At 34.3% G+C, this 144,179-nt stretch overlaps 10 protein-coding genes, 2 long non-coding RNA genes and 1 other non-coding gene across 14 annotated transcripts; 7 read left to right on the top strand and 6 right to left on the bottom strand.

Moving 5' to 3' along the window:
• Positions 1-10,925: 10,925 nt before the first annotated feature.
• LOC109818792 (uncharacterized) lies at positions 10,926-14,455 on the top strand. Its single transcript, XM_020384318.3, has 5 exons — positions 10,926-11,066; positions 11,681-11,856; positions 12,702-12,800; positions 12,906-13,057; positions 13,790-14,455. Exons 2-5 carry the CDS (start codon positions 11,686-11,688, stop codon positions 14,175-14,177), a joined length of 810 nt encoding a protein of 269 aa, XP_020239907.2. The 5' UTR covers positions 10,926-11,066; positions 11,681-11,685; the 3' UTR covers positions 14,178-14,455.
• An 18,766-nt stretch (positions 14,456-33,221) lies between these two features.
• On the top strand, positions 33,222-36,934 carry LOC109818796 (proline dehydrogenase 2, mitochondrial). Its single transcript, XM_020384320.3, has 4 exons — positions 33,222-33,865; positions 35,531-36,176; positions 36,400-36,640; positions 36,751-36,934. Exons 1-4 carry the CDS (start codon positions 33,314-33,316, stop codon positions 36,788-36,790), a joined length of 1,479 nt encoding a protein of 492 aa, XP_020239909.3. The 5' UTR covers positions 33,222-33,313; the 3' UTR covers positions 36,791-36,934.
• Positions 36,935-45,521: 8,587 nt separating this feature from the next.
• Positions 45,522-47,617, bottom strand: LOC109791954 (uncharacterized). Its single transcript, XM_083067908.1, has 2 exons — positions 47,308-47,617; positions 45,522-47,045 (listed from the first exon to the last, which is right to left on the bottom strand). Exons 1-2 carry the CDS (start codon positions 47,406-47,408, stop codon positions 45,629-45,631), a joined length of 1,518 nt encoding a protein of 505 aa, XP_082924034.1. The 5' UTR covers positions 47,409-47,617; the 3' UTR covers positions 45,522-45,628.
• A 627-nt stretch (positions 47,618-48,244) lies between these two features.
• Positions 48,245-50,400, top strand: LOC145955249 (uncharacterized). The gene is made up of 2 exons (XM_083069943.1): positions 48,245-48,609; positions 48,865-50,400. Exons 1-2 carry the CDS (start codon positions 48,509-48,511, stop codon positions 49,544-49,546), a joined length of 783 nt encoding a protein of 260 aa, XP_082926069.1. The 5' UTR covers positions 48,245-48,508; the 3' UTR covers positions 49,547-50,400.
• LOC145954720 (putative B3 domain-containing protein At1g78640) lies at positions 49,819-50,283 on the top strand. The gene has a single exon (XM_083069411.1). The coding sequence runs from the start codon at positions 49,819-49,821 to the stop codon at positions 50,281-50,283; it is 465 nt and encodes a 154-aa protein (XP_082925537.1).
• A 19,701-nt stretch (positions 50,401-70,101) lies between the features above and the next one.
• LOC109791960 (uncharacterized) lies at positions 70,102-71,420 on the top strand. The gene is made up of 2 exons (XR_014431314.1): positions 70,102-70,811; positions 71,167-71,420. It is a non-coding gene; the product is annotated as an uncharacterized LOC109791960 (long non-coding RNA).
• A 1,893-nt stretch (positions 71,421-73,313) lies between these two features.
• On the bottom strand, positions 73,314-74,471 carry LOC145954719 (uncharacterized). Its single transcript, XM_083069410.1, has 3 exons — positions 74,262-74,471; positions 74,037-74,162; positions 73,314-73,880 (listed from the first exon to the last, which is right to left on the bottom strand). Exons 1-3 carry the CDS (start codon positions 74,469-74,471, stop codon positions 73,314-73,316), a joined length of 903 nt encoding a protein of 300 aa, XP_082925536.1.
• Positions 74,472-74,558: 87 nt separating this feature from the next.
• On the bottom strand, positions 74,559-75,083 carry LOC145954718 (uncharacterized). The gene has a single exon (XM_083069409.1). The coding sequence runs from the start codon at positions 75,081-75,083 to the stop codon at positions 74,559-74,561; it is 525 nt and encodes a 174-aa protein (XP_082925535.1).
• A 4,412-nt stretch (positions 75,084-79,495) lies between these two features.
• On the bottom strand, positions 79,496-80,527 carry LOC145954717 (uncharacterized). Its single transcript, XM_083069408.1, has one exon. The coding sequence runs from the start codon at positions 80,525-80,527 to the stop codon at positions 79,496-79,498; it is 1,032 nt and encodes a 343-aa protein (XP_082925534.1).
• Positions 80,528-85,837: 5,310 nt separating this feature from the next.
• On the top strand, positions 85,838-87,171 carry LOC145954157 (uncharacterized). Its single transcript, XR_014431313.1, has 2 exons — positions 85,838-86,569; positions 86,926-87,171. It is a non-coding gene; the product is annotated as an uncharacterized LOC145954157 (long non-coding RNA).
• A 13,228-nt stretch (positions 87,172-100,399) lies between these two features.
• On the bottom strand, positions 100,400-102,982 carry LOC109791958 (uncharacterized). Its single transcript, XM_083069407.1, has one exon. It carries the CDS (start codon positions 102,980-102,982, stop codon positions 100,400-100,402), a length of 2,583 nt encoding a protein of 860 aa, XP_082925533.1.
• Positions 102,282-102,387, top strand: LOC145955379 (small nucleolar RNA R71). The gene has a single exon (XR_014431993.1). It is a non-coding gene; the product is annotated as a small nucleolar RNA R71 (small nucleolar RNA).
• A 24,983-nt stretch (positions 102,983-127,965) lies between the features above and the next one.
• On the bottom strand, positions 127,966-129,245 carry LOC114916870 (putative B3 domain-containing protein At1g78640). 2 transcript variants are annotated; one of them, XM_083069942.1, is made up of 3 exons: positions 129,089-129,245; positions 128,552-128,815; positions 127,966-128,464 (listed from the first exon to the last, which is right to left on the bottom strand). In XM_083069942.1, exons 2-3 carry the CDS (start codon positions 128,731-128,733, stop codon positions 128,110-128,112), a joined length of 537 nt encoding a protein of 178 aa, XP_082926068.1. In that variant the 5' UTR covers positions 128,734-128,815; positions 129,089-129,245; the 3' UTR covers positions 127,966-128,109. The 2 variants fall into 2 exon arrangements, with proteins under 2 accessions (XP_082926068.1, XP_029130262.2); XM_029274429.2 differs by having other exon boundaries at positions 129,142-129,242.
• Between the last annotated feature and the right edge of the window lie 14,934 nt (positions 129,246-144,179).

Here is a 144,179-nt window from a genome sequence, read left to right as displayed (position 1 = left end):
AGATAACTCCTTGTTAACGATGTAGTGTAATGCGTATAGATATACATTAGTATAGTAATAATACCTATATTGTATGACACTTGTGAATTCAATTATAGTTGTTTCTATTTATCTTGTCATTCACATTATATATATGGTATACATTATTTTTTTGGTGAGATGATAAAATGAGTCTTAGAAAGGATGAAAAAGACATTTGTTAAAGTATTAATTAAAGTTGAGTTGAATTGAATGATCTGTGATACATGAAAGGAACCAAGTTAATATAACTTGCAACCGCCATGATTCAATCATTTTAATTTAAATATGGATCGTGACTTGTAATTTTAACGTATGGTGCACTCTTATAATTTAATGTTGAATCTTCAAGTCATTACATGAGCCAAGTGGGAGAATGTTAGATTTGTAATCTAATTTTGACTCGCGTATTTAAAAAATGACTTTTAATGAAAAGATGTCTAATGTGATGGTTGTTACACTTAAAATATATTAAGAGTCATTAGGGATTATTTTTAAGTTATTAAAATTAATTCAATCCCTTCTCACTTCATTAAAAAGGTAATTTTGGCATTAAAGAATTTGAATTTGAAAAATGGACGTTGAAGGAAAGTAATGGAAGTTAAGTTGGTTTCAAACATTAACATAACTTCTTTTTCTTCCTCTCTCACTCGAATTTATTTTGATGCTTCTTCACATAACATGTTTTCATGGAGGAAATTATGAAAACTTAGAATTATTAAGAATCAAACAAAAGAGGTTTTCATACCATCATAGAGACCTATTAAAGGAAGTAAGAGAATGGAGAACAACTTATTAAAAATTCTATATTGTGCAATGGATCCTAATTTGTTTTCTAAACTTTCTCATAAAAATTATGGAGTATAAGAATAGTGAGAAATATGTTATTTAAGATCCTTTTGATTGCAATTCTTTTGAATGATGAATTCTATGAAATTACATGTGATAATAAATTAAATTTACTAACACTTGAGTCAATTCATATTCATGTGTCCCAAATTTGATTGGGTCAACGTTTCTCACATGATTCTCTTTCCCTTGCAAATAGGCATGGCAATCTAACCCGCCCTGTGGGCACCAGCCCAAACTCGTCCCCAATTTGGACGAGGAAAACTGGCGTTGACCGGGTTTAGGTTCGGGTTTTCCTTGATTGACAAAATCGTACCCGCCTCGCCCCCGCCTCGCTTAATAATATAATTAAAAAATTATTTATATATTTATATAAGCCAAATGTAGAAATTTTTATATGTAAAAATTTATATTATCTTATTTTTCTTTTATTTTTTTCACATTTATTAGAAATAAAATAAAATAAAATTAAAAAAAATAAAGTCCAGGAGCGGGGCAGGGAAACCCGAAACCCGTCAAGGACGAGAATGGGTACTCACAAATTTTACCCTTAACGGGTATCAGGAGCCGGGGCGGGGTGGTTTAAATCCGTGGGGGTAGGGGGGAACATAAAACCCGCCCTCTCCCTGCCCCGTTGCCATGCCTACTTGCAAAATAGATTGTCAAATCTCAAATTATATATACAACAAAAAAAATCTAAGAGTGAAAAGTGAAGAAGAAAAAATATCACTCTCGATTTCCTATGATGGTTCTAGTGTGAAATGGATATAGGAATTTATCTAACCTGAAAAATCTCAAGTAACATATAATTTCAATGCTAGATGATGATATCAAAATATTTAAGTCAATTCATCTTTATATATCCCAAATTTGATTGCTTTAGCAAGTCTCATCACATGATTCTCATTCTTTTGTAAATAGATTATCGAATCCTAAATTATGTACAAGGAAATTAAGAGTGAAAAAGAAAAAGAAAAAGAAAGAATATCACTATAATATTTTGAATTTATGATACAATATTATAATATTCTCAATTTTATTGTCATTATCTTATTCTTAAAGTGATAATATAAATTTTTAGTTACCATATTTTAAAAAATAAATACAAATTAAGTACAATATTTTTATTTTTAATGCTTTAAATTTTTTTTAATATATTTAGCAAACTAAAATGAAAATATATAATACTCAATTACATTATAAATTTTTTTTAAGAAAAATCCTATTTATAATATTTTTCAGAATAATACTTTAATTATATTATTATAAAGTATATATATATATATATTTAAATTGTTACATTTTAAATGTTTAATAAAATTATTTTAAACTTTTATATATATTTGTGGGTAGAAAGAAAAAAAAAGATTAAAAAAAAATTGGCAGCAAATTTTTAGCTACTGCATGTACGAGAGTTTTATCCTTTATTAATGACCCTTATCCCTTAGTAAAGAAGAATTGCAATTGCAATTCAATTTCAACTAGAAATGAAACGATAAAAAAAAAATTATTATTACAAACTTTCTTATAAATAGGTAAAAGGGGGGACCAACAGGGGAGAAAAAAAAAGAGAGAGAACATGAAGAGAGATTGAGAAGGAAGAGAGAGAAAGAGTAAGAAGAAAGAAAGTGAGGTGAATAGAGATTTTTTTAAAACTTTTTATCTAATTTAGTTTTATTTATTATAATTATTTGTGAATTAAATATTAATATTTCAAATAAATTATTAATAATTATAAATAAATCCTTTAGTTGAGGATAAAGGAGGCAAGAGTGGCTTAAGCTCCTAACAAATGTTCCAACCTCAAGTGCACTTCTTGTACTGTCACGATATACACCTCGGTAGGTTAAAAGAAAATGATGTTTATAAAATACCCTTAACTTTAATTTTTAAGCGATGTGAGACATTTTAGATACACTAAAACAAGCTCCAAGTCGAGGCTAAGGGATAGGAGTAGCCTAAGCTCTCCATCTAGTGTCAATGTTCTGATCTCAAGTACATTAATATCGTCAAGGTTATCACATTTGAGGCATTGTTTGTGTAACTCCCTATTTGTTTTTTAGAAAACAATAATATTAGTAATATTATATTTTTCATATATTTTTGGGATTAGAAATATTTTATTATTATTAATATTAAAGGAAAAATATTTTTTTATTGTTCTTTATATGTATTTTATTAAATTATTTTGAGAAAAAAGAGAAGCGGGTCAAGAAGGGTAATGAGTTGGGTTGACCCAACCTGAGAGAATATAAAGAAGGAGTTAGCAAATTAACTCTCATTAGTCTCATTTGACATTTTCTGAAGGAGTAAGAAAAAGATAAAGGAAAAATAAAAGCTTTGAGGAGGAGTGCCCAAGAAGAGATCAGGAGCGACTTCCACCACATCAAGAGTATTCTGATTAACACAACTAGGTATAAGGGAAAAAAGATTATTAGTATGCAAAGTCACATGAGGGAATTGGGTAGAAGAGGAATCCCGTACGAAGGATTAGTGGTAATTTTGTAATTATTTTTGTTTTGAAGAATTGATGATCCCATTAAATTTTGCATGTATTGAGGGGTAAAAATATGCAAACAATTTGTAAAAATGATGATCCAAGAGAGAGAACAAAATTGTAGAAAAGTATCTGAGTTAGATTTTGAAAAAAATTGGGATTTTACTATTTGAGTTAAGATTCTATAAAATTGATGATTGAATCAGGTTTTATATTGATTTATAAATATGATTGTTATATTATTTGGTAAAATTGATGATCTCGATGATAATTGGATTTATTGGATGTGCTTAATAAGTTAGGGTTCTTATAAATTGATGAGCACTCTTAATTGTATGAATTAATTAGTAATTGAGAGATTTTACTTATAGAAGCACCTTAATATTTTTGTAATATCTTTCTGTGTGATTAAACAAATCAACTTTTGTTTATTGGGTTAGAAAATAGACACTTGGGGCTATAAGACTTTAGAATTGTATAAAAAATGTTAAGAATTGATCGAGCTATGCGAGTTATAAGTTCAGTCTCCATTATAGTGTGTGAAAGATTAAGTTTTTTGTAGTCATCCATGCGAGGTGACCTTAACGACATTTTTAGGCTTCGTGTTCTTCACAAAAGTTGTAGCTTTGGGTGTTATATTTTTAATAGTTTTGGAATCACTCAAAAAGGATGTCTAGAACTCTAGGTATGGTTGTTTTAGTGAATAGGGGTCAAGTTATCAGTGTGGATTATATCTATTTCGGATTTTGAAATTTTTAGCTAAGTAGATGATTATTTTAGAATTTCATATCTTCATAAGAGCTTTAGATTTTTCTCTTATATTTCTTTGACAATTTTCGAAGGGAGATGCATATTTTTTTTTATATTCTAAGGTATTATCATGTGGATTGAAAATTGGTTTAAAGTTGTATGATATTATGTTATAGAGGTAGTTCATATATGTACGATGATGTGATATGAATTCATGGTGAATTACGTGAGGGGTATGTGAACCATTATTTTGTGTGAATTTATCTATATTGTGCACGTGATATGGAATTGAAATGTGAATTATGATATGATGATTGGACACAGTCGTATGCATGACACTAGGCTCTATAAGGGCATGCACATGATATGATGTTATTTATGTGTTGTTGGGCACATGGTCGTATGAGTGATACTAGATGTGTGATGCATCAGGTACATTCGTATGCATGATATTGGTGCCGGTAGTGGAATGCATTAGCATAGTCGGGTGGGTGACACGATGTTGGACGTGTGATGCGTCAGTAGGGGTGTGATGTAATCTGGTGATGGATGTGTGACACGGTGTATATGTGCAATTTGTTTATATGTGCATAAGTGAATTGTGATGAGATGATGGAATCTGTGTATTTATGGATTATATCGCTTTGAGACGGTACTAGATGTGTGATGCATCAAGTAAAATCATATGCGTGATATTGGTGTTGGTAGTGAAATGCATTAGCATAGTCAGGTACGTGACACGATGTTGGACGTGTGATGCTTCAGTAGGGGCATGTACTTCATCTGGTGCTGGATGCGTAACATAATGTATATGTGTAATTTGTTTATATGTACATATGTTAATTGCGATATGATGATGAAATATGTGAATTGTGAATTGTGATGAGATGATGAAATTTGTGTATTTATGGATTATATCGCTTTGAGATTATTTTGTGAAATTTTGTAATGTACTTTCTATATAAATATTTTTTTTTCTTATCGTACGTTTGTGGTTGTTTTAGGTGAGGAAGATGTGGAGATGGATGAAATTCAAGGTGCCAATAATTGAGTCATGAGAGTACTATGATAGTGTGACATTGGAACAAGAATCTTTTAGGACTTTATTTTTTATTGTAATCGAAGATTTTGCATTTTCTTTGAAACTATTTACAAACTTATTTGCTTTCTAAACTTTATTTTAAATTGATCAGATAATGGAAATGTATTTTCTTTTGGATATGTAAACCATTTTAGCTATGTTAAATTGATATTTCTTTAATTTACTTTATTGTGTATATTGGGGTAAAGTGGGTGTCATAGTCCGTTTTGACAATTCTTAGCCCATTATGATTTTATCTTTAAAAAGGTACCTCTATATGGAGAATGGTATTTATAAAATATCATTGGTCTCAACTCCTTAACGATGTGGGACATTTTAGACATATCAAAACATACTCTCTTGTTAAGACTAAGGGGCAAGAGTAACTTAGATTCTAATTCTAACACTAATTCTCCAATCTCAAATTCATTGGAATCATCCGAGTCACCATGTCTAAGTTATTATCTGTTTTGAATGCTTGTTGAGCCGTTACAATTTTATTTTTAAAAAGGCATATCAATATGAAGATGTTTATAAACAACCATTGACACTGTCTCTTAAGCAATATGAAACTTTTTTGATGTACCATAACACATTTTCATCCTAATTTATCTCATCTAATTATATTATAAACTACTAGTACAGTTGAGACATTTTGTATCTTTATATTTATTTAAAAATACTTAAAAATTATTAATATTTATTGAATCTATTGGTGTTGTACCTAATTTTCAAATTTCAAAGTCTTAGATTTGAATTTTAAATTTGTAAGAATAGTTAATTTTTAATGTTATTTTTTATTATTTAAAATTTTAAGAGTAAATAGTTCAAAAATTATATATGAAAATAAAAAATTGTTTTTATATATAAATATAGATTTCATTTCATTGCCTACCACCAATTCAAACAGAATTTAAAAATATTCAAATTTAATTACTTGAATCAATTAAATATTGATTAACATCATCCTATTTATTAGTAACAGTAGAATAACTTATTAAAAAAATTTGAAAAAAAATTATAATGAGAATAAATTTAACTAAAAAATGTATCATTTTATGGAGAAAAAAAATAATAGATTTAGAGTTTAACAAGTATGTGGATAAGTTTTTACATTATTGGTCGGTACAAAATTGTGACACCCTTACTACCCCAACACATATATTGTAATAATGAAAACTTAACAAAAACAATTTTTAATTTCGGTGAAAGGGTTCACATGAGAATCTTCAAAATTGTTCTTCAATAACCACAACGATAAAAATGAAACGTGAGAGTTTACAAATGATTTTCAAAAATAATATTTACAATTCTAATTTCATATAACAATCTATGTCCTAAAGAAAATCCTCTGCCCCGATGTCATAATATCAGAGCATAACCACAACTCAACCGTTAGCATTCTAGATGTCACTCGTAGCCGGATCTTCCTCACCTAAAATATCCACAAATCGCACGGTGAGAAAAGAAAACATCTATATATATAGCACATAAGAAAACACAACATATTATCTCATTATAACTAAATATTCATAAATATTTCAACATATCGTATTTCAATCAATCATACATCGTTATCACGTCATAATTCTCAATCACACCAATCATCACAAATCTTGCACTTCACACTATGCCAAGGTCACGCTACCCATTTAACAATCTCAGGCCGTGCTCACCCCTGATATAACACTGTGCCAAGGTCACGTTATCCCTATCCCAGGGTCGTGCTCACCCTTGACATGTTAACCAAGGTCACGATACCCACGTAACAATCCAGAGCCGTGCTCACCCCTGATATAACACTGTGCCAAGGTCACGTTATCCCTATTCTAGGGCCGTGCTCACCCCTGACATGTTAACCAAGGTCACGATACTCATGTAACAATCCAGAGCCGTGCTCACCCCTGATATAACACTGTGTCAAGGTCACGTTATCCCTAACCTAGGGCCGTGCTCACCCCTGACATGTTAACCAAGGTCACGATACTCATGTAACAATCTCGGGCCGTGCTCACCCCTGGTCATAGGTGTGAAGAACCACAATCACATCTCATTCACATCCACATTCACATTCACATCCACATCCACATCCACATCCACATCCACATCCACATCCACATCCACATCCACATCTCAATTCCACAATATATACACAATCCACACAAAATGGTGATTCACATACCCCTCAAGTAAATCATCATCTAGATCATCAAATAATATAACAATAACATTCATAAACTAATATAACAAACAACAGAATTATCAATTTAATATAATTTTAACGTAAACAGTAAAATCCCCAATTGTTCCAAAACCTAACTCACAGGCACTTTTCTACAATTTCGTTCTCCCTCTTAGATCATCATTCTTACAAATTATTAGCATATTTATAATCCTCAACACATACAAAATCTATTGGGATCCTCAATTTTTCAAACAGAAATCATCCAATTTTTCACAACCTAACTTACAGGCACTTTTCTATAATTTCGTTCTCTCTCCCAGAGCATCATTTTTACAAGTTAAACATATATTCGTAATCCTAAATATATATAGAATCACATAAGATAATTAATTCTCCAAACATAAATAATTATAAAATTATTCATAACCCTAAGGGCTCTTCCTCTACCCAATTCCCTCATGTAACTCTACATATAAATAATCTCATTTTCCCCCGTACCTGGATAAATAGGAACTCGGGCAGAACCTCCTCCTCTTTTTCCTTAAACAAGGATCGGAACTAAATCTGGGACAGAACTTCATCCTCTGAGTTCCTCTTGGTCTTCAGAGAGAAGAAGAGGAACGAAAGAGAGAACAGAAGAGAAGAGAGAGTGGGAATGAGAGGTGTGTAGAAATGAGAGGATTTGAGGCCTATTTATAGGATTTTTCGCCCACCTACCACTACGGCCCATTCCAAAATCGGAACGGCCCGTTCTGGGCCCTTCAAACCTACGCAAATTTTTGAACTGGAACGGCCCGTTCCAAAACCAGAACGGCCCGTTCCCAATCCCAGCAGAACGGCCCGTTCTCCCTCCGGAACGACCCGTTCTCCAAACCAGAACGGCCCGTTCTCCCTCTGGAACGGCCCGTTCTCCAAACCGGAACGGCCCGTTCTCCCTCCAGAACGGCCCGTTCTGATTCTCAAATTTTGGGCCTTTAACTTATTCCAGAACGGCCCGTTTCACTTTTGAAACGGCCCGTTCTGGGCAACGAATTGGGCCTACGGCCCATTGAAAATTGGGCTGTTACAAAAATCACTGTAAATAAATATTTTAATAACTGATATTATATATATATATATATATAAACAATTTATTATTATAATCAATTATAATTAGAATGAATTATTATTTAAATAATTTTGTTCAAAAATAATTTAAATTTATTTGAAAATATTATTTTTTAATGATAAATTATATATAAAAAAATTATGTATAAAGATGAAAAGGGGGAAAAAGTTGTTGGAAAATTTAGGAATAATTTGGGAAGAGTAGGGATCCATTTACCATAGGAGTAAATCTATATAAACTTACTTCATTTAATAACTCAAGTTCTACATTAAATTTTAAGAATTTAACTATTAAATTTAAATTTTTTAATACATAAATTAAATCTGTAAAATTTTAAAAATTTAAAATTCATTTACTACTTCATTTCATTAATTAAATTTGAAGGATAATTATAAAAAAATTTATACATTGATTTAAATTAATGAAATGAAGCATCAAATAATTTCTAAATTTTTAAAAATTTACAGATTTAATTTATATATTAAGAATTTTGAATTCAACAATTAGATCGTTAAAAAATTAAACGTAGAACATGAATTATATATAAAAAAAAACGTACAAAATAAATCTCAAATATGCTTTTAGTGTCACTTTTATAAAAAGTGAATAAATTTATTATATATTACATTTATCTGTACATAATATTTTTTTATTTACTATTTGTCTTTTTTTTATTTATTATAATACTCTTTTCTAGTTATCTCTTTTATTAATTGATTTTTATCTAAAAATACATCCTTAATTAATTAACAACCTTTTTAGGCCAAAATAATGCATGCTAGAAAACAATGAGATAATATTTTTCTCTCTTATTAAATTAAAAAATATAATATATAGTTTTTATATGTCTCACTCATCTACTTTCTTTCTTCAAACCTTAATTAATCAGGTAAGACATAATAAGTGTAAAAAATGTTAATTTTAAAAATATTTAAGATAATTTTTAAAAATAATTTAAAATATTAATAAATTTATGGTACTAATTAAATTAACTAATTTTATTAAAAATATAGTTGAAAGAGTTGAATAAAGTATTGTGTTTAAGATGAGATAAAAATATATCAATAAATGTATTATTTCTTAGTTTAATATTTTAATATATATATATATATATATACATAAAAGTAAGAATGTTATTTCCATATGTGTTCAATTTTAATAGTTAAATTAAAATAAAAAATTTAGATTAAAAATTATAAATAAAATCTCAATTTTTGATTATGAAATCATAATTTGAGGTATCACTCTAGCTTTATAAAGATTGACATGATGGTTAAAAGTTATATATCTCTATCAAACAAAATTAAAAATTAAAGTTATGATATAATTGTCAACATATTATCTTTAATATTATCGTCTTCATTATTATTATTACAAACATTGTTATCACTATCTATCATGATACTATCATTTTAATATGTATAGTTTTATATCCAATCTTTTAATGTAGGTTATTTAATTTATTTTAAAAATTAAAATTAAATATTCTTATCATTACGACATTATTATATTATACGCTCTATAAATATAACTATACTTATTGTATATAAAAGGTTTAGCTGTCGTATTAATTTTTTTTCTTTCACTTTTTTTAAGTCCATTGTTCCGTTAATTACTTTAAACTACTCGATTTTCAAAAATAAATTAAACACTATTATCTAACTTCTATTATTTATTTAGTTATAGTTTTAAATAAACATGTTTTTCCATTAGTATATATTATAAGACTATTTTTAGACACATTAACAATTATATTAAAATTAAACTAAAAATATAATTAAAACAATATTTTTTAATAAAATAGTTAAATTAATATTTAAATATATATTTCTATTCTTACTAATAATGGAGAAAATATTCACAAATAAAGAGAAAACTCTTATTTGATGTCTGCATTTTAAAGATAATTTTATTTTTCAAATGATTTTAAAAATCATTTTCTAACATTTATTTTGTATCAACTTAATTATGATTTTAGTTTTTCAAAGTTAAGATATATAATTTTTTTGTCCTCCAATTTTACAACTCGTAATTTTAATCTTTAAAATATAAAAATTATTATTTTATTTTTTAAAATTTAATTTTTTAATCTTTATAATTTGAAAAAAAATATTATTTTAGTCTATAATAAGGTAACTGATAGTCACTAATTGAGAAAAATTAAAATATTAATTTCTTTTTTTTTTGGTGAAATTTAATTTCTTATATTTTAAGAACTGAAAATATAAATTTTAAATTTAAAAAAATCAAAATAATATTTTAAAAAATATATATAGAGAGACTAAAATCATAAATTTTAAAATTAAAAGATAAAAAACTAATACTCTAAATTTGAGAGCTTAAAATGATATTTATTTATTTCTTAATCATCTTTTACTTTCAATTAAAAACTATTGTTTTTTCAACTCACACAAGTTAATATAATTTCCATATTCCATATTTATATAAAAAAAAGGAAAGCTGGTCCTGTTACCGTTTTTGCCTCTGCAAAGTGTTCCTTCTCTGTTCTCAGATCTCAGTTTCTTCGCCGGTGCCGTAGTTCTTGTTTCCCCTCCACCGTGATTCCTTTCCCCAATAGGTTACTTCTTATTCTTCAAACCTCTTCTCAGCTTTTAATTCTACTTTTTCCTATTAATCAGTAATATCTATTCAAATTCTCCTCCTTTTTCTCCACACCCATAATCGCTTGTGCCCCTATTCTCTCTCTTTAGGGTTTAAAGCTTGAAACTTTTCATTCAGTTGCTTACTGGGTCGTTTTCCATTTCGCACGCCACTTCGAATTTCATTGCCCCTTTTATATATGGATTTTGAATCTACTATAGTTTTGATGTGTATTTGTGTTGCTGATAGCGTTTCAAATCATTAGTAAATGAAGATTTGTGTTCGAATTATTTATTTGTTAATGTATAAATTTTGGTAAAATGGGGTCTTCTCTGTCATTCGTCCTTTGTGTTCTTATACTCTTTCTTTCGACCTTATGATGCATTTGATTGTTGTAATGATTTGTTAATTGTTGGTTTTTTTGTGTTATGGTATGACAATGTGTCTTAAATGGATATCGCGTAGCATTTGGGAATAGTGGGTTTTCGTGTGAAGAGGGTTTGCTTTGTTGTGTGTTATGCAATGTTGGTGTTGATTTTATATGCACATTGAAGTTTCTTCTGATTTTTTTTTTTTTGTATGTGTTGGCAGTGAGAATGTACAATAATGTTGGATCCCAACCTGCGGTACCGCAGCCTCAAACAAGTTTGCCTCCAAATCCTTTTGGGAATGCGTTTAATGTTGCTGGTTCAGGACTCATTCGAGGTGGATTGGGTGCATATGGAGGGAAAATATTAGGATCGAGCTCAGAGTATGTCCAAAGCAATGTAAGACTAAGTAGCATTCTAGTATTTTTTTCTCCAATAATTTAATTTGTCATATGGTTGATGTGGTAGATCTTTTAAAGTTTCTTTAAAATTGTTATTTGAATAGATACTTAAATTGGTCGCTCAATGATACATGGGACAAGGTGTTCCTCCTTAGGTTTCTGCACATTGACTTCATTTCTCATAGCATAAAATAAGCATTTAGGGTCTAAGTTGATGTCCAAAGAGGCATTGAATGTTTATATTTATGTTCATGTAAATTTGACGGGCTTAATTGATATCCAAAACCTTTGGAATACCAACTTGTCTTTGGTTTCTTGGAGGATCAATTTGAGTATGTAGTTGTTAATTTTCCTTGTCTGGAGTTTGAATTTCAAATTGTATTGTTTTCCCCTGTCTTTCTCATGCTTAAAATGTCTCAAAAACTTCAGCAAAAACTTGCATAAAAAAAAATTCAATTGCTGTTTTTAAGCTGTTCGTATATCATCTTAGCAATACTTATTGGTTGATTTCCAGAAACTAATGCTGTGAACAACTTGACACTTTAGTGTCTGAAGTTCTCATTTAATCTTTTGAAGAAAATTTGCAAATGTCCCGTGGTTTACTTTGAAAATTTAGTTCTCAGATGGACTGTACTCTCATCTTAGATAATGGCTGTATATCAATCAATTTAGGATAAACTGATTTTGGAGGGATACACAGTACACAAATGTAGCTGAAGAATGTCATTAAATAGCTTAATGGACTTTGATTTGCTATCTATGTGTACTTAAAGTATAGATAGTCTCTCAAGATGTTAAGACAAGGTTTTCATTTGTAAATTAATCTTCTTTATTGAATAACAGATAAGTCGGTATTTCTCTGATCCTCAATACTACTTCCAAGTGAATGACCACTATGTTAAGAACAAATTGAAGGTGGTCTTGTTCCCATTCCTGCACAGGGTAAGCAGTATTGTCATAATATTTTTTGCATTTCTTAAATTTTCATTTGATTATCTTATATCTTATTTTATCTCCTTGCTGCTTAATTTTTCTTTTCTGGTTCAGGGTCATTGGACTAGAATTACTGAGCCTGTTGGGGGTAGGCTCTCCTATAAGCCACCAATTTATGATATAAATGCACCAGATCTATACATTCCATTAATGGCATTTGGTACCTACGTTGTTCTTGCTGGCCTCTCATTGGGTCTTCGTGGAAAGTAAATACTCCCCTTCTTCCTCATCCAATTGTATATTACTGACACGTGTTCTACTTATTCTTCTCAAATTTATTGTTAGAAATATTTCTTTTCACTGTCCTGTTTATACTTATACTCTTGAAATGCCATGGATAGAATAACTGTGTTTTCAACTATAGAGAAATCTATTTTCCTCTTAATGTCACAAGTTTGTGCTATGAGTTTTAATTGATTTGCAATCAAGTGTTGGTAAATCATTATGTGAAGAGGATTGGTATGATGTGGGTGACCGTGTTATGGGGAGGGGACTACAAATTGTCACCTGCCTGCTGCGAGAAAATGCATGGTACTGTATTAGCAGTTTTGAATGTTGACAACTTTGTTGCAAGTTTTGGCATCAGTGTATGATTTGTGTTTATTTCTGTACCGCTTTCTTTTTCTTTCTTTTTTTTAATGCATTGGGTGTACAAGTTTTTTTCTTTCTTTCTTTTTTAAAATATATTTTATGTCGTATTACCAACTGAAAAGCTTTAAGAACTTTATTGGAAGCCAGAGAAGTGTTGAGCTTCGTAGATATTATAAAGATTGCCAACTATATTTTCATTGTGGTTGTTATTTTGAAATTCCTAAAGTTTAGATTTTAGAAACTCTGGAAATTTTCTGCAGTTCATTTTACTCTCTTTGGTCTATCCCATGTTTCCCGATAGTTTGTCATGGACCGTGGTTTATTAAAGATGCTATATTTGTGTCCAGGTTTAGTCCAGAAGCATTGAACTTGTTATTCATCAAGGGATTGCTTGGTTGGTTTATGCAAGCCGCACTACTTAAGGTGACACTGCTTTCATTGGGCAGTGGGGAAGCACCCCTGCTGGACATTATAGCGTATGCTGGGTATACTTTCACTGGCATATGTTTAGCGGTTCTTGGAAGAATAATATTGGGCTACTCCTACTACTTTCTGATGCCATGGACCTGTTTATGCATGGGAGTATTCTTGGTGAAAACAATGAAGAGAGTCCTTTTTGCAGAGGTCAGGAGTTATGACTCAAGCAGACACCACTATCTCTTGCTGTTTATTGCTTTGGCTCAGTTCCCATTGTTCACATGGCTTGGCAACATTACTATCAATTGGCTTTTATAGAGTGATAGTTTTTACACTGTACTAGAATCAATTCTTAGTGAAATTTTTTGGTTGTTGATGTTGGAGAATTGTAATATATGGACTTTTTAGTTCCCCATTGTTTTTGCGTGTCAGTAAGTTTTCAGAAACGCATGATTACAGGCCTTACTCATATATATGCTTGCCATTTTTCTGATACATGAGAATTGAAACATTATTCTTTTCTAAAAATATGTATACCACTGGAAACAATGTGAAGTTGGAATTTTGTAGTTGTATCTGTATACCTTGTTTACTTATGATTTGGTATCCCTTGCACAATATCATACATTTTGCTGTTTGTCTTGTCTAGTAATCTCTGTTCTGCCAGCCAGTGTTAAATGAATCACACAATTTCTGCTTTATAGGTCCAAAACTAATTAGAAATGGATCTAGATACTTGTCTTTTTTTTTTTTTGGCAAATATAAGGTAAGGCCTTAATCCCGGGAAAGTGAGTTCCTCCTAATAAAGAATAAGTCTAGTTTCATACCAGTTACATGCATTACTCGTGCTTGTATTGGACTGGGAGACAAGTTTTTTATTTTTATTTTTGAGAGCATGTAGGTTCAGCTGCTGACCAATGAGAGCATCCCCTTTACACAAGTCTTAGTAATATGTATACCTACCAAGTGGAGTGTAACTAGACTCTACTTACCAATATTTTGGGATATTTGCACCAAATTAGCAGTTCTACAATCTTTTATTTACTTGAGTGTGTTTTCTAGGTAGAGCATGTCTTAAATAGAAACAAGGAGCAATAATCTGGCACAGGTTCATAGTAATAAAATTAAAAGAAAAGCACAAGTCTTCGTTGAGGGTGTGAGCACCCCAAATGACGCTTGATTTATATAGCGAATTTAAAGTTATAGGGTTAAGTAATTCTAAATCCACAAAGGCAAAAGATTCAACATAATTGAAGAATATGCTTGAATGTTTGTGCTTTCGTAATGTTCAGGCACATTGAAGTGCTCATCATCATTATCTTCTACCTTTCAGGGTGATTTTCCTTTGTTAATTTATTTTAGATCTGTCTTCAGCCCTGAATTAATTTGTCTTCATAGAGACAAAGGGGAGTTTTGAGGTTCCTATCTTGGGGCATTTTTCAATTATCATTTCATCATAAGATGGGAGATCAATACTGAAAGTTCCTGAGCAGAAACATTTGAGATTGGGAATATAACGAAGCTCCAGCTGGTTCAAGAGTGGAAATGAAATCACAACTTTGTTTGATCCTTCTGTTTTCTCATCTTCCTTTGTAATTCTTTCCTCCATCATGTGGCAACTATACACTCGAAGGTGCAAAAGTTGAACTAGGCTTCTGGCAATTGATGGAGAGAACAAACTACACAAGTTGCCAGTGTTCAATTTTTAGTACTCTTAGCTTTTGGAATCCCAGAACTCCATCGTAGTTTTTCCATATGTGGATCAATTTTGGTTGAGGATACAAACTCATTGCTTCTAGCTTACAGTGAATCATGGCGTGCACTTTCTTTGCATTCACTCCATGTGATTCAAACACCTCAACCAGTGAGTCACAATTTTTTATTGTGAATTCCTTTAAATTTTGAAATATGTGCATCATATTGGAGGGAGAAAGACTTAGAAGCATTTGAAAACCTTCAACAGTAATGTGTTTTTCTTTGGTGAAGTATCTCAGTGTGCATTGATCCTGCTTGATCCATCCAAGTGTCTCTCTGATGTTTGAAAAAACAACTGAAAATTACTTTCACGCGAGTAAATGAAGCAATACATGATTGTTAAAAATTTAAAAGGTAATCAGTCAACAAATTCAGTTGAAGGTAAGATAAATCATATTCGTGGAACATTTTACAATTTAAAGAAATAGAAGAGAGAAGCCTATGATGATAAGATAGACAATGAGTCAGATGACGAGAGTAAAATAGAAATTTTGAAGTGTTTGGGAAGTATTTGTAGAAATAATGTAACTCATTGTATACTGATGTGATTAGATAACTATATATCTCTCTCTCTACACTAGACCTTGACTTTTACATCTTTTATAAGGGCGGCAAATTAATCCATATTCTACCAATGCATCCATACTTCAATCCAATTCACTTAATCCATTTTAGTAAGCAAAAATAAATGAGTTGAGTTGTTGTGATTAATGAATGGTTAATGAAACATTTAACTCATTTCTTTTTCTACTTGTTGCTACTTCATTACTATGTGATCCCCCTGACAATAATGTTGCAATCAATAAAAATCAAATTCTAAAATAGAATATGCTTTTAAACATATAGGTTGAATATCTATCAGTAAAAAAATTGATTAACAAATAATTAATTAGATGGCTCTTAGTTGAATTTTTCAATACATTTCTAATATAAATGAATTTTTAATCCATCTTTTGTAATCCAGCTCAAAATTTATCCAAACTATCCAATTGACACCTTAATCATAGGTCAACTTAAGGTTATATTCTCTTCAATAATCACTTGAAGCATTTTGATTTGCAAATCGCTCGTCTCATCAAAACTTCATGGTTGTCCATGATATAAGCCTTGCTGACAGAGGAATGTCTCTTCTTATGGTATAGTCTTTTCAATTTACTAAAGAAGAAAACTTACGTATAATTTCTTAGGTGCAGTTGATATTATTTTTTAATTAGAGTTAGATTTTACCTTGATATTATGCGAGTATATTTAATGCAAATTTTGTTGATATACATTTATGCGAATTTTATGGATATAACTCTAGGTGCAGTTGGTGCTATTTGCAAATTAGAGTTGAAGTTTTACCTCAGTATCATGTAAGTGTATTTAATGCAAGTGTTATTAATATACATTTACGCATATTATTGAAGTAAAACTCCTACTCTGATTAAAGATCGGTACAAATTACACTTAAAAAATTATATCTAATTTTTATCTTTAATTACTACATAATTGTCTTTCACTCCTATAATGGCTTTAGTCTTTCTAATTGAGTAAAGTTCACGCACAAATTGATAGGGAATGAAAATTTTTACATACAATTCCTTTGCATAGTGGAACAGTGGCATTCAGATCTCCCATCCTTATGTTCTTGGTGATATTTTCAATTACCATGATGACTCTATCCAACTTCCTGAGTATATGAAGATCCATAAGAGAATGTATCCATCACGTGGTAATTTTTCAGGAATACTTCATGAAATAACGGAAAATCAAAATCATAATAACCCTGGCAGAAGGCCTAGAGTTTTGGCAGGTTTCCAAGTTTTAGACGCTGCAAGCTGCGAAACACAATCTTAATCACATTCCTTTGTGTTTCTTCTGTAGATACTATTTCCTCTATGTCCCTACAGCCACATATATCTAGCTCTAGCAAACGCACAAAGCTTGCTGATGTTGAAGAAGAGAACAAACAACTAATTTTGTTTAAACTTATATTTGAATTCAAATTTTTTATTTATTTTTTTATTGCCTAATATTTCGTAACTAACAATTTGTATATTATTGAATTATTTTAAAATAAAATTACTAATTGTAATAAAGGTAAAAAAATTTATGGATACCTAAAAGATATTTATTTTATTCATTAAATTACACTTACAGTAACAAAATTCAAACTTAAGACCCTGTGTATTTTTCCCACCCTTCACCATTAAATCAACACCAGTGGTACCTAAAAGATGTTTAATGTTTAAATTAATGTCAAATATTTTGCAATGGGATCTGAGAGAAATATTTAATACACTTAGCATTGTCCAACTAATATTTTCTATATTTTTAATATATTAAAAATAAAATTACTCAGTATAAATTAAAATTTTTATTAAGTCATATTCTAATTAACTAAAAACATGATTTATTTTGAATTTATTTAAGTAGATTATAACACTTATTATCTTTTCAAGTTAATAATTCTACTTTATATTTTATAAGTTATAATCAACTTAAATAAACCCAAAATAAATTTTGGGTTTATTTAATTAGTACCTAAAGTGGTGAATTCTTATATTCATAAGAGATTGTTTTGGAGCTCTCAAATAAACTCTAACACAACTTATAAAGAGCCCCATATCAGCCCTAATAGAGTCAAAATAACCATTACTTCCAAGCTCTCCAATCTAGTCCCACTATAAGCATCAAAGAAACCTTGAAAAACTCCAATTAAACCCAACTGAATACCTCAAATTAGTCCCAAACTAGCACAAAATATATCATGCATATTTAAAAACCACATCTTATTTGCATACTTTTACGAACTTGGTATGCAAAATGAAAAAACCCAAAAACCACAAATCCACAACATTTTAATGAATAACCAATCTAAAAAACTAAAAATCCCCCTAAATCATTCAACATTATAAAAACAATGCAAACCAAACACATTAGTATATCAAATGCACGATATAAAAAGAGAAAGTGAGAGAGTGAGGTTTCAAACAAAATAAACCACCACACAGGGTCGTCGAAACCTGGGAGCATCATTACACCTTTGGGAGTTAGTTGGATTAATTATCAAAACAATAGGACGAAGACGGGAGTGCAAACTAAATTCGTACTCTAGACCCTAATTATAACACTTCTATGGTGGGTGTTAATTCACATATCATAGAATGTTTTTTCTATATTAAGTATGTCAACACCTATCATAAAAAGGTTGATATCAAATCTAGATCAACACTTTTTATGATGTTGACTTACTCAACATAGAAATAACATGATAGATAAATCAATATTTATCATAAATTTTTTTGTCATAATTACTAGTATGCTATCACGTTACTTTCTATGTCGTTTAGTTGACACTAGACATAAAAAGTCTATTATTAATTTTTTTTAGCAGAACAATAATGTAAAATAATTTTGTATGAAAATGAATAAACATTTGTTTGTATGTTTTATTGTGTATAAGTATAAAACAAGAGAAAAAGGCATTGAAACTAATTATTAAAAGAATTGGCGAATCGTGACTAGGATTAATCTCATACCTATATGTAAATAGCAGCTAAGTTATCTATACTATATGCTCTAAGTGAATAAGTGACATTGAAAAGGCACAATGAGAAGATGAAAATGGGTTAAATGAAAACATATACCGCATGTGTTATGTATTAAAATGATTAATTAAAATAAAAAGTGATTAATTAAGTGGTTTGGTGCTTGAATTTTTTGATCGTGAATTGAAATGCGAATTTTACCATAAATATAAGTTCGTAAATAGAGATAATATTTTGTTCCTATAGGAATTGATTAGGTGAGAATTAGTTATACCTCCTTATCAAATCATATAAGATTATTTACGGTCATTTTTTAGTATACTTGTTAAGGAATCAGTATATAAAGTTTTTTAATTAAAAATTAAAATAGTTTTTTTACAGCTAAAAGTAAAGATAGGAGGAAGAATTAACTCCATTTTACTCTGTGTTTAGTCCTTGTACATGTATACCGATATTCTACCCCTTCGTGTTGTAATAAGAAGAAACAAGCACGAAATTTCGTAGCTAAATTGTCTTATTGTCCTTTCATCATAAGATTAATTATTGTTTCATGTCAAAATTTGTTTCGATTCATATATTTTTGTTTTTTTTGTCAGGTCACGTTTTCTTTTTGGTCATTTACTTTACGTGAAAACATAAAAAAGTGGATTCAGTTTGAATTGGACTCTATATGGGCTTAACAGTTAACATACTAGCCCATTTTCAACAATTTTAAAAACAGTAGCCAGGCTTGATTTTGAAACATGCTCCAATGATATTCAATGTTTTTTTTTTTTTTTTTTTTTAATTTTTAAATTCTTCCCCTGCCCCACTCTCCATTCGATCTTCACATCGAATCTCCCTATCCCAGATTCTCATTTCATTCAAACATCTTACTATTTTTTCTTCATAGAAACATTACTCTTTTATGGTGCATTCTCATTTCATTCAAACATCTTACTATTTTTTTTCCTCATAGAAACATTACTCTTCATTGTTTTCTCTATGTGAATCTTAATTGTTTATTTTCTAGCAGCTTTCTGATATTCTTGTCACTGATATGACAAAAATTAATTTCCATTACAGTAAGATTGTTTTGTATTTTGAGTGATATTTTAAAATGATTAATGTATTTATTTAATTAAGGTTTAGAAAATTATTTTTAGTTAATTTAACATTATTAAATAATTATTTTAATTAATTCAATTTTGTTTACTTGGTCTCATAAGAGTGATTTTTATCTTATCCTCTTTACTTGTTGACTTGATCTTAGATAGTATTTTGAGAAACTTTTTATATTTTAATTATAAAAATAATAATAAGAAGGTTTTGAGAGTCTCTCAACACATTTCTTCATGCATGAGTTATTCTCGGTGAAAATACTTGTTAATTCTATTACTCAATAATTATTGAAAAGAACATGTAATTATATCTTGGAAAAGTTTGCATATCATGTGAATAATTTTTTAAGAACTGTGTTATTAGACATATCAAGTTATTAATGTTTGTGAATATACAAGTTCTTAATTAGAAGATGAATGATGAGAAGATCGATTAATCGTGAAGATGAAAAATAATGTATAACAAATATACACAATGAAAATTAGTTTCAATCTAGTATTTTGATAAGATACACAATAAAAATTAATTTTCCTCGAGTATCTTGTCAAGGAGTTCAATGAAAACTAGAGTATTTTTACAAGATAAGTAACGAAAAGTATTTTTTTGTCAAGAGTAGTTTTGTAAAACTGGCGCTGACCATTGTAAATTAGATAATGAATCTCCGCAAATTTGGATATTCATTCCAATTCCACAGGATCATGGTACTGCAAACGAAATCACACAAACAGGAAAATAATTAATTGTTTTTATTCCCTCCAAAACTCAAAATATTATTAATTATTGAATCACGAGAACAGAAAAATGCAACGAAATTTGGACAGGAACGAAAGTACCAAGTTTTTTTTTTTTTTTATCTGAAGTTCATGATGTGAACAACAAAACAGGTAACAAGGATATTACATGTGTTTGTTAGATGCTGATGATTAAACTATAACACATCTATAGATGCAAGAGTCATAGACTCAAAGAGACACTTGCTTCTGCTTTGTCCCGGTGTCAGGTGTGACTGTTCATGTGGATAACTTTTTAGGGTTCATTTTCACCCATGAATTTCATGAATTTAAATTGCTGGTTTCGATCGCGATTGCGGTTATGGGTATTCTGGATATTTTAATGCGGATTGCAATCGGTATGAAATTATTAATTATTTATATTAAATATAAAAATTTTATAATTATTGATATATATTTTATTTTTAAAAATTTATATATTTTAATTCTTTTTTTAAAAAATATTTTATTGTTTTAATAAATAAAGATTTATATTTTACTGTTTTAATTCTTTTTTTAATAAAATATTTTATTGTTTTAAAAAAATGTGTAATTTTTAGTTTCATCGCAATTGGGATGGTAATATTGCGACCACACAATTTAAAACACTGTTTTCACCATTGTGTCCGTGGTTTTCATTTTTAATTTTTTTTTTATAGACAACGTTTATTTTCTCTGTATAAAGTATAAACAATAATATTCCTAAGTTGGGTGGGCAATATGCCAGTAAATATCTTCCTTTATATATTTAATATAATTGGATATTTATACCTCAAATTTTGAAATTACTAGTTAAATTAAAAATTGAAAGTTTTCTATATTAGTTGATCTATATATGCGTGCTGTAAGACCTGTACGGATTCTTTCTTTTCTCAACCCTCTTCCTTTCTAAACTCTCACTCCCTCATTCTTTTATCTCACTCTCAATCCTTCCCCTTTTTACTTAGACCTTCCTTTTTGCTGCTGCTAGGTGGTGGAACTGAGTGAAGTGGGTTGCTAGCTGGTGTGGAAGTTCTCTATTCTCCTTTCCCGTGATCAAGCTTCCTTCGTTTTCTCTTTGCGTTCTCCCCGACGCTCGGATTTCTTCATACCGAGGTAAGGGAAGTTAGTATTTTGGCTGCGTTTTTGGGCTGGAAAATGGGTTTAGGAACTCATTTGGCTACTGGTGATTGATTGTGTTTGGCTGAGTTGCTGAAAAAATTGGGGTTTTGGGGTTTTATGGTTTTGAGTCAAAATTTGGGATTTTGTTTGATCTGTTGTTGCATGCGCATAAAGCTGGTACTTTCGAGCTCCTTGATGAAAATGTGGCACTTTAAACCGTTTGCATGTGAGTTTTCTGTGAAATTTTGCAGGTTTTAGAAATTTTTCGAACTTGGGGGGAGTTACTGATGAGTTCGCGCTGGGCGCTGTTCTTCGCGCCGGGCGCGCGACCACCAGGACACTCAGTTTAGGCAAGCCCCCCGGGCGCAAGGCTGTGTGCGCTGGGCGAGCTTGCAAATGGGAGTCTCTGGTTGGCCCGCGTCGGGCGTGACTTCGGTTGCGCCGGGCGCGATATCAATGGTGACATGTCTTGGGTACTCTGGTGCCGCGCTAGGCGCGCGTTTGAACTCGCTGGGCGCGGAGGCTCCTTGGGAGTCTCTGCCAAGAGGGCGCTGGGCGCAATGCGAATTGCGCCGGGCGCGAGACCTTGGTAAGTCCCTGCCTTCCCCACGCCGGGCGCGGGTTAGGCCACGCTGAGCGCACAGACTCCTTGAGTCTCTGCCAGGCAGGCGCTGGGCGCAATTGGGAATTGCACCAGGCGCGTGAGAGCCTTGGTGCTATCGGGTTGAGTCTCGCCGGGCGCGAGTACTCTTGCGCTGGGCGCGCTGGTCCTGATGTTCTCGGGGTTAGGCCGCGCTGGGCGCAACCTCGAGTGCGCCGGGCGCGCAAAGAGATATGGACATACATGCTGTTAGCTGTTGAATTGCACTGAGATTGTTAATCAATCTTGTTATATGCTGAACTAAGTTGTATTTGATGAATATGTTGTGTTGGCTATGGGATAAAGCTGAGATAATAATGTTAGCCGTACTAGAGGTGTATTGTTAAGCTGAAATCAATGAATTTAATATGCAAACTTTTATATTATAGCGGAACTATAGAAGGTTGGGCTGAATTGTGGGAAACAATGAAGGTGTTGAATTGACGTGTTGTGATATGCTGTGCTGTGCTGAGTTGTGTGATATTATAGTCGCTGAGTCGGTGCTGTTATTAGCCACATATGTGGTGCTGTTATAACCGCTAAGTCAGTGCTGTTGTTGCCGCTTTGCGGTGCCGTTATAGCCACTTGAGTGGTGCTGTTGTTGCTGCTAAGCAGTGCTGATATTGCCGCATTGCGGTGCTAATATTGTTGAGTGGTATAAGCTGTCCGATGTGCTGATAATTGTATCTGTTGTTATTATTTTGCTATATATATATATATATATTTGCATGTTGATTTTTAATTACACTAGCTTACCCTTTGGTTGTCTCCATGGTGTTGGACTGTGATGATCATACTATGTATGGGAGCAGAGCAGGGATAGGTAGGTGTCTGGTGGGGAGTCTCTGGCGGACCCGTGGAGGAGGTTAGCATATGCTGTGTATATGCTTATTGGGGAGGCTGAACATTGGTGGAGAGGCACCTATCAGATGCTTGCCGCTAGAGGAGTCACAGTTGATTGAGAGTGCTTCAGGACAGTGTTCATGGAGAAGTACTTCCCTGAAAGTGTGAGACACGCTAAGGAGGCTGAGTTTATGAGGTTACACCAGGGAGGGATGACGGTTTCGGAATATGCGATGAAATTCGAGTACCTGGGCTCGTTTTTATTCGCAAGGTATAGTTGAGGCCTGAAAATGCCAGAAATTTGCTGATGGGTTGAGATATGAGTTGAGGAGGGTGGTGGTGCCTATGGCTATCACTGAGTTCCCGGCCTTAGTGGAGAAGGCAAAGGTGGTGGAGCGGTTGGAAGGTGGTAACCGTGCTGTGAGAATTGCTGGGGGGTCATGTGGGTCTAAGAAGGGTGAGAGTCAGAGGAAGCCATATGACAGGCCCCAGTCACAGCAAGGGGGTTCTGTTGCTCGACAATCTTCCAGTGCTGCTAGTGGAGGTAGACAGAGTGGAGGTGCCGCTCTGAGATGTTACAGGTGTGCCGGACCCCACTTTGTCAGGGACTATCCACACACGGAGAGCTGCTATTTCCGATGTCATCAGATGGGCCACGAGTCGTCCAACTGTCCCACTAGAAGCAGACCTGAGAGGAGCACTCAGAGGAGTGATGGGCAGAGGGCTGAGACTCAGAGGAGTAGTGCACAGAGAGTTGATACTCAGAGGGGTGATAGACCCACTACTGTTGGTAGGGTGTTTGCTTTGACAGGTGCTGAGGCTTCGACTTCTTCTGACCTTGTGAAGGGGAAGGGCAAAGCTGCTGGTAAGGACGTGATGATTCTGTTTGATTCTGGTGCTTCGCATTCCTTTATATCTTATGCATGTGCTGTTGTGTTGGGTGTACCTGTGTGTGATTTGGGGTTGAGACTGCTAGTGTCTACGCCCGCTTCTGCTTCTGTGATTGCTTCTGAATTGTGTGTGGGTTGCCCAGTTGTGGTGAATGAGAAGAAGTACAAGGTGAACCTGATTTGTTTACCTTTGGTGGATATTGACATAATCTTGGGAATGGATTGGTTTTCTGCAAATCACATTCTAATAGATTGTGCCAATAGGCGGTTGATTTTTCCTCAGGAGGAGGATGAGCTGTTGATCTCAGCTGGCCAGGCTGAGTCATTATTGAGAGACGGAGCAGAGTTTTGTCTTCTGCTTGCTGCTATGAGTGTGGAAACCGAGAGGGTTTTAGCTGATATCGATGTGGTGAGGGAGTATGCCGAGGTGTTCCCTGACGAGGTGCCTAGGTTGCCTCCTGTTAGGGAGATGGAGTTCAGCATTGACTTTGTTCCAGGTGCGGGACCAGTGTCAGTAGCTCCCTATAGGATGGCTCCTGCTGAGCTGGTTGAACTGAAGGGTCAATTGGAGGACTTGTTGGAAAAGCAGTTGGTGCAACCGAGTGTTTCGCGGTGGGGTGCTCCCGTGTTGTTGGTAAAGAAGAAGGATGGGGGTAGTCGACTGTGTGTTGATTACCGGCAGCTAAACAAATTGACCATTAAGAACAAGTATCCACTTCCCCGGATAGATGACTTAATGGATCAACTGAGGGGCGCGTCGGTGTTTTCTAAGATTAACTTGAGGTCAGGATATCACCAGATTAGGGTGAAGGAGGGTGACATACCGAAGACTGCTTTTAGGACTAGGTATGGTCACTATGAATATATTGTGATGCCGTTCGGTGTGACCAACGCCCCCACAGTGTTCATGGACTACATGAACAGGATTTTCCGGCCGTTCTTGGATAAATTCGTGGTGGTATTTATCGATGATATTTTGATCTATTCAAGAACCCCGGAGGAGCATGGAGAGCACTTGAGGACAGTGTTGGAGATTTTGAGAGCGAAGCAGCTGTATGCTAAGCTTTCAAAATGTGAGTTCTGGTTGGAGGAGGTGAAGTTCTTGGGCCACGTGATTTCAGCTGAGGGGATTGCTGTTGATCTGGCTAAGGTGGAGTCAGTGTTGCAGTGGGAACGCCCGAGGACTGTCACGGATATTCGGAGTTTTGTGGGCTTAGCGGGTTACTATCGGAGGTTCATTGAAGGATTCTCTAAGATAGTGGCGCCTCTGACCCAGCTGACTAGGAAGGAGCAGCCATTCATTTGGACTGATGCCTGTGAGCAGAGTTTTGTTGAGCTGAAGAGGAGGTTAACTACTTCTCCTGTACTGGTGTTGCCGGATTCTGGTGAGCCTTTTGACGTGTACTGTGATGCCTCTCATCAGGGTCTGGGGTGTGTGCTGCTGCAAAATGGGAGAGTGGTGGCATATGCTTCAAGGCAACTGAAGATTCATGAGAGGAACTATCCCACTCATGACTTAGAGTTAGCAGCTGTGGTGTTTGCCTTGAAGATCTGGAGGCATTACTTATATGGTGCTCGGTTCAGTGTCTTCAGTGATCACAAGAGTCTAAAGTACTTGTTTGATCAGAAGGAGCTGAACATGAGGCAGAGGCGGTGGATGGAGTTTCTGAAGGATTATGATTTTCAGTTGATGTATCATCCGGGCAAGGCCAATGTGGTGGCAGATGCACTGAGTAGGAAATCAATCCACATGTCGAGTATGATGATTAGAAAGATGGAGCTAGTTGAGAAGTTCAGAGATTTGAATCTCTGTGTGGAGTTAGCTCAGGATCACATTAGCTGTGGGGCAGTTACCATAACTAATGAGTTCTTGAGGCAGGTTGGACTCAAGCAGTTGCAGGATGAAGAGTTGGTGAGACTTATTGGTTTGCTGGGTACCGAGAAAGCTGCTAGTTTTGAGCTGGGGGAAGATGGAATCTTGAGGTTTAGAGGTAGGATTTGCTTACCTCAGGATGCTGAGCTGAGGAGAACTGTATTGGAAGAAGGCCATAAGAACAGACTTAGCATACATCCAGGTATGACTAAGATGTACCAAGACCTCAGGAAGAATTTCTGGTGGTCTGGTATGAAGAGGGAAATCGCTGAGTATGTGGTGGCCTGTTTGACCTGTCAGAAGACAAAGGTTGAGCATCAGAAGCTGAGTGGGTTGATGCAGCAGATAGAGATTCCGGAATGGAAGTGGGATAGTATCACTATGGATTTTGTTGTTAGGTTGCCTAGGTCAGCTAGGAATAGTGATGCTATCTGGGTAATTGTTGATTGGTTGACTAAGTGTGCACATTTCCTGCCTGTCAACATCAGGTGGTCCTTGGAGAAGCTGACTCAGTTGTATGTAAAAGTGATAGTATGGTTGCACGGGGTGCCATCTAGTATTATCTCCGACCGAGATCCGAGGTTCACTTCCCGATTTTGGCAGAGTTTACATCAGACCCTAGGTACGAGGCTGAAGCTGAGTTTTGCTTATCACCCACAGACGGATGGTCAATCAGAGAGGACAATCCAATCCTTGGAGGATCTGCTGAGGGCCTGTGTGTTAGACCACTTGGATAGCTGGGAGGAGGTCCTACCGCTGGTGGAGTTTACTTATAACAACAGCTTTCATGCGAGCATCGGAATGGCGCCGTTTGAAGCCTTGTATGGCAAGAGATGTAGGACTCCTCTGTGCTGGTATCAGGATGGTGAGTCAGTGATTGTGGGACCGGAGCTAATCCTACAGACTACTGAGAAGGTGAAGATGATTAAGGAAAGGAGGAAGACTGCTCAGAGTAGGCAGATGTCGTATGCTGACAAGAGGCGAAAGCCTTTGGAGTTTGCTGAAGGGGAACATGTGTTTCTGAAGGTGACCCCAACTTCTGGTGTGGGGAGAGCACTGAAGGCTCGGAAGTTGACACCGAGGTTCGTGGGTCCCTACCAGATCATACAGCGTGTAGGTCCGGTTGCTTATCGGTTGGCTTTGCCGCCATCTCTTTCCAACCTACACGATGTATTCCATGTGTCTCAGCTGAGGAAGTATGTTCATGACCTGAGTCATGTGGTGGAGCTGGACGATGTGCAAGTGAAGGAAAACCTGATGTTTGAGAAGTTGCTGGTAGCTGTGGTAGATCATAAGCTAAAGGAGCTGAGGGGCAAGTCCATTGCTCTGGTGAAAGTCCTGTGGGATGCGACTACCGGTGAAGCTACTTGGGAAGTGGAACAGCAGTGCAGGGAGCGATACCCGTTTCTTTTCCCAAGTGAGTCTGTTTTTGGGGACGAAAACTCCTGTTGATGGGGAGGTTGTAAGACCCGTACGGATTCTTTCTTTTCTCAACCCTCTTCCTCTCTAAACTCTCACTCCCTCATTCTCTTATCTCACTCTCAATCCTCCCCCTTTTCACTTAGACCTTCCTTTTTGCTGCTGCTAGGTGGTGGAACTGAGTGAAGTGGGTTGCTAGCTGGTCTGGAAGTTCTCTATTCTCCTTTCCCGTGATCAAGCTTCCTTCGTTTTCTCTTTGCGTTCTCCCTGACGCTCGAATTTCTTCATACCGAGGTAAGGGAAGTTAGTATTTTGGCTGCGTTTTTGGGCTGGAAAATGGGTTTAGGAACTCATTTGGCTGCTGGTGATTGATTGTGATTGGCTGAGTTGCTGGAAAAATTGGGGTTTTGGGGTTTTATGGTTTTGAGTCAAAATTTGGGATTTTCTTTGATTTGTTGTTGCATGCGCATAAAGCTGGTACTTTCGAGCTCCTTGATGAAAATGTGGCACTTTGAATCGTTTGCATGTGAGTTTTCTGTGAAATTTTGCAGGTTTTAGAAATTTTTCAAACTTGGGGGGAGTTACTGATGAGTTCGCGCTGGGCGCAGTTCTTCGCGCCGGGCGCGCGACCACCAGGAGACTCAATTTAGGCAAGCCCGTCGGGCGCAAGGCTGTGTGCGGCGGGCGAGCTTGCAAATGGGAGTCTCTGGTTGGCCCGCGTCGGGCGTGACTTGGGTTGCGCCGAGCGCGATATCAATGGTGACATGTCTTGGGTACTCTGGTGCCGCGCTAGGCGCGCGTTTGAACTCGCTGGGCGCGGAGGCTCCTTGGGAGTCTCTGCCAAGAAGGCGTTGGGCGCAATGTGAATTGCGCCGGGCGCGAGACCTTGGTAAGTCCCTGCCTTCCCCACGCCAGGCGCGTGAGCGCACGAGACTCCTTGAGTCTCTGCCAGGCAGGCGCTGGGCGCAATTGGGAATTGCGCCAGGCGCGTGAGAGCCTTGGTGCTCTCGGGTTGAGTCTCGCCGGGCGCGAGTAGTCTTGCGTTGGGCGCACTGGTCCTGGTGTTCTCGGGGTTAGGTCGCGCTGGGCGCAACCTCGAGTGCGCCGGGCGCGCAAAGAGATATGGACATACATGCTGTTAGTTGTTGAATTGCACTGAGATTGTTAATCAATGTTGTTATATGCTTAACTAAGTTGTATTTGATGAATATGTTGTGCTGGCTATGGGATAAAGTTGAGATAATAATGTTAGTCGTACTAGAGGTGTATTGTTAAGCTGAAATCGATGAATTTAATATGCAAACTTTTATATTATAGCGGAACTATAGAAGGTTGGGCTGAATTGTGGAAAACAATGAAGGTGTTGAATTGATGTGCTGTGATATGCTGTGCTGTGCTGTGCTGAGTTGTGTGATATTATAGCCGCTGAGTCGATGCTGTTATTAGCCACATATGTGGTGCTGTTATAACCGCTAAGTCGGTGCTGTTGTTGCCGCTTTGCGGTGCCGTTATAGCCACTTGAGTGGTGCTGTTGTTGCTGCTAAGCAGTGCTGATATTGTCGCATTGCAGTGCTGATATTGTTGAGTGGTATAAGTTGTCTGATGTGCTGATAACTGTATCTGTTGTTATTATTTTGCTATATATATATATATATTTGCATGTTGATTTTTAATTACACTAGCTTACCCTTTGGTTGTCTCCATGATGTTGGACTGCGATGATCATACTATGTATGGGAGCAGAGCAGGGATAGGTAGGTGTCTGGTGGGGAGTCTCCGACAGACCCGTGGAGCTGATTGCTTTGTGATTATTTTGCTGTGTAGCTACTTAGGATAGTAGCATGTGACTGTAATTTCTTTTGTACACTTTAATTCTGTTCAGACTGGATTCATGTATATGTATATTCTAGACTCTATATGTATACATCTGTTCTCTTCTGTGCAGTGTTTCTAGTGTGCTGTACCGTGTGTAGTGACCAGTCGGGTCGTTACACGTGCGGTAAAAATTTAGATCTTAATTTAGTCAGCAATTTTGTATTTTAAAATATTAAAATCAATAGCGATACTTTCAACATAAAAAAGTAATAATAAAAAAACTCACAACTTCTATATTTCACAAGTCATTAACTTATAAGAATGGCCTAAGTATATTTTTAATTCTTATAAAATTAATTAGTTTTGATTTTAATTTTTATAAAAAAATATTTTATTCTTTAAAATTTAGAATTATTATTGTTAATTTTTCCTATTTTATGATCATATTAAACTAGATTATTAAAAAGTTAAATGACTATTCTATTGTCATCTATAACTATTAGTGGTATCTTTTTAGGAAATATATAGTTATTGTGTTATTTTCATTAAACACCTCTTGATGTTAGAAATGCACTACTTACTTTGATTATGTTATGTATATGGGTTGGAATACCTCTTATATTCCTCTTATTTAATTCAATTTCTTAGAAAAAAAACTATTAGTGATATCCATAATGTTATTGTATATTTCATTATAAAAAAGATATTTTTATAAAATAAAATTCAAAATCGCATCCAAATACAATATTGTTTGATGTTTACGGTTTATTGAATCTACATTTAATTTTATTGAATTGTATCGATTCATGAACACATTTAATGACTTAATTCATTTAAATTACATTGTGAGAACAAATAAATTCTTAGATAACAATCTCGTTTATTTCTCAATCCCAAAAGTAAAATATATACATACCAATGCACATTAAAAAAAATACAAAAAAAAATTAACTATTAAGAAATTATTGATACAAATGGTATTGATTTCAATCTCTTTAAATTTTTCTGTAGAAAAAAAAATTTTGACAAAGTTAATAAATTCTTTACATCAACCAACAACATAATTATAAAGAAGAAAATTAATACACTTTCTAAACTTGGGAAATGTTAATATACTCTCACGCTATTTTTTAGTGGGAGTATGTTAGTAATCTACACTAAAATTTTAGGACAAAAAATCATTCATTTTTTTTATTTAGTTAATTTGTACAAATGATATTATAGTAATTTAATTTAATTTTAAATAAAAAATAATTTCTCTCTCTTATTAACTTCATTCTCTAAGTCATTTCTCTCTCTTATTAAATTCCTTCTCCAACTCATTTCTCTTTCCTATTAAATTCTTTCTCTAACTTATTTATCTCTCCTATTAAATTCCTTCTTTAATTCAATTCTCTCTCATCTTTCATAATGTCTCCCTCCTAACAAATAAAAATTAAAAAATTAATTAATAGAAAAAATAAATGAATTGGAGAATAAAGTTAATAAAAGAGAGAAAATATTTTATTTTCATTTAAAATTAAATTAAATTATTATAATATCTTTTATACAAATTAATCAAATAAAAAAAATGAGTAGTTTTTTTTGTCCTAAAATTTTGGTGTAGGTTACTAACATACTCCCACCAAAAAATAGGTAGGCGTATATTAGCATTCCTTATAAACAAAAATGTATTTAATTTTTTAATTTGTGTGATATTAGTTTTTTTTTCTTCATAAATATGTTCAGGAGGAATGACCGGTTAATCTTATTTATTACATCATTAAATTGGAACAAATTATGTCACTTTTTCTTGTACAGTTTCTTGTTTTTTGGTACATAAAATTAATTACGATCCCTGACTTTTGTAGCGAATTCTTTTAGTCCATCAATAACTGGCCCAATTTATTACCACCAAATCACGCAAACTGCTCACAAAAAATCTGGTAGGGAGAAAAAACAGAGGAATCGGATCATATCCATCTTCAAAATTAATTAAATTATCAACAATTAGTAGTAATTTCTTAGATATGGATAAAAATAAAACACATGCCCATAAACCACGCATGCACGTTTTCAAAAGGCAGAATCTGGATCAGATTCCGTTTGAATGAAAAAGGTTTCCGATTAAAGCAGCAGTGGATCGATGTAGGAACTTGAATAGACCCGTTTAGAACATTACCTCACCATAAGGATAGTCAATTAGTATTATTTATAATTTAATATTATCATAATCTTTTTTTCTTTTTTCTTTTTCTTAGGGCTAATCCTATGGCTCTGGAAACAGCTGAGAAAAAAGATGATCACAAGTTAAGGTGGATCCACGCAAGCCAATTCCACCGACCTATGTTGCCAACTCATATCTACGTGGAATCGAAATCTAGGAACACTTACACGTTCCTTTGACCAACACGATCTTTATTCTCTAGACCCGTGCCCATATCCCTTATGCTTTAATATAGCACCTTCTTCCAACTACTCTCTTCTCTTGTTTTTCTACCCATATCTCTTGCATCGTAACTCTATGCTCCTTACAACCTCCAACTAGTACTGCACACAACCCCTTTAATTAGAATTGAGAAAATTGTGAGCAAATATTTTCTACCCTTAAACAAATCCTAAAATTACAAAAATCTAGAGTTTAATTTGGATGTGTTATGATTATGTCAAATCTTTGAGAGAGGTTAATCCGGTATGGACGAGGGTACTTCTTGACAATGAAAATAAAAATGTGCTATCAATGCAACAAATTTTGCACTATTAACTAATGAAAATCATAAAATTTAAAGTAATTAATTATATTTAAAAATCAATAAACTAATTATTATCAAATGCTTTTATCTATTTTGGATAGAATTTTTTTTAATACATTATTATTGATACATAAGTGAATCGAATTTAGAATATATTTGAATAAACTTTTTGATTGGCACTTTTAAGAGAGAAAATTATGAAAGAAAAATAATTTTTTTTTATAAATTAAAATTAATTTATGTATAAATAATTTATGTAAACACTTTTTCTTCTCCAAAAACTTACTTTTAACTTGGAAATAAGTTATATGTTATTAAGAAATTTATCATTAGAATCCAAATAATTCGATTTTCATTACAATCATTTTTTGTAATTTTTTCTATTTTAAAAAATAAATAAATCCAAATGGTTTGCATGTGCATTTAATCGAAGAATAATTCAAATTCATTGTACGAAAATCACATATATTATTATCTCAGGAAATCAGACTTAAAATAAATATCTTACATTTGAATGGTTCAATCTTCTAAAGATTGTAATCGATAAATAATTTCGTCACTCAATGACCACAACTTTCACAAAAAAGCGACGAAGTAAATCAATTAAAAACACAAAAGCCAAATAATAATTATCCTAAAAGTACAAACTAAGTAATTTAGGCCAGAAAATAATGAAAGCACTCAGAAGTTACAACATGCGAGAGAAAAATACACACATGGAAAAAGTGCGTGCATGTAATGCTATCAAGGCAAAGCAAAAAGTTGACTTGATTACTAAAAATAATAAACGGATAACCCAAGTTGACCACTCTAATCTTATCACACGCCATGCACTTACCCAACTTAACCCGACCCGTTTCCTCACACTCGCGCCTATAAACACAACACCACATGTTCCATCGTTTTCACACACAAATTCAGACACAGACATATACACACACACTCATTCATTAACCTCTTCAGCAACAAAAGAACAACAACAATGGCAACCCGCGTGATCCCTCCCAGAATCCTGAAGACGGTCAGCTACAACACCGCCACCGCCACCGCCACCGCCACCGCCACAAAGTCGGTGAACAGCTCCCACCCGGCGTACTCCCCGGCGACGGCGATCATGACGCCGTTCTTCGAGAAGACGGAGGAGGGGGCGGCGGCGCTGAGGCTGGACGACGGGGAGAGGCTGTTCGCGTCGGTGGCGTCGGGGCGGCTGGTGCGGGCGTCGGCGGTGCTGCACGCGGCGGCGGTGGGGCCGATGGTGGACGTGGGGATGTGGGTGATGAGGTCGAGGGTTTTCCAGAGCGGGCTGCTGAGGGATCTAGTCAGCGCCGCCATGCGTCACACGTTTTACGCCCACTTTTGCGCCGGCGAGGACGCGGCCGCCGCCGGGAGGAGCATAGGGGCGCTGAACGACGCCGGATTGCGCGGCATGCTGGTTTATGGAGTGGAAGACGCGCACGACAATGAAGGGTGTGAAAGGAACCATAGAGGGTTCATTCACACTGTCGATGTTAGCAAATCGCTTCCCACTTCTTCTGTAAGTGTTTCTTCTTCTTCTTCTTCTTCGCTTAAACACCTTCTACCAAAGAAATTTTTCGTCTCTCACATGCAATGCTGAGAAAGATACTGATTCACTTTCCGGATACTCATCTAGATGGGTCCCACCTGAATCACTATCTATTCACTTTTGCTGCTCACAAGTAACTAATACCATCGATTTATTGCTATTTGTTTGATTTTTGTGATTATTTGAAATATATATTTTTTTGAAATGATTGCTTGTAAAAGTTCAGTGATTTAATATTTTTGGACCGTATAACTTTTTATTTAATGTTTAATTTTACATGCATGGTAGAAATGTTGGAAAATTTTGACTTTTTTTTTTTGCTGGAAATTTATAACAAGTTTTTATTTAACTTAAAAAGTAACCATAACTTAAATTTTAGTTCACTCACCGGAACTATGTCATTATAAATCAATCATGATTTTTTATAGATATTTTTTCGAATTATTTTGTTTATTTAACTCTAAAAATAATTTTAATTTTAATTTTAATTTTCACTTGTTAATTCTCTATCATTGTAAACTAATTATGATTATTTTTAGTCTTAATATTCTATTTTTTACTTTTGATTAATTATAATTTAACTTTTATTTTAATTATTTTATATTTTTATCTTTTATTTAAATAAAGAGACACGAACAGCCTCTACTCACTCTTTCAAAGGGAGGAAAAATCAAACATTACAGTTATATCTTTTTCGGAAGTTATGATGTTTTGACTTTTCATGCTCTATGTTTTGGTATTTATTTCTACGTTTCTTTTTCTACCTTTAATTTCTATTAATGATATGTCAAATCATAGTTTTGAAATGCATTTATTGAATGAATGTAACGAAAAAAAAAAAGTACTAACACATTTTTGTTTTCTCCAACCGTTTGTCCAATATAAATCGCTTTACAGTTTTTTTTCCTAATGTTTTCCATCATATCTAAAAATTATAATAGTGAAAAAAAATTGGTAGAATAACATAGGTGAAATTTGTGCGAAAATAGACCAATATTTTGATCAATCAATTAATTAATTGATGCATTAAAATAAAATGGATAGAGCAAATGTGGTTGTGTGGGGTCCTTGCAAGGAACACGTACGGTGCGGCGTGCATTGTTCTTTTCTGTGATTTAGTGTACAAGTGGGCACCATGCATAACTCACTGTAAGCAAATCACCATTGGGGTACAACAACTTGAGAGATGCCAGTTAAGGTCATGGCAGCCCTTTTTATTTGTTTTTGTTTTGTAATGAGAGTGATTTGTTATGTTGGTCCCACTCAGAAAAAGGACAACGAGGTTGGCAATTTTGCAGCTTTGCCTCAGAACATGAACTGTGATCCACTCTTATGTCATTGCTTCATTATATTGGACATAAAATTTGGAATCTAGAGGTTAAATTGGGGGAAAAAAAAAACTTGGTCTCTTGTCATGTCACAGTGCTTGAAGTGGATGCAGGGTTGAGTTGTGTAGTTACTATTACCATTTTCTAACTGAAGTTTTTAATTATTTCATTGTCAAGTTTTTAGCATTGTGTGGGTACTTGGGAGGCTATATGGTTCATGACCATGTGTTCGCTTTCATTTTTCATCTGTTTTTGTGTCTTGTTCTGTTTAACTTATGGAGGGCTAATTAAATTTTTAACGTGTTAGGTGAGTTTTGTGATTGTGAAAATCACTGCAATATGCCCCATGGCATTGCTAGAAAGAGTTAGTGACCTTCTAAGATGGCAACAGAAAGACCCTTCATTCATTTTGCCATGGAAGCAAGATTCCCTTCCAATTTTTGCTGAATCAAGCCCTTTGTACCACACACAGAAGAGACCAGAGCCTCTAACTCCAGAAGAAGAGAGTGGTCTTGAACTTGCCAACCAGAGACTCCTTGAACTTTGCCAAAAATGTGTGGATGCCAATATTCCTTTGTTGGTTGATGCAGAACACACCACAGTTCAGCCAGCTATTGACTACTTCACATACTCTTCAGCCATCATGCACAACAAGGATGACAAGCCCATTGTGTTTGGAACCATTCAAACTTACTTGAAAGATGCTAAGGAGAGGTTGTTGCTCACAACAAAAGCAGCAGAGAAAATGGGAATTCCAATGGGGTTCAAATTGGTGAGGGGTGCTTACATGTCCACAGAGAGTAAACTGGCTGAGTCTTTGGGGTATGCATCCCCAATCCACAATACCATTGAGGACACACACAATTGCTTCAATCGCTGCTCATCATTTCTGCTTGAGAAGGTTGCCAATGGACCAGGTTCTGTGGTTCTTGCAACTCACAATATTGAATCAGGTACCTAAGGTGTACAATTCAGGCTATTCATTTTCTTATGATTTATTATAGAGCTAACGTCTATAATCTTTAGTATATTTTAAAGGTAGTTATCATAAGAATCATGAACAATTTTTGACAGTATCATGATAGAATGTCGGTGAATGGACTAGTTGCTTTTTATAATGTAAGAACACTAGGCATCCAAATTCATGTTATGATATGATATGAAAATGTTGTGTAGGGAAATTGGCTGTGGCAAAGGCCCATGAATTGGGGATTGAAAAGGTGAAGCACAAGCTGGAATTTGCACAGTTATATGGAATGTCAGAGGCACTTTCCTTTGGTTTGAGCAATGCAGGGTTTCAGGTTAGCAAGTACATGCCATTTGGGCCAGTTGAAATGGTGATGCCTTACCTCCTCAGAAGGGCTGAGGAGAATAGAGGGCTCTTAGCTGCTTCAGGCTTTGATAGGCAACTTATGAGGTATAAGCTAAAGTTTTTTTCTTTTCATAAATCTTTTAACATAAGGCAAAAACATTATTGGCTTTGATGTTATATTCTAACAATGGTAATTTTTCTTTATGTACTTACAGAAAGGAGTTGGGAAGGAGACTCAAAGCTGCAGTGTTCTGATTATATAGCCAGGACGCACTAGGATTCATGATCTTTTTGTACAAATTAGAGAATTATGTAATCCCGAGCAATTGTCCATCCAATAAACGAAAATCTGCTTTGTTTTTTTTATTGGAAATGCAAGTTAGTTTTTTTGTTGAGCAATGATCCTGTGCATAAATTGGGTTAACCTGTATTCTAGAATCTCATTTAGACCAAGTTAGTTCGGTTCATTTAATTTTCATACAAATGCAATTTTTCACGTTCACAAATACTTAAATTTAAAACACTTTCAAATTTAACAAAACATTTGAAATACTTAAAAAGAAAAATTAAACTACTCTATTAGAATTTTCTATCCAAGACATTCTCACAAAGTCTTTCAACTTTTAACTCTCTAACTATTGTATCAAGAGAACTCGTAAATATTTCTCAGAAATTAAAAGCGATTATTATTATTTTTTTTTTCTGGTTTAACCAGGAAGAGTTCTATGCAGTACCTTAAGCAAAATATTTATCAAATGGTTTTAATGAATTGGTAGGATGTTGATGACTCGTTCTATCAATATACCTATGTTTTCGATCCAACGTTAATTTTAACAAGTTAAAGAAATTAAATTCAATATTATGAAACCGAATTCAAGTTATATTTTGAATCGTACTAATCCGATATCATGTATATATTATTTTAAAATTTATACATTTTAACTATTATATATTAATATGAGATTTTTTGTTTAATAGAAAATATTTTGCATAAATATTATATTGATATTAATTGCTTAAAAGTATGCACAATAAAATATGCTTTAATTTTTAATTTTATACTTCAATCTTATGATTTGGCTATAATTTAATTTCTGAGAGTCAATCAGCATTTTTGAAAGGACGGCTAATTCTTGATAGTGTCTTGATTGCCAACGAAATTCTAGAAGAGGCAAAAAGAAAGAAAAAAACAATGCTTGATGTTGAAGGTTGATTTTGAGAAGGCTTATGATTCTGTCAATTGGGAGTTTATTTTGTTTGTTATGGAAAAAATGAGGTTTTCAATTTTGTGGAGGAGGTGGATAGCAGAGTGTTTAGCCACTGCTAGAGTGTCTGTTCTTGTGAATGGAAGTCCATCTAGTGAATTTGGAGTTGGTAGAGGGTTGAGACAAGGAGACCCACTGGCTCCTTTTCTTTATTTGATTGCTGCAGAAGGATTGTCTTCTTTGATGTCTAAAGCAGTGCAAGAATGTGTGTTTACAAGCTATATGGTTGGTGGGGATGCAATGCCAGTATCACATCTACAGTATGCTGATGATACTATCCTAGTGGGCGATGCTACTATGAGTAATGGTTGGGCTATTAAAGCTATTCTACAGCTGTTTGAGTTAATAGCCGGTCTTAAGGTTAATTTCTTCAAAAGTCAGCTCTTGAGTGTTAACGTTGACCAAGTTTGGTTGCAGTCTTTGGCTCAATTTCTAAATTGCAAAGTTGGGTCTTTCCCGTGCTCTTATCTAGGATTACCACTTGGTGCTAATCCCGCTCGCTTGACGACCTGGCAGCCCGTGGTGCGGAAGGTGGAAAAAAATTTATCAAAATGGAAGAGCAAATTGTTGTCCTTCGGTGGTAGGCTTGTGCTCTTGAAATCCGTACTCCACTCTATCCCGATCTACTTTCTTTCCTTCTTCAAGGCTCCCAAAGGAATCATTTCACATCTTGAATCTCTGTTCTCAAATTTTCTTTGGGGAGGGGATGATGAACATAGGAAATTAGTTTGGGTCTCTTGGGCTGATGTGTGTCGAGAAAAACAGTATGGGGGACTAGGTTTGAGAGATTTGAGAGCTTTCAATTTTGCTCTATTAGGGAAGTGGAGGTGGCGTCTATTAGTTGAGAGAGATAGGTTGTGGAATAAAGTGTTAACATCGTTATATGGAGTGCCATCCTTGACTTTGGAAGGTAGAAGGGGTAGTGTGTCCAGGTGGTGGTTAGATCTGTGGAGTATTGATGTGTGTGATGGTATCTCTTGGGATTGGTTTTCTACAATGTGTGTAAGAGTTTTGGGTAATGGGCGAAACACTTCTTTTTAGAAGGATTCTTGGTGTACTACAACTCCTTTTTGTGTTCGATATGGTAGGCTCTTTTCTATTACTATCAACTCGGAGGCAACCGTGGCATACATGTTCTTTGATAGAGGGGGTGGTGTTGAGTGGAATTGGAGGTGGAGAAGGCCTTTATTTCAGTGGGAATTGGAACAGTTGGATCTATTAGTTTCTGATCTTTGTGGTTTTCAGGTTCAAGAGTATACTCATGATTCTTGGAGATGGAAAGCTGATTCAGATGGCAAGTATTCTGTCAAGTCAGCTTATCATGTTATTGTCAATGATTCTCTTTTTGCTGAAATACCATTACACAGGTTTATTTGGTGTCGTTTGGTGCCCTATAAGGTCTCTTGTTTTGTCTGGAGGGTATTGTTAGATAGATTCCCCTCAAAATTTAATCTTGTTAAGCGACATGTTCTTATTAATTCGGATAGTTCCTGTGTATGGTGTCAATATAGGATGGAGACTTCTTCACACCTATTCTTTGAGTGCTATTTTGCATATCATGTTTGGATGCTTTCCTTGGAATGGTGTGGCTTCACTTCTGTGCTGTCAAATAGCTTCATTGCTCATTTTGATCAATTTCTTGGGCTGCCTCTCTGTCCTTCCAAAATGAGGTATAGATGGGCTGTGATCTGGTTGACTGTAATCTGGAGTATTTGGCTAGCAAGAAACGCTCTTATTTTTTCTGACAAGGTGTTGTCTACTTTAGACGTGCTTGAATTGGTAAAACTGCGCACTTGGAAATGGTTAAAAGCGAGAGATAACTCTTTTTCATACTCATTTTCTTCTTGGGCTGAGTCCCCTGCCGTATGTCTTAATTTCTATTAAGTGATTTTGTTGGTGATTATTAGTATCTGGGTGTGTGATTCCGACTTAGTTGCGACAATGCTTTTGACAATGCTGATTGACTTCACTTTGCAGTTGATAGTCTTTTTTTGGATTGCTAGTTTGGTTGTTCCACCTATTAGTGCAAGGTCTTTTATTGTATGATGTTTGCAAATTGATTTTAGGAGGTATGTAGTTTTGTGTTATTTTCATTAAACACCTCCTGTAGTCAGAGGTGCACTACTTACTTTGGTTATGTTGTGTATATGGGTTGGAGTTCCCCTTGTATTTCTCTTTTTTAATCCAATTTTGCTTAGCAAAAAAAAAAACAAATATTTATTTACTTTTATTTAAATTGATTGATCTGTTAAGTTTAATTTTTTTTATCTATGTAAATAATGACAAACTTGACCATTTTAATGGTAAATTAAGATAGAAAGAAATCATAAACATTTTAGGAGAAGATAAAAAAAGAAAAAAATGAAATTAATCTATGTATAAATTTAAAAAATTATATATATATATATATATATATATATATATATATATATATATATATATATATATAAAGGTTCAAACGATACTAGTGTAACTTTTACTAATAGTTTAATTTATAAAATTATTATTTAATATAAAATTATTGAATGATACAATACTTAATCAAAATTATATCAATATCATTTGAACCTCCTTATATATATATATAAAAGAAGCTAACATAACCGTAATTCTAAATTGATTTATCTATAGGTTAATTTTAACTTTATAAAAATTTATTTTCTCTTTATAAAAAAATATCCAAAAAAATCTTATTTAAATAGATTTTAATAAATGTTTGAATTTTAAATATTTATTTTATTATTCTAAACAATTCTTTTTATAGATATGAGTGTTTCAAAACTAAAGCTGATAATCAATATATAATTTGCATGATTATTAATTTTTATTAACTTAATATTGTTATTATTTTTTTAAAATATGACATTATTTATTGTCTTCCTAATATACATGATGTTTTAATCTAATAATTTATATTTAAGTAAATGACTCTTTTTGATATTTCCAGTCGAGTAATTAAGAATTAATATTCTTAATATATATATATATATATATTAATTAATTTATTATAAAAAAAATTATGGTACGGTTGGTATATTATTTAAAAGTGTAATTATAAATTATAATAACATTAAAATATATTGTTTAATTTTATTTAAAAATTAATATTAAAATTTTATGTAACTATATATAATATATATATATATATATATATATATATATATAATCTCTATAATGATACTTTTTCTATGTATTATATATGGTTCTATATCATAATCCTAACAATTTTCTGTTTTTCCCAAAAAAAAGACAATTTTCTGTTTCAAGACGCATTTCGGATATATGCAGAAAATGAAAGTAATAGCCGTAGGTCAAGGTGCTATGTTACTGTCGATTGCAACCTTGCTTTCAAATCGAAAGAATTAGTTAATAATAATAATTTATAAATCACAGTAGGGTTGTACTTGAGTTCTTTTTTCTTTTCTTTGTGAATTATAATTATTTGAACACTATTTTTATTCCAGTTTTCTAATTTTAAAGTGTAAGATAGAAAAATTATTAAACAAATAATTGCTAAAAAATATTAAATATACAATACTTTTCATCAAACTTGAATTACCCTTAAAGACCACACCACTTAAAAAAAAATAGATCAATAATTATAAGACATGACAAGTAAGTTCAATAAAGGAGTAAAAGTTAACAATTTAATTTCAAGATTTTAGTAAAATAAAATAAATTATAATTTAAAATTTTTTAAAAATTAAAGATAAAGATAAAAGAAAAAAATTTAAAAATTTATTTATGATTTTAATTAAATACTTAAATAAATTTAGAAAAAATAAAAAAAGTTAATAATATATTATACTTAGTTTTTTACATCTATTATTATTGATTTATTTTCTTAAAAATATGGATAAATTTTTATAGAGTAGCAGAAAAAAGTTATTAATTAATTATTCACAATTAATTTAGTTTCTCTAAAATAATTTTTTATATAAATTAATTTAGTTTCTCTAAATTTCTAATATGAATAATATCTATTTCCATAAACTTACTTAATTAACGGTGGAGAAACGAATCTCCATATCCGAAATGCTTCTAGATTCTGTAGAAAGGTGACACGTTGAATAATCAGTGGTGCAAGATTATTGCAGAAAAAAAAAACCTCTTAAGCAAGAATAAAATAAAAGATTGGTTCAAAATGACAGCCTTTGAAATTTATGGTTACTTATTTTGTATAAGCACTATTATATGACATAGACTTATTCGTTTCCCTTTCTAGTTTCACGTCGATCGATTGCACTTTCATAGTTTAATTTCACACGTCTTCTTGTCTTTTTGTTTGGTTCATTGATGGGGAGCATATTCATCCTATATATCGATTTAATTCAAATTGAACTTTCTTAGGAATATTATATAATTGGCTCCACTTATGTATGGAGTATATGGACGGACGACAACTTTATTTCATTATAATATATGTTACATACAAAAAATATATTATAAATATAATATATGTAAGTATATATTTATTTATTATATAGCTACAGGTAATTTTAGTATTGATTTTGAATGAGATTTATTATAGTTTATATTTACACTTTTTAACAATATATTAATATATATTATGTTTATTGTGTAGGTAAAAGTAATTTTTAGTGGCACTTGTGTCACTATAAGATGTGTGTCACTATATGACAATTTTTTTCTAATATTTCTTTGTGAAATGGTATATTCTCCCAAAATATTCTCCGTATTTTAATTAATTTGTTGATTTCGATCTATTGTTTAATAAATTAAATATAGATAAAAAATTTCTTGTATATTTGGAGGAAATTTCAGATGCTATTTTTGGAGAATAAAACATCACTCTTTTTTTTTTTTTTTCCTTTTCTTGTCGGTCAAAATGTATACATTGTGTTAATAAGAGGGAGGCTAATTCTGGTCGTAACACTATAATACTGTGTCTCTAGTTAATTCAAATGATTTTTACATATGAAGATTAATCAAATAGATTGTATGAATTAGCATTTAGATAAAGCAATCAAGAAACTAAAAATAAGGGTATGTACACAATATTTATATTAGTTTAGTTAGAATCAGTATGATTTATATCCAATCTTCTAATCTTCTAATCATCATGATTAAAAATCTCACTAAATCTTTTTGATTTTAGAAGTTTTATAATCACAATCATATGTAACCTACTTTTATAAGTTTAAAGAACCTTATTTTAAGAAGCACCTTTATAGAAATCTTCTTACAAATAATCTTTATCATTTGAGGTTAATTAAGATTCAAACACAACAAGAATAAAGGAAGGGTATTGCCTAATTTATAGAAACAAACAATACATGTGAAAAGTTTAAACCATGGACTCTACTATCATTGATGATGACTATTCATTGATAAGTGTCCATTTTATTTAAATTATGTGATTAACTTGACACTTATTTAACTTGGTTTTAAAATTAAGAAAATTTTAAGTTAACCCCTAAATGTGGAAAATCAAAAGGTTGTGTAAATAAGTCATTTTGTAGATAGTTGATAGGATTTCTATTAATAACCCTTTTGCTTCTTGTCTTGTAGGATTAAAAGAGGATTTTGGAGTCTTAAAACACCAAAACTACTCAGCCTTTTGAAATGGCTTAACAGATCAATGGTAGAGAGCAAGACTTGGAGTAGAGGTCAAACGCTCAACTGTTTGGAAAGGGTTGAGCATATTGACTTTAGAGGGATGCATGTTTTTGGCTTCCCATGCAGATTCAAAAGGGCTTAACCATTGAAGTTTCTTTACCATGAAGAATCCTCCAAACTACTCAATTGTTTGGAAATGGTTAAGTGGTTTACCCTCTCCCCTCTATGCTCTATTTTATTTTCTTGCACCTATATAAGGACTTGGAGGAAAAATAGATGAGGTGAACGGTGGAAACTTAAGCAAAAAATTATAGAGCAAACAAGGAGTCCAAGGATCAATTGGAAATGGAATTCTAGGATCCTTTCAACTTTTGGGGTCGAATGTAATATGTTAAACTCTCATATATATACTCCTTTTGATTATATTTGTGAGTGTGTAATTTTCTATTATTCATTGTTAGTAATTTTGATTTTGTTCTGGATGTTAAGGTGATTGATCACTCATATTTGATCTTTGATTTGAATTTTAGTTGGAAAACATTTTTTGAATCTTATTTTGAATCAAATCACCTAACAATTCTAAATATTAGGAATATATTTGGAGTTGTTAGTTGAATAAGTTCTAAAAATTAATGTAAGGTTTCTAACTGGATGAACTGGGAAATCATTTATTGAGTTAGACTCAGAACTTCTAAATGTAAGGATATTAATGAACTCAATAACATTAGATGGTAGAAATATCATATGTATGTGATCTTAGGAGAATATAAGAGTGAGATAATTAGTGAACTCATAATAGAAATTATAAGTATCTTCCAAGTCCCTGAGGTTCAACAACTCATACTTCTTATATTGCCCAAAAACCTCATCAATCAAAATAGAAATTATAAGTATCTTTCAAGTCCCCAAGATTCAACAACTCATACTCCTTCTTATATTGCCTAAAAATCTCATCACTCATGCTTCCTTGATTCATGATAGAAGATTCTTCAATTCATAAAGTTACCGTTTACATTATAACGAAGGTTCTTCTACATAAATTCAATACACCTCATTTTTTTAAGAGTTTAAAAGGAGATTATATAATAGTTCAGAAATTGAAAAGTGAGTTTCTAAAAGAGAGAAAGCAAGAATTTTCATGAGAGAAACCACATGTGAGCAAATACTCTATAAGAAAGAAAGAATTCTTCAAGAATCATTTCAAAGCTTTCTCAATCAAGAAGATAATCAAGAAGTGTTCAAGATTGAGAGAGAAAACTTGTGCTCGAAAGGTTTATTCCTTATAATCCTAATTCTTGCTTTTTAATGATCTCTAATAGGAAATTATGTCTTAAGATAGTGCTTATTGAGTGTACAAGCCAGAGAAATGAGTTCTCTCATTAAGGGATTAGCAAAAGATTCCTACAAGGCGTATGAAAGTGCTTTTAGGGCCTAGGTTGATCAATTATCTCATTGTAATTCATTTTGTCAAATAGTGAAAATTCTTTGATCTAAGGTTGATCATATATAGAAGACTGGATGTAGTTTCGTGCAAATCTTTTTGAAAAATAAACTAGTATAAATCTTTGTGCAAATCAATTTATCTCTTTCTCATTGTATATCTTGAATATTAATTTTTGCATGTGTTCTTGAATATTGATTTTGAATGTAGATTTTAAATGCTAGATGATGTTCAACCATGTATGATCAAACCATTATGATTGTGAGCCAACGAACTTAACACTTAATGTACCAACAGTCATACTTTTTTTTCCACAAACAATAATTAAGGTTTATGATCTAATATAATTAAGCACTTCAATATATATACTCAAATGCAAACTTAAACCATAACCTTAAGCTCGTAAAAAAAAATTAAAAACAGCTTATAAAAAGATTATAAGCCATTTCTATAGCTCACATAAGCTATTCTAAATGTCCCCATATTGTTGAATTTCCTGGACTTGGGAATCAATTTGTTATTCAGAAAAAGACTAGAAACTATATTATTTTGTAAAAGTTCTTTCTCAACTTCCAGTCACAGCCTAAACTATATTATATAACGGGTAGCAACTAAACTAGAAAATGCACATATAGAGGAAATGAAAGAAAAACCTCAATTACCCAAAAAAGAAAAATTAAAGCGTCAAAGACTTGTAAGATATCAAAGAACCTTGAGTTGCTTAATGACAGCTAGAAAAAGAAAATGTAAGTACAAGAAAATGAAACAAACTAGACATGAAATATAATTCTATTGAACGAATGAATTCTAAACTCTATCTTTTCGTACTTCAAGAACAGAAAAATCAAAGCACTTGTTGGAGGGATCCCAATAAAGACCAACAGTATCGTACAACTTTAAGTCCCTTCTCTTACAAAAATCTTCGTTCCAGTTTCCTGTGAAAACATAAGATTTTGATCTTTTCTGAAAAATGAGAGAATGCGTAGTCTTTGTGTCGACATCCCAAATGTCAACTTCATAGCCTTTTTCAATCTCATCATCAGAAGCTTCCAACACAGGAAGCACAAATCTCTCTGCTTGTCGTTTCAACACCAAGAGTCTCTTATTCAAATCAAAGATTTGCAACTTCTTCTTGATTTTCCAAGGGCCTGCTTGTGACTCCAGCGTTTCAGAATCTGAATCATCTTCCTGCTCCGTTGTTTCCAAATTTTCTTGAACATCTTGCGGATTCATGGTTGTCATAAATTGATCTAGCACATTTTGCTGTTCCATTGTTGGTAAATGTTTTGACACATTCTGCTGCTCTCTGGTTGTTAAATGTTCTGGCACATTCATCATATTTTCAAAATGTTGTAGTTGTAGCACATTCTGTTGTCCCATGGATGCAAAATATTCTAGCTCATACTGCATGGTTTCAAACTGTTGTAGTTGTAGCACATTCTGCTGCTCCGTAGTTGCCAAATGTTGTGGTTGTAGCACAATTTGCTGACCCATGGTTGCCATATTTTCTGGAACATTCTGCTGCTCCATGGTTTCCAAATGTTCTGGAACACTCCGCTGCCCTATTGGTTCCAAATTTTGCAGAACATTCTGCTGCTCTAATTCTACCAAATTTTCTGGAAAATTTTGCTGGTCCTTTATTGCCAAACATAGATCCATTAGATTCAGAGGGTCCAAGGTTTCCAAATATTGATCTAGCAGATTCTGTCGGTCCATGGTTGCCAAAAGTTCCAGCACATTTTGATGCTGCTCCGTGGTTCCCAAGAATTGATTTAGCTGTTGTAGCACCTTCTGCGTGTTCATGTTTGTCAAACGTGGTAGAAGAAACACATTTCGCTGTTCCATGGTTGCCAACTGTTCCGGCACATTCTGCATGGTTGCCAAATGTTCCATCACATTTTGCTGCTCCATTGTTGCCAAATTTTCTGGCACATTATGCCACTCCATAGTTGGAAAATGTTCTTGCAGATTCTGTTGCTCTGTGGTTGCCAATTGCTCTCGCACATTCTTCATGGGTTCAAAATGTTGTAGCATATTCTGCTGCTCCATGATTGCAAAATATTTGGGCTCATTCTGCATGGTTTCAAAGTGACCTGCAAAAGTCTTTATGCTCTCCATATGTTCATTGTGCATGGCTACCAAATATTCTGGCACATTCTTCTGCTGCATGGTTTCTAAATATTTTGGCACATTCTGCTGCTTGTTCTTGCTAGTGTTTATTTCCCTACAATACAAAATTGTAATCACTATTAACCTTTTCTTTCAGAAAGAATATATATATATACACACCTAGAAACCATACTTTTCACATTACACTTATCAAAAACGTACAATAATCAAGTTACACCCATTTTGAGTGGTAAGAAGACTGAGATAAGAAGGAAAACTAAAGAAAGTAAAGAAAGAAAATGACGTGAGACGAGTAAATCAGAGAGAAAGATAAAGAAGAAAATGTGCTGAAAATTGATATAACTAAAAGAAAATACATATGTTGTTGGATGTATCTTTGTTCTTGAAGTTTTTGGTGGGGGTCGAAATCCTTGTTGCGTTGCTCGAGTTCCTTTTCTTTGCCTCTTGCACCATCCATTCTTGCTTCTTTTTCTTTAGTTTTCTCTCTCTCTCTTGCTCTGATTCAATGATGAATGATCTGAACGTAATGGTATGACTTGCATGCATGGTTACTGTATATATAACATTTGTTACATCCATATCTAACCGTACTAAATATTTGTATAACAAGGCCTTTAACTCCATGCAGTTATATTAAAACTGCATCACTCTAACTGTTACCGAATTTCTTCTACGTATGCATCCTGTAATATAGTTGCCATTCACATACACTTATGTAGTAGTAATAATTACGCAAGAGGATTTCTCGTTTGCTACTTCTTTCATAATATATGCTTATATTAAACTATAGGTAAGTCTCACTACCCTCTCTCCATTGAATAAATACTCACACCATACTTCTCTCTGTATTTGCACCGTTGTCCATTTAGGTATTCGCAAATTTTTTATAGTATTTGAGGGTATCTATAAATACTTGCATGTATTTATTAAAAAAAAAATATAGCATAAAAATCTGGATAATGTTTACTTAAAATAAACTCTACTAAATAAAAAACATTGATTACGAAAATTTTAACGTGACTGTGATCATGATTCATGACAGCGACCCTAATTTAAAAGCACCAATTTGACCCGTGTCCCAGTATGGATGCCAATATGCCTTTGTTGGTTAATACAAAACACAACACTGTTCAGCCAGCGTAGACTACTTCACACACTCTTCTAGTCTTCTGCCATCATGCACAATTTTCTCGGTCAATGTACTATTTTCTCTATAGTACTTACTACTTAATTAATTTAGCTATTATTTAATAAAAAAATTATTATGAAAGAAGTAGGAATCCTCGTGTGTACTTATTACTACATTAGTGTATGTGAATTGCAACTATTACATATATGTAGAAGGAAATCGGTTATAACAGTTAGAGTGATGCAGTTGTAATATAACTGTATGGAGTTAAAGTCCTTGTTATATAGATATTTAATACGATTATATATGGATGTAACAAAAGTTATATATACAGTAACCATGCATGCAAGTCACGCCATTACGTTTAGATCATTCATATCATTGAATCTGAGCAAGAGAGAGAAAAAACTAAAGAGAAAGAAGCAAGAATGGATGGTGCAAGAGGCAAAGCAGAGGAACTCGAGCAACACAACAAGGATTTGGACCACCACCTAAAACTTCAAGAACAAAGATACATCCAACAACTAATGTATTTTCTTTTAGTTATCAATTTTCACCTCATTTTCTTCTTTATCTTTCTCTTTGATTTACTCTTGTCACGTCATTTTCTTTCATTACTTTCTTTAGTTTTTCTTCTTATATCTCATTCTTCTTACCACTCAAAATTGGATGTAACATAATTATTATACTTTTTTGATAAAAGTAATATGAAAACTATGGTTTCCTGGTGTGTATATTCTTTTTGAAAGAAAAGGTTAATAGTAATTACACTTTTGTATTGTAGGGAAAGAAACACTCACAAGAACACAGAGCAGCAGAATGTGCCAGGTTCAGAAACCATGCAGCTGAAGAATGTGCCAGAATATTTGGTAACCATGCAGAATGAACATAGGGAGAGCATAAAGACTTTTGCAGATCATTTTGAAACCATGCAGAATGAGCCCAAATATTTGGCAATCATGGAGCAGCAGAATATGCTACAACATTTTGAACCCATGAAGAATGTGCGAGAACAATTGGCAACCACACAGCAACAGAATCTGCAAGAACATTTTCCAACTATGGAGCGGCATAATGTGCAAGAAAATTTGGCAACAATGGAGCAGAAAAATGTGATGGAACATTTGGCAACCATGCAGAATGTGCCAGAACAGTTGGCAACCATGAAGCATCGAAATGTGCTTCTTCTACCACGTTTGAACACCATGAAGAAGCAGAAGGTGCTACAACAGCTAAATCAATTCTTGGGAACCACGGAGCAGCATCAAAATGTGCTGGAACTTTTGGCAACCATGAACCAACAGAATCTGCTAGATCAATATTTGGAAACCCTGGATCCTTTGAATCTGATGGATCTATGTTTGGCAATAAAGTACCAGCAGAATTTTCCAGAAAATTTGGTAGAATTAGAGCAGAAGAATGTTCAACAAAATTTGGAACCAATAGAACAGCAAAATCTTCCATAACATTTAGAAACCATGGAGCAGCAGAATTTTCCAGAAAATGTGGCAACCATGGGTCAGCAGAATGTGCTACAACCACAACATTTTGGCAACTACAGAGTAGCAGAATTTGCTACAACTACAACATTTTGAAACCATGCAGTATGAGCCAGAATATTTGGCATCCATGGGACAGTAGAATGTGCTACAACTACAACATTTTGAAACTATGATGAATGTGCCAGAACATTTGACAACCATAGAGCAGTAGAATGTGTCAAAAACATTTTCCAACAATGGAACAGCAAAATGTGCTAGATCAATTTATGGCAATCATGAATCCGCAAAATGTTCCAGAGAATTTGGAAACAACGGAACAGGAACATGATTCAGATCCAGGAACGCTGGAGTCACAAGCAGGCCCTTGGAAAATCAAGAAGCAGTTGCAAGTCTTTGATTTGAATAAGGGACTCTTGGTGTTGAAACGACAAGCAGAGAGATTTGTGCTTCCTGTGTTGGAAGTTTCTGATGATCGGATGGAAAAAGGATATGAAGTTGACATTTGGGATGTTGACACAAAGACCAAGCATTCTCTCATTTTTCAGAAAAGATCAAAATCTTATGTTTTCACGGGAAACTGGAACAAAGATTTTTCTAAGAGAAGGGACTTAAAGTTGTACGATACTGTTGGTCTTTATTGGGACCCCTCCAACAAACGCTTTGATTTTTTTGTTCTTGAAGTACGAAAAGATAGAGTTTAGAATTCATTCATTCGATAGAATTATATTTCATGTCTAGTTTGTTTCGTTTTCGTGTGCTTACATTTTCTTTTTCTAGTTGTCATTAAGCTACTCAAGGTTCTCTGATATATTACACGTCTTTGACGCTTTAATTTTTCTTTTTGGGTAATTTTTTATTTCTTTCACTTCCTCCATATGTACATTTTCCTAGTTTAGTTGCTACCCCTTATATAATATAGTTTAGGCTGTGACTGGACGTTGAGAAGAAACTTCTACAAAATAATACAGTTTCTAGTCTTTTATTGAATAACAAATTGATTACCAAGTCCAGGGAATTCAACAATAAAGGGAGTATTTAGAATAGCTTATCTGAGCCATAGAAATGGCTTATAATCTTTTTATAAACTGTTTTTAAATTTTTGGAACAAACTTAAGGTTATGATTTAAATTTCATTTGGTTATATATATATTGAAGAAGTTCTTAATCAGTTCCTAAACCTTAATTATTGTCTGTGGAAAACAAGTATGACTAGTTGGTGAATTAAGTGTTAAATCCGTTGGCTCACAATCATAATTTATGAAAGCAGGAAAAGACAAAAAATAAATATATACATGAAATTTTCTATAATGTGGATCATTCTGTTGTGGTTACTGACTTGTTAGCCAAATTTTGAAACACGTTCTGCATGGTTATCACACGTTGTAACACCTCTGTGTTTTTGGCGTCTTTGGTTCCTACATGTGTAATTATTATTAAATTAAGATTTCTTTGAGAAATATAATACATGACCTCTGTGTTCCGGCGTCTTTCGCGGTTGCGTTGCTCCTCTTCTTTATCAGCATCCACTCTTGCTTCTCTCACTTGCTTCAATTTACTAAACGAATGCTATCTGTTATATTTACATATATGGCAGTCCAAATCCAATCCTTTTACAACTGTCTTACACTAACTGTTATAACCGTTTTCTAAATACAGCCCACTTAATTTTATCTCTTTTTTATTTTATTATATACTAGCGGACTCGAGGCACTTCGTACTTTTATATGTATATTATCTTAAAATTTAAAATAACTTATCTATGGAATGAATTCATTTGTTGGCATATAATGATATAAAATTTTTTACACAACATTATGTTTTACAATCATAAAATTTCCTTAATAGGAAGATCAAATAAAGATTCCACCTCAGGACAATTTTTAGCTTCCCTGTAATTTATGATAGAAATTAAATGTCATTTTGCTATTATTTTTAGTTAACATTAACATGAACTAAAACATATATCAGAATTAATAAATAATTAAATTGAATAATCTCATACCTTTCGAGAATTAATCTTAATTCTTTATAGAATATGTCATCCATAATTTCTTTGACTTTAAAAAATTACAAAAATAAATAATATAATGTCATATATAAATATGAGATATTTAACGATTCATGTAATTAATTATTTATAGTTTATGAAAAAATAAACTCAACCTAAAATATGTAGATATTTTGTTTTGTATGAAAGTTGTTAATATGATAGATATTACTCAATTTTACATTTTCAATTGTCTTAATATTGTTAAAAAATATCAGTTAGAATTGATTTAAATGAAGAAATGTTACAACTATATTTTTATATCCACCAAATCGATACATATAAGGAGTTATTTTTATAATTCTATTATTATATTACCTTTCTAATTTTTTAGACAACAATTCTCTTTTACCATTTTCCAAAGTTGAGTTTTATCTACTATTATTGTAGAACTCCATCCAATAGAATATACTTTTAAATGATGAACCAATAAAGAAATTTAAAATTAAATAAATAAATAATAAAAAAATATATGAAGATCTCACGTTTAAATTAAATTAAATTTAATCATGTTGTCAATTCAACAAATTGTTGAGAGTGAATATTAGTCCTTTCAAATATCCCGTAACTTTTCAAAGTCACCTTCCTATAGTAAATATAAGTAATATTATGAAAAAAAAATGATGATAATAAAGTTTCATATTAAAAATTTAAAAATAACATTATCACTTACTTGTGTGTCAAAATACAAGTTCAAATTTTTTCTATTAATCTATTCATATAATAGGAAGATCTCCTTGAATCTTAATTTGACCGTAGAAAAAAAATCAAAAGTTTCCAAATTTATCATGTCTAGTAAATTGTTGAGAGTGAATATTGGTCATTTTAAATTCTTTATACATAGGCCTATATCTATTGTTATAGATTATGGATTATGGATTATAGATGTTATAGATTATAGATCATAAATTATAGATTATAAATTATGAATTATAAATTATAGATTATGGATGTTATAGATAGATATGTGTTATAGATACTAAAATACAATAAAAATATAAATATGTAAATATTGAGGAACTAAAAATGTCTATGTACCATCATATAGAAATTTGAAAATTATAGAAAAAGTAAAACATGCACATAATTGAGTTCAATATAAATAGTATAATAAAGAAAGAAAAAAAAAGTTAGAGTACATACCCAAAGCCATCAAAGAAGAAAATCTAAACAAAACTTTATTTGTTGTGTAAGGTTCCAATAAAATCCTATATGAAAAAATTTATATCATCAAAAACAATCGAAAACAAAAATTTAATGGAGAAATTAAAAATCAACTATATCAACAAATAAAAATTAAATAATTTAAAAATTCACAAATAAATCAAAGTATGATTATTCACAAAGAGAAAAAAAAACAAAAAATAAAAAAGATAGGGAATATTATAACATAGGTGTTCTTAGAATTGTTTTAACAATCCTCAAATTTTTTATATTTTATGGGTGGGTGATGGTCAAGGTTGGACAATAGATATGATAATATGACTATTAATTTCATAACCACAATTTATAATTGATATATTTTTTTGGCTACTTCCTTTATATGAAAAACATATATATAAAAAAAAATATTGTAGAGGCCCTCACAATTCACCCAACTCACTTATGTACAATGTTAAAAAACATGGTAAATATGACTATGAAGAGCTAAAAAATTAAAAATCAATTAAATTACATTAAGAAAAAGAGTTGAACAATACAAACTAAATAAACATAGGTTGTTATGATATTAAAAACACAACTTATAAAATTAACATAATTTTATGGTAATAAATGATTAAAATTGAGAAACACATTGAATTTATTATTTTTAAGTTTAATAAAAAATTATATAAAAAATAAAAATTGAGTAAATATTATTTAGTTTTAAAAATGACTAAATTTAATATATATTGTAGAAATTATTAATATAATTTCATGGTAAAAAATGATTCAAGTTGAGAAACATATTTAATTTATGAATTTTAAGTTTAATTTTTTATTTGTTAAAAAAATGAATAAACATAATTTAGAAAAAAAATGACTAAAGTTAACAATTTAGTTAAAAAATAATAATAATTTATTTTGAAAAAAAAAACTCAAAAGAAATCAAATGTATACATCTATACATATTTTAATTTTTAATTTTTAATTTTTTTGAACTATTTTATTCTTTTTAAATAATAAAAAATAATTTTCAAAATTAATTAAATGTTAAAAACCAAATACATTATTTTTTTTATTTTATTGGCCGAAGTTACCATTCAATATATAACCTCTGCAAACTACTCGGTACAATTAGTTATGAGTTAGTTACTATTCCTAAAGAAACCACTCATCTTTTAGAGTACTTTGATAACTTTGATACCTTTCTTCAACTCTCGCGGATATTTTTGAAATATCAAAACTTCACCCTCTGACCTTATGTTTTATCTTTTGAGAAATTCAACTTTAATTTAGTTTTTAAAAATGTTGAATAAATTTATTTGATTATAATTTTTAAACTGAATTCCTGTATTTTAAAAATTGTTATAAATATTCATTTCAAAAAGAATTTATCAAATTGCCTTTATCTTTCTCCATGGTAAATGAAGAAAGGCTTTGGTTTCTTTATATAAATTTATTTATTATATAAGCAAAATCTGATAAAGAACGATTTTGCTATCTTCTTGACGAATGAACATGGAGTTTTAAAATAATATTCGTGTCTCCATTAAATTTATCCGTCGTGTATTCGAAAGATGTCATAAGATAGTTTTACCATTTATTTATTTATGTAATTTATCTTTAAACACGACAAATGGAGAACCAATTATTGATACAAAACAGAAAATAGAAATTACCAACTGTGTTGTACGAAAGAATGACTCCTCTACAATTGCTATCACAATGGCCACACACAAAGAAGAGTTTTACCTTGCGAATCCAATCAACAAATATAACAAAGTCAATAAAACAAAAACACCTAGTAGAAAAACATGAAAAAGAGAGGCAAAGATTGTATCAAGGATAAAAAAAGAATAGGGTGTGAGAGAGATGGAAAATGCAAGATGTGGGAAATATGGCAAAGTCAATAAAACAAAAATACGTAATAGAAAAAAGTGAAAATGAGAGACAAAGATTTTACCAGAGATAAAAAGAATAGGGTGTGATACAGATGAAAAGTGAGAGATGCAGGAGAAATGAATAGAATAGAAATTATAATAAGAAGTGAAATGACGGTTTGACGGTTTATAAATTTTGAATGAAGTAGTTACAAATTTAAGAGGTGATTTGTTATCTATTAAAGGGTAAAAGAGACTAAAGAAAAATGGAAACCAAAACTTTTTTTATCCCCTTTATATAATGTTATAGATATATATATATATATATAAATGTATAAAAGAAATTTAATTTAACTTTAAAAACTAATGTTTATTACTTATAACTAGCGGGCTCGAGGCACTTCGTGCCTTTATATGTATATTATCTTAAAATTTAAAATAACTTATCTATGGAATGAATTCATTTGTTGGCATATAATGATATAAAAAATTTTACACAACATTATGTTTTACAATCATAAAATTTGCTTAATAGGAAGACCAAATAAAGATTCCACCTCAGGACAATTTTTAGCTTCCCTGTAATTTATGATAGAAATTAAATGTCATTTTGCTATTATTTTTAGTTAACATTAACATGAACTAAAACATATATCAGAATTAATAAATAATTAAATTGAATAATCTCATACCTTTCGAGAATTAATCTTAATTCTTTATAGAATATGTCATCCATAATTTCTTTGACTTTAAAAAATTACAAAAATAAATAATATAATGTCATATATAAATATGAGATATTTAACGATTCATGTAATTAATTATTTATAGTTTATGAAAAAATAAACTCAACCTAAAATATGTAGATATTTTGTTTTGTATGAAAGTTGTTAATATGATAGATATTACTCAATTTTACATTTTCAATTGTCTTAATATTGTTAAAAAATATCAGTTAGAATTGATTTAAATGAAGAAATGTTACAACTATATTTTTATATCCACCAAATCGATACATATAAGGAGTTATTTTTATAATTCTATTATTATATTACCTTTCTAATTTTTTAGACAACAATTCTCTTTTACCATTTTCCAAAGTTGAGTTTTATCTACTATTATTGTAGAACTCCATCCAATAGAATATACTTTTAAATGATGAACCAATAAAGAAATTTAAAATTAAATAAATAAATAATAAAAAAATATATGAAGATCTCACGTTTAAATTAAATTAAATTTAATCATGTTGTCAATTCAACAAATTGTTGAGAGTGAATATTAGTCCTTTCAAATATCCCGTAACTTTTCAAAGTCACCTTCCTATAGTAAATATAAGTAATATTATGAAAAAAAAATGATGATAATAAAGTTTCATATTAAAAATTTAAAAATAACATTATCACTTACTTGTGTGTCAAAATACAAGTTCAAATTTTTTCTATTAATCTATTCATATAATAGGAAGATCTCCTTGAATCTTAATTTGACCGTAGAAAAAAAATCAAAAGTTTCCAAATTTATCATGTCTAGTAAATTGTTGAGAGTGAATATTGGTCATTTTAAATTCTTTATACATAGGCCTATATCTATTGTTATAGATTATGGATTATGGATTATAGATGTTATAGATTATAGATCATAAATTATAGATTATAAATTATGAATTATAAATTATAGATTATGGATGTTATAGATAGATATGTGTTATAGATACTAAAATACAATAAAAATATAAATATGTAAATATTGAGGAACTAAAAATGTCTATGTACCATCATATAGAAATTTGAAAATTATAGAAAAAGTAAAACATGCACATAATTGAGTTCAATATAAATAGTATAATAAAGAAAGAAAAAAAAAGTTAGAGTACATACCCAAAGCCATCAAAGAAGAAAATCTAAACAAAACTTTATTTGTTGTGTAAGGTTCCAATAAAATCCTATATGAAAAAATTTATATCATCAAAAACAATCGAAAACAAAAATTTAATGGAGAAATTAAAAATCAACTATATCAACAAATAAAAATTAAATAATTTAAAAATTCACAAATAAATCAAAGTATGATTATTCACAAAGAGAAAAAAAAACAAAAAATAAAAAAGATAGGGAATATTATAACATAGGTGTTCTTAGAATTGTTTTAACAATCCTCAAATTTTTTATATTTTATGGGTGGGTGATGGTCAAGGTTGGACAATAGATATGATAATATGACTATTAATTTCATAACCACAATTTATAATTGATATATTTTTTTGGCTACTTCCTTTATATGAAAAACATATATATAAAAAAAAATATTGTAGAGGCCCTCACAATTCACCCAACTCACTTATGTACAATGTTAAAAAACATGGTAAATATGACTATGAAGAGCTAAAAAATTAAAAATCAATTAAATTACATTAAGAAAAAGAGTTGAACAATACAAACTAAATAAACATAGGTTGTTATGATATTAAAAACACAACTTATAAAATTAACATAATTTTATGGTAATAAATGATTAAAATTGAGAAACACATTGAATTTATTATTTTTAAGTTTAATAAAAAATTATATAAAAAATAAAAATTGAGTAAATATTATTTAGTTTTAAAAATGACTAAATTTAATATATATTGTAGAAATTATTAATATAATTTCATGGTAAAAAATGATTCAAGTTGAGAAACATATTTAATTTATGAATTTTAAGTTTAATTTTTTATTTGTTAAAAAAATGAATAAACATAATTTAGAAAACAAATGACTAAAGTCAACAATTTAGTTAAAAAATAATAATAATTTATTTTGAAAAAAAAAACTCAAAAGAAATCAAATGTATACATCTATACATATTTTAATTTTTAATTTTAATTTTTTTGAACTATTTTATTCTTTTTAAATAATAAAAAATAATTTTCAAAATTAATTAAATGTTAAAAACCAAATACATTATTTTTTTTTATTTTATTGGCCGAAGTTACCATTCAATATATAACCTCTGCAAACTACTCGGTACAATTAGTTATGAGTTAGTTACTATTCCTAAAGAAACCACTCATCTTTTAGAGTAATTTGATAACTTTGATACCTTTCTTCAACTCTCGCGGATATTTTTGAAATATCAAAACTTCACCCTCTGACCTTATGTTTTATCTTTTGAGAAATTCAACTTTAATTTAGTTTTTAAAAATGTTGAATAAATTTATTTGATTATAATTTTTAAACTGAATTCCTGTATTTTAAAAATTGTTATAAATATTCATTTCAAAAAGAATTTATCAAATTTCCTTTATCTTTCTCCATGGTAAATGAAGAAAGGCTTTGGTTTCTTTATATAAATTTATTTATTATATAAGCAAAATCTGATAAAGAACGATTTTGCTATCTTCTTGACGAATGAACATGGAGTTTTAAAATAATATTCGTGTCTCCATTAAATTTATCCGTCGTGTATTCGAAAGATGTCATAAGATAGTTTTACCATTTATTTATTTATGTAATTTATCTTTAAACACGACAAATGGAGAACCAATTATTGATACAAAACAGAAAATAGAAATTACCAACTGTGTTGTACGAAAGAATGACTCCTCTACAATTGCTATCACAATGGCCACACACAAAGAAGAGTTTTACCTTGCGAATCCAATCAACAAATATAACAAAGTCAATAAAACAAAAACACCTAGTAGAAAAACATGAAAAAGAGAGGCAAAGATTGTATCAAGGATAAAAAAAGAATAGGGTGTGAGAGAGATGGAAAATGCAAGATGTGGGAAATATGGCAAAGTCAATAAAACAAAAATACGTAATAGAAAAAAGTGAAAATGAGAGACAAAGATTTTACCAGAGATAAAAAGAATAGGGTGTGATACAGATGAAAAGTGAGAGATGCAGGAGAAATGAATAGAATAGAAATTATAATAAGAAGTGAAATGGCGGTTTGACGGTTTATAAATTTTGAATGAAGTAGTTACAAATTTAAGAGGTGATTTGTTATCTATTAAAGGGTAAAAGAGACTAAAGAAAAATGGAAACCAAAACTTTTTTTATCCCCTTTATATAATGTTATAGATTATACAAAATAATATTCTCCTATAATAATAAAAATAATTTTGACCAAATACCATATTACAATAATAATAAAAATATTTGATAAATGGGTGTTACATGTTTAAAAAAAATCTTATATTATATACTAGAGGAAAAATATGTTTATTGAAAAATAAAAAATTACAAAACTAAAAAATGAATTGAAGTTAGATAATTGTATAATTTATTTTTGTAAATTGAGTAGTTTAAAGTAATTAATGAAACAATGGACTTAAAAAATGAAAGAAAAAAAAAGTAACACAAACCACTAATCCTTTTATACATAGTAAGTATAGGTATATTTATAAAGTCAATAGAATAATATCATTTTATATGAAGAAGAGAATGTTCAATCTTAATTCTTCAAATAAATTAAATAGTTTAGATTAAAAAATTGGACATAAAGCTATAATATTGATAGCTTTAAAGTGATATAATTTCTAACCATTGGTTAGTCCTTATAAAGTTAAAGTGATGCCTCCAATTATGATTTGTGATTAAAAATTGTGATTTTATTTATAATTTTTTTTTAATTTAAATTGTTTATTTTAATTTAACTATTGAGATTGAACTCGTTCTTATATGAAAATAATAACTTTACTTTATTTTTCTCTCTATATAAAAATAATAAATAAGAATTAAAAATTTGTTATTATATTTTTATCTGATCTCAAACACAATAATTTATTCAATCCTTTCAACTAATTATGTTAAATATTTTTAAAATTAACATTTTTTACACTTATTTGTTTTACGTGATTAATTAATGTTTGGAAAAAGAAAGTACGGGAGTGAAACATATAAAAAAAATATATTTCTAATTTAATAAGAGAGAAAATTATTATCTCATTATTTTCTAGTATGCATTATTTTTTCCTAAAAAGGTTGTTAATTAATTAAAAATTTATTTTTAGATAAAATTCAATTAATGAAAGAGATAACTAGAAAAAAGTATTATAAAAAAAAAGAGACAAATAGTAAATAAAAAATATTATATACAGATATAGGTGTAATATATAATAAATTTATTGACATTTTATAAAAGTGACACTAAAAGCATGTTTGAGATTTACTTTTTACAATTTAGTTATATTTTTATAATAAAAAAGATGTTTGCAAAATAAGTCGTGTGATTTGAATAACAGTTGAAGTTTATAAAATAAAAAATAAGTTACGTTGATGCATATAAAGTTTAGAACTTATCTAACAAAAGAAAAACTGAATAAAAATCAACTTATACTGATTTTGTAACAATATTTTTCTGTTAAAGACATTATTTCTAAATTAGGAGGGATTCGTGTATTTTAAGAATAAATTTATTTAAACTTACTTCATTCAATAATTCGTGTTTCATATCAAAATTTAACGATCGTTAAATTTAAAATTCTTAATGCATAGATCAAGTTCGTAAAATTAAAAAAAAAAATTAAAAATCATTTAATACTTCATTTAATTAATTCAAATCAATGTATAAAATATTTTTATGATTATCCGTCAAATTGAATTAATAAAATGAAGTATCAAATAAATTTTAAATTTTTTTAAAAATTTGAAAACTTGATTTATACATTAAGAAATTTAAATTCAACAGTTGGATCCTTAAAATTTAATGTAGAACTTGAGTTATTGAATGAAGTAAGTTTATCTAGACTTACTTCTACAATAAACGAATCCCTACTCTTCCCAAGTTACTCCTAAATTTGCCAACAACTTTTTCCCCCTTTCATCTTCATACATAATTATATATATATATATATATACCAGATGTCCCGAAGGTGGATCTAGGGAAAACGGGAAAGGAGGAATATGCAGATGAGCATGCAACAATTAAAACCAGATTTATGCGGCGGTAGTCCGCACAATACTGGGTATCAAGGGCACACCTGACGAGTCAGGCTTACGAATCCCAGGTTTTCACAAAGTTTTATGATGCAAGAAATAAAAGTAGAAGAAAGAGTAATACAAAATTGTTGTATTGATTGAACAAGAAGATACAAAGGCAAGAGAGAAGGAGGAGGTTCTCACTCTAGACTCTCTTTACGCTTACCGGTCTCTCTCTTCTGGGCAGGATACAAATTTATAGAAAACTTAAAGGTACTATTACAACAGTGATTACTATTACAACAGTAAAATGAGTTTTCCGCTACAGTGAACAGTACACTTCCGCTTCTGCTACAATGAACAGTACACTTCCGCAAAATGAGCAGTAATTGTTGACTCTGGGTTGTTGACTTTTTTGGTCAGGATGACGTCAGGATGTCGTCAATATTCAGAGCCGGAATAGTGCTTTAACAGCGATTGGAGGAACTCAGTCTTCTTCAGATGCTTCATCAAGGTTGATTCCGAAGCAATCATCTTCATTATGGAAATATGACCCGGATGAAGAGGATGGAGAAGAGACTTCCTTCTTGGCTTTTCCTTTCGACGAACTGGACTCCGAGTCTGTCTGCAGGAGCTCAAGAATTTGATGAAGATTTGTCGCTAAAGCTTCATCGTTTGTGGATGCTGCAAGGGCTGCTGCGATCTTAGCCTTTTGATTAAGAAACTGGCAAGTTTCTGGATCAGCGGCCTTGAGGCTCTTTGGATTCTTTTGGAACCAAAGCGCTACTCCTTGTGTATTGGCTCGGGATGCATCAAACTGATCCCACCATTTGACAGAGGCTTGCTTGCCTAAGATTGGAAGAAGCTTGGAGGTCTTCTTGAACTGGTGTTGCCAGGCAAAGATCCAAGCTAAATAGAACTTTGAGAAGAAATGAAGAGATGTATGGAACTGGCTGGTCCCCTCTTCAAACCTTGATTTGAACTGATTATATCCTTCTTTGATGTCTGGGGGAAGGATACTCAGGATAGGTCCAAAATACTCCCACCACTCGGCGAACCATTGTGGAAAGAAATACCGAATATTTTGTTTAAAATAAATAAGCCAGGAGTGCCTGTGGTGTTTGTTTTGAAACCAAAAAACATTTGTCCAGGCATTAAGATAATCCCAGTAATTGTACCCAATTGGGTCAAATGGCTGAGAAAATTTTCTGACTTGATTGGGTTTATTGTCAAAATCTTTGAAAGTCAAAATTTTGAGGATTTGAATTGTTGAGTGCGTGATAAGCTGGTTATCATTTTTGTCAAAATTGTGTTTAATTGAAACAGATTTAGAATCCACCAGTATGAATTCGTAAAATCTCCTTGTCTTGATAAGACTAAGGGGTTTGAAAAGAAAACCTGGTGGAAAGATTTTTTCGCAAATCTTGTTTGGATTTGGATCCCAAAATTCGGGTTCCATTTGGATTGTAGGATAAAACCTTCCTTCTTTTGGTAGATAGGAAGATGGTTGTTTTTGGGCAACTGGCTGAGGCTGCTCAACCAAGTCTTCTGATTTGGAAATTTTTGAAATAATTGATTTCAGATATGGGTCAGGTTCTTCTGCAAGAATCTGTTTCCAGGCCTTGGGAGGTTGTTTTTGGGTAATTGGTTGAGGCTGCTCGACCAATTCTTTTGGATGTAAAGTTACCTTTGATTTGGAAATTTCTGAAATAATTGATTTCAGGTTTTGATCCCAAAAGAGGTCATTAGGTTCTTCTGAAAAAATTTGTTTCCAGGATTTGGAAGGGAGGTTGGTTAACCCACAATCCTGAAGGGCTAGAAGGGTTGGAAGTGCCATGGCATAGTCCGATGGCTTGGTTTGATGGGTAGATGACCCTGCTTTGGTTTGCTAAGTAGATGACCCAGCGATTGGTTTGTTTTGCTGAGATGACCCAGCTTGGGTTAATGACCCTTTGTCTGAGGTTTCTGAGGAAACCTTGATTGATTTGTCATCCTCAATTGAGGATGCTGATTTTGCTGGGCGATTTGGTTTGCCCAGAACGATTCCCTTTCCCCTTCCCCTAGAAGAGGATGATCGCGGCCTTAATTTAGGCGTCATTGCATTCTGTCTTTCCCTGTAGAAATTCACGGGTAAGATAGTCAGGTAAAGTGTTTGAGGTGCCTTTGATATATTCAATGTCAAAATCAAAAACACTTAAAATTGCTTGCCAGCGGGCAAAGATTTGTTTTGATGCTAAATTTTTAACATCTTTTTGCAAAATATCTTTGGCTGATTTACAATCAACACGGACTAAAAAATTTTGATTCAACAAATCAGATTGAAATTTTGAAATACATAGTACAATGGCCAAAACTTCTTTTTTAACAGTAGAATAATTTTGTTGGGCCTTGTTCCAATGTTTTGATGTGAAAGCAATGCAATTTTCAGAATCATGCATGGCTTGTTTGAGAACACCTCCATAACCAATATCAGAGGCATCAGTTTCGACAATCTTTGGGAGATTGGGGTTGGGTAGGTATAGACAGGGTAAAACTTTAACCTGCTGTTTGATCTGTCTGACCACATTGGTATGGACAGTAGTCCATGGAGGGGGAGATTTCTTGAGCCTTTCATGAAGAGGTTTAATTATGTTACTGAGTTGAGGAAAGAAATCAGAAACATAGTTTAAACAACCAAGAAATCTTTGAAGTTGTGTCTTCTCAAGAATCTGATTGGGAAACTTATCAGCAAACTCTATGACTCTACATATTGGCCGGATAGTTCCCTGAAAGATTTCATGACCAAGAAACTTGATCTTTGTCTGAAAAAGACAGATTTTGGTTTTAGAAACAGCAAGGCCATTTCGTTTAATTACCTTGAAAAATATTTCAAGATGTTTGAAGTGTTGATCAATGGATGAGGAGAAGATAAGAACATCATCAATATAGACAATGCAGAAATTTGAGTATGGATTGAAAATATCATTCATGATATTTTGGAACTCCGAAGGAGCATTCTTAAGACCAAAGGGCATCACGTTCCATTCGTATTGCCCAAACGGGACAGTGAAGGCTGTCTTGTAGCGATCACTAGGATTGATTTGGATTTGCCAAAATCCAGATTTCATGTCGAATTTAGAAAAGATCTTTGCCGAATGTAATCGGGAAAGAAGATCTTTCTTGTTTGGAATTGGATATCTAATCCATTGAAGGGCTTGATTAAGTGGTTTATAGTTGATGACCAACCTAGGAGCACCACGCTCGATTTCAGAAGCCTTATTGACATAAAAGGCTGCACAAGACCAGGGACTCTTGCTCTTCCGGATTAAACCTTTGGAAATAAGATCGTTGATCTCCTTTTGACAGTGGATGACAAGTTCATGACTCATCTGGATTGGCCTAGCTTTGGTTGGGATTTGCCTATCAGTAAAATCCTTTTCATAAGGAAGGCTGACCATATGTTTCTTTCTATCCCAAAAAGCATTAGGAAGATCGGAACAAACATGACATTGAAATCGATCATGAAGACTCATAATCTTTTGTTTGATATGGGATTGAGAAAGCTGACTTTCGATATGTTTGAAAGAGATTTCCTCCTTAAGGAAATTGATTTGATTAAGCTTTCTATCAACCTGATTGATGTTACGAAAGAGGGGTTTATTCAGAAATTTGAACATGATTGTTTTTCCTAGATATTGGGTAGATATACCTTCATCAGATATCTTAATAGGGAAAATGGATTTAATGAATGGTGTTCCAAGGATTACATCATTCTTAAGATTTTTTACCAGGAGAAATGGAGTTTCAACCTGGAGATTATCATTTTGAATGATTGCAGATGGGAGCTTATACTGGATTTCTAGTCGAGAACCACTAGCAGTCCTAAGCTTCTCGGAGGTTTTGTGGAAGTATTTGGTTGGAATGAGTCCTTCCAGAATACAGTTAGAATCAGCTCCAGTGTCAAACAGAGCGATTGTTTTTAAGACAAAATCTTCGACTGAGATAGTAACATCAATATAGAATTTTTGAATGCTACAATGATTGATCAGAGCGTTGAAGAGGGTATCATCATCAGTGGAGACATGGTCAGATTCATGATCATCACTGGGATTGTCATGGTCATGCCGAACCGTGTTATCGGAAAAAGCTTCAGTTATTTGAGATATGAAAGTCTCATGTAACTGTTGCTTCTTTTTGAGGTCACGAACCTCAGATTTAAGAGAACTGATTTCAATCTGTAGGTCATGAATTGTAACTGGCTTAGCTGCAGATTTTTCAAGGCGTTTGAGGGTTTGAGTAAGATCAAACTTATTGTTAACAAACCTATTATCAAGCTGTGACTTGTTAGGTTTATGGAGGATTGTCTTGAGCTTTTCAAGATATTCATTTCTTTCATGAGGATCTTGAATGGACTTTAAGACATCAAGAAGAAGATTTTGCTCATCATTGTGGATAACATTGATGAGAGGAGAGTCAGAGCTTTCGTCACTAGAGGAGGAAAGGTCATCATCAGCTTGAATATCCTCGGAGGAGGACATAGGTGTATCAACATCTTCATTGCTACTATCAGAGGAGTTGATTAGAAAGTTGTTAAGCTGATCCTGGATGGTAGAATCAAGATTGAGTTCTCTAACTTTAGAGGAGATTCTGTAGAATTTTGCTAAGTGACCTTTACGGCCACATTTGAAACAAGTCCTAGTTTCCCTAGGGTTTGTGGTAGGATTGAAGCCCCGAGGGGTGGGTTTAACCATAGGAGGCCTACTGGTTGTGTTAGTGATTTGTCTAGACTTAAATCTAGGGGTTCTTTTACCAGGCTTGTGAGAATTACTCAACTGGAGCCTAGAGGATTTTCTGTGTTTGGTGGGTTTACCAGAATCCTTAGAACAAGGAAGACCAAACTGCTGGCAAAAATTTCCCAAATCTTTGCGGTTCTGGGCCTTCTCTTTGGCCAATTGTTTCTGGATTTTGTCATCTTGACAGATTTTGAGGGCTACCTTTTGGACGTAAGCTATGAGGTTACCATAACTTAACTGGCCGTAAGGGATGTCACCATTAAACTGGGATCTGATCTTCTCCCTAACTTTATCTCCTAAAGATTTTGGGAGACCAGCTAAGAATTTTTCTTTCCAGAATGGTTGATTACTATCATCCCGGGTGTAGACTCTTGTGAGGAAGGTATCCTTATACCACCTAAAGTCTCCTAAGGTTCTACACTTAAGATTGGACAGGAGTTCACCAGATCGGTCCTTCCAAATATTGGGATCTCCGATAAAATGTTTGATAATGGCCATGATAAAGGTATTTACAGCATCGGGGATAGATTCACCCTTAACTGTGGTAATGATGTTACCCTCGGCATCAGTTTTGACGGCAGTGAGAATTTCATGTTTTTCTTCTTCAGAAACATAGTTATCCCACCAACCTTTGAGTTGTCCAGAAAAACCAGACGTCAGGATTTCAACAATAGCATCATCAGTACTATCAAGAGCAGTTTGATATGCTGTAGAAACCATTGTCATATGTTGGAGAGTACTGAGGATATTATACTCGGTTAAACCATCTATATTCCATTCATAGATGTTTGTGGCACTGAATGATCGAAAACTTTGATCATTCTTTTCCTCAAGAAGGAGATCAGGGGCAGTGGCCCGATTATAGTAAAGTTTGGATGGCTGCTTCCAGTTCACAGCCTTAGTGATTACAGGATTAACCTGGAGAACAGACTTATTACTGGGTTTAGTAACTTCAGAATCAGAACCTATAGAAGAGGTTCCTAGCTTGTTAATCCTAAGGGATTGGTCTTTTTGGGAGGTACTCCTAGTGACGGGTCCTGTCTTGACAGATCCGACCTGAGACGAACTAGGGGTATCAGGGATAATAATAGAGCTATTTTTGGCTTCTTTAGTTTCTTCTAAAGACTTAGTCCAGTTAAGATGGATGGCTCTAAATTTGTTTTTAGTCTGACTAGTAAGACTAAAAGGTTTGAACAAAGGTTTGATAACCGAATCATCATCCTTAGTCCCAGAGGATGAAGGTTTTCTTACAAGATTTTCTCCTAGAACTTGGAGGTACTTGTTGGTGTAGTTGTTTTGTTCCATAAGGGCTTTAATATCCTGAGCACCTATGGTTTCATCAGATTTATACTTAAAGGGCGAAGCTAGGTATTTGTCCTCTAAGTTTGGGATAAAATAACTACTGTTAGGCGGAAGGTCAGATTTGACCAATTTACCGTCCTTACGGTGCCAAACAGTAAGTGTATTGACAGAAAGGTCTTCTGTGATGGTAATAACCCAAGGTGGATGGATATTATTCCTTCGAAGGTAAACATTTAACCAATCGAAGAAACAAACATGGGTTTGGACATTATTGAGGAAGGTATAGAATAAATCTATGATATCTGACCTACGGTCACCCTTAAAATTACTAAGGAACCACTTCCTCTGAGTTGTCCAAACATCAGAGTAAAATTCCTTATGAAGGGATGGTTTATCTATGGTGTAACTATTCATAGATGACCATATTGCATTTTAGATTGAGTAGGGGAATGGATTTCAGTTGTGGTTTCTTCTTCAGCCCTACTATAGATTGATCTAGGGATAGACGAAGAATTGTCTAAACCCTGAAGGTTGGTTTCAGGAATGATGATCCTAGGATTCCTAAAAGATTGGGATGCTACAGAAAAAGATCTTCTAGCACTATTGTACTCAGATCTAGTAGCTTCAGATCTAGTGGAAAAAGAATTTCTCCGATCAAAAATGATCTCTACCTTACCAGCCTCAGATTGCCTAATCTCTTGGAATTCAGGGGCTTGTCTGGGAAAGGTTGGGGTTGCTCTATCGATTTGCCAGGATGTGGGTAATTCAACTTCATCCCATTTTATAAGTTTGGGAACAGCCACGTTGGCCTTTGCCATGTCAGTGACAAACAAAGTGGTTTCCCGATCGGTTGTTTTAAGGAGAACCCTTGAGTTGCAAGTGTTCATAACCTTGTATTGGATCCTAAACAGGAGTGCTGCAGGGATAGAACCTTCTTTCATGTTTAACCCATGCAATCTGATATTTAAAAATAATGAATCTAAGACGTTTCTGTCTAAGAGACTCACAGTTTTGTTTGGAAAACAATTGAAGTAAACAGGACCATGTCCTAAACTTGTTTCTACGGTTCCTATAAGGGAATCATGGAAATCATTGTGCCTAATATCTCTAAGACACATGAGGATTGAAGCGTTAAGCCCTTCTCGGACGAGGGGTTTAACAGCTACCTGGACACAACCTATATGGAGGTACTTGTACTTCCTAGAGTGTTCGGTAAGAGATTGCTTTGAGAGAAGGTGAAATTCTTCACCAGCTTGAGGATCCAAAGGGATATTGTTTTCAGCAGTCTTGATAATATAATCAGAACTGCGGACATGTTTGTTTTCATCAGGGATGTAAAGCTCATCCTGAGGGATTTTGGGGATTTCCCAGTTGTTGATTGCTTGATTAATATCTTCAAAACAAACTTCTTCTTCAAAGATATTGTTTTTAGGAGGAATTTCCTCCATTGATTGGTTTTGCTCAGTGAGCAGATTTTTGGAAGATGAAGAAGAGGAGGAGGATGCTTTGACAGTAAGACGGCGAGAGAGAGAACGAAGGAAGCTACTCATGATAAAAATAAATCCAGTATCATCACCCTCATACGGTTCCATAAAAAGTTATAGTTAGACCTAAGTTGATTTTAATACAAAATCATCATATAAAGTTACTGATGAGTTGATTTTTTTTTTTTTTTTTTTTTTTTTTTTTTTTTTTTTAGTTCGTGGCGTTGTTGGTGACCCAGTAACGAGTCTCTCTGGGGGTGTTCAAGAGACACTCTTCTGAACCAGAAGATCCAGAGTTTTCTAGCCAATAAACCATTTCAAAGAAATCTTTACAAAGGTTTTCAGATCTGATAATCATTCATGGTGATCTACGGTCAGCGCATAAACTCCTTGACTTACTGCCTTTCCATAGGCCTTACTGCATCGCGCCCCATTCCAGAAACACCATGGACCATCTTCAGATCCAAATAAAAGTTCACAAAATTTATAAAACAGAAATTAAATAAAGCAATAAAAGGTAAACCAAAATTCATAGATCCAGAACGCAATAGCCTTATAACATGATTTTAATATTAAAAGTAAACTTAGATCTAGCCATAAATTCCTACTTCCCCATCAGGCTTTGATACCAGATATATATATATATATATATATATATATATATATATAATTTATCATAAAAAATAATTGTTCTTGTTGGAAACACTTCTCTTGTCGTTCTTGCTGACTAATCTCCTATGTCCCGAGTGCTGCCCGAATCTTGTCTCCAAGGGGTGGGGGAGGGTACTTACAAAGGAACTCCGACGCTTAAGTGAGTATTCGGTATAGAGCAATAAAGACTATTGTATTTAATAATCATACCTGTCCATCAATATGATATTTATAGTGATGTTCTTGGGCCTGGTGGCTGTCGCAACCGAGATCGCGACGGGACGGCGAAAAATAGATTAAAAAATAGGGAGTTGCCACCAATGTTATTTTTTACGGAAAAAACATTGGAAAAAAACATAAAATAGAAAATAGTCTACGAAAACCAAATTTTTTAAGACGATTACCTTTAATTAATTAAGCAAATTAGCATCTCACAACGTTCGTCCTAAGACGATTACCTTTAATTAATTAAGCAAATTTATTATAACTTTTTAAAATATTTATCTCACCTTACATTAATATGAATCAACAATAATAATCAAATATATAGTTTAACAAATGTTTTTATTTTAATGAGTACTAAAATTATTTATATTATTATTAAAAAATGAGATAATATTGTTATTTTTATTTTTTTGGCTCGACATGAGTGATTTCCTGCTCCTACGTATCTCCATGTATAATGAAGAATCAGAGTCACGTAGTTCTTTGGTAGAAAATATTTGTGTGTTGATATTTTTTAATTAAATTTTATTTATTATTTTTCTTTTAAAAAGGTTAGGATTTTTGAACTGTCACAGCTCATACATCCCAAAATATAAAAATTGATAGAGGTGTACACCTAAGCCAAATATTTAATTATTATTTTTTTATTAAAAAAAATATCATTTGTTATCAATAATATTGTTATTATTGTGGTACATATTAAAAAGATTTTGGTTAGATATTTTTTTTATTATTTTAGAAAAAAACTTAAAGATATCAAGTTGTCACAACTTGTATCTTAAACTCATAGATTAAAAAGATGTCTCATCTAATTATCTATTTTGCTACTAAAATATTTAAATAATGACTTCCAATATTTTTAATTATAATATTCTAATTATTAATTATATGTTAAATTTAGATAAAATTTTTAAGATAACAAGTTGTTACAACTTGCATCTATTAGGCCTAAGATTAAGAGAATGTACATTCAAATAATCCTTTCTTTGAAAGATATATATATATTCAATATTCATAAAAGATATTATTCTCAATATTTTGTAGAATAGTTACTAATTTTTATCATTCTCATTATTATTATTATTATGTGAAAATCCAACATATAATAACTTTAAACAATCAAATAAATCAATTGCCTTAATTTTTCTATATAATTATTAGCCTCAATTACAACATATTATACTCCTAAAATCTTATTTTGTTCAGAAAAATAAATAAATGGGCTAGGCCCATACGTGAGTTGAAAGCACTTAGAACAAAACAAAAAAAATCTGGCCATCTAAAGAATAACACATCAAATGGGCTTGGCTTACATAATTAAAAAAAATAAAAAGGAAGAAAAAGAATAACCCTAAATTCGTGAAACAGAAACAAAAATTGGGGAAAACCAGCAGAAACCCTTATGTTAGGGTTATGAGAGAAGCTCTCCAATTTCTCTCTGCAGACTATGCGCTGGTGCTAACCGGAAGAAGATCAACGCACGATACCACCGCGGCTGGCCTAACAAGTGAAGCGGAAAGGGAGAATAGCAGTGAAAGAAAGTAACTCGAAGAGGGTTACCGTTGGAAATCATTTTTGAAGGTGACCCACAGTGATTCTTGTGGGGATTTGTTTGGGGAAGGAAGAAGAAGCAAACACCGCCGTCGAAAATCATTTCCGATGGCGGTGGCTCACGGTGGTCCTTGCGTTTTGGCCATAGACTCACAGGGCACGAAAAAGAGGTGACAGAGTGAGCGAGAGGGAAAAGAAAAAAAGAAAAAAAATGGAAGAACACACTATGGTTGCTGGAAATCAGCACGAACAACAAATCGTTGAGGTTAGTATTTTTCTTTTTATTCGTCTTTACTAGCAAATAAAAAAACAACGAGGCGCACACCAGTATTACTATATGTACAGGAGAGAAAAAAAAATAGTGGGTGAAGATGATACCACAATTTTGAGGATCCTGCTTGTGCTCCTTGTTTGAGTTTTTTCTTTCCGATTATATTCCAGCTAACGTAGTTTCTCTGTTCTGTTTCTGTTAATTTTTTCATTCCTTTTGTTCATCTTGTGTTATGGTATTTATAGGCACACAATTTTTTAATTTGATTAATCTTTCTCTGCCAAAATCCCTAAATTTAGGGATATGGCTTGTGAATCTGGTTAAGAGACGATTTTGGAGATTTTTGCAGGGCATGGTGATTTATTTGCAATGGTAAGGTAGCTCTGTGAGAATTGTAGCAGAGTAGTTGAGGGGAGCAGTTGCTGGGGTTCACGGAGGATAATGGAAGATACGAGCAACATGTTTTTTCTTCTTATTTTTCTATTTTGTTTTGTTGTTTATTTTGTTGTTTATTTTGTTTTTTGCTTTTAATCTGTATTATATTTTGTAATATTATGGACTGGACTTTTTTGATTTATACAGGAAGACAAAATTTGGAGTTAACAGATGCCCCTCTTTACTTAAATTTTACTAAAGAATATGAAAACAATGATTTTCATTTTTTGTAGTAAAATTTAAGTAAAGACTTAATTCCAATTTTGTCTGTGGCATGAAACTTAAAGACTTTGAATTAAGTTAAAAGAAAAGATAATCATGGAGATTGAAAACATAAATGGGAAGATACGAGAATCTAAAAACTTTAAAGCAATGGATTAAAAGGTCTAAGTTAAATAAATAAAATTGAATTAAAAGTAGTGGACTTGATGGGTAAAATATTAAGAGCTAAGAGCATAGAGACTCAAAATATGAAAACAGTGGACTCGGGGATCCAAAATATTGAAAGCTATGAGCGCGGGGACTCAAAATAGTGGACTCGGGGATCCAAAATAGCGAAAGTTATGAGCGCGGGGACTCAAAATATGAAAACAATGGACTCGGGGATCCAAAATATTGAAAGCTATGAGCGCGGGGACTCAAAATATAAAAATAGTGGACTCGGGGATCCAAAATAGTGAAAGTTATGAGCACGGGGACTCAAAATATAAAAATAGTGGACTCGGGGATCCAAAATATTGAAAGCTATGAGCGCGGGGACTCAAAATATAAAAATAGTGGACTCGGGGATCCAAAATATTGAAAGCTATGAGCGCGTGGACTCAAAATATAAAAACAGTGGACTCGGGGATCCAAAATATTGAAAGCTATGAGCACGGGAACTCAAAATATTGAAAGCTATGAGCGCGGGGACTCAAAATATAAAAATAGTGGACTCAGGGATCCAAAATAGTGAAAGTTATGAGCACAGGGACTCAAAATATAAAAACAGTGGACTCGGGGATCCAAAATATTGAAAACTATGAGCACGGGGACTCAAAATATAAAAATAGTGGACTCGGGGATCCAAAATATTGAAAGTTATGAGTGTGGGGACTCAAAACATAAAAATAATGGATCAATAAACCTAAACAAGGATTGCACATGTTTTAAACTTGGGCGCACCAAGATTATATGATATAAGGAAATATAAACTTATGGTGAGATGCATGCATGATATGTAATGTGAAATGAACTTTATGAAGTGTTAGGCACATCTTATTATTATTACTTTGTATTCATTTTTCCAACCTTTGACCCCTTAAGAAGACAAGCGCTCCAAGATCTGGTGAGGGTTAAAGTCAACTTCCGTTCAACATGCAAGGAAACCCCTTTCTTCTTCTTGTATTTATGACTATGTTGTTCAAAGTTCTCATTCATCAATGGGTTATTGCCTTTATTAGGGTCGGTTAATGACCAATCATATTTCTTGTGAACTTTAAGTCCATTCATTGTAATAGAAATACTTTTTGATGTTATTACATGTTTTACTTTCAACATATCATATAGCGAAACACCTTCAAAGAATCAATGATTATGGGGAATATGGGATTTTATCATTTCAAGTAAAGGGTTACAGTTACCAGAAAGTCTAATGGATACAAAAAGGGAAGTAGCAAGATCAAGAGATACTAAAGTAGGGAAATACAAACAAGCCAAAAGTTTCTTTTTCTTGCTCTCTGGGTGATAACGCCAACTTCTCATGTCTTCATCTTTGATAATCCTATCAAACGAACTTTGAGGATGTTAGATGCTTTGTTGAACCTCTTCCCCGTGTTTGAAGGTTTGCAGCTTTTCCAATACTTTGGTACATTGACTCTTCAATTTGTTCAAGTTTCAACGGTTGTACCCATCTTTCTTTAAGATTCCTTTTCTATTTTTATTTTTTTTTTGTTGTTGACCCTAACTTTTGCCTAGACCGTCCTTTAAGGTTTTCAGCCTAGCGGGTCGCTCTAACTTTTGCCTAGGCCGCCTGTTAAGGTTTTCAGCCTAGCGAGCCTTTTCTTTTTATTTATCTCCTTTTTAGGAAAAATATTTCTTGACTGCATCAGAATTTACAAGAAGCGATAAATCCTCTCCATCCATATTGGTAAGGATTAAAGCTCCTCCTGAAAATGCCTTTTTCACCACATAAGGTCCTTCATAATTTGGAGTCCATTTCCCTCTGTGATCTTTTTGGTTTGGTAGGATCTTCTTGAGCACCAAATCTCCTTCTTGAAATTCTCGAGGATGAACTTTCTTATCATAAGCTCTTTTCACCCTTCTCTGATATAATTGACCATGACATAAGGCATTTAGCCTTTTTTCTTCAATGAGATTTAATTGATCATAACGAATTTGTACCCATTCAGCTTCCTCAAGTTTGACATCGGCCAATACCCTTAAGGAGGGTATTTCTACCTCAATTGGGAGCACAGCCTCCATGCCATACACGAGAGAATATGGGGTTGCCCCAGTAGAGGTACGAACAGAAGTGCGATAGCCATGCAAGGCAAAAGCCAGCATATCATGCCAATCTTTGTAAGTTACCACCATTTTTTGAACAATTTTATTGATATTTTTATTTGCTACTTCTACTGCCCCATTCATCTTAGGGCGATATGGTAAAGAATTATGGTGTTGAATTTTGAAATTATCACACAACTCTTTCATCATTTTATTGTTCAAATTGGTTCCATTATCCGTAATGATGTGGCTTGGTAGACCATATCGACAAATTAAATCTCTTTTGATGAATCTAACTACCACATTTCTTGTCACGCTGGCATAAGAAGCTGCTTCGACCCATTTAGTGAAGTAGTCAATAGCTACGAGGATGAAATGATGCCCATTTGATGCCTTTGGTTTAATTGGGCCAATCACATCCATTCCCTACATTGAAAATGGCCATGGTGCAGCCAAAACATTCAAGGGTGTTGGTGGTGCATGGATATTGTCAGCGTATGTTTGACATTTGTGGCATTTCCTCACCTGGCTACAACAATCAGATTCCATGGTCAACCAATAATAACCAGACCTTAAAATTTTTCTTGCCATTGCATGCCCATTCATGTGTGTTCCGAATGAGCCTTCATGAACTTCTTCCACTATTTTCTTGGCCTCAATAGCATTAACGCATCTGAGAAATACCATGTCATGGTTTCTCTTATAAAGCACATCACCATTTAAGAAGAATCCCATTGCTAGTCTCCTCAATGTCTTTTTATCATTTTCTGAAGCACTAGGGGGATACTCTTTATCTTTTATGTAGCGCTTTATATCATAGAATCATGGTCTTCCATCTGGTTCCTCCTCTACTGCTTGGCAGTATGCTGGTTGGTCTCGATTTTGTATTCTTATTAATGGCACTTCATTTCCTTGACTTATCTTAAACATTGAAGATAAAGTGGCCAAAGCGTCTGCTAATTGGTTATCCTCATGGGGGATATGTTGGAAAGTGATTTCTTCAAATTGTTCCATCAACCCCTTAATGTATGAGTGATATGGGATTAACTTTGCATCTCGAGTCTCCCATTCACCTTTGAGCTGATGAACAACCAATGCTGAGTCTCCATATACCTCCAACACTTTAGCCTTGAATTCTAGGGCTGCTACAATCCCCATCGCACACGCTTCATATTCTGCCACATTATTAGTGCAATCAAAACCCAACCTTGCAGTAAAAGGTATGAACTGATTTTTTGGAGAAATTAACACTGCCCCGATTCCATGCCCCAGTGCATTAGAAGCTCCATCAAACAACAGTGTCCATTTTTCTTCGTTTATGGATTCTTCCTCATCAAATAATGTCATTATGTCTTCATCTGGAAATTCGCATTGCTTTGATTGGTAATATTCTATGGGTTGATGAGCCAGATATTCTACTAATGCACTACCCTTGACAGCTTTCTGAGTGACAAATAATATCATATTCTGACAACAACATTTGCCAACGAGCAATCCGACCAGTGAGAGCATGCTTCTCGAATATGTATTTGATTGGATCCATTTTAGATACTAACCATGTAGTATGGCTTAACATGTATTGCCTCAATCGTCGAGCAACCCAAGCCAATGCACAACATGTTCGCTCTAATAAGGAGTACCTCATCTCACAATCTGTAAACTTCTTGCTCAAATAATAAATTGCTTGCTCTTTCTTCCCAGAAGCATCATGTTGCCCCAATACACAACCCATAGATTCATCAAGCACAGACATATATAGTATAAGAGGTCTTCCTGGTACCGGTGGTACTATGATCGGCGGCTCTTGCAAGTATTGCTTAATCTTTTCAAAAGCCTTTTGACAATTTTCATTCCACACCATTGGTTGACTTTTGCGCAATAATTTGAAAATTGGGTTACAAGTAGCAGTCAGTTGAGATATAAATCTGGCAATGTAATTCAATCTCCCCAAGAACCCACGAACTTCTTTTTCTGTGCTAGGGGCTGGCATTTCTAGGATTGCTCGCACTTTGTCGGGATCTACTTCTATCCCTTTTTCACTACCCACGAATCCCAACAATTTGCCTGATCTTACTCCAAAAGTACACTTAGCAGGATTCAATCGGAGCTTATATTTTCTCAAGCGCTCAAACAATTTTTCTAGGTTAGTGATGTGTTCTGCCCCTGTTCTCGACTTAGCAATCATATCATCAACATATACCTCTATTTCTTTGTGCATCATGTAACACCCCAGCAACCCGCATGTGGATATTGTCCGCTTTGGCCGCAGCCCTCACGATTTTGCTTCTGGCAATGGCACTCATGCCACCCTAAAACGCGTCCACACAAGGAAGGTATCCACACCCATATATATGGCATGCTTCGTTCTCCCTTGAGGGGGGTGGATTGTGAAGTCCCACATCGGTTAGGAAGGAGAACGAAGCATGCCATATATATGGGTGTGGATACCTTCCTTGTGTGGACGCGTTTTGGGGTGGCATGAGTGCAATTGCCAGAAGCAAAACCGTGAGGGCTGCGGTCAAAGCGGACAATATCCACATGCGGGTTGCTGGGGTGTTACATTTGGTATCAGAGCCGGGACCCGGGCCGGTGTGCCAGCGAGGGCGCTGGACTCCCTTGAGGGGGGTGGATTGTGAAGTCCCACATCGGTTAGGAAGGAGAATGAAGCATGCCATATATATGGGTGTGGATACCTTCCTTGTGTGGACGCGTTTTGGGGTGGCATGCGTGCCATTGCCAGAAGCAAAACCGTGAGGGCTGCGGCCAAAGCGGACAATATCCACATGCGGGTTGCTAGGGTGTTACATTTGGTATCAGAGCCGGGACCCGGGCCGGTGTGCCAGCGAGGGCGCTGGACTCCCTTGAGGGGGGTGGATTGTGAAGTCCCACATCGGTTAGGAAGGAGAACGAAACATGCCATATATATGGGTTTGGATACCTTCCTTGTGTGGACGCGTTTTGGGGTGGCATGCGTGCCATTGCCAGAAGCAAAACCGTGAGGGCTGCGGCCAAAGCGGACAATATCCACATGCGGGTTGCTGGGGTGTTACACATCATGTCGTGGAACAAAGTCACCATTGCTCGTTGATATGTTGCTCTAGCATTCTTCAACCCAAATGGCATCACCTTGTAACAAAATGTTCCCTAGGATGTAATGAATGTGGTTTTTTCCATGTCTTCAGAAGCCATCTTAATTTGATTGTACCCTGAAAATCCATCCATAAAGGAGAAGAAAGCATATTGGGCAGTGTTATCTACCAGAACGTCTATATGAGGTAGTGGAAAATCATCTTTAGGACTAGCCCTATTAAGGTCTCGGTAATCCACACACATTCTGACTTTTCCATCTTTCTTTAGAACTGGTACTATATTGGCAACCCATTGAGGGTATTTGGCTACTGCAAGGAACCCTGCATCCAGTTGCTTTTTGACCTCTTCTTTGATCTTTAAGGAAACTTCTGGTTTCATGCGTCTCAACTTTTGCTTGATTGGTGGATACTCAGGTATTAATGGCAATCGATGCTCAACTATGTTAGAATCTAACCCAGGCATGTCTTGATATGTCCATGCAAAGATATCAACATAGTCGGTCAAAAGCTTAAATAACCTCATTCTTTCATCTCCTTTTATGGTAGTGCCCACTTTAACTTCCTTCTTATCATTTTCACCTCCCAAATTGATCATTTCAACTTCTTCCTCATGAGGTTGAATTATTTTGTCTTCTTGCTCCACCAATCTTCTCAACTCAAATGGGGCCTCTGGGTCATCATCATCTTCCTCGGCTTCGTAAATAGGATGATCAAAATTGTGACATGAGATATTAGCGCTATTATTTTTAATGTGATTATTTTTGGATCTGCAATTTAGGTTCGACAAGAGATAAAATCGATAAATAGATATTGAAACGGAAAAGAAGGGAAGGTATAGGACAAAGATAATGATTGGAAGATTCTTAAAATGTATTTCATTCATATGATATACCAAAAAATAACATGCAAGCCCATTTAACAAAAAGTGATACTAAGATCCTGGGCATGTTCATAGAGTTTTGTATTACAATTACTTTGAAAAGGAGTTAAAAATCACAGGAAGTTCGATGATCGTCCAATTGTGAAGTTCTTCATCAGGGTCACATCGATGCACCAAGTTGACGTGTTCATCAACATTTTGATCTTCTTTAGCCATAGCCACTTGGTTCGTGTGTACCAGTCCTCCACTTCTAAAACTTTGATAGAGATCACAAATGGGAATTCTTTTAATCCTTGGCTCCCGATTCTCTAGTCGTGCCAGCCTTTTCTCTCTATTTTCCTCTGCAATTCTTCTTTTATCAGCCCCAGTAAGTTTATATCCCAACCCACATCGATTCTTATTCTCTGGAAACTCTATCAACCTTGTAATTCCTTTTAGGTTTTTTCCCAGCCCCTAGCCTGATTGATATCCTGCATTCATCATGACTCTTGCTACCATCATTGTTGCTTTTGATGGTTGTGGGTTCCTTGGCAATGACTCCACATAGGCAGTACTAATTACTTCCAGAGATTGAAAAGAGGTTTCTAGAGCTTTTTCGGCTGCTTCAATATAGCGAGTAGGTGTAGGACTACTCACCAACATGTCTTCTTCACCTGAGACAATCACCAATTTGTCATCCACTATAAACTTTAGCTTCTGATGCAAGGAAGATGGAACCACTCCAGCTGAATGGATCCATGGCCTACCCAACAAGCAACTATATGCTGGTTTGATATCCATGACTTGGAAAGTGATATTAAAAGTGAAAGGACCAATTTGAATAGGGATTTCAATCTCTCCTATTACCCCCCTACGTGATCCATCAAAGGCCCTCACAATCATAGAACTTGATTTCATATACGTCCCATCACAAGGCAAACGGTCTAATGTGGACTTAGGCATTACATTCAATGAAGAACCATTATCAATCAACACCCTGGCTATAATATGGTCTTGACATTTCACTAAGATGTGTAAAGCTTTGTTATGCCCCCTTCCTTCAACTGGGATTTCCTCATCTGTGAAAGTGAGACGATTATTGGCTGTAATGTTACCAATGATACCTCCAAATTTATCTAGTGTAATGTCATTAGCTACATGTGCTTCATTCAAAATCTTCATCAATAACTTTCTATGACTTTCAGAATTCATTAACAATGACAGCAAGGACACCCTGGCAGGTGTACGATCCAATTGATCAATGAGTTTATACTCACTTTGTCGAATAAATTTAAGGAATTCTAAAGCTTCGTCATCTAGCACTTCCTTCTTCTCTTCCTCATTTTTCACAATAGCATTTTTTTCATTGTTCTTTGTGATATGCTCAATTCCTCCACCGACGGTTGCTTTCCCCTTTGCCCCAAGATTCTTAGTTATATCTCCTTCCCTTAATTCTTCAGGAGTGTAGATCCTACCACTACGGGTCATTCCACCTACTCCTGCAATATTTGTAACATCGATTTCCCCATCACTGACTTCTTTCTTTTGTTGTTCATTCATGTTCCCATTTATCTTCACCTCTGTGTTGTATTTCCATGGAATTGCCTTGGTATCCTTGTAAGGAAAAGGAGTTGGGACTTGCACAATAAGAGGCTTATGGATATTTGGTTTTGGCAAAGGCACATTCTAGTAAAGTGAATTACCAATGGTCTTGGGATAACCACATTTGGTCTTTCTTCTGATTGAGCCATTAACACATCCTCTTCACTTGGAAATTGACTTTCTTGAACCAAGTTTGAGTCAATCAGATCTTATAGAATCTGCTTAAATTCATCGCACTTCTCAATAGAATGCATAGCAGTTGGGTGAAGGCCACACATCTCAGCTTCCAATAGGTTTCCCTCAATCATCCCAAATCTACATAATTTCGAAAAAATGAACCTCATAGAGGTTTTGATTTCCCCTACGTTTTTCACTTGTTGATCACACACTTCTTCAATAATGTTTACTGACGAGGAACCATGACCGGGAAGAGGATTAATCCCCACATTTGGACTATCTTCTTTAAAGCTTAGTAACCCCATATCTATTAAGTCTTGCACCTTATGCTTTAATCCCCAACATCTTTCAGTTGAATGCCCAACACCCCCTGCATGATAATCACACTTGGCATTTGGATCATAACCCTTTGGATATGGTGGTTGAATAGGCTTTAAGGGGAATGGCACTATCAAACCATTGCGAGTCAAATGTGGCAACAGTTCAGTGTAGGCCATAGGGATTGGGACCAATGTCCTTTGTTGGTTGTTTCCTTTCTTTTGAGTGTTATCCACATTAGGAGAGGGAGTTTTTGATTGATTTTGTTGAGGTATTGGGACTTGCGACGGTGGTGTAGGTAATCGATAGGCCATCCCAAATTGATAATGTTGTGGATATGGAGGTAGAGAAACCGTTGCCACTTGTGGGTTATACATGTATTGGGGTCGATGATTAGGTGCAAAAGGGACACGATTGGACCCGATAGAGGTTGACATTACTGCATTTGTTTCACCTCCTCTCTTCTTATCTGTATTTGTTGATGGCTTCTTTGCGTACATTGATCCTGTTGATGAGTGAGTAATCTTACCAGTTCGCACTCCCATCTCAACCCTTTCTCCAATAACGACTAGGTCTGAGAAGTTCGATGATACGTTTCCAATCATCCTATCATAAAAGGGTGATTGGAGCGTATCAATGAACATTGTGACCATTTCTTTTTCAGACAAAGGAGGTTGTACTTGAGCAGCCACTCCTCTCCAACGTTGGGCATACTCTTTAAAAGTTTCATTCTCCTTCTTCAACATATTTTACAGTTGTGTGCGATCCGGGGCCATGTCCATGTTGTACTTGTATTGCTTTAAGAACGCTTCTACCAAATCTTTCCACGTATGTATTCGTCCTCGCTCCAAGTTCATGTACCAACCCAAGGCAGCCCCTATAAGGCTTTCCTGAAAGAAATGGATCAAAAATTTATCATTGTGAGCACATGAGGCCATCTTTCAATAATACATGGTGAGATGGTTCTTTGGGCATGTGTCCCCTCTATATTTATCGAATTCAGGAATCTTGAATTTAGGAGGGATCACAACATCAGGAACTAGACACAAATCAATAGCATTGAGTCCATAATGATCAACTCCCTCAATTTCCCTTAATCTTTCTTCCAAAAATTGTATTTTGTCTTTAGATGAGTTATCCTCGAGTTGGCTAGGGTGCGTAATGATAACTGATGTGGGAACGAAACCTTGGTGGATCGAGGGGCCTCCAACTTGAGTCGTGTCAACCGGTGGTGTATGTACATGGGTATAAGGCATTTGGTTGTGAGGTTGAGTTGGAATTTGTGGTCCACTTGTTTCAAGGTTCAGATCTTGGGGTTGTGTTTGGTTCAGTGGGTTTAAGACAGAGGTAATGGTATTATTCTCATTATTATTAGCCACTAGTGGCGTATATCCCGGAGGCAAGCCATATGGAGGGAATAGATTTTGAGTGTTATGAATCTGGTTTTGAGGGTTCATGGTGGAAGCGTGATGATCGTTTTCTGAAGTGTTTGCAGCCACCGGTGGTGTATAGCCTTGGGGTAATCCATATGGAGGGAACTGGACCTGAGTATTTTGGTTGAGCTGTGGTGGAGGAGTGAACCCAGGGGGGTAAGCAGGTGTAACTTGAGGTTGCTCAGACGAATTCCCATTTGTATCCCTTCTTGACTCCATTGATTGTAGCATGTCCAAAATCTTACTCATTTGTTCTTTCAATTGATTAACATCTCCTCTCAACTCGTCATGTTGTTGTTCCCAATCTTCCACTACTCCCTCCATGATCCTAGTCTTGGCGCGTGTCCAGTAAGGGTGTCGTAGGGATATTTTCTTTGCCTCAATACTTGTTTTTCCTTTCACTTTCACGCACTGTGCAAGATTATGTGATGAGTATGTGATGAATATGAAAATGCAATTATTATGCTTTTGTATATGGGAAATTGTTAGAGCACCATAAGTCACCTGGCTCGTGTGTGAACATCCCCTAAAACTATTCTCTAAAACGTCACGTCATAGGTACTAAGTCTCACAAAACATGGAATCAAGGATTTGCATGAGTGCCTTTAGTGTTGTTTTTTCTTTAGAACGTCACGTTCTAAGTACTAGATTTAATACGAGATTCAGATTTAATTTGTGCGCGAACGTTTATTTTCAAACTTCCTTTATACTATAAGCATGAAGTTACATAAAATGAAGGAGTGAAACAATAGTAAAGAGAAAGACATCAACAACCTTCTTCATTAAATAGATAAAGTGAAGTACAAAAATTTTAGAAGGGTGGAGCATTACAAAATACATATATGATATTTCTCATACAACTTAAAGCAAAATACAAATCATTTATCACTAGTAGTCATCTTCTTCATCTGAGATATCATATCTCTTCAATACACAAGGAACGCAGGAATCTCTGCGGGAGTGGACAGCGGGTTTATCATTCCTTCAGCTCTTTGCAATAAGTAAGAGGCATCACTGAGCATTCCTTTGATTTGTTGAACTCGATTCACGAGGTTACGTGCCCAGAATCTTTGATTTTCTTCATGTATTTCAACAGTATTCCTCAATTGCCCCACTTCCTCTACTAGTTCCATAATATTTTGATTTCTTGCATTTAACATGGCTTGATGTTGCGAAACAAGATTGGCATTTAGTTGTTTTTCATCTTGGACTCTACTTTCATACTCAGCCACAACTCTTTTCAATTGTTGTTTCAAATCCTCAAGTTGCCTTTGTGCACTTCTTTCAGCTTCCTTGGACTTTTTCCATGCCTCTCTCCATCGTTCACTATTAACCCTAGCCTCATCTTGCTCTCCTCTTCGTAATTTTAGCTCTGTATCAGCAGCCTCTAGACAACTTCGAGTGTTTAACTTGCATTCTTCTTCTATTCTTGCTCGTTTGTTGGCTAACTCAACGTACTTCTTTACTTTTGTAATTTCTTCTTGTGAGGCTTTATGTTCTTGGCGAGTCCGTATCAATTCCTTCTTCAATTCTTCTTTTTCGTTTTTAGATTTTTCCAGCTCTTTTTTGAGTTCCTCAATTTCCTCCAAACTCATGGGATCTTGAATTGTTGTTTCTTCAATAACTGGAACCGAGCTACGAAATGGCAACTTGACCTTTTTTACTCTCTCACAAAGCCATTGGTGATAACTTCCCTCTACAGTGTAACTTCTCTTCCCTATCTCTCTTCCTTTCTTAATCACTCGATCCCAAGCACGTCTAATCATGTTAAGCTTATCCAAGTCTTTACTCATTTCATAGACAATGAAGGGGGTGATTGACTCTTCTGTAGGTGGGCTCCTTATTGGATAACCAAATTGCCTTATTGCAAGAACTGGATTGTAGTTTATGCACCCTTTGGTTCCCATAAGTGGTACGTTAGGGAAGTCTCCACATTGGCAAATCACTTCACTTATGTCTTGCTCACAAGCGTACCACACAATGGTCTTCTCGCTAAGACTTGCTATGTTGTGGGCCCATTCGCTTTTGCTTATAGTCTCTATCTGTCTTCCTTTTTTGAACATGTGAGTCATGAACCACAAGTATAATGTAGGCAAACAACACAAAATCATCCCCCCTTTTCTTTCATGGCGTAAACTAAGTGTGTGGTATGTATCAGCAAGAATGGCCGGTACAAGGCTTCTCCTCTCATGCTTGTAGGCCAAGAAAACATCAATGGCAGCAAAGTCAACAAAGTCTTAAATATTTGGGAATAGAACAATCCCATAAATGATGAGTGCGAGCACATCCATGAAACCATCCCACTTTTCATTTTCTGCCAGACATAATGCATATCCTTCTAAGTAGGCTCTTGAGAAACCATCAACTCCTCCTTTCATCTCTTTCTTACTTGCTAACTCCCTTACTCCAATCCCCAAGGTTGCAGCAGTTGTAGCTAGTGAAGGATAATGACCCATATATAGGTAGGGCTTTTTGTTCCCTAAAGGAATATCCAGTATTTGTTCAAATTCTTCAATTGTTGGAGCAAGTTGGAAACCTTGGAAGGTGAAGCATCTTAAAGGAGGGTCGTAGAATTGAGCTAAAGTAGTGAGAGCTCCTTCTTGCACGGTAACTTCTAATAGGTTAAGAAGCTTTCCAAATCTAACAACAAAAATTCGGCGTTGGCTATTTTTTAGCTTGCTACTGAGATCCCTTAAACTCTTCAAATTAGGTTGTCTGATCTTCAACTTCAATGTCTTCTTCAAATCTGATTCCATGTCTCTTAGAAAATGTTCACAACGAGTATTAGGTCTTTATGGTCCTTTAACAACCTAGAAATGGATGCAACATGCCATTTATGATTCTATCTATTTATTTTGCATGATTGTTGAAATGCAAAAATTATTTTCATCTATTTTATATGAAATGCATGATCTTTGTTATAAAATGATGTAGTAAAGGAAGAGAGAGCGAGAGGGTTTCTTTATTTTGTGCATAGGTTATGTTATTTGACTGTAGAGGTAGAATACTGATCCCCTTGCATCTTATGAAGGATTCTCCTAACAATAAAAGGCTATAGGGCCATTAATATGTGTTCCTCACAATAGGTGGTTCTATAGTTCTAAAACAGGTTTCTAGAGCCAATAACCCTTTTTTAGAATATCAATCACCACAATAGGTAAACTATTGGAAGTGATAATACCCTTGAAAGGATTAAACTCTAGGTGAGGCCTTCATGATAACCAAACAAGATGTACATCTAGAAGGTTACCACTACTCGACCTCTTACTTATCCTAGGTTGCACTCAAGTTCGGGCATAGGACCTCGCTCATAAACGTGTATGAAAGTGAAGTGTGTGAAGGGAGTAATCTTAAACTACCCAATCTGCGAAACAACAAACATGATATAACAAAATCTTCTACCCTAAAGTTCAAATACCCAACGCAAATAGATACAAATAAGACAAATAATGAATAAGGAAAATATTTATTAAAAATAAAGGTGAGGTAAACATTTTAAAATTTATTATTAATTTGCTTAATTAATTATTATAGGAATGACTCTCAAAATTTCCCCAGTGGAGTTGCCATCTGTCGCAACCGAGATCGCGACGGGACGGCGAAAAATAGATGAAAAAATAGGGAGTCGCCACCAATGTTATTTTTTACGGAAAAAACATTGGAAAAAAACATAAAATAGAAAATAGTCTACGAAAACCAAATTTTTGAGTTCAGGAGTAAATTACGTGTGAGGAAGGTATTAGCACCTCATAATGTTCGTCCTAAGACGATTACCTTTAATTAATTAAGCAAATTTATTATAACTTTTTAAAATATTTATCTCACCTTACATTAATATGAATCAACAATAATAATCAAATATATAGTTTAACAAATGTTTTTATTTTAATGAGTACTAAAATTATTTATATTATTATTAAAAAATGAGATAATATTGTTATTTTTATTTTTTTGGCTCGACAGGAGTGATTTCCTGCTCCTACGTATCTCCATGTATAATGAAGAATCAGAGTCACGTAGTTCTTTGGTAGAAAATATTTGTGTGTTGATATTTTTTAATTAAATTTTATTTATTATTTTTCTTTTAAAAAGATTAGGATTTTTGAACTGTCACAGCTCATACATCCCAAAATATAAAAATTGATAGAGGTGTACACCTAAGCCAAATATTTAATTATTATTTTTTTATTAAAAAAATATCATTTGTTATCAATAATATTGTTATTATTGTGGTACATATTAAAAAGATTTTGGTTAGATATTTTTTTATTATTTTAGAAAAAAACTTAAAGATATCAAGTTGTCACAACTTGTATCTTAAACTCATAGATTAAAAAGATGTCTCATCTAATTATCTATTTTTCTACTAAAATATTTAAATAATGACTTCCAATATTTTTAATTATAATATTCTAATTATTAATTATATGTTAAATTTAGATAAAATTTTTAAGATAACAAGTTGTTACAACTTGCATCTATTAGGCCTAAGATTAAGAGAATGTACATTCAAATAATCCTTTCTTTGAAAGATATATATATATTCAATATTCATAAAAGATATTATTCTCAATATTTTGTAAAATAGTTACTAATTTTTATCATTCTCATTATTATTATTATTATGTGAAAATCCAACATATAATAACTTTAAACAATCAAATAAATCAATTGCCTTAATTTTTGTATATAATTATTAGGCTCAATTACAACATATTATACTCCTAAAATCTTATTTTGTTCAGAAAAATAAATAAATGGGCTAGGCCCATACGTGAGTTGAAAGCACTTAGAACAAAACAAAAAAAATCTGGCCATCTAAAGAATAACACATCAAATGGGCTTGGCTTACATAATTAAAAAAAATAAAAAGGAAGAAAAAGAATAACCCTAAATTCGTGAAACAGAAACAGAAATTGGGGAAAACCAGCAGAAACCCTTACGTTAGGGTTATGAGAGAAGCTCTCCAATTTCTCTCCGTAGACTATGCGCTGGTGCTAACTGGAAGAAGATCAACGCACGATACCACCGCGGCTGGCCTAACAAGTGAAGCGGAAAGGGAGAATAGTAGTGAAAGAAAGTAACTCGAAGAGGGTTACCGTTGGAAATCATTTTTGAAGGTGACCCACGGTGATTCTTGTGGGGATTTGTTTGGGGAAGGAAGAAGAAGCAAACACCGCCGTCGAAAATCATTTCCGATGGCGGTGGCTCACGGTGGTCCTTACGTTTTGGCCATAGACTCACAGGGCACGAAAAAGAGGTGACAGAGTGAGCGAGAGGGAAAAGAAAAAAAGATAAAAAATGGAAGAACACACTATGGTTGCTGGAAATCAGCACGAACAGCAAATCGTTGAGGTTAGTATTTTTCTTTTTATTCGTCTTTACTCGCAAATAAAAAAACAACGAGGCGCACACCAGTATTACTATATGTACAGGAGAGAAAAAAAAATAGTGGGTGAAGATGATACCACAATTTTGAGGATCCTGCTTGTGCTCCTTGTTTGAGTTTTTTCTTTCCGATTATATTCCAGCTATCGTAGTTTCTCTGTTCTGTTTCTGTTAATTTTTTTCATTCCTTTTGTTCATCTTGTGTTATGGTATTTATAGGCACACAATTTTTTAATTTGATTAATCTTTCTCTGCCAAAATCCCTAAATTTAGGGATATGGCTTGTGAATCTGGTTAAGAGACGATTTTGGAGATTTTTGCAGGGCATGGTTATTTATTTGCAATGGTAAGGTAGCTCTGTGAGAATTGTAGCAGAGTAGTTGAGGGGAGCAGTTGCTGGGGTTCACGGAGGATAATGGAAGATACGAGAAACATGTTTTTTCTTCTTATTTTTCTATTTTGTTTTGTTGTTTATTTTTTTTGTTTTTTGCTTTTAATCTGTATTATATTTTGTAATATTATGGACTGGACTTTTTTGATTTATACAAGAAGACAAAATTTGGAGTTAACAGTCGCCTTTTTGGTGTGGATGTGTTTAATGTAATTAACACTTGTTTTACTTTACCTCATGGATATTCGTCATTGCCAAATACCCATTCGGTATGTTCATCGATCGAGGGGGTATGCGGGGGGTATTCGGCATGTCCATTAGTAGAGGGCGTGCTCAGCCTGTTTGTAATGTCTTAAATTTTTAGATAACAATATTTTCAATATTATTAAGTGTACTGTTCTTAAAATAGTAATTGATATTTTAGTTATTATAATATATATATATATATATAATAGAGAATAAATATAATATTTTCACAAAATATATATATATATATCAGATTTTTATTACAATATTTTAATGAAATAAAATTATAAAATATTTATTCCTAATTATATAATTATTATGATCTAATTAATAAAATAGAATCATCTAAGATTTATAATTTTATTATTACTATTATTATTTTAAATCAAACTCTTAAATTTTAGTTTATATATTTAAAATGAATAGGTAAATACTAGTAGTCTATTCTTATTTATATTTAGTAAACTAAATATATATATATATATATATATATATATATATATATATATATATATACATACATACATACGTGACTACCAATGCTATTTCAATGCTATTTATATAACGAAAAAAAGAGAGAGAAATGTGCTACGGATTTCAATGACTACCAAAAGAATGTGCAGTTACGTGACTACCAATATAATGTGCTATGCAAGTTCCGTGAGCATTTACGTGACAAAGTTACGTGAGCATTTACGTGGCAAGTTACATGGAGGGAGTACGTGGGCATTACAATAAATGAAGTGCACATAGATAAGGATATAAGGAATTTACAGTGAGAGCAGAGATAAGATAATCAGAATCGAATCACAAAGAATCACAAAGGGCAAAGGGCCTATAAATAGGAGGAGAAGGTGAACGAATATTGTGTGAAAAGAAGAGAGTGAACAACGTGAGGTGTGAAAAGAAGAGATTGAAACAGCGTGAGAAACGTAAGAGAAAGATAAAAAGGAAAAAAAAAAAATCAACTTTAAGGTAAGGGGAAGGAGAACTTTATCTCTTTAAACTTTTATTTACTACTATGTTTATTTATTTATGTTATTTTTCATGTGTATTTATCTAGTGAGGTGTCCCTAACCTCATTTATTTGCTTAAGCTATGATTATTTTTATCCATAATAATTATTAATATGTTCATATTTTATATTGTTTAATTATTTTATAATAATTATCATTGTCAATTAACTAATTGGTACTCTTAATATATTTTATTTACGTATATGTTATTTAATTAAAGCTTAAATAATGATAAATTCTCAAATTTATTTAATGTGATTGTTTTTATGATTGATTATAATATAATTTTGTTAAAATGTCTTTGACTCGTTTTAAAGATAAATATTATTCTATGGCCATAGAAGATAAAATTTGAATTATTTGTAGTTGGAGGTTTGACCTTGGGGATTTAAATGAGTAAGGAGTTAAGGCGAAAGAAATTCTTTTATTGGTTGATATGATGATAATGTTCATTTATCCTGACTAGTCACTGCAAGTGTAATTCAAATTTTTATGTATATATATATTTTCTAGTACTAACTATGATTACGTATGAAATTATTTATTTGAAAATTGTTCTCACTCCTTGTGTTTCTTGTGTAATATAATCATAAAAATAATTAAATAAATATAGATGGATATTCCAGCAATTCCAGCTCCTTTTCCTTCAGAAATTTCTGCAATCTTCTCTGGCACAACATAGAGTGTTGATGCTCTAGCCAACTCAATTACTTTCAATGGGGTAGCTGTGTCTTCATTCACTTTTTCTCCAAATCAAGAAATTCCCACTGTGATAGATGGGCCCATAGTTGTTACTTTTTACTTACCTGCAGCAAATCACGTGAATCCTATTGTAAATTTATTTCAACCACCTATGTTAATTTTATAGTAGAAAAAAAAACTATGGTATGTAAATAGGCTCGTATTGTAAATATTTTAAGAATAATGAGTAATGTAAATATTAGAATCGTATGTGAGATATAAAAAAAATTATAATTATGCATGTTTTAGTCAATATTATCTATAAAAATCTTTCATTATTATCACGTATAATATTATTAACAATATATTTTTATTTTTGATATATAAAAATATATATACGTATAAAACTGGGTTTTATAAATCGGGCGTGACATTTTAGTGGTATTAGAGCAACGTTCCATGTGTAACTTGGGGAAATGTGCTAACCATGTTTCTAGTATGATAAACTAACCTGTAAAAATTTCAGATGGCAGGGAGAAGATATACAGAACTGACAGAGGCTGTACAAGCTATTAAGGACATGGCTGCAGCCTTATTAAGAAATCAACGACCGGAAGGAATGGGGGAGTCACAGGGACTGGTAGAATTTAGGAGAAATAAACCTTTCCATTTTGACAAAGGATATAATCCTGAAAAAGCTGAGTTATGGATTAAAGAAATAGAAAAGATATTTCGAGCCATGAATTGTCCTGATAACCAAAAAGTAAATTATGCAGTGTTTATGTTAGTAGGAGAAGCAGAATATTGGTGGGATAGTACTAGAAGACTATTAGAAGGAGGAGGAATAATTATTACATGGGAAGTATTTAGAGCTAAATTTTTTGAAAAATATTTTCCTAATGATGTTAGGAGGGCTAAAGAAATAGAATTTATGCAATTAAAACAAGGGAACATGACAGTGGGAGAATATGCTTCTAAGTTTGAGGAATTGGGAAAATACTCCACTTTCTTTTATCACACTGATGAGAGAATGAAGTGTATTAAATTTGAGGATGGACTTAGACCGGAATTAAGAAAGGCAGTAGGAATATTAGAAATTTCTGATTTTCCCACATTAATACACAAGTGTCGTTTTCTAGAATGTTTTGATTACACTAAGGATAATAGACCAAAGTCTTTTGGTCCTCATTTTAATAAGAAAATGAATAATGAAGGAAAACCTTATGATCGACCTCAATGGAAAACCCAATCTTCTTAATTTGCAGGAAATTCCATTAGACCCATGAATAATCCAGCTAAGTGTCTTAAGTGTGGATAGGGTCATTATACTAAAGACTGTCATCTTAAAGGACCTGTTTGTTTCAACTGTGGAAAGCCGGGTCATGTGTTTTCTGAGTGTGGACAACCAAAGGCGCACGCGAATACTTCTGGACCCAAACCGAGACCTCCTACAACTGGGAGAGTTTATACCATGACTGGAACTGAAGTTGCTCAAAACAACGATCTAATGCAAGGTACATGTTTCATTAACGGCAAAACTTTAAATGTACTGTATGATTCAGGCGCAACCCATTCTTTTATCTCCAATGATTGCGTTCAACACCTTCAATTGTCAGTTTCTTCTTTAGAATCTAATCTAATTGTTTCGACCCCTACAAACAAATCTGTAATTGCCAAAAAGGTTTATTTAGACTGTGCTATTTTTATTAGTGATAGAAAATTTCTTATAAATTTGATCTGCTTAGCTTTATCACAATTAGATGTGATTTTAGGTATGGACTGGTTATCTTCCAATCATATCCTTCTCAATTGTGCATAAAGGTCTGTAATGTTTTCTGATTCTAAGGACCTATTGATTTCATTATCCAAACCAATAAGCAAGTTTTCTTGGGGTAAAGTTCAAGGATATTTAATCTTATCTTCTATGGAAGCTAAAGAGGAAGTCAACTTGAAAAACATAGCTGTTGTTCAAAATTTTCCTGAAGTTTTTCCTAACGATATTCCTGGGTTGCCACCTGACAGAGAAATTGAATTTTCAATTGATTTAATACCTGGAACTAGACCAATTTCAATGGCACCTTATAGGATGTCACCTTCTGAATTAGTTGAGTTGAAGAAACAATTAGAAGAGTTGCTTGAAAAACAATTCATACGCCCTAGTGTATCACCTTGGGGGGCTCCTGTTTTGTTAGTTAAAAAGAAAGATGGAAGTTTTAAGTTGTGTGTAGACTATCGTCAATTAAATACTCTCTTCCTAGGATAGATGATTTGATGGACCAATTGAGAGGAGCCACTAATTGAGAGGAGCCACTGTGTTTTCTAAGATAGATTTAAGATCAGGATACCATCAAATCAAAGTGAAAGTAGAAGACATACAGAAAACTGCATTTAGAACAAGGTATGATCATTATGAATATCAAGTGATGCCTCTTGGAGTAACAAATGCACCTGCAGTGTTCATGGATTATATGAATAGGATTTTTCATATATATTTAGACCATTTTGTGGTGGTCTTTATAGATGATATCCTCATATATTCTCGAACTCATGAAGAGCATGAAGAACACCTTCAAACTGTTCTCCAAATCCTAAAAGATAAACAATTGTGTGCCAAACTTTCTAAGTGTGAATTTTGGTTAGAAGAGGTTAAGTTTTTAAGACATGTGATCTCCAAAGACGAAGTGTCTGTGGATCCGTCTAAAGTAGAAGCAGTTCTGTTATGGGAACCTCCAAAGACAGTGACAGAAATCCGTAGTTTTTTGGGTTTAGCAGGATATTATAGAAGATTCATTGAGGGATTTTCTAAAATAGCCATGCCTTTAACTCAACTCACTAAGAAAGGACAACTTTTTGAGTGGAAAGAAAAATGTGAGAATAGTTTTCAAGAGCTTAAGAAAAGATTAACTACTGCACCAGTCTTAGCCTTACCTAATCCTAATGGACAATTTGTCATATTTTGTGATGCCTCAAAAATGGGATTAGGGTGTGTTCTTATACAAGATAGAAGGGTAGTAGCATATGCTTCTAGACAACTAAGAGCTCATGAAAGGAATTACCCAACCCATGATCTAGAACTAGCTGCCATTGTTTTTGCACTCAAGATATGGAGACATTATGTGTATGGTGGTAAGTTTGATGTTTTTAGTGATCATAAGAGTTTAAAATATTTGTTTGATCAAAAGGAATTGAATATGAGACAAAGAAGGTGGATGGAATTTTTGAAAGATTATGATTTTGAATTACATTACCATCCAGGAAAAGCCAATGTTGTGACTGATGCACTGAGTAGAAAATCTTTACATATCTCTTCACTAATGATTCATGAGATGAATTTGATAGAAAAATTTAGAGATATGAATTTATCAACTACAGTAAGTCAGGATAGAATACAATTGCATGCAGTTCAAATTACTAGTGACTTACATGGGCAAATTGGTGAGGCTCAGGTAGTTGATAAATTCATTCAAAAGAAAAAAATATTGTTGGGACAAAAGGATGGTGAAAAGTTTAGTATATATAGATCAAACAGGAGTTTTGAGATTTAATGATAGGATATGTGTACCCAATGATTCAGAAATTAAGAAAATAATTCTAGGTGAGGCACATAAGAGCAAGTTGAGTATACACCTTGGGGCAACAAAGATGTATCAGGATCTCAAGAGAATGTTTTGGTGGCCCAAAATGAAAAAGGAAATAGCACAATATGTGGCTACATGTTTGATTTGTCAGAAGGCCAAGATAGAACACCAAAAGCCAGCAGGAATGTTACAACCCTTAGATATACCTGAATGGAAATGGGACAGCATAGCAATGGATTTTGTAGTCGGTTTACCACGAACAATTCATAAGTTTGATTCCATATGGGTTATCGTGGATAGGATGACAAAATCTGCTCACTTTCTACCCATTAACATTAGGTATTCAGTAGAAAAATTGACTGAACTATACATAAGGGAGATTGTACGGTTGCATGGTGTACCATCTAGCATAATATCTGATAGAGATCCTAGATTCACTTCTAAATTTTGGGGAAGTTTACATCAAGCATTAGGAACTAAGCTTCGCCTTAGCTCTACATATCATCCTCAAACAGACGGACAATCAGAAAGGACCATTCAATCCTTAGAAGATTTATTGAGAGCTTGTGTGCTAGAGAATTCTGGTAGTTGGGATCAATATCTGCCTCTGATTGAATTCACTTATAACAACAATTTCCATTCTAGCATAGGTATGACACCCTATGAAGCTCTATATGGGAGAAGGTGTAGAACTCCTTTGTGTTGGTTTGAGACAGGAGAAAATTTAATCTTGGGTCCTTAATTGGTGCAACAAACCACGGAAAAGATCAAAATGATTCATGAAAAATTGAGAACGACTCAAAGCAGACAGAAAAGTTATGCTAATAAAAGAAGATGACCTCTTGAATTTCAGGAAGGTGATGATCATATATTTTTGAAAGTTACACCAACAACTGGTATTGGTAGGGTAATGAAATCAAAGAAACTCACACATCGATTTATTGGTCCTTATCAAATTCTCAGAAAAATAGGTCCTGTAGCTTATCAAATTTCTCTACCTCCTTTTCTTTCTAATTTCCATAATGTCTTTCATGTGTCTCAGTTAAGAAAATATATTTCTAACCCTTCTCATGTAATAACGCCTGATACAGTACAGTTAAAGGATAACCTTACATTTGAAACAATGGCTATACAGATCGCAGACAGGAGGATCAAGCAGTTGAGAGGCAAACAGATTTCACTAGTAAAAGTCATCTGGAATGATGTTTCTAGAGATGCTACGTGGGAGTTGGAAGAAAAAATTACAAAAAACTATCCTTATTTATTTTAAGCAATAAAAAAAATTTCGAGGACAAAATTTCTGTAAGTAGGGAAGAATAATGCCTTAAATTTTTAGATAACAATATTCTCAATATTATTAAGTGTATTGTTCTTAAAATAGTAATTGAAATTTTAGTTATTATAATATATATATATATATATATATATCAAATTTTTATTACAACATTTTAGTGAAATAAAATTATAAAATATTTATTCCTAATTATATAATTATTATGATCTAATTAATAAAATAGAGTCATCTAAAATTTATAATTTTATTATTACTATTATTATTTTAAATCAAACTCTTAAATTTTAGTTTATATATTTAAAATGAATAGGTAAATACTAGTAGGCTATTCTTATTTATATTTAGTAAACTAAATATATATATATATATATATATATATATGTACTATCCGTACCGCCACGCTGAGCTCGAGCTCGGCATCGCAGCGGAGAATGACCTCGGACGCGTGTTGCACGACGTCAGCTCGGCACTTAAATAGATTATAACCGATCTCAGGGGATCTCGCTCCAAATGAGATCCGTTATCTAATCATATCATATCTTATCTTAGGCCCAAGGCCCAACGCAACCCTAAGTCACACTAAGGTACGTGCATTACTTATACGAGACTTATACTCATACAAATCCTAATTTTAGCATCGGAGTCTCTTTTGCAGGTACCACCCCCATCTTGGAACACCAACGTACCAGTAAAGGAGGCTCGGCGATCTTACCCAACGGATCATCCCTACGACTGATCTTCGGTAAGAATATTTGGCGCCCACCGTGGGGCCGATCAAGACAACTCTTATCGGCCATTCGCATGGTATTCACCAGAAGCCATAGTAGACGAGCAACTGACGACGATCACACGACAAACATGGGTGACGAAGCATCGTTGAGGAGGCTGATCGAACAGGTTGAACAGATGCGGCAACAACACGACGCCGATCTGCGAAACATGCGTGCTCAGCACGAAACTGATCTCGCGGCGATGCGTGCCGCTAATGAGGCTGACCTAGCAGCACTGCGCACCGAAAACGAGCGCATCCGTGCCGAACTCCCTCAGCGTCCTTCTGATCACCTTTCGCACGCGAGCAACACCCATGAGGACGAAGGGCATTCGGTTTCCCAACCCCGATCCGCGACCAAAGTACCAACTCAGCGACTTGACACGCATCGGTCTCATGCACCGACGTGCAAGACGACTCAGGATGTTAGCAGGGGCCCCACTCATGTCACAGAGCGCCAAGAAACTTTCCGCCATCATCCCTTCATGGATGGCATCATGGAGACCCCACTCCCCCGCGGATGGAAGCCTCTCCATCTCGATCGCTATGATGGCAAGACGGACCCCGATGAGCACATTGACCTATATACGACCCAGGTAAACCTCTACACTAACAATGATGTTATCTTGTGTAGGGTTTTTTTGACCTCTCTCAAAGGGGCTGCACTCCACTGGTACACCCAGCTGCCTGCCGAGTCAATCGACAACTTCAACACCCTAATCAGGCGGTTCACGGCGCAATATGCCACAAGAAGACCTCTGATGAGGTTTTTGCAAACACACCACTTGGCAAGTAAACCAAGTTTCGAAGTAGTATTCAAATATCGTCCTTAGGGATTTGAGTGTTTAGTAATTCTTGCTCTAATGATTTAAATGAGAATGTTGTTATGATTGCAACTGAGTGAAGATAGGGTAGAACCAGACAATAAACTAAAAGTAGTAAAGACAATAGTTAAGAAACAAGGATTGGTTCAGAAGCACTTGCTAACTCGTAGATCTTCTTAAAATAAATGAGATTCTAATTTCATTATTTCCACGTTCATTAAGTAATCCAACAAGATTCCTCAAGGTTGAATCCTAAAGTCATTAAGCTCAAAACATGATTCCTCTATGTTTTGAGTTTAACACTTCGCATTAAGAACAATGACTTGAACAATGTGACTAACCAAATCAAGTCTATTCCTAGAACAAGAAATGATTAGGTGCAAGATTCAGTTCGGGTTTTCGAAAACGTTTTCCAACTGGATTCAAAAACCAAATATCATACAACGGGTGATCAAACTGATATAAGCATTAAGAGAAGAATCAATGCACAAATAATATGATCAAAATGCATATATTTAAGAAGAAGAAGAGTTAGTAGTTACATCCAACCAATCCTTAAGGAGTTTAGCCACACATGGCCATTACAAGATCTAAGAAGTAAAAGAAGAGATTACAAAGTAGAAGATGAGAACAAGGGGTTGGGCTTCGTTCCCAAATGACCCAGCTGCCCAAGTCTTCGTTCTTGCTCCGTTTCTCCCTTCACATGCTTCTCAACCTGTTTTTCTCCTTAATTTCGTGATTCCCCTCTTTTTCTCTGTTTTCCCCTTTTATATTGGCTTCAAAACAGGGGAGAAGTTGCACACTTTAAGCCCACAGCTGTGGCTGTGGAACCAGCGCTATAGCTGTGGAGACTCCTTCATGGTTAAGTAATTTCTGACGCTCTAGCTATGGAACCACAGCTATGGCTGTGAGTTTCTGTAACTTTTCTTGATCTCCAATGCCTCACCGCTCTAGCTGTGGATCTACAGCTATAGCTGTAACTCTCTGGAGTCCCAATTTTGCACTGCAGGTTTCCACAACTATGGCTACAGAACCACAACCATGGCTGCAACTTTCTAACTTCTAGAATTTCCTTCCAAATTTCCACAGCTATAGCTGCAGAACCAGAGCTATGGCTGCAGAATTCTTTTCCTCAATTTTTGTTGCACTTAAGAGAGAAAATCAACATTAACTCTTCTACTACTCTTCTATCTTCTAATATAACTTTTAAAGAGTAAATTAGCATAAATATATTTACAATTCATCCAAAAAGAGTGCCAAAAGTTGAGTGAATATATGAATAAAAGACACTCAACAACTCCCCCAACTTAATCTTTTGTTGGTCCCCAACAAAATACCAATCAAAACCAAAAGGATACTTCCCATCATGAGATTTCTTCTGTATCAAAAATAAGGAAAACATTCAATCAATTCACTATCACAAACCATTTTCGACTCATTGAGGTGCCCACAACATCAATCCTGCTTAGTCAAAAAGATTGCAAGGCAAATCATAACACGATCATTACAAACCAATATTTGAACATACTCTCACAAATATGGCTCTCCAGGGTGAGTGTTTCTCTCAATTCCACTCATCATCTCTATGAACATAAACATTGATATCATCTTTCCATCATTACTCATTGGAAGAAACTTAAGGATCATAAGGTCTTTTTTTTTAAGGTTTATACTGGGCTTGGCTAGCAAGAAAATATGGTTTTTCAGGTCCACAAGGTTCAAACTCAAGAGAGCAGAATGAAAATGAACCAAACAACTCCACCTTGTTCACTCTGAATATTCAACTCCAACCATGCCTCTCAGCCCAAATTCTTCCTTTGCATTACCACCTTTTCCCTCAAGATTGGCTGCCTAAATTTCAATCACCCCTTCCCTTTTGAGACTTTATGTATAAGTGCTTGCTTATTTTGCTTTTTCTTTTGATTTTGATTTTGATTTTTTTTTGAAAATGAAACTCACAATCACAAGCACCATTTTTGACTTGTTCCAATTTTTTTTCTCAAGAGGGGTATATTTTTTTTTTTGAGCTTTGTAGTAACTTGATTTCAATAATTTCCCTCAACCTTGCCATTTAAACAACTCCCCCAACTTAATCCCCAATTCATTTTCATTATACTCTCAAAAGTTTGGTTAGGGTGAAGATTTGGTATTTGGCAAAGGCTTAAAGTTGATTGAAGGTTAGGGCTCAAACAGGTTTCAAATAAAGGATTCAATCATGGCTAACTGTTTGGCTCTAGGCAGAAAAATTCAAGTATGCACAATGGAATGCCTTGATCCTGCCCAAAGCTTCTCAAAAGAGCAATCATTCAAGACTCAACCAATGCAAACACATATACCATGATGATGGCTCTCAAAAGTGGAAATATATATGATATATGCACTGTTTAGTCTCTCTCACTCACCAGCTTGGCTAAATGTTCAATTACTGATCTTTCATGCCATGCTAATCAAATAACTCACAATTTCATGATCAAACAAAGTTGGATGAGTGCAACCTCAAAACAAGCCGCAAAACAAACCATTTTTAAGTGAATTAAAAGATGTATTTTTCATTTTTGTTGATCTAAAAGCCAACTCATTTACTACCTCTCAAGAATAATTTTCAATGTTTCCCAAAATTTTTTGTTAAGTGTTAATTCACAAAAAGTATATATAAATATTCACAATACTACTATCAAAACAACTAAAAGTGCAGAATCCAAAAAGTGGTGAATATCAACCAAGAACAACAAAAGTTCAAACACCCAACCAAAACAAGTAAACCACCAAACAGTTTAAACGATTAACAGAAATTTAAATGACTGAAATTTAAATTGACAGAAATTTAAAATTGCATGAATTTAAAGTAAAGCTCTGCTTCCTCAGAAAATGGGCGACAGTGACCCTTCATCCTCAAATCCTTCTTCATTGTCCTCTCCTCCATCAATTCCTTCTTCTTCAACTTCAGCATCAGACCTCTGTCCTTGTTCACCTACATGAGGCTGCTCAGGCTCACCACCTCCTCTTGAAAAGACAGGACTGTCCCCAGGCCAAAGAATAGCATCTTGAAATTGCTCCGGTGTAGGCCAAGGATATAAGCTTACAAGTACAGCAACAACCAAAAAAGTTAATCCTAAAACAAAATCAGTCATGTGTTCCAAGGAAAAATCTTACAAGTACAGCAACAACTAACCCACCATTCAGTCATAACAAGAATTAACACTCCACTACAATGATTTTACACATGAAGCAAGGAATGCATATTCACTCAAACAATTGATCAAGCACTTGGTATATAGGATAAAGAGAAACAACATGCAAGTGCATTCTTGACATTCAAGGTTCAAATTTAGTCACAATAAAGGAACATTTCAGTGATCAGTTTTTCTCACATGCTCATTGTAGGCAAATTAGATATTGCTCTCATTCAGGCATTTTGTCAAACACAAAGCAGGCATAAAATGAGAATGATTATGCATGTGCAATATTGAAGGATCAAACACCCAAATTCATGCATTCCATGCCAGAAATGACACACATCACAAATAATTCCATCATCATGTTTTAAAGAACCCAAAGAGTAACAAAATCATGCTCAGAGTTCAAAAAAGTAGAAAAGAGCAAGCAAATGTTTCATGTAATGTGGACGGAAGGAAGAAAGATGAAGACTTTACCTTGAAATCCTAGCAAAAAGATGGGTGCTTTGGTGTTTATGAGTGTGATAATGGAAGAAAAATGGAACCTTGATAGATAAAAATGAGAACTTTATAGAGAGCGTCAGTTTTAAAACTGACCAAAGTTGTTCTTTAGTTTTTCTTTTAAAATTTTGAAATCCACCGCTTGAGTTGTAGAATCACCGCTGCAGCGATGGGTGCTTTTAAAGTTAAAAGGTGAGCTCCAGAAAGTTGGCGCTAAGGCCGTGAATATAGCGCTGCAGCGCTGGTGAATTTTATATATCAAAGCTTTGGCAGCAAGATAGCGCCTTAGCTGTGGAAGCTAGCGCTGGGGCGGTGGAAATTTTGCTCACATAAAAGGCTTAAACAGAAAGTTGGCGCCATGGCTGTAAACCTAGCGCTGGAGCGGTGGGACTTAGCTTCTCTCTTTCAAGTAGAAAAATACAAACTGATAGCTCACTTTTTCTTGAAAACTTAAAATAGCACTATGCACATTAAACACTAGGCACTAAACTATACACCCAAAACCATCAAGCATGATAAATTCCAAACAACAACACCTTTTGAAATCAAAATGAAACTCAAAACTCAGAATACTGCACAATTAACTTATAAAACATCAAAATACTTCCTAAATACTAACACAATAAGCACGAACAAGACTTTCAACCTGCATTATCAAACATTCAAAACACTAAGTGACATGCATTATGAAATCAAACATATATATAAACAAAAACTCTTAACTAAACATTACTCAACACATTCCAAACAACAAACATCAAAGATGATGAAAGCTAGCATATCAATGAACAAAAACTCTTAACTAACACTATTCAACACAAAACTCTTAATTTAAACCAAAAATTAAACAAGAACATGCTAATTTAGTGTCTTTAGCTTGACAGTTCTTGTATGGTCATGGCTCCTTCAATTGAGTGATGGTAGTGAGTCTTTCAACTTCACCACCCAGATAATGCTTGAGCCTTTGACCATTGACTGACCAAGTCCTTCCAGAGGCACGATCTTTCAGCTCAATGTCTCCATGTGATTTGACAGATTTAATTACAAATGGGCCTGACTACTTAGTTTTGAGTTTTCCCGGGAATAACTTCAATCTAGAGTTGAATAGTAACACCGATTGGCCGGGTTTGAAGCTCCTTTTTAAAATCTTCTTATCATGATATGCTTTGATTCTCTGCTTGTAGTGCTTAGAAGACTTATAAGCATTAAACCTCATTTCTTCAAGTTCAAGAAGCTGTAACTTTCTGTGTTTTCCAGCTACATTATCATCCAATTTCAGCTTCACTACTTGCTCTTTTTCCTCCTTCTTCAATTCTTCTTTTCACTGAACATTGGCAGAAGAGTTTTCTGTTTTATTTAGTGCATCAATAACATCTTGAACCTCTTCATCTATGACCTTATCCAATTCTTCATTAGAAAGAAGCAAAGCCTTCTCCAGTGGCGATGAGCTCTTGAAATCATTTTGAGTTTCCAAGTACACATCATCTAATACATCAATTCTAAAGCAATCTTTGTTGCCTTTTGGACACTTCATTGCTTCAAATACATTGAAACTCACTTCCTCATCTTGGACCCTCACCTTCAGCTTTCCTTCATCCATGTCAATGATAACTCGAACTGTTTTCATAAAGGGTCTGCCCAATATCAAAGGAACTTCTACATCCTCTTCCATATCCATGACTACAAAATCAACCAGAAACATGAACTTATCAACCTTCACTATCATATCTTCCACTATACCATGTGGAAGCTTGATGGATCTATCTGCCAACTGCAAGGTCATTCTTGTAGGTCTGACGTCTACTTCTCCTATCTTCTTCAGCATGGATAAAGGCATCAGGTTAATACCGGCTCCAAGGTGTAAGAGTGCCTTACCCACTGATAGATTACCAATTGATACAGGGAGAGCGAAACTGCTTGGATCTCTGGATTTTTGAGGTAGAGACTTCTGTATAATAGCACTGCAACCTGCCTCAAGCTCCACAGTCTCTTCTTCAAGAACTTTTCTCTTCCTAGTTAACAATTCCTTCATGAACCTAGCATACGTGGGCATTTGCTCCATGGCTTCAGTGAAAGGAATATTAATCTGGAGCTTCTTGATGATATCCAGAAATCTCAGGAACTGCCTTTCTTTTTCTTTCTTGGAAGGAGCATGAGGGTAAGGTAAGTTTTTTACAGGAACAGTAGAACTGACTTCCTTGCCCTTCTTTTTATTCTTCTCCTTCTCAACTCCATTTTTCTCTCTTATTTTCTCACTATTTACACTCTCACTCTTATTGTTTTCTCCCTCATTCTTCTCACTTTCTTCCTCAACCTCCCTCAATTCACTATTTTCTCCCTTGTTCTCAACACCCTCATTGTTCTCACTCACTCCAACATCTGCACCAACTACCTTCCGACTTCTTGTTGTTATGGCTTTACAATGCTCCTTAGGGTTGGTCTTGGTATTGGCTGAGAATGGGCCTCCAGACATGTCAGCTAATTGTTTAGCTAACTGACCCACCTGCACCTCCAAATTCTTGATGGATGCCTCTGTATTCTTCTGGTTATTCATAGACACCTGCATGAACTGGTTCAGAGTATCCTCCAATTTGTTGGTCCTTTCATGCATAGAAGGATAAACAAGCTGATGTTGTTGTTGTTGTGGTGGTGGCCCATTGGATGGCCCAGCTTCATTCCTCCATCCATAACCTTGGTTGTTATTGTTGTTTCTCCAACCTTGATTTCCCTGCATATAACTATTAGTATTATAATTACGGGAATTAAAGTTACCTCTTTTTTGTTGGTTGCCCACATAGTTGACCTCTTCTTCATTTGTGGTTTCAGAACAATGACCATTAGGATGATCTCCTCCACAAAAATCACATTTTAACGAAGAATTTGATTGACTTGAAGAAGAAGCAATAACATGAAGCTGTTGTGGAATCTTGGCCATCTTCTTAGTCAGTGCTTCAATCTGTTGAGACTGTAGCTTGTTCTGTGCAAGGATTGCATCATTAGTACTGAGATCAAGAACCCCTCTTTTATGAGATTGGTGTCTCCCATGCTCTGCTTGGTGATCAGAAGATGCTAAAGATTCTATAATTTGAGTGGCTTCCTCTGGACTCACAGTCATCATGGTGCCACCAGCTGCAGCATCCAATAACATCTTCACCTCAGGCTTGATTCCATTCACAAAGAAGTTAAGTTGAGCTATATCCTCAAACCCATGGTTAGGACATTTTCTGAGCAATGACTTAAATCTTTCCCAGGCTTCACAAAATGGTTCATCTGCACCTTGCCTGAAAGTAGTAATTTCTGACTTGGCCTTAATATACTTGGATGAAGGATAAAATCTATTCACAAACTTGTTTTCCACATCACCCCAGCTTGTCAAACTTTGATTTGGGTGAGATTGTAACCAAACTTTAGCTTTTCCTGTTAGAGAAAATGGAAACAACCTCAAGTATACAGCTTCCTCATCACCTTCAGGTATCCCCATAGTTCCACATAACTCATAGAAATTTGAAAGGTGTGAATATGGGTCCTCATGATCAAGGCCATCAAATTGTTCTGAGCTAACCAAAGTAAGGAAGGCAGGCTTCATCTCCATGGCTCTAGAAGTATTTGGAGCTGCAATGCTTGAGAAATGCCTAGGACCATGTTGTTGTGCATAATCACCTAGGGTCCTTCTAGGAGGCCTGGCTGGTCCATGTCCACCATTATGAGTTCCTGTTCCTTCTTCAGCCATTTCTGTTTCAAGGTGTGGTTGATTTGATGAAGTAGAAGAACTCAAAAGATCTTGCTGTTGTTTTTGGAGTCTCTCTAACTGTCTAAGCCTTCTTGTTCTACTATTGTTCCTCCTTGCCGTTCTTTCAATTTCAGGGTCAAAATGCAATTCTTCGGCTGGAGTTTTCCCTCGCATACACTTTTAAGAAGTCTGCACAGCAAGGTGAGTCCACAAAACACAACAAAACAAATATCTATATATTATAAATATTCACAAAATGAATTATTTACACAATTACAAAATCACAAGATTAAGAATTACTAAATAGCACCAAATCCCCAGCAACGGTGCCAGAAACTTGATGAAGAATTTTTCGCAAACCCACCACTTGGCAAGTGAACCAAGTTTCGAAGTAGTATTCAAATATCTTCCTCAGGGATTTGAGTGTTTAGTAATTCTTGCTCTAATGATTTAAATGAGAATGTTGTTATGATTGCAACTGAGTGAAGATAGGGTAGAACCACACAATAGACTAAAAGTAGTAAAGACAATAGTTAAGAAACAAGGATTGGTTCAGAAGCACTTGCTAACTCGTAGATCTTCTTAAAATAAATGAGATTCTAATTTCATTATTTCCACGTTCATTAAGTAATCCAACAAGATTCCTCAAGGTTGAATCCTAAAGTCATTAAGCTCAAAACATGATTCCTTTATGTTTTGAGTTTAACACTTCGCATTAAGAACAATGACTTGAACAATGTGACTAATCAAATCAAGTCTATTCCTAGAACAAGAAATGATTAGGTGCAAGATTCAGTTCGGGTTTTCGAAAACGTTTTCCAACTGGATTCAAAAACCAAATATCATACAACGGGTGATCAAGCCGATATAAGCATTAAGAGAAGAATCAATGCACAAATAATATGATCAAAATACATATATTTAAGAAGAAGAAGAGTTAGTAGTTACATCCAACCAATCCTTAAGGAGTTTAGCCACACATGGCCATTACAAGATCTAAGAAGTAAAAGAAGAGATTACAAAGTAGAAGATGAGAACAAGGGGTTGGGCTTCGTTCCCAAATGACCCAGCTGCCCAAGTCTTCGTTCTTGCTCCGTTTCTCCCTTCACATGCTTCTCAATCTGTTTTTCTCCTTAATTTCGTGATTCCCCTCTTTTTCTCTGTTTTCCCCTTTTATATTGGCTTCAAAACAGGGGAGAAGTTGCACATTTTAAGCCCACAGCTGTAGCTGTGGAACCAGCGCTATAGCTGTGGAGACTCCTTCATGGTTAAGTAATTTCTGAAGCTCTAGCTATGGAACCACAGCTATGGATGTGAGTTTCTGTAACTTTTCTTGATCTCAAATGCCTCACCGCTCTAGCTGTGGATCTACAGCTATGGCTGTAACTCTCTGGAGTCCCAATTTTGCACTGCAGGTTTCCACAGCTATGGCTACAGAACCATAGCCATGGCTGCAACTTTCTGACTTCTATAATTTCCTTCCAAATTGATGGAGCTAAGTTGAAGAAGATTGATGTTCTTCAATGACTCCATGCTTAGGACCGAAAATGATCTTGAGGTTAAGACTCCAATGATTCGTTGAAGCTCCTTGAAGTGTTCTTCAATGGAGAAGAAGCCTTGGAGTGGTTCGGTTTTCCTTAGCTTGCATAGGAAGCTTGAGAAACCAAATCAAAGTTGAAGAACTTTGCTAGTTACCTAGAGTGAAGTTCTCTACGGTTTGGTGACTCTTGATTGAGAGAGAAAATCTGATTTCATTCTCAAAATTGTTCAAAAGTGAGTACAAGAGAGGTATTTACAAATTTATAGGGAGAGGTAGCTTCTAGGAGAAGCTAACCTTAACCATGGTTCATTAGGAACCATGGTAAGGTAATCTTTAACTCCCACGGTTTAGCTAGCTTGTAGGAGAAGCTAACCTTGACCATGGTTCACTTAAGAACCATGGTAAGGTTGGCTTAACCTTTCAAGGTTTAGAAGCTTGCAAGGCAAGCTTCAAACCTTGAAGGATAGACAAGAATTTCGGCCAAGAACAAAGGTAGAAGACATAGGCGGCCTTGGCTCATTTTGGCTCCATGAATTAATTCAAAATATTTGATTTGGTTTAGTTAGGTTCATCATATGATGATGAGATCTAGCTAAATCAAATCTATGAAAAATTAGGAGCAAAATGAGTCCAATATGCAAAATTTTGCCTAGGCCCAGTTCTGGCCCAATTACTAGTCACACCCTCAAGCATTGCTAAATGCCACCCCTTTTTCCCTACTGAAAAAATACAAAATGAATGTATCAACTAGGGAGGTTAAATGGAGCTAAACTCTCCAAGTAGCCTACCTTAAAAACAATATACAAACACTAGGAAAAAGCAAGTAAAGTGTCTCACAAATACAAAGGCAAAATAACCTATACAAGAGACTATTTACAAAATATATGAAAAAGGACTTTAAGATCATCCCATTCCTCTTGGTTCTTTCAGTATATCACCTCTTGGATTCCTTGGCCTTGGCCATAGTCTATCACAAATTTCCACAGCTATAGCTGCAGAACCAGAGCTATGGCTGCATAATTCTTTTCCTCAATTTTTGCTGCACTTAAGAGAGAAAATCAACATTAACTCTTCTACTACTCTTCTATCTAATATAACTTTTAAAGAGTAAATTAGCATAAATATATTTACAATTCATCCAAAAAGAGTGCCAAAAGTTGAGTGAATATATGAATAAAAGACACTCAACAACCTCACCACACAACTTCAGTCGCTTTAGCCAACCTCAGGCAGAGTGATGATGAACCTCTGCGAGCATTCATGGAACGCTTGTCCAGCATCTCGGTGAAGATTCGGAACTTAAATCCCGAGGTCGCCCTGCATTCCATGCTCATGGCACTCAAGCCCGAACCATTCATCGACAGCTTATGTCGCGAGGCCCCCCGCGACATGGACGAGCTCCGCGCTCGCGCTGCAGGCTACATTCAGATGGAGGAACACTATGCTTTCCGTGACCAGGTTCGCGGCAAAGGACCAATGAAGCCAGAACAGGGTCACAAGGACAAGGTCAAGGTCAACAATGACAGCCAGTTCAAGAAGTCAGCTAGGGCGAACAAAGGGGGGAGATATGACTTCTACACTCCCCTGAACAGCAACTTGCTCACCCTGCCACCGCCAGGTCATACCCCCAACAGTGCTGACAAATCCAAGCACAGTCAGTACCACAGGAATCACGGTCACACCACTGAGGAGTGTCGCACACTCCGAGACCGTATCGAAGAACTCATCCAGGCAGGCCACCTCGGAAAATATGTTCAGCGACAGCAGAGTCACCGAGGAGGCTACGGCGAAAGAGGATGAGGCAGAGGTCGTGGTTCAGGAGCTCGTCCGGACCAGCCCTCTGACTCTCAACAAAATGCCGGCAGAGCAGTGCAAGCCAAGGTAAGCCAGGAAACAGGATCAGCTCCCCTACGGGGAGTAATCAATACAATTGCAGGTGGCTTTGCAGGCGGAGGTGCCACTAGTTCAGCCCGGAAAAGACGCTTGCGCAATATCAACAACGTCCATTTCGCTACCTCGGCTTCACACTAAAGTTCCCCACCGATCACCTTCAACGACAGCGACTATGACGGTGTCAGCCCCAACCAGGACGATCCCATGGTCATCACGGTGGAGGTAGCTAATTGGGAGGTGCACAAGACACTCATAGACCAGGGGAGCTCGACAGATGTCCTGTAATAGCCAACGTTCCTCAGGTTAGATATTCCCCACTCTCTCATCCAACCTCACACAGAACCCCTAGTCGGTTTTGCAGGAGAGTGAGTGCACACTCGGGGATACATAGACCTACTGACCACCTTTAGAATTTCTCCAGACTCAAGGAGAATTATGGTCCGATACCTTCTTGTGGAGGCCAACACCTCCTACAACATCATCATTGGGAGGACGACGTTGAATCAGCTAGGAGCAGTGGTATCCACTCCACACCTCACCATGAAGTTCCCAGGAAGTGATGGTAAAATCATCTTCGTCAAAGCAAATCAGAAGACAGCTCGGCAGTGCTACGCCGAGAGTCTGAAGATATGCTCGTCTGGCGAGCAAAGCAAGAAGGATCCCCCCACCGTGGCTCACATCACCCACGTGGAAATCACTGATCTCGACCCAAGATCTGACTCCCATGACGAGAGGCCAAGCCCCATTGACGAACTTGACGACCTCCAAATTGGAAAACTCCCTAGGCAGTGCACAAAAATCAGCAGGCAGTTGAGCCTGGATCTGCGGCAACAACTCAAAGCTGAGATTCGCCAGAATGCCGACCTCTTTGCCTGGTCCAGCGCCGACATGCCAGGTATTGACGCTGACTTCATTTGTCACAGGTTAGCGATACACAAGGAGGCAAGGCCAGTCGCCTAGAGGAAGAAGAAGGTCGGCGGTGAAAGACGGGAGGCCATCATCACCAAGACACAGAAATTGCTGAACGCTGGCTTCATTCGTGAGGTCAGATACACCACATGGCTGGCGAATGTGGTCCTGGTGAAGAAGAGCTCGGGGAAGTGGCGCATGTGCGTCGACTACACCGACTTGAACAAAGCATGCCCTAAGGACTCATACCCCTTGCCGAGTATTGACAAGCTGGTCGACAGAGTGTCCGGGCACGCCCTCCTCAGTTTCCTCGACGCCTACTCCAGGTACAACCAAATAATGATGTACCCACCCGACGAGGTGCATACATCCTTCATCACCGACCACGCCAACTATTGCTATCGGGTGATGCCCTTCGGTCTCAAAAACGCAGGGGAAACCTACCAGCGGCTGATGGATAAGGTTTTTCAACAACAAATCGGGCGGAACATGGAAGTCTACGTCGACGACATGGTAGTCAAGACTACCTCGGCAACAGACCATGCTACCGGCCTCGCTGAGGTGTTCGCTCAGATCAGGAGGCACAACATGCGCCTCAACCTGGAGAAATGTGTCTTCGACGTCCAGGGAGGCAAGTTGCTCGGTTTCATGATCACTAGCAGAGGAATTGAGGCCAATCCCGAGAAGTGTAAAGCAATCATCCAGATGCAGAGTCTGCAAATGGTGAAAGAGGTCCAATGACTAGCCGGACGGTTAGTCTCACTGTCCCGTTTCATCCCCCGACTTGCGGAGAAGGCAGGGCCGATCTTCACTCTGTTACGGAAGCCAAAAGACTTCCAGTGAACGGATCAGTGCGAAGAAGCTTTCTGAAGCTTCAAAACCTTCCTCACGACCCCGCCAATCCTACAGAGGCCGGATCACAAAACTGACCTCCTCCTCTATTTGGCCGTAGCAGAAAGTGCCATCAGCGCGGTGATAGTACAAGAGCACCGAAAAGTGCAAACACCAATCTACTTCATCAGCCGAGTCCTTTAAGACGCGGAGAAGCGGTACCAAATGATCGAGAAACTAGCACTGGCACTTGTCACCGCAGCTCGGCGTCTCTGACCTTACTTCCAGAGTCACCAGGTGGTAGTCAAAACCGACTACCCCATCAAACAAATTCTGCAAAAACCCGAGCTCGCCGGACAGATGATTGCATGGTCAGTAGAATTGTCTGAGTTCAGCATCCAGTACGAGAGTCACGGGCCCCTGAAAGCCCAATGCCTGGCCGACTTCATAGCCGAGCTCACGCCTACTACTACCGAGGAACCCCGGGTATGGACCTTACATGTTGACGGATCCTCCAACTCTAAGGGTGGTGGTGCAGGTATCATTCTGGAAGGGCCAAACCAGGTAACTTTGGAGCAATCCCTCAAGTTCGGCTTCAAGGTGACCAACAACCAGGCAGAGTATGAGGCACTTCTCGCAGGACTCAGGCTAGCCTACGACCTCGGAGCTCGACGAGTGAGTTGCAACAGCGACTCGAAACTCATGGTGGAACAACTCACTGGAAAATACCAGGCGAAAGAAACTCTTCTACAGCAGTACTTCCATATCACATCCCACCAGATCTCGTCCTTTGACGAGTTCACCATACAGCATGTGCCTCGAGAACAGACTCAAGCTAACCTTCTATCAAAGCTCGCCAGCACCAAAAGGCCTAGACAACACCGAACTATCATCCAGGAAATCTTGCAGTCACCCAGCCTAGACGACAAAGTCGTCAGCGTCAGTGACAGCGAAGACCTGCGGTAGATGACAGGAATTTGGAGTTATTTGAAAAAAGGGACCTTTCCCGAAGACAAGGACGAAGCTCAGAAAATGAGGATGAGATCGGCCAAATTCGTCATTGTCGGGGACGAGCTATTCAAACGTGGCGTTTCCACTCCACTACTCAAGTGCTTGACTGCGCCTCAGGCAGCCTACGTCATCGAGGAAATTCACTGGGGCATATGTGGCATGCATTCCAGCGCACGATCAATGGCAACCAGAGTACTCCAAGCTGGATACTACTGGCCCACTCTAAAGTCAGATTGCCAAGATTACATCCAAAAATGCAAGGAGTGCCAGCAGTTCGGCAACACACACCGGCAACCGCCCGAAGCTCTCCACCATATGATGTCGGTGTGGCCTGTCTCCCAGTGGGGGATGGACATCCTCGGGCCATTGCCCCCTGCGAAAGGTCAACTGAAGTTCCTCCTGGTGGCGATAGAGTACTTCACCAAGTGGATTGAAGCATGCCCACTCGCCAAAATCACCACTGAGAACGTGCAAAAATTCACCTGGAGGAATATCGTCTACAGGTTCGGAATCCCCCACACCCTCATTACTGATAATGGCTGACAGTTCATCACACAGGGTTTTGAGGACTTGCTCCGCGAACTCGGTATCAAACATCTTCCGACCTCGGTAGAACACCCCCAAACCAACGGCCAAGCCGAAGCAGCCAACAAGGTCATCCTCCGGGAACTTAAGAAGCGGCTAGGAAACGCCAAAGGACAATGGCCCGACGAACTCCCCAGCATCCTCTGGGCGTATCATTGCACCCCCCAGTCAACCACGCAAGAAATGCCTTACAGGCTGACCTACGGAGCTGACGCAATGATCCCAGTAGAAGTCGGAGAGACGTCCCACCAACATCAGGTTTTTGATAGCGAGCAGAACGCTCAAGAGTTGGCAGCTGACCTTGACTTGGTTGACGAGCTTAGAGACGAAGCTCAAATCCGTGAAGAAGCCTGCAAGCTCCGAGCTTCCCGAAGATACAACACACGAGTACGACCTCGCTCTTTCCGAGTTGGTGACTTGGTGTGGCGATTGCTAGGCGAAGCACGGAAGGAAACGTCAGATGGGAAGCTTGCACCCACTTGGGGTGGCCCCTTCCGAGTTACAGAAGACTTGGAAAATGGAGCGTATAGACTGGAAGAACTCAGCGGGAAACCTGTACCGCGAACTTGGAATGCTACGCATCTTAAGTTTTATTTCAGTTGAACTTTGTATGAATGAGTTGTGCACTCTTTTCCCGCCTCAGTCTTTTTATCCCAAAAAATAGAAAAATGGGTTTTGGCTGAGAGGGTTTTTAACGAGGCACAATTACATGATCAATAAAATGACTCATTCTATTCAACTCACATTCTCTTTGCATTATTTCATGATTTACACTAAATAGAGGTCGAGTACGAACCTTAACACGTTTATTTGAGGTCGAGTACGAACCTTAACACGTTTATTTGAGGTCGAGTACGAACCTTAACACGTTTATTTGAGGTCGAGTAAGAACCTTAACACGTTTATTAGAGGTCGAGTACGAACCTTAACACGTTTATTTGAGATCGAGTACGAACCTTAACACGTTTATTCGAGGTCGAGTATGAACCTTAACACGTTTATTTGAGGTCGAGTACGAACCTTAACACATTTATTTGAGGTCGAGTACGAACCTTAACACGTTTATTTGAGGTCGAGTTCAAACTTTGGAACGCTTATTCAAGGTCGAATTCGAACCTTGGTAAAATACATTCTACTCCGAATTTAAGGTCGAGTTCGAACCTTCACACAAAATTATTCAAAACTGAGGTCGAGTTCGAACCCCGGTATGATTGAGGTCGAGTTCGAACCTCAATACGATTTAGGTCGAGTTCGAACTTCCGCAAAAATCACTCAACAAAAAACTGAGGTCGAGTTCGAACCTCGGTATGATTGAGGCCGAGTTCGAACCTTCACAAAAATCACTTAACGAAAATTTGAGGTCGAGTTCCCACGTCAGGCCAAGTTTGAGCCCCACGAAAGCACAAAACACACAAGTTCAAAAGCAGAAGAACCATCAAAATCTCGAAAAAATGACATGTATACAACAATTTCACGAGTTCAATACATGAAACCAAGAAAAAAAATAATAAAGAAGCAAAAATAAACCTAGGCTATTACAAATTTAGCCTACACAGAGGCGTTGTCGCTGGAGTTGTCCTCGACGTCATCCTCCCGTACCAGCTTCCCGAAACGAACAACCTTCTCCACATGCATGGAGGAGAAGTCGAACCCAGGCGCAAGGAGCCTGGCCTGACGAGTGGCTTTGAGGAAGCCCTTCTTATGCTTAATCAAAAGAGACCGCTCGGTCTCCTCGAGCTTCTTCTCCAGCACCGCCCTCTCAGGCTCCATCCTCGCGAGGTCCACTCTCAAAGCGACGACCTCCTCCTCTTTGCCGCCGAGAAGAAACTCATCACAGAGACGTTTCTCAGCTGCCGCCACCAACTTTCCCTTTAGAGAAGTCACGACATCCTCCAAAGTCCGCACTCGGCCACGAGAAGATGTCACCTCATCCTCTAAAGAGCGTACACGACCTCGGGAGGAGGCGGCGAGCTCCTGCAACTCACCCACCTGGGAGGCATAGGCCTCGTTGGATCGTAGGGCGATCTCGAGAGACTTCTGCACCCTCGCAAGGTCATCCCTTGCAGCTTGAAGCTCAGCCCCTTGCAATTTTGCCTCGCTACGGGTGTCCCCTAGAACCTTATTCTCCTCTTTTAGAGGTTGAACTCGGCCCCTCAACCTTGCCAGCTCCTCCTGCTGCCTGAACCATTTATGCTTCCAATAAATAGTCCACGATGGCCATCGCCTTCTGCAGGAAAACCTGGGCAACATTTAGGCCTTCCACAGGCTCGGTAGACTCGATCATAGCTTGATCAGCCGTGCTCAATGAGCCTTCGGGAAAAACTTTTTGTGCAGACACCCCAGCGCTCCACCAAGAATCAATGTACTCCGAGGCGCTCAAATGATCCAACCTCACCACCGAGCCCCCCTTCTGGAAGCGCTGAGTGAGGTACTGGGTTCTGGGAGGCCCCTTCGACGGGCCAGTTGATGGCGCCGGCGCCACTGGGGTGGGCGTCGGAACTTCAGAGCATGGCCCCTTCCCGCGAGCCTCAGCAAAAGCAGAGGCAGATGCCCCCTGCTCCACACTGGAAGCACCCACCCTCGGCACCTCCGAGCTCGGAGTCTCCAAGACCTCGGCAGCCTTGCTCGCCTGCAAGAAATATACATTCCTTTTAAGACAAAACTCAAACAAAGAAACAAGGCATAAGGGGAAGACACACTACTCACCTCCGCAACTGGGGTGACTTGCTCAGCAACCTGAGTCGCCACCTCGGCGGCACTCCCCGCCTACAAGAAACCAAGAACTCCTTCAAGGGCAGAAAAGCAACATCAGAGATAGAAGAAAAACCAAACAAGCAAGCGGTCTCGACGACTCGCTCAGTAGCTCGGGTGGACACCTCGACAGGCCGAGCAACAGGCTCAGCAGCCGCCGCCACCTCCTCGGTAGCAACCCGGACAGCCTCCTCGGGCGGCGGACTCCCAGTCAGGTCCACCGCAATGGCATCAGCAGCCTTGGAAGTAGCCTCCTCGGCGGCAGAGGTCCCCCCGACCTCCTTTTCTCCCCTCTTTCTTTTTCGGTTTGCTTTTAGGGGGGCAACCTCCTCCTCCTCGGGCTCACGCCACAAGTTCTTCCCCATGATGCCTACAGACAGGAAATAAAACACATCAGCGAAGAAAAATTACACAAACTCCAACAAGCTACCGAAAGACAAAATACTCACTCTCCAGGCCCCTCTCCCTGTGCGCCGAGTTCGCAAGTGACAGGACGAGCTTGCAATCCAGCGGACGAGGAAGCGCAGAAAGATTCTCAATGGAGGCCGCCTCCGAAGCCGTCAATTGCGAGTGGTCCACCCCATGAAACCTAGATGGTTTGGGGCACCAATAGAAAGGGAACTTTGGCAACCCGCCGAAGTAGAAACCCCCATCATCTAAAGGGTCGACATCCACAAGGACAACCCGAAAAAACTCTTGCTTAAAATTTTTATATGATTGGGCGTAAAGGGTAAATAAACCTCCATCTCTACTCCCACCCAACGACAGCACGCCGTAAGGCGGAACACCTATTTTCAACTGGTAGAAATGAAGAAAAACGTGAAGGGACACCTCTATCCCTAGGATTGTACACAGGACCTGAAAATCCCTCAAAAAACCCCAGCTATTGGGGTGCATCTGGCAAGGAGCCGCATTGATGTAATTCAAAAAATCACACTCAAACTGAGTGAAAGGAAGACAGACGCCCAGGTCCCTGAAGAGACACTGGTAGACATAGAAATGGGGAGGGTCAATAGACCTCCCCATGTACACACCCTCACTGGCCGGACAGGGTTCGAGCCGGATCATCCGGGAAATGGAAGGGTCACAAATTTGGTGCGTTCTCCGAACCGCGTTGACCTCCAGAAACGATCTGAACACACTTTGGACCCCCCATATCGCGCTTAACCCAGTCGTAACCAGGAATGCCTGGCTCCAGGTCCTTGGGCGGAGGCGGGTCCTTCTTCTCGACAGCGGCTCTTCCAGTAACCACCGCCTTGCCGCGCCCCTTGCCCCTGGCAGGCGCAGAAGAACCAGCGCCACTTCCACCAGCCATTAAAGAAACAGAAAGAATCGAAGAAGATTTGGGTAAAAGGAAAAAGAAAACGGTAGAAAGAAAGTACCTGGTACTCCTCCTCAGAAAATAACCCTAACAACGACCGAGTTACCGGAAACGGCGGCGAAAATAGTGAAAAGGGAGACGGAGGACGAACAGAAGCAAGAAAGCAAAGAGAACTATCGTGCTCAAGAAGCCAAGAAAGGAAGAAAGTAAAGTGAATGGGAAGAGGCGCGAGAGAGAAAAAGAAAAGGTTTTCCCCCAAATTCAAAACGGTCACGAGACGTGTCAGCCAAGGGGCACGTCTAACGACACATTAATTGCAAACCATCATTACATAACCGTCACTCCCATTAACGTGCCACTTACACGTTCTCGGGAAGTAACCAATTATGACACATGGCACCTCAACAAGCAGGCGTGGGCGAAAGGTCACTGCTCCCTGACGAGCTCGATTTTAAACTCCTCGACCTACGGTCTTCGGAGCTCAGGGGGCTAGTGTACTATTCATACCGCCACGCCGAGCTCGAGTTCGGCATCGCAGCAGAGAATGACCTCGGACGCGCGTTGCACGACGTCAGCTCGGCACTTAAATAGATTATAACCGATCTCAGGGGATCTCGCTCCAGATGAGATCCGTTATCTAATCATATCATGTCTTATCTTAGGCCCAAGGCCCAACGCAACCCTAACTCACACTAAGATATGTGCATTACTTATACGAGACTCATACTCATACAAACCCTAATTTTAGCATCGGAGTCTCTTTTGCAGGTACCACCCCCATCTTGGAACACCAACGTACCAGTAAAGGAAGCTCGGGGATCTTACCCAACGGATCATCCCTACGACTGATCTCCGGTAAGAACAATATATATATATATATATATATATATATATATATATATACACGTGACTACCAATGCTATTTCAATGCTATTTATATAACGAAAAAAAAAAGAGAAATGTGCTACGTATTTCAATGACTGCCAAAATAATGTACAGTTACGAGTCACCAATATAATGTGCTGTGCAAGTTCCGTGAGTATTTACGTGGCAAAGTTACGTGAGCATTTACGTGGCAAGTTACGTGGAGGGAGTATGTGGGCATTACAATAAATGAAGTGCACAGAGATAAGGAAATAAGGAATTTATAGTGAGCGCAAAGCAGAGATAAGATAATCAAAATCGAATCACAAAGAATCACAAAGGGCAAATGGCCTATAAATAAGGGGAAAAGGTGAACGAATATTGTGTGAAAAGAAGAGAGTGAACAGCGTGAGGTGTGAAAAGAAGAGAGTGAAACAGCGTGAGAAACGTAAGAGAAAGATAAAAAGGAAAAAAAAAAAATAAATGACTTTAAGGTAAGGGGAGGAGAACTTTATCTCTTTAAACTTTTATTTACTACTATATTTATTTATTTATGTTATTTTCCATGTGTATTTATCTAGTGAGGTGTCCCTAACCTCATTTATTTGCTTAAGCTATGATTATTTTTATCCATAATAATTATTAATATGTTCATATTTTATATTGTTTAATTATTTTATAATAATTATCATTGTCATTTAACTAATTGGCACTCTTAATATATTTTATTACGTATATGTTATTTAATTAAAACTTAAATAATGATAAATTCTCAAATTTATTTAACGTGATTGTTTTTATGATTGATTATAATATAATTTTGTTAAAATGTCTTTAACTCGTTTTAAAGATAAATATTATTCTATGGCCATAGAAGATAAAATTTGAATTATTTGTAGTTGGAGATTTGACCTTGGGGATTTAAATGAGTAAAGAGTTAAGGCGAAAGAAATTCTTTTATTGGTTGATATGATGATAATGTTCATTTATCATGACTAGTCACTGTAAGTGTAATTCGAATTTTTATGTATATATATATTTTCTAGTACTAACTATGATCACGTATGAAATTATTTATTTGAAAATTGTTCTCACTCCTTGTGTTTCTTGTGTAATATAATCATAAAAATAATTAAATAAATATAGATGGATGTTCCAGCAATTCCAGCTCCTTTTCCTTCAGTAATTTCTGCAATCTTCTCTGGCACAACATGGAGTGTTGATGCTCTAGCCAACTCAGTTACTTTCAATGGGGTAGCTGTGGCTTCATTCACTTTTTCTCCAAATCAAGAAATTCCCACCGTGATAGATGGGCCCATAGTTGTTACTTTTTACTTACCTCCAGCAAATCACGTGAATCCTATTGTAAATTTATTTCAGCCACCTATGTAAATTTTATAGTAGAAAAAAAAACTATAGTATGTAAATAGGCTCGTATTATAAATATTTTAAGAATAATGAGTAATGTAAATATTAGAATCGTATGTGAGATGTAAAAAAAAATATAATTATGCCTATTTTAGTCAATATTATCTGTAAAAATCTTTCATTATTATCACGTATAATATTATTAATAATATATTTTTATTTTTGATATATAAAAATATATATACGTATAATACTGGGTTTTATAAATCGGGCGTTACACTGTTCATTGGCCTGAAGGGGTGTTCAACCTATTCATTGGTTTGAGGGGTGCTCGACCTATTCATTGGTCTGAAAGGGTGTTCAACCTATTTATTGGCTTGAGGGGTGTTCGGGGTGTTCGACCTATTCATTGGCCTGAGGAGTGTTCAGCCTATTCATTGGCCTGAGGAGTGCTCGGCCTATTCATTGGCCTGAAAGGTACGTGCTCGACTTGTTTATTGGCCTGAGGCGTGTTCGACCTATTCATTGGCTTGAGAGGGTGTTCGACATGTTCTTTGGCTGAAGGGGGGTATTCAATTGTGTTGGAGGCCTAAGAGGATATTCGGTTGTGTTAGAGGCCAAAGAGGGTATTCAGGCTAACTCGTATAATAATGTTCTCAAATAAATTAAAATTATTTTTGAATAAATTTATTTAAATAATAATACATTATAATTATAATCAATTATAATAATAAATTATATATAATATAATATAATATCAGTTATTAAAATAATTATTTTTAGAGTGATTTTGTACCGATCAATAATGTAAACACTTTTCCACATACTTGTTAAACTCTAAAACAATTATTTTTTCCCCATAAAATGACACATTTTTTAGTTAAATTTATTCTCATTATAATTTTTTTTCAAAATTTTTTAATAAGTTATTCCTCTGTTACTAAAATAAATAGGGTGATGTGAATCTTTTAAGTGTAATTAAATTTGAATCTTTTAAGTTATGTTTGAATTGCTGGTAGACAATGAAATGACATCTATATCTATATATTTGAAATCAGAGTCATTGTCAAAATATTTTTTTAAGTGTTAATTGAGATTAATAGATCTATATAGTTCCAAAGTAAGAAAAATAAAATAAATATGATGAACTAATATATAGTTTAACTTAACAAACTAACATGTGATGTAATTAATAAATAATTTTATCTCTTAAGTATGTAATCAAAAGTTTGATATTTAATTGGTGTTTATAGAAAAACCTTAGCTTAGAGATATTAACCTCTTAAATAAATCTCAATACTTTGAAAGTTTGCTCCTTAACTTTTAGTTAAGAGATGTGTTAGTTTACCAAAAAAAAAAAAAAGAAAAAAAAAAGAATGTGATTCATAAAATTACAAGTCTCAAATTTTCTAGACACAACCATGTTTTTCTATCTTTATATTTCTAAGTATCATATATCATTTTTCCATTAAAAAACAGCTATTTTTTTTTTACCTATATATATATATATATATATATATATATATATATATATATAACTCCTTAAAAATCACAATATAACCAAATAAGTGTTTATTCACTTATGATTTAATTGGCACTTAATTTTTTGTAAATAGTTGAGTAGTGTGTTGTGACAAGTGCTTGGTATTGTCGGAATGTGACGTTACATGCACTCCCATAAGTCACACTTAGTAGTACTGACTCTTTACATTAGTAATTTTTACAACATTTTAAGAGTTTTTTAGTCTATAAATGTTTATGAATGTACTACAAAAAACAATAAGAAGAAAAATATAATAAAATGTTGCAATGCGACACTAAATTAATTGTCTTCCTATGAGTCAAAAAGGATGTTTCTTACTCTCTTTTATTTTGTGTTATTTTTCTTTGATTATTATGCATGTGATTATGTAGTGACGGATCCAGAAATTTTAGATAGTAGGACAATAATTATTTATATATTTATAATATTAAAATTTATATATATATTTAAAAATATAAATATATATCATAATTATTTTTTACAAACTTTTATATCTATGCTTACGATTAAGGATGAAAATAAGTTAAGTCAGACTATATTATATTATAATTTAGTAGGTTTGATCCTAACTTTTTTTTAAAATACATATTTTAAGTATGACTTATTTATCTATCATAGTTATTTTTTTTAAAATATTTGGTTAGAACTACAATCCTTAAAATATACTTTATAATAATTTAATACTAATAAAAACATAAAAACAAATATGTTAAATTGTATAAAAATCAAGTTTAATTTATTTATAATATAAACATGTTTTTAATATCTAATATAATATTTTAGATAATAATTTATTTCAAACATATTTTATAATAAAATTTTTAAATAGAATATAAATTTTCCAATTTTTTCCATTTTGATTTTTTTAATTAACGTATAGAATCTTACAATTTTTACTATTTTGATTTTTTAATCAATGTATACATAAATAAAAAGCACAAAAGGTAAATATATATATTACAAATTTTATTTTATCAAAAATTAAATATTTTTAAAAAATTAATTTGTTATTAAAGAGTATTTTTTATTACATAAAAGAACTAATCTCCTTCAAAAATTTGATAAATATCAAATAAATAAAAAAATCTTTTAAATTTATATTTTATAATATGATAATTTAAATATATATGTTTCTTTAATTAAAATATAATTTTTATTTTTGAAAATATTTTTTTTTTGAATAAAAAAATATGTGTGTGTAAAATGGTAGTCGGGGCATGTGCCCCCACTCTCTTCTTCGTGGATCCGTGCCTGTGATCATGAGTATGAGATTGAGGATGTTGGTGATAAAGCTTACACATTAGTGTTGGACTTTGGTCTCATAAAATATATGACATCGGAGTGTAGACATTATTTGATTAGGACGTTGTTTCTATTAATTTATTTTGAAAATCTTAATTTTATTTTTTATTTTTAATTTTCGTCAATGATGCTATTTTGTTCATATTACGAATGTGGTGCTCTCTATCTAAACATGTTTAATATTTAATTATGAAGAATTATATTTTTTAGATTTTATTATTTATATGTTATGGTATGTGGGTAGGAAATATCACAAAATTCATGTTTTCTTGTTTTTTTTTAATATAGAATTTATGAGCCTATATTAGTAACAATTATCTTGCACACATACATATATATATATATATATATATATATATATATATATATATATATATATATATATATATATATATATATAAAAGTACATCATCATTTAGCTATTGTTTAATGGAAAAATAATTAGTAAACACTCAACTTTAAATGATACTTAAAAATACAAAGATAGAAAAATATAATGGGTAATATTCTTTCATTGATATATGGGAAAATTTAAAGGGATTGTTAAATGGATCCTAATAGAGAACAACTGTTTGATATAACTTTAAGTCTCTTCTCATAACAAAATCTTTGACCAGTGAAAATATAAGAATTTTATTCTTTTTTGTTGAAAAAAGGAGAGTGCATGGTCTTTGTGTCCACATCCCAAATGTGAACTTTTCCTTTTTCAACACAAGAAGCACTAATTTCTCGGCCTTTCGTTATTCAAATAAAAGGCTTGCAACTATTGCTTAATTTTTTAAGGGTGTACATGTGTTGCCAAATCTTCTAGAACATTTTGGTGCTGCTCTATAATTGCCATAAATTGATTTTTCTAATCCATGGTTGTTGAAATATTCAGTCTTATTCTGCATGATTTCAAAATGATCTATCACATTCTGTAGTTTCATAGTTTCCAAATATTCTCACAAAGTCTATATGCTTTCCAAATGTTCATTTTTTCTAAATGATCTAGCAAATTTTGTAGTTCCATAGTTGCCAAATATTCTCAGAGCCTACATGCTTTCCAAATGTTCATTTTTTTCAAAATGATATAGCACATTCTGTAGTTCCATAGTTGCCAAATATTCTCACAAAGTCTACATGTTTTCCAAATGTTCATTCTGCATGGTTACCAACTTTTTATACATACAACCATGCAGAATTGTGTGAATTATTTTTTTCAAACAATCCAACAACAACGAGAGTGGCTAGATCGATTGATATTAGACAATCATGGTGGCCCTCAACATTATAGAAAACTTCATCTATAGTTTGTTTTTTCTATTTTTTTTTTCTTTTCTAACTCTCATCAATTATTGAACTTCTTAGAGTATTTTCTTTTTATTTTTTTTATTTTCTGAAGTTGTCCATTTTTTATTTTAGTGTAAATGCGTTTTTTATTTTTATTTTTTATTTCCACTATGTGCATTTTCTAGTTTAGTTGCTACCCGATAGATAAAAGTATGTATATGATAGGCTGTGAATGGAATTTTGATGACCGGGTTTCACATCACATAAATTGCCTATAGTTGTTTCAATTTGGAAATAGCATATAAACATAATATACAAAAGTTGAATAAAATGATTGCATGTAAGGTTTGGATACTAATTGTTGGACTACATGATGAATACAATAAAAATATTCATAATTTAATAATTGATCCATAATATAGATTATAAATAAGAAAAGAAATAGAGTATAATGTAGAAATACATATACATCTACTTTTCATCATTATTCACAAACAAAAGAAAAAATCTACTTTATTTACTTTTATTTTATTTTTTATTACATTAAATTATTTTAATTAATTAAGGTAAATCTTATCTAATTAAAAATAACCGTTTTTCATTTTTCAAATTGAAAGTTGATTCTGTCGTTAAAATTCGCATATGACAATACAGAATCTTTTATTTTATTCTCTGTCATATCCTTATTAATTTTATCCCCTAATTTACATATTTGTTCAGTATTTTAGGATGCAACAACAGATTTTCAACCATTCTTGGTGGGACAACATCAACATGTTAATGTTTGGGGGATTAGATGCAGTTAAATAAAGATGTAGATATTCTGGCCAACATGTCAATCACGCCCTTGTTGGAATTCAAGTGTGAAGCGAAGTCCTACATTGGTTAGAGTTGGACATGTTGAGTAATATATAAGTGAGAAAGACCCACCTACCTAATGCCTTAAGGTTTTAGGTTATGTTGTGGTGTCAAGCTCACTTGTATGACTTACTCACTACCCATTGTATGAAATGCTCCCCCGATGTTAAAAGACTCCCCAACATTGGTATCAGAGCCGATGGTTCGACCAAGTGACTGGTGATCGGCTCAAACGAGTATTGGCTAGATCCAAGAGTGGGATCCTAAATGGAATTGGCAGGAGATCCAAGAGTAGGATCATCCCTTGTACTGAAAGTCTCCCTAGAGATGTAGAGGACGTGTGTCGTTGAAGTGCAACGATAGTACAAGTAAGGCCACCATTAAATACTCGTGGACGAAAGAAAAAAAATTCACATTGGTATCAGAGCCGATGGTTCGACCAAGTGACTGGTGATCGGCTCAAACGAGTATTGGTTGGATCTAAGAGTGGGATCCTGAATGGAATTGGCAGGAGATCCAAGAGTAGGATCATCCGTTGTACTGAAAGTCTCCCTAGAGGTGTGGAGGACGTGTGTCGTTGAAGTGCAACGATAGTGTAAGTAAGGCCACCATTAAATACTCGTGGACGAAAGAAAAAAAGCTTCTGCTTGAGGAGGAGCGTGACCATGTGGAAGGGATTCACACTTGAGGGGGAGTGTTGGAATTCAAGTGTGAAGTGAAGTCCTACATTGGTTAGAGTTGGACATGTTGAGTAATATATAAGTGAGAAAGACCCACCTACCTAATGCCTTAAGGTTTTAGATTATGTTGTGGTGTCAAGCTCACTTGTGTGACTTACTTACTACTCACTATGTGGAATGCTCCCCAGTGTTCTAAACTCCCCAACAGCCCTTAGGCATGCTGTCTATATTATTCATGACAAGATATATCGAAATCCCCGAATTAGCGAATGTTGCAAATAAATATAATTCAACTTAATCGATAACATTTATTATTAAAAATGTTACAAAAATATATAATTAAGAAAAATTAATAATATTTTATTATATTTTGAGAGATAAATGTTAGTAAATGTAGTATGTAATTGCATCTGCAACTTAATTGTTACTGCAGTGAACTAGTTTCACAGTTCCATCATTTGTTTGTTCAAGGACGAATTGAAAAAAGTACATCGATATGTTTGTTGCCTTCATGCATCATAGGATTTTGGAAGGTTTAGTTGTTAACATAGCCTCATGTACTTTTCCATCATTTGTACATATTATAGGTACCTAGCATGACAAATTCACAACTTCAAGGTGTTAAAGGCAGTTGCAATTACTTTAGGACCTAATTAAATTCTTATTCAATATTATTGCAACCGTAAGTTTGTTGAAATTTTTTTTAAAGAAAAGATTATAAAGGATTGTACGTCATTTGTAACTAAACTAGCAAATGAACATATGATGATAGTGAAAGAAAAAACTCATTTACACAAGAAACAAAACTGTACAACTTCTTGTATTATTATTTACTGTATCAGACTGACAGCAAGAAAAAAATGAAAAGAAAGCACTGAGGAGTACTCGTAACAAATGAATGAACATGAATACTTGATGGAGTTTTCTAAAATGGATGAATTGTAAACTATAAATCTTCCCGTTTAAGAACAGAAAAATTATAGCGCTTGTGGATATCATCCCAATAAAAACCAACAAAATCGTGCAACTTTAAGTCCCTTCTCAAGATAAAATCTTTGGTCCAGTTGCCCGTGAAAACAATAGAATTTGTCCTTTTGACTAAACGGAGAGTGTGCTTGGTGTTTGTGTCCACATCCAAAACCTCAAATTCATATCCCTTTTCTTCAGTCTCATCTTCAGATGCCGTACCAGATAGAACCACTTTGTCCATCAAATCACACAGTTGCAAGGGTACCTTTATTTTCCAGGGGTCATGTAACTGCTTCTTTACCACATTCTGCTGCTCTTCACACTCTAGTTCCCTAGACCAAATTAAGAACCTTAATTTTCTTTCGGCAAAGAAAGGGAGTGATATGACAAGAATAAATTGAAGAGAAATATATTAATACCTGAGGCATTGTTCTAATCTTTCGAGTTTTGTGTCGTGGTCTGCAGTGGCAACATCTGGGAACCTTTGGAGCATATATTTGGCTAATTCCTGCCTTCGGGGTGTAGAAGTAGTGAAAATTGGTAAAAACCTTGTTGAAACTCGTAAAACGCAGGTTTAATTTCACAGAGTGGAGTCTGGGCAGAGATTTGGGCGCTCAGCGCCAGTTTTGGGCGTCGGGCGTTGGGACCCCGACATACGCTTGTAATTTTGCGATATCTTTCTGTGTAGTTATCCAAATCGAGTGCCGTTTGTTTTTTTAGAAACTAGACATCTGGGGCTACCATTTAGACACAAGAATCGTGTAAAAATATTAATATTTGATCAAGTTATGTGAGTTGCAATTTGAGCCTTCCAATCTGTGTGCGAACCACAACATCAATTTTTGTGAGCCCTGAATGGTAACCTAAAAGACTTTATTAGGATTTGTATTCTTCATGAAAGTTGTAGATATTGATGTTAGGATTCTAATGGAGATGGGATCACTTAGAAAGGATATGTATATCTCGAGTTATGGTTAAATTATTAACTGAATGTCATAGATATTGTGATGTGTGTGAAGAATTATGTGAAATTTGTGATCTATGATGTTGATAACTTAATGATAGGTTCCTAGCATGTGAGGATGATATTGCATGGATTGCTATTGACATGTGACGATGTTATATAATGGAGATGCATTAATTATGAGTTACGTGGGATGCATGAGTTGCATGAGACTTATGAGTTGCATGTGGTGCTTGAGAAGCCAGACGTGGCTATATTGCATTGGACCCTGGGCCCAGAGAGGGGTTGAGACAGGGGGGACCATGACGGGAGGCATTCCATGCGTGGGACGTTGGGTGTTTAACTGCGCAGCTCACTGGCCACAGAGGGTTTAACGGTGGGTGGATTGCCTTTGCACGGGCCGCTGGGTGTTTAACCGTGCAACATACCGGCCCTGGAAGGGTGTGAGAACGGTATGCCCGCATTGGCAACAACTAAGGGAATTGACGAGGTACGCCCATTGTGCGGAGTGCCAAGTTGAGACTCTTAGGAGAGGAGATGTGTATGAGCATATAGTGAGCATGTGTATGAAAGCTTGTATGATTGAAAAAAAATGATGTTTGGTAATTATATGAGATGTATTTGTTGTTTATAGTTAATGATGATATTTTGGTGCACGGTGTGGGGTAGGAATTGGATAGTTCTATGTTCATATATGATGTTATCTATCTCTCACCGTCCTGTTTTTATGTGGTTTTCTTTTAGGTAAAGATGAAGGCACTCATAGTGTTGAGTTCTAAAGGGAAAGGGTTCTGCTCTGATAGGATGTGACATTGGAGCATGAATTTAGGATGCTTTAGTTATGAATTGTTATTTGTCGTTTGAGGAGACTTATTTTTAGAAGTTTTATATTCACCTTATATTTGTAAATTTTGGATCCCTTTCATTTTTCTTTAGAGACCTTGATAATTTTCTTTTAAGAGTAAAACTTTATTATTATTATTATTATTATTTCTATTTATTTCAAGACTTGTGAACCTATGAGTTTTTATTAAAATATGTGGACCCTTCTTGATGTTATATTTATTGAATTATTCTTATTGTTGTTACTTATCTATTATGGGGTAGAAGGGTGTCACAATATTTTTTTTTGTTGGATAACATTCTATTTTGTGTGCAAGATGTATCATTTTTTTGGACATGTATTTTTGAATGACATGTAATTGTTAACATATTTATTTATTTATTGTTATTTTTTTATTATATTCATTTTTAATAATATCACTTATATATTTTTTAGGAGAGTTACTTTGAAAAGTTACAAAATATTAGAAAAGATAAGTATTTCCTTACAACAATTGACCCAATTTTAATATGACATCTTCATATTGCATTCTTCATAATACTTTAATTTAAAATTTATTTGTTGCATGTTCATCCTCTTAAAATAAATTCCATTGAATGGAGTTCTATAATAATAGCAAATAAAACTCAACTTTAAAAAATAGTCAAAAAAGTTATTGTCTCAAAAGGTAGAAAGGTAATATAATAATATGATTAATAGAAAATATTATATGTGCAAATTTTATATATTGAAATGAAATTTGAATTTGTGAAGGAAATGACAACAATTTAGTTTCAATTTTGGTTTTCAAGTTGTTGTTAATGTTTTGCATGCATTTGGACCATCACCATTTTGCAATATGGTTAAGATATAACACTTTGGTCCCCTTTGCTTCTACTAAAGTAATTCCTCTATTTTTCTCTTTTTTTCTACCATTGATATTTTCTATTATTTTTACGCATATATAAGGACTTTTAACGAAAGTCAACTCAAGAATATATTCATGTTTCACGTTAAATTTCAAAACTTAATTTAATTTTTTATGAGTAATTTCTCATTTTTTTCCTTTTTAAATTATTTATTTTTTTAATACAATGCAGGTACAGAGTGTCTTTTTCCTGCTAGTACATATAAAGGCACGGAGTAACATAACATAGGCGATTTGTTTTCATAAACGGTACTACTTTCGATTCGTATCGCTTGCTACGTGAACCCCATTGTATCGTATTGTGTATCGTACGATATTAACTACCATTTGCGAGTTCAATGATTATATATTTAATTTTTTTTACCGAATGATATTTTATTATCTATACCTATAATCTATAACTTAAGATAAAAGGGATACAAAAAGGTTTTGGTCTCCATTTTTCTTTATTCAATTTTCACCCTTATTGGTGGTTACTCTTTTAAAAAAAATAACCACTTTCTTTTAAAACAATAACCACTTTTTTTTTAAAACAATAACCACTTTCTTTTAAAATAACAACCACTCAACATATCTAGGCTTTTATCTATTTCTATCTTGCTGCTCTAAAAAATTTCCTCTCCCTCTTTCGTATGTTCTTTTTTCATTCTCACTCTCTACAATTTTCTCATCCCAATTGATTCTCAATTTCCCCTTTATTCCAAAATCATCCCTATTTCTTAGTATGAATCACATTTGAAAACAAGTTGTATTATATTTTAACTCATCTTTTTTAACGTTCTAATATTTTTTTAATAAATTTCTTTATTTCTTTTTCTACTGGATTTTTTGAATATAGTGACACATTGTGTAGAAGATAAATACTCCGACCGTGATAAGGACACCATTAAAAAGCATGATCACACCTTTCATGATCACGACTTAGATGAAGTTCATGAAACAAAAAAATATGTTCTTAATTTTTTTAAATCATCTATAATTAGATATGCTAAAAATTATAATAGAAGAAACACAATGACATGTTTGAAATTGAAGGTATGTATATTGAAATGAAATTTGAATTTGTGAAGGAAATGACAATAATTTAGTTTCAATTTTGGTTTTCAAGTTGTTGTTAATGTTTTGCATGCATTTGGACCATCACCATTTTGCAATATGGTTAAGATCTAACACTCTGGTCCCCTTTGCTTCTACTAAAATAATTCCTCTATTTTTCTATTCTTTTTCTACCATTGATATTTTTTATTATTTTTACGCATATATAAGGATTTTTAACGAAAGTCACCTCAAGAATATATTCATGTTTCACGTTAAGTTTCAAAACTTTCTTTAATTTTTTATGAGTAATTTCTCTTTTTTTTTCCTTTTTTTTTTTTTAATACAATGCAGGCACGGAGTGCCTTTTTAAAGGGGATATCTTTTTTGGTAACCACCTTGGTCTCTACTTTTTTTGACCATTATATCCTTATATTTTTTAAAATTAGAAAAAATATTTTTTAATCAAATTTAAGAACTTGAAACTAATAAATCTATACTAATATATAAAGGGATACTTTATACTAATATATAAAGGTGTTTTATTTTGTTACGTTTGACGTTACGTCAAAACAAACCTTTTTGAGTTGGTTAGCATTAAATGTAAAAGAACAAGATTTAGATAAAAATAAAGAATAAAAAAATAAAATCATAATAAATTCAAATAAGCTAAAACCCTTTTCATAAGTTACAATGGAAAGAGTATTGAAATCAAAGGACTAGATTTAAGAAATCGCCAACCAAATTATGGTGTTTAGGACTTTGAAGGGATAGAAATTTGATTGAAGAAAATATGATAGAAAACAACAATTTAGAAATGAAAGCAATAATTTAGATTTAGAGTGTGTTTGGATGAGAAATTTAAATGAAACAATTAAATTTTTTTGAAGAATTTTAAATGCTTTGAGATGAAATGTTTTATTTGGATGGAGAATTTACAAATAACTTGAAATTTAAATATTTGTAAAATTCCTTAAAATAGTAAAATTGCAAATTCTTCAAAATAATAAGAATTTGAAATTCTTGATATTTTTTCTTTCTTATCTCCCTTATATATCTTTTATATCTCTGTCTTATTTCTTAATTGTTGAATACTCAAAACTATTTTTTTAAATATTGATCATAAAGAATTTTAACAAGGGAAAGGCATTGGTATGGATAAGCGAATTAAATAATTAATCTAATTAAAAGTGTAGAAAACAAGTTTGATCATGCAAGTTTTTCATGGTTGATTGTCCTCTTTGGGCCTAAACGCTATGTTGGTATTATATAAATTATTATTTCTTGTCTTATTTTATCAATATGAAACTTGTTTATATTTCAACAAGCCTCGTGTACTTTTTCATCATGTGCACATATTATAGGTACCTAGCATGACAAATTCACAACTTCAAGGTGTTAAAGGCAATTGCAATTACTTTAGGACCTAATTAAATACTTATTCAATATTATTGCAAGTGAAGTTTGTTGAATTTTTTTTTAAGATAAAAAAGATTATAAAAGATTATTGTACGTCATTTGTATGATTAAGATATGCTCTTCCAAAACACCTCAGGCAATTATTGTTGAACTCCTTGAACTTGGTAATCAAAATATCTCCTCAATTTTCATTCACAGCCTAGCATATATACTTTTATATGGCCGGAAGTAACTAAACGAGCAAATGAACGTATAAAGGTAGTGAAAGAAAAAACTCATTTACACAAGAAACAAAACTGCACATTTGTAGTATTATTATTTACTGTATCATACTGACAGCAAGAAAAAAATGAAAAGAAAGCACTGAAGAGTACTTGTAACAAATGAATGAACATGAATACTTGATGGAATTTTCTAAAATGGATGAATTGTAAACTATAAATCTTCCCGTTTAAGAACAGAAAAATTATAGCGCTTGTGGATATCATCCCAATAAAAGCCAACAAAATCGTGCAACTTTAAGTCCCTTCTCAAGATAAAATCTTTGGTCCAGTTGCCCGTGAAAACAATAGAATTTGTCCTTTTGACTAAACGGAGAGTGTGCTTGGTGTTTGTGTCCACATCCAAAACCTCAAATTCATATCCCTTTTCTTCAGTCTCATCTTCAGATGCCGTACCAGATAGAACCACTTTGTCCATCAAATCACACAGTTGCAAGGGTACCTTTATTTTCCAGGGGTCATGTAACTGCTTCTTTACCACATTCTGCTGCTCTTCACACTCTAGTTCCCTAGACCAAATTAAGAACCTTAATTTTCTTTCGGCAAAGAAAGGGAGTGATATGACAAGAATAAATTGAAGAGAAATATATTAATACCTGAGGCATTGTTCTAATCTTTCGAGTTTTGTGTCGTGGTCTGCAGTGGCAACATCTGGGAACCTTTGGAGCATATATTTGGCTAATTCCTGCCTTCGTTTCTCCTCCTCCTCTTCTTCTTCTTTTTCTTTCCAAATATTTTCTTCAGTAACCTTCTCTTTACCTTTTCTTGCAGCATCCATTCTTTTGATTCTTTTTCTTTAATCCTCTCTCTTGCTTAGCTTTGCTCTAATAGTTATGTTATGTCTTGGCTTGCAATATAATCTGTCAAAAAACTTATTTGTTCATGAAAACTCAACACACATCATCAATTTTAAGAGAGCATGTATCAGTTAACAAATCCCTAATCCCTTTAGAACCCTAGCTTACATGCGCACTTCAACAATTCAATTTCTCTTCCAGAATATCATTTTAACAATTGTTTTACCAGAAAGACAATCATAATTTCATACAGAGATAACTAATATTAGAATCATCAAACGTCTAAACAGAAACAATTATGGAGTTACTAAAAATCTTAGAGCACTTTCTCTTTACCTATATTCTCTTGTGATTTCACAGAGCAGATAAAGATTCATTTTTTCCTGTACCTGTTGCGTTAATCAGAATAATTCCAATGTTATTATCTTAGTATTCCTCCTCGGATCTCTCTTCTTCTCTTTTCTTTCTTCCAACACTTCAAAACACAAAATGAGTCAGATAGGTTAATTCAGTCTAACCGCTTTCTTAAAAGTAATCTACTGGGCCAAATTAACCTAACCCATTTTTCTTAATAATAAAATATTTTTGACCCAAAATATAATAATATAATTTTGATATCAGAATATCCTATAAAATTAACCTTTTAAATTATATAATAAAATATATAATTAATCGACTCCTAAATTATCCCTTAAAATAAATAAATAATTATTTAAAATACTAATAAAAATACTTATTTAATGCATACAAAATAATTATCTAAAGCATTAAAAAAATAATTATTTAAATTATACAAAACAATATTCTCCTATAATAATAAAAATAATTATAACCAAATACCATATAATAATAATAATAACAATTTTTGAAAAATGGGCTACATGTTTAAAAATAATCTTATATTAATATACTAGAGGTAAAATATGTTTCTTGAAAAATAAAAAATTACAAAACTAAAAAAAAGAATTGAAGTTAGATAATAGTATAATTTATTTTTGTAAATTGAGTAGTTTAAAATAATTAATGAAACAATGGACTTAAAAAATGAAAGAAAAAAAAGTAACACAAACCACTAATCCTTTTATACATAGTAAGTATAGGTATATTTATAGAGTCAATACAATAATATCATTTTATATGACGATGAGAATGTTGAATCTTAATCTTTGAAATAAATTAAATAGTTTAGATTAAAATATTGGACATAAAACTACAAAGTGACAACAATAGTGGTGATGAACATAATATCATGATAGTGATAACAATGTTTATAATGACAATAATGAAGATAATAGTGTTAAAGATAATATGTTGACAACGATATCATTACTTGATAGTTTTTTTTTTTTATTATTTTTTTTTTTTTTTGATAAGGGGATATAATTTCTAACCATTGGGTCAGTTCTTATAAGGTTAAAGTGATATGCCTCCAATTATGACTTGTGATTTAAAATTGAGATTTTATTTATAATTTTTCAATTTAAATTGTTTATTTTAATTTAACTATTGAGATTGAACATTATCGTTCTCATATGAGAATAATAATCTTACTTTATCTCTCTACATATAAATAAATAAATAAGAATTAAAAAATTTGTTATTATATTTTTATCTGATCTCAAACACAATACTTTATTCAACTCTTTCAACTAATTATGTTAAATATTTTTAAAATTAACATTTTTTACGCTTATTTCTTTTACGTGATTAATTAAGGTTTGGAAAAAGAAAGTACGGGAGTGAAACATATAAAAACTATATATTTCTAATTTAATAAGAGAGAAAAATATTATCTCATTATTTTCTAGTATGAATTATTTTTGCCTAAAAAGGTTGTTAATTAATTAAGAATTTATTTTTAGATAAAAATCAATTAATGAAATAGATAACTAGAAAAGAGAATTATATAAAAAAATACAAATAGTAAATAAAAAATATTATATACAGATATAGGTGTAATATATAATAAATTTATTGACATTTTATAAAACTGACACTAAAAGCATGTTTGAGATTTATTTTTTACAATTTAGTTATTTTTTTATTAATAAAAAAGATGTCTGCAAAATAAGTCGTGTGATTTGAATAATAGATGAAGTTTATAAAATAAAAAATAAGTTACTTTGATGCATATAAAGTTTACAACTTATCTAACAAAAGAAAAACCGAATAAAAACTAACTTACACTCATTTTTAACAATTTTTTTTTCTGTTAAAGACATTATTTCTAAATGAGTAGGGATTTGTGTATTTTAAGAATAAATTTACTTAAACTTACTTCATTCAATAATTCATGTTTCACATCAAATTTCAACAATTGAATCGTTGAATTTAAAGTTCTTAATATATAGTTCGTAATAAATTTTAAAAAATTTAAAAATTATTTAATACTTCGTTTCATTAATTTAAATCAATGTATAAAATATTTTTATGATTATTCGTCAAATTGAATTAATGAAATAAATTATCAAATAATTTTTATATATATTTTTTAAATTTGAAAACTTGATCTATGCATTAAGAAATTTAAATTCAACGAAATATCTTCTTCTTCTTCGTCTTCTTCTTCTTCTTCAACTATAACTGCCTCAGTAACTGCTATAACTGTTTTCTTTCTTCATATACGGTGATAACTGTCATGCTAATGCATGGACATACACTAATTTAGATATATGATATGCACATAGTACAAGGGTTTTTCAGTTTCCTACTGTATAGTATTTTCTTCAACTATAACTGCCTCAGTAACTGCTATAACTGTTTTCTTTCTTCATATACGGTGATAACTGTCATGCTAATGCATGGACATGCACTAATTTAGTTATATGATATGCACATAGTACAAGGGTTTTTCAGTTTCCTACTGTATAGTATTTTCTTCCTACATAACAAGAGTAGCGACATTTGGACACTTAATAAACCCACAAAAATCTTATTAATAAACATGTTTTTATCTAAATCTATTTTCTTATTATATCATATTACCAATTGTCAACTGTTGTTGACCTAAGTGAATATGAACTCACGATTAATATGATTTTCAGTCTGAGAATGTGAATGAAAATAATGTTTGTGAGAGTGAAAACTATAAAATGATAATCAACCAAGTGTTTCAATAATAATTAAACATAAAACTTGATTAAGAAAAGAGTCCCTTCAAAGTGCAAAAGTAAGAAACTACGTACGTCTGCGTTTTCTCGTCGGACGTAAACATATTTAACGTAAAAAAGATGCGATAACAATTTTGAAAATAAAGCAAACTTTTTTACGTCGGCCTAAATAGGAGCCAACGTAAATTTAAAAATCTACGTTGGATGTAGCTTGTGTTCGACGTAGATTTTTTAATTTACATCGGCTCCTATGTGGTCCGACGTAAAAAAGTTTCATATTTCCCCCCGCCACTTCATCTTCTTCGCGCGCGGCAATATTTGTACACAACGTTACAGAGAACGGTGTTGGGTTCTTCGATTACGTATTTTACAGAGAACGTTACAGATTTTTTTTATTTCTCCTTTGGGTGAACGACTTCTGGACATCAGTGGGTAGCTCCTGAGTTTCTGACCGATTGCATTCAGTGCACGTTTGAGGTTAGTATCAAAAATCCTTTCTTAATATATTAACTAATTTGTTGAAAATAAATATATTTATTAATCTATTAATAATTTAAGTTGTACTAGTTATCACATTGTATCATTAAATATAATGATTACTTAAATTATTTAATATTATGAATATTTTTTAAATGAAAACATATGTATATCATATGTTAATTTTGCATTTGGAACGGGCCGTTCTCAAACCAGAATAGCCCGTTCTGCTTGCACTAGTTGTGTTTTAATTGTGCATTTGGAACGTGCCGTTCTAGTTTGAGAACGGGCCGTTCCAGATGCAAAATTAACACACTACGAGTGCAAGCAGAACGGGCCGTTTCAGATGCATTAAAGAAGGAGGAGGAAACGTTGCCACCTATGCATCTACGTGGCATCCACGTCATCCACATTTAACACCGTTTGTGGAATTTGGACGGAAGTCCCACATTGATCTCATTTTAAATTATTGGGGACTAAATTGGAACAAAAAATAAAGTGGGACCAAATTGAAAATTTTAATTATTATGAGGGACCAAATTAGGCATTTAGCCTTTATTTTACCATCGTATTAGTAGAAGTATCTATCAATTTTATCCGAAATTAGTATCTCTTGAAATGTTGATTACATCAAGGCTATTTCTTGTTGCCTTTGTATATCCTTTTTTTTAGGGTTGTAGTTTAGGTTTGAATAATTATGAATAACTGAGTCAATAGTTAATTTTTGTTAATATATAGATAATGAACCAAAGTTGGATGAATGCACGTGGCATTAGTCAAGAGTACAGAAACAGAGTTGAAGAGTTCTTGCAATTTGCAAGAGAAAATGGAAAACCCATCAAAGGGGCTTATTGTCCATGCATTCCTTGTTTGAATCAGATATGTTAGGAAGTTGGGGAAATACGTGATAACCTATTTATATTTGGTATTGTGAAGAGTTATACAATATGGACATGGCACAGAGAAATATTAGACATTCCAACGGTGTCAACAACTGAAAATTTTGAAGGGATGTACGATAATTTAGAAGAGATGATACGTGATGTTGGTGAAGAAAATTTTGAAAGAGCACATGTGTATGATACCTTAAAGTCTGATTTTGAGCAACCATTGTACCCAGGATGTAGTATGTTTACAAGATTATCATCAACTTTAAGATTGTTTAGTTTAAAAACAAGAAATGGCTGGACTGATAAAAGTTTCACAGAATTGTTGCAGTTGTTGAAGGAGATGCTTCCAGAAGATAACATGTTACCTAATCGTAACTATGAGGCGAAAAAGATATTATGTCCAATGGGTTTGGAGTATAAGAAGATACACGTGTGCCCTAATGATTGCATATTGTATACAAATGATTTTGCTACATTTGAAAGTGTGTCTGACATGTAGATTGTCGCTGTTCAAAAAGAAAATTGATAGAAGTAGTTGTGAGGAAGAAATAGAGGGTCACCCTACTAAGGTTTTATGGTATTTGCCAATAATACCTAGGTTTAAAAGATTGTTTGTCATTAAAGAGGATGCAAAAAACCTCACATGGCATGAAAATAGTAGAAAATGTGACAAATTTCTTCGACATCTAGCTGATTCTCCGTAATGGAAGAGGATTGATGAAACATTTCCAGAATTTGGTGTAGAGTCAAAAAACTTGAGAATTGGTCTAGCAACAGATGGCATGAATCCTTATGGGAACTTAAGTAGTAAACATAGTTCATGGCCAGTTTTGTTGGTCATTTACAATTTTTCTCCTTGGCTATGCATGAAGAGAAAATATATTATGTTGTCTATGATGATTTCAGGACCCCGACAACCAGGAAATGACATAGATGTGTATCTTAGTCCCTTGATTGATGACTTGAAAATTTTGTGGTAAACAGGAGTGGAGGTCTTTGATGCATTGGAAAATTAGTATATTACGTCACCCATTTAACGTTGGAAATACGAAAATCTGACATAAAAAAGACGCGGTGGCATTTTTATAATTTTTGCGAACTTTTTTACGTCGAACCTGGTATGGTCTGACGTAAAAAGTCAAATCTACGTCGGATGTATCTTGTGGCCGACGTAGATTTGACATTTTACGTCGGACCCTACCAGATCCGACGTAAAAAAGGACGCGAAATTGAATAAAAGAGTGCGAGACACACCGCGCGCATTCACTCTTCACCACTTTTCATTTTTTTCTTTGTAAACCCTCTCCCTCTCCCTTGTTACTGAATCATTTTTTTGTCTTTTGTAGAGGGGTGAACTCTTTATTACTCATTCGCACACTGTTGCAGCTCATCAGGTATGAATCAAGGTTTCGTTAACACTTTTCTACTTCGCATTGCTACTGTGGCTATCTGTTTTATTCAATTTTTTGGTTGTTTTATTTGTATAGGTCGTTGGCGTTTTCTTTTGGGTTGTTCTACGAAGTAAAACGGCCTGTTCTGCTTGCAGAACGGCCTGTTCTCCAAGCAGAACGACTTGTTCTCGCCCGTTCTGCTCTCTTATATTTTTTTAATATTTTTTTTACTACTTTTTACGTCGGATTTGCTAATGTCTGACATAAATTTACATCAGTTTTACAGGTCCGACGTAAATTTACGTCTCTCGCATTTACGTCGGTATTTTTTCTGACGTAAAAGGCTCAAAATATCCATGTGGAATACCTCTTTTGTACTAGTGAAAAATTTACTTTGCATGCAATGTTATTTTGCATAATCAATGATTTTCCAACATATGGTAACTTGAGCGGTTATAGTGTGAAGGGTCATTATGCATGCCCTATATGTGAAGAAAACACAAGTTATACCCAATTGAAACATGGGCAAAAGACCGCATACACTAGGCATCGCAAGTTTCTAGTTTGTAGTCATCCATACCGTAGATTGAAGAAAGCATTCAATGGATATTAAGAGGATGAAATTGCCTCGGCACCATGCAATGGTGAACTGAGAAAAATATCTGGAAGAAACGATCAATATTCTTTAATCTTCCTTATTGGTGCAAGTTAGATGTTAGACAATGTATAGATGTGATGCATGTGGAGAAAAAAGTTTACGATAGTGTAATTGGGACATTGCTAAACATAAAAAGAAAGACAAAAGGTGGAGTGAAAGCACGACAAGATTTGGTGGACATGGGTATACGTTCTGAGTTACATCCTTAGTTTATTGGAAAACGCACTTACTAGCCTCTAGCTTGTCATACTCTATCAAAAAAAGAAAATAAAAGCTTTTGTGAGTGCTTACGTAGTGTGAAAGTTCCATAAGGGTACTCCTCAAATGTTAAGAGTCTCGTGTCTATGCAAGATTTGAAGTTATTTGGTTTAAAGTCTCACGATTTTCATGTCTTAATGAAACAACTTTTGCCTGTGGCTATTCGTAACATTTTACCATCTTTTGTTAGAGTTGCTATTACTCGATTGTGTTTATTCTTCAATGCCATTTGCAAGAAAGTAGTTGACACTCTAAAGTTAGATAAGTTAGAAAATGAAGCAATCACAATCTTGTGTCAATTGGAAATGTATTTTCCACCTTCATTTTTTGATATCATGGTGCATTTGATAGTTCATTTGGTTAGGGAGATTCGATTGTGTGGGCTGGTTTATCTTAGATGGATGTACCCTGTTGAGAGATACATGAAGATCTTAAAAGAATATGTCAAGAATCAATACCAGCCAGAAGCCTCTATTGTGGAGAGGTACATTGAAGAAGAAGCCATTGAGTTTTGTTCAAGGTACATGTCAAAATCAAAACCATTAAGAATTCCTAAGACTCGACATGATGGGAAACATTTTGGTAAGGGTACTCAAAGTTTAAAGATTAGAACTAAGTCGAACAGAAGTTGACCAAGTGTATTTGTACATATTGAACAACACTGATGAAGTAATTCCTTACAGATCGCAACACATACATGAAATCAAGATAGAACACCCCTGAATGAATGAAAAATGGGCATTGAATGAACATAACAAGAGTTTCTTAGCTTGGTTTAAGAAAAAGGTTTACAGTGAGGTTAATGCTTCTAATACACTTTTGAGACTCGCTCGTGGGCCTAACAACGATGTCATTACATTTGGTGGGTATGACATTAACAAATATTATTTCTATACAAAGATAGAAGATGACAAAAGTAGAGTACAAAATAGTGGGGTTACAATTCAGACTGAGTCTGTGCACTTTGCTAGTTCTAAAGATAAAAATCCCATTACAGCATCCATGAGTTATTTCAGAGTCATACAAGACATATGAGAAATTGATTATGTTATGTTTAGAGTGCCTGTGTTCAAGTGTAAATGGGTTGATGGCAACACGGGTGTGCGGACAGATGATTTAGGGTTTACTTTGGTTGATTTGAACAAGGTCGGTTATAAGGATGAACATTTTATTATGGAATATCAAGCAAGACAAATTTTTTTATGTCAGGGATCCATGTAATGATAAATGGTCAGTGGTCCTCGAAGGAAGAACCATGCACAGAACTCACGAAGACGAGTCTCTAGATATGCATGAGACACCGTTTTTCTCAAGTACATCATTTGGGGCTATTACGGACAATGAAGTGGACGAAATGCATGCTATTCAAAGTGATCATGATGAAGGAATATGGGAAAACATACCAACCTAATTGGTTTGTGTTTGTGTATTATTTTTTGTTTTATTAGTATATTGCACATAAGTTACTTGAACTTTATTTATCTATTTACTTTATTTTTAATTTGATAGTTTATTTTTATATTTGCGGACAATGAACTTTAATTTTTAATTTATTTCTCTATTTAGTTAATTCGTTGTTTTAATAATGAGAGTGTTATTTTTTCAGGGTTATGGCAGATTCGGGGTCTGATAGTGTTAGGAGGGAAGGTAGATCTGTCACCTGATTGTCTAGGTTGACAGCGATACGCATTGCCAAGGAGAGGACACAGGTTGAGGTGGATCCTCATTTTGGCAAGGTGTCAGGCCCAAATACTGCTAAGTTTAGGAGCTATTTGGGAGTTATAGCTCGATGTCATGTTTCTATTATCATTCCATCATGGGATGACGTTGAGGAGGTTGACAAAAATCTCATGTGGCAGGATATTCAGGTATATACCCCTTCAATATTATATAACTTAATTACGTTATTTATTATTTGTTATTATTTTGATAGCAAAATTTTGACATTTCCAACACTAAGATCATGAGGAAGAAGATGTTATCTGCCCTTGGCACTAGGTGGAGAGACTTCAAGACTTTCTTGACACGGGAGTATGTATTTGGAAAGCGTTAAAATAAGACTCCCTATCTAAAGTGTAACACCCTTACTACCCTAACACATATATCGTAATAATGTAATTAAATTAAGGAAATAAATTTTTCAACATTGGTAAAAGGGTTCACATGAGAATCTTCATAAATGTTCCTTAATATCCACAATAATTGAAAAATAAATATTAAAAAATAAAACATAATAATTTACAAATTGTTTTAAAAATATTAAGTACAACTTTATATAAAAATCCATGTCCTAGAAATCCTCTGCCCCGATGTCACAATATCAGAGCATACCCATAATTCAACTGTTGGCATTCTAGATGCCACTCATAGTCAGATCTTCCAAACCCTAAACATCCACAAATTGTATGGTGAGAAAAGAAAACATCTATATGTAAAGCACACAAGGAAAAGCCACAACATAATCTCATCATAACTCATTACTTAATGAAATATTCACAACCATTTCTAATTTTATTAATCATGCATCATATTCACATCACAATTCATAATCATACCAATCCATTACAAATATTGCAATTAACACTATGTCAAGACCACGCCACATCTGACATAAGTGATACGTGTTAATTGCCTCACTCATCCCACACTATGTCAAGGTCACGCCGTCCTTGTATCATCACTTACCCAAGGGTCGTGCCATCCCTGGTCATTAGTGTGAGGAACCACAATCATATTCACATTCATAATCCACACAAATCTTACAATTAACAATATGTTAAGGCCACGCCACATCTGACATAAGTGATATGTGTTAATTGCCTCACTCATCCCACACTATGCCAAGGTCACGTCGTCTTTGTAGCATCACTTACCCAAGGGTCGTGTCATCCCTGGTCATTAGAGTGAGGAACCACAATCATATTCACATTCATAATCCACACAAATATTATAATTAACATTATGCCAAGGCCACGCCACATCTGACATAAGTGATACGTGTTAATTGCCTCACTCGTCCCACACTATGCCAAGGTCACTCCGTCCTTGTAGCATCACTTACCGAAGGGTCGTGCCATCCCTAGTCATTAGTGTGAGGAACCACAATCATGTCATATTCACATTCAATACAACATCTCATCTCATAACTCAATTCCATATCACATACACACAACAGATAAGTCCAACAAAATAGTGGTTCACATACCCCTCAAGCAATTCACCATGAATTCACATCTAGATCATCAATTTTTACCATATAATATAACAATAACATTTATAAATTAATATAACACTCAATTGAATCACCAATTTAATAGAATCTTAACTTAAACAATAAAACCCCCAATTTTTCCAAAACCTAACTCACAGACACTTTTCTACAATTTCGTTCTCTCTCCCAGTTCATCATTTTTACAAATTATTTACATATTCCTAATCTTAAACACATACAGAATCTCATAATACCAATAATTCTCCAAATATAAACAATTATAAAATTATTAAAAATTCCACAGGAACTCTTCTCTACCCATTCCCTCATGTAACTCTATACATAAATCTCTTTTTTCCCCTGTACCTCGATAAGCAGTAGCTGAAACTAGAGCAAGATCTGGTTGGTCTTTTCTTCTGGGTTCCCCTCAGTCTTTAGAGAGTGTAGAAGAAAAGAAGTCAAAAGTGAAAAGTGTGCTTTTAGGAGTGCTAGAGCATTCTATTTATAGGCATCAAGCATGACCAGAATGACTCGTTTCAAATCTAGAATGGCCCGTTCTAGACTCATTTGTCATGTGTAAAATTTCACATCCAGAATGGCCCGTTCTAAAACCAGAACGATCCATTTTGGGGTTACATTTTAAACCATAACGACCGTGTTTGGAACGGCTTGTTCTTAAACCAGAACGACCCGTTTTGAACTAGGGTTACAAGCCTTTTTGGTGGTTTGGAACGCCCCGTTCCAATTCGAGAATGCCCCGTTCCCAACTAAGATTTGTAGGCAATTTTAGTATTTTGGAACGGCCCGTTCTAGGCTACTAAATCACTCTCGTTTTAGTAGTTTGGAACGGCCTGTTCCAATTTGGGAACGACCCGTTCTAGGCTACTAAATCACCCTTATAAATTTATGAAAATTACTAAATTACCCTCAATAAAAGTATGAAAACTGGGGTGTTACATAAAGTACCAAATTTGTGACGAGGAGTGGATACAATTTTGTGTTACTCGTTTGGACCCTTCTTGGCAGGTTAGTTATTGATAATTCTTACATTAACACAAATACTTAAGGTATATTTTAATCTCATTTTCTTATTTGCATTATTGGAGGTCAAAAGACTAACTGCCCAAGAACGATAGAGCAAGAATGATGCACCCCATCTATTGTCAAGAGGGGGATATAAATTCAAAAAGAAGAAACTCATGAAGGCTAGGGTAAAGGCATCACGGGTTGAGTCTGCTGACCTTGTGGATCCACCTCCCCGCTGTGAGCTATGGATAACAACTTTAACAAAATCAGATGGCCAAATGACTTCTGAGTCTGCAAAGGTCATTGCTGATAAAATAGTAAGTTAAAATATACATACTAACACTCTTAATTTCAACTCATTCAATTCATAAGTGTAGTTTAGGGTATACTTACTTGTTGTTAATATGTTGCAAGAGGGTTTATTTGAGCAGACCACCCAAGGCTCATTTGTTCCCCATGGTCGGGATGATATACTCACAACGGCCATAGGAAGGCTAGAGCACCCAGGCCGTGTGCGTGGTATTGGTGGTTCTTGGAGTCTTAGAGATTAATTTGGTACACCATCACCGAGGAGTAGTACTGTTGAATCTTGCAGTCAGGAGGCTATGCAGAGAATGGAGATGTAGTTTTAGAAAAAATTGAATAACATGCAACAAGAGTTTGAAAAGAAGTTTGAGATTCTGGCTCGTTCTCAACAATAGACTACAGTTGCTAATGATGTTGTTCGAGTCAACACTAAAGGGAGTTTTGCTGCTCTAGATCCCTCAGGGGAACATACTCACACTAATGTACCAAACCAGTGTGAGTTATATGTTGAGGATGACCCCCCACGGATAGTGGCTATTGGTCGAGTATTTGAGGGTGGCTCAACCATCCATGGTGTCCCTTTAGAGCCAGACTGGACACGGGTTGTGGTTGACCATGTTCAAGATGCTGCTACTCCAGATGCCTTTGCCCAATACAGAGGTTCAACTAGTGGGGAAGGCAACAAACACATTCTTGGCTTGGCCAAGACGTTTAGTGATGCCACTTTCAGCACGAGGAAAGGTAATTCTATTATTGCTCTTTTATATTATTATAATTCTATTATTGTTTAACTAATTTTTATCATATGTTTAGGATTTTATCAATCGTGGCAAGGAGGTAATGAGAGAACCTGTTATTGATGATGTTGATATGGCAAAAGCTGAGGACGATCCCATATCTAGACTTCTAACCATATTACCATGATTGAAGAAGAAACTAATTTAGATGAAGTGTGACATTAGAGTTTATGGAGTTGACAACTATACTTTTCCACTATACATATCCCTGCTTGGCGCATTAGAGATTGTTGGGGGAAACTTCATGTCAAATATTTCTATCATATAGTTGTGGGACATGTAAGTGATATTTTCTTTTATGAGTCTAAAATTACAATAATTACATTTAACTTATAATAATTAATTGTGTTAGGTACATGGACAAATTGAGTGTGAAGCAAGCACAAGCACAAATATATGGATTTATTGAGCCTCAATCCATCCAAAAATCAAGGAACACGAAGGTCCAAATACAACAATATATGCAAACATAGATGAGTGACTCAAGAAGACATATATACATGGCTTCATACATTGAAGGGTTAGTTTTTTTAATTTGTTTTTTATTCATGGTAATTTTATAACTAATTTGTTTGTCATACAATGTAGGTCCCATTGGCAGTTAATTGTAATCATTCCTAAGGGTTACACCGCGGTGTGGTTTTGTTCACTGCATCGAAGACCAAACCACGAAATGAAAAGCCAATTACAAGGGTAATTATAATTTTTCATTATGTTTTAAAAATGTAACTATATATATTAGCTAACATCTATTTTTATTTGAATTAATTAATTAGAATCGTGTCTGGAACTATTATTTTAAGTGGAAGAGCCAGATCAAAGACAGTGCAGTTCATATACCCTAAGGTTAGCAAATTATTTAATAGAGGCAATAATATTTGAATTTATCAACTTTGGAAATAATATTATTATTTGTTTCTCATTTTAGTGTAATAAGCAACAAGACTCGTTTGAATGTGGCTATTACATCATGTATTGGATGAGAGCCATAGTTTTTGCAGGTATTACTGATTCTTGGGTGGAGGTAATTCATTTCAATATTTATTTAAGTATATTTACTTTTATGAGAATTAACATTGCATGTTAACAACAATTAAATTAATTTTTCAGTTCTTTCAAGATCCATCTCCATTGGCCGAAGAGGATATCACAAAGATAAGAAAGGAATGGGCAAATTGTTTTCTTCTTCAAAGTATAAATTAGTTAGATTTCTAAATTTAGTTAGTTGGATAGTTAGATATTATATTGTCTCATAGTTTCATAGCAATAGACAACTTATGTTCTGTAGGTTTTTTAGGATAGTTGGATTTATATTGTCTTAATTTATGTTTTTTATTTATACATTATTTTCTTTTTAGGATAGTTGTAAATATAAATTTTGAGATTATTGTGGACTGGTTGAATTTGTATTCTGGACTCTATGCAGGTTTTGGGTGTATGAATAATAAAGAAATTTTTTTTATAAAAAAAACGCGTATATTTACGTCAGACATAGCATTGTCCGACGTACATTTACGTCGGGTATGGCCTTTACCGACGTAAATTTACATCAGACATAGCACAGTTCAACGTAAATTTCTGCGACTTTCCTGTGCATGTCTGGCAACAATTTTACGTTGGTTCTTGGCGATGTCCGACGTAAATTTACGTCGACTATCACAAAACCAACATAAATTTACACCTCTCGAATTGACATCGAATATTTTTACAACATAAAAGCCTAAAATAACTTACGTAAAATACACCTTCTAGTTAGTCAGGTTTCTTATTAGAAGTTAGTTATAAACAAAATCAGTATATACAAAGTACCAAAATTATTGTTAAAAAAAATATAATACTTGATATATTTTTCATAACATTATAAAAAAATATTACCTATTATATTTCCCTCTCCCTTCTACAAGGCTGTGGCAGTGCTAATGGAAGGACAAGTGAGGCCAATGCATTAGGTCCCTTCATTTTTATTTTTTATTTTTATATATTATTTGAAATATTAATTAAAATTTAAATTATTAAATGATATTTTTATATGTTAAAAATTTATTTATTTTCTTATACTCAACTTATTTGAACAAACATTAAAATATGAAATCAATTTGCCGCGTTGAATCTTGGGGCCAGCTATCCCACCCTTTGAGGTGCCTCTAACGTAGCGAGGAGATTAGTCACTGTTGTCGGCGGTGGATACTCTAGGGACGAAACAAAAAAAAATGAAATCAATTTAATTTTTTTTTACATCAATCTCATAATAAACAATATAAAAAGAGAATAAATTGAAAAATAAAGTATTATATTAATTTTAAAATAAATTTTAGTTTTAGTGAACATTAATTTGATATTAGTGGTATTTACTTATTTTTAAATTGAAAATACTAAAATAAATCATAAAAAAAATAATGTCTTATTTCAAACATTAAACTATATTAAAATGATGATTTTTTACATGCATGTAGTGTTTATAAAATAGTATTAAAAATATTAGAAATTAGAGTGATTGTCAAAATAATATTTTATAGATTTAATTGAGATAAATTATTTATCTTATCGTATTGTGACAAATAAAATGTTTAAATTATTTAATTATTAAATCTTAATTAATACATCTGATAGTTCAAAAATTAGAAAAATAAAATGAATATGATGATATTAGAATGATATTTCTATTAATTTATTTTAAAAGTCTTAATTTAATTATTTTTTTTATTGTAATTTTGCTGATTATGCTATTTATTTATTTAACATATGCCATTTTCTATTTGATATTTAATTATGAAAGATTATGTTATTTATATTTTATTATTTATATGTTGTGGTATGCGGGTAGATGGTATTACAAAAAGTATTTCAAGTTTTTTTTTAATATAGAATTTATGACCCTATATTAGTAACAATTATCTTGCACAAATTTCAAATATATATATATATATATATATATATATATATATATATATATATATATATATATATATATATATATATAAAAGTAAACACTCAACTCTAAATGATACTTAGAAATACAAAGATAGAACAATATAATGGGTAATATTCTTTTATTAATATATGGAAAAATTTAAAGGGTTTGTTAAATGGATCCCAATAGAGAACAACTGTTTAGTACAACTTTAAGTCTCTTCTCATAACAAAATCTTTGACCGGTGAAAATATAAGAATTTTTTTTTTTTTTTTTGAAAAGGAGTGTTTGGTCTCTGTGTCCACATCCCAAATGTGAGCTTATCCTTTTTCAACACAAGAAGCACTAATTTCTCAGCCTTTGGTTTCAACATCAAGAGTCTGTTATTCAAA

Source organism: Cajanus cajan, chromosome 2, assembly GCF_000230855.2.
Source record: "Cajanus cajan strain Asha chromosome 2, NIPB_CcT2T_4, whole genome shotgun sequence".
Taxonomy (NCBI): Eukaryota; Viridiplantae; Streptophyta; class Magnoliopsida; order Fabales; family Fabaceae; genus Cajanus; species Cajanus cajan.
Note: the sequence above shows the minus strand (reverse complement) of the source record. Positions and strands in the feature narration are given on the sequence as shown.

Bases quoted from the DNA above. Each gene is read 5' to 3' on its own strand.
- LOC109818792 (XM_020384318.3), top strand. From the start codon at position 11,686: ATGTACAATAATGTTGGATCCCAACCTGCGGTACCGCAGCCTCAAACA. The intron at 12,801-12,905 runs GTAAGCAGTATT...TTTCTGGTTCAG, and splicing joins TGTTCCCATTCCTGCACAGG to GGTCATTGGACTAGAATTAC. The intron at 13,058-13,789 runs GTAAATACTCCC...ATTTGTGTCCAG, and splicing joins TCATTGGGTCTTCGTGGAAA to GTTTAGTCCAGAAGCATTGA.
- LOC109791958 (XM_083069407.1), bottom strand. From the start codon at position 102,982: ATGCGAGGGAAAACTCCAGCCGAAGAATTGCATTTTGACCCTGAAATT.
- LOC145954717 (XM_083069408.1), bottom strand. From the start codon at position 80,527: ATGTTGAAGAAGGAGAATGAAACTTTTAAAGAGTATGCCCAACGTTGG.
- LOC145954719 (XM_083069410.1), bottom strand. From the start codon at position 74,471: ATGGGATTCTTCTTAAATGGTGATGTGCTTTATAAGAGAAACCATGAC. The intron at 74,163-74,261 runs GTGAGGAAATGC...TTTTCAATGTAG, and splicing joins AATCTGATTGTTGTAGCCAG to GGAATGGATGTGATTGGCCC. The intron at 73,881-74,036 runs GTAGTTAGATTC...TATCGCCCTAAG, and splicing joins CCAGCGTGACAAGAAATGTG to ATGAATGGGGCAGTAGAAGT.
- LOC145954720 (XM_083069411.1), top strand. From the start codon at position 49,819: ATGGAACAGCAAAATGTGCTAGATCAATTTATGGCAATCATGAATCCG.
- LOC109791954 (XM_083067908.1), bottom strand. From the start codon at position 47,408: ATGGATGGTGCAAGAGGCAAAGAAAAGGAACTCGAGCAACGCAACAAG. The intron at 47,046-47,307 runs GTATTTTCTTTT...TTTGTATTGTAG, and splicing joins AGATACATCCAACAACATAT to GGAAATAAACACTAGCAAGA.
- LOC145954718 (XM_083069409.1), bottom strand. From the start codon at position 75,083: ATGACATTATTTGATGAGGAAGAATCCATAAACGAAGAAAAATGGACA.
- LOC114916870 (XM_083069942.1), bottom strand. From the start codon at position 128,733: ATGGATGCTGCAAGAAAAGGTAAAGAGAAGGTTACTGAAGAAAATATT. The intron at 128,465-128,551 runs GTATTAATATAT...AATTTGGTCTAG, and splicing joins AGATTAGAACAATGCCTCAG to GGAACTAGAGTGTGAAGAGC.
- LOC145955249 (XM_083069943.1), top strand. From the start codon at position 48,509: ATGGATGGTGCAAGAGGCAAAGCAGAGGAACTCGAGCAACACAACAAG. The intron at 48,610-48,864 runs GTATTTTCTTTT...TTTGTATTGTAG, and splicing joins AGATACATCCAACAACTAAT to GGAAAGAAACACTCACAAGA.
- LOC109818796 (XM_020384320.3), top strand. From the start codon at position 33,314: ATGGCAACCCGCGTGATCCCTCCCAGAATCCTGAAGACGGTCAGCTAC. The intron at 36,177-36,399 runs GTACCTAAGGTG...AATGTTGTGTAG, and splicing joins AACTCACAATATTGAATCAG to GGAAATTGGCTGTGGCAAAG. The intron at 36,641-36,750 runs GTATAAGCTAAA...ATGTACTTACAG, and splicing joins TTTGATAGGCAACTTATGAG to AAAGGAGTTGGGAAGGAGAC.